The sequence below is a fragment of the Eumetopias jubatus genome, unplaced genomic scaffold (assembly GCF_037043125.1).
Source record: "Eumetopias jubatus isolate StellerSeaLion01/CBP00866 unplaced genomic scaffold, mEumJub1_p1.0 scaffold_9, whole genome shotgun sequence".
In the NCBI taxonomy this organism is placed as follows: Eukaryota; Metazoa; Chordata; class Mammalia; order Carnivora; family Otariidae; genus Eumetopias; species Eumetopias jubatus.
In genome coordinates this window covers 115,400,041-115,541,606 of record NW_028274815.1, presented here as the reverse complement: position 1 = coordinate 115,541,606, position 141,566 = coordinate 115,400,041, and the positions used below count along the sequence as shown (strand labels likewise).

Genomic DNA, 141,566 nt, shown 5'->3' with positions numbered 1-141,566 from the left:
TTAACCAACTGAGCCATCCAGGCGCCCTCTCTCTTCGCTCTTTAGGTTCTACCACCTGGCAGCTCTGTGACCTTGGGAAAGTTCCTTAACCTCTCTGAGCTTGGTTTTCCCTTTTTCAATGGAAAGAAATCAGCCTTACCTCAGAGCATTCTTAAGGGAATTCAATGATTAAAGGAGAAAATGTGTGTTTAGCATACTGATAAGCTCTCAAGGTCAGCAGTTGCTGTTGTTGCTCTCTTGGTACTGTAATTAGTTGAACTGTAATAATAATCATTATTCATAATTATTCCCAGGCCTCTTTCCCCATTCTTTATTTTCATTTTTTAAAGATTATTTATTTATTTATTTATATGTAGGCTCCACACTCAGTGTGGGGCTTGAACTCACCATCCTGAGATCAAGAGTTTTGTGTGTTCTGGAGGTGAGGATAACCCAGGGCCACCTCTTTTTTTTCCTTTTTCTTAAGGTTTTATTTTTAAGGGTGCCTGGATGGTTCAGTCGGTTAAGCATCAGAGCCTGAGCCCAGCATCCAGCTCCCTGCTTAGCAGGGAGTGTGCTTGTCCCTCTGCCCCTCCCTACCCACCCAATGCTCCCTCTCTCTCTCTCAAATAAAAATAAATAAAATCTTGGGCGCCTGGATGGCTCAGATGGTTAAGCGTCTGCCTTCGGCTCAGGTCATGATCCCAGGGTCCTGGGATCGAGTCCCACATCGGGCTCCCTGCTCCTTGGGAGCCTGCTTCTCCCTCTGCCTCTCTCTCTCTGTCTCTCATGAATAAATAAATAAAATCTTTAAAAACAAACAAACAAACAAACAAACAGGGGCGCCTGGGTGGCTCAGTTGGTTAGGCAACTGCCTTCGGCTCAGGTCATGATCCTGGAGTCCTGGAATCGAGTCCCACATTGGGCTCCCTGCTAAGCAGGGAGTCTGCTTCTCCCTCTGACCCTCCCCGCTCTCATGTGCGCGCTCTCTCTCTCTCTCTCTCTCTCTCTCTCATTCTGTCTCAAATAAATAAATAAATAATCTTTAATAAAAATAAAAACAAACAAACAAGGCTCCTGGGTGGCCCAGTCATTAAGCGTCTGTCTTCGGCTCAGGTCATGGTCCTAGGGTCCTGGGATTGAGCCCGGCATCGGGCTCCCTACTTGGCGGGAAGCCTGCTTTAAAAAAAGAAAAAGCCTCCCTCTCCCGCACCCCCTGCTTGTGTTCCCTCTCGCTGTCTCTGTCTCTGTCAAATAAATAAATAAAATCTTTAAAAATAAATAAATAAATAATAAAAACAAACAAAAAGGAAAAAAGGAAATTAAAAAACCCGATTTTAGGAAATTAAAAAAAATAATCTGGTTACCTATTTCCCCAAATAATCAAATACTGTACTACCATTTTAATCATGTGGCTTCAAATCTTTTTTGTTTTCCTTTTCGACAAAAGTGCTAAAACATTACAGTTTCAGGTGAAAGCCTTTGTTTACTCCTCCACCCCACTGCTCTTCCAGCCTCCACATTGGGGAGTTTGGTGGATTCCATAAACGCCTCAGGTTTGGGGTTTCCACACATCACATGCGTGTTTTTATACGAGTGTGCTTACTAAAATCGTACACAATATTATTCGTGTGTTTTTAAAAATGTCATATACGTCCTCATGTATGTCCACATCTTTCTGCAACTTGATTTTTCCACTTCACCTTATGTTTTCAAGATGCATCCATTTTGAGTTCATTCCCTTTACCTGCTGTAGAGTTTTCCACTGTATAAAGAGACCACATTTCATTTGTTTGTTGTCAGAGAGAGGTATTTGCCAAGGTAAGAAAACCGTTTTCCCAAACAAATTAGTCTGTATGAATTTCCTGGGGCAAATAGTGAAGTTACTTACTGGTTTCCAGTCCTATCTTTCCAGGCAAGAATTTCCTGGATCAGATAGTAGAGTCATGTTAACATCGGGGGCCTTGGGGCGCCTGGGTGGCTCAGTTGGTTGGGCGACTGCCTTCGGCTCGGGTCATGATCCTGGAGTCCCGGGATCGAGTCCCGCGTCGGGCTCCCTGCTCGGCGGGGAGTCTGCTTCTCCCTCTGACCCTCCCCCTTCTCATGTGCTCTCTCTCTCTCATTCTCTCTCTCTCTCAAATAAATAAATAAAATCTTTAAAAAAAAAAAAAAAACATCGGGGGCCTGGGGGGCTCCCTACTCAGGCCCGGTAGTTGAGTAACATTGGGGACGGTTGTCTAGGTTCTTATGTTTATCCAGTCCCCTATTGATGGGCATTTAGGTTATCGCCAGCATTTTGCTATCACACCCAATCCTGCAATGACACTTTGTGAGACTTCTCTGGTGTCCCCACACAGAAGTGCAATTGCTGGGTAGCAAGATGTGTGCATCTGCAATTTTCCTAGAGCCCTGTGTTCTTTCCGGTCCACCTCCCTGACTCCCAGAAGAGGAAAACCTCCCTCCTCAGCCACCAGAACAGACGGCAGGAACTGCCAGGGCTTTGCCCACACCGGCTGCCTGCCCACCCGCCCGCCTTCCCTTGTTCTAGCAGATTAACAGTGACCTGTGACCCTGACAGGCTGGCCACACTCCCGGCCAATTTCAGCCTGTCGAAAGGAGTCCCCGGGGGTGGTTAGGGCTTGGGGATGTGTTGGCCAGATGGGCCTGGGAGGTCTTGGGTTGGCTTATCCCAGGAGGCAGAGCAGGTGGGCAGCCCCCAGCGCCCCCACCCCCGTTTCCCCATCATGCATCACTGGGCTGGAGCTGGAGCCAGATGGTGGGGATGGGGCGGCCTTGCAGCTTCTGGCCTGACAAAGGATCCTCTGTATTGCTCCCCCACCCTGACTGGCGTGACTGGCCTAGTCTGACTGCCAATCACTCTCAGCCCTGGCCTGCCTTGCCCTGGGCAGCCTTTCTGCCTAGAAGGTCCCTTCCCCCATCCCATTTATGGAGGAAGTTTCCCAAGCAATGTTCCTGGAGAGCCTTGGACTTGGAAACCCACTCATCATCCACCTGAGAGTGGGCAGGTATGACCAAGGCAGTGTTTGCCTGGTGGTTATGACAGGTCCCAGATCCAAATGCACTAATAAGATTGAGTGCAATGGGCCAGGTGGGGATTGTGGCAAATGGGTACCTGACACTCAGTGAGCCCTCATCAATGGTCCCTGCGATTATTGTAACGGGGGAACTGAAGCCTGGAGAGGAGGGCTCTGGCCAGAGTCTCAAGGTTAGAAGAATAGACTTGAGAGCCAGGGCCACCTGAATTAGTTCCAGATCTGCTACTGAGAGTGAGTTCTTGGGATCGCCTAAGCTCTCATTCATTGCTCATCTGAAATGGAGCTAATTAAATCTTTATCACAGAAGACAGTCCTGAGGGAGAAGTAAGATAATGCCTGGAAAGCATTACTCATATGTACATGGAGCTAGCCCCCAGTACATGTGAGCTACATCTCATTATTATCCTGGGAACCAGAGGGAGGGTGCAGGCACTGCTAGAGACAAGAAAGCCTCAGAGGGAGGAGAGGACCATCCTAGGGCATCAGTAGTAGTTGACTGGTTCAGGCCTGGGATCGACCCTGAGGACTTTCCAAGTTACAATGTGTGAACTTCTTCTTGACCAGGACTCTGTTTCCTTATCTGTAAAATGGGTTAAATGACAGCAGTTACCTCATAGGAGGCTGTAAGGATTAAGTCATTTTTTTTTTAAGATTTTATTTTGCTTATTTATTTGACACAGAGAGAGAACACAAGCAGCGCGAGAGGCAGAGGGAGAGGGAGAAGCAGGCTTCCTGCTGAACAAGGAGATTGATGTGGGGCTCAATCCCAGGACCCTGGGATCATGACCTGAGCCGAAGGCAGAGGCTCAATCAACTGAGCCACCCAGACGCCCCCCCCTTTTTTTTTTTTAAGAACGTAGGAGTTTATTGAATACACCACAAGGGAGTGACAGGCAGGACAGCAGAGAGGCTGTCTGCCAGGATTAAGTCAGTTTTCACCTGGAGAGCTTATGGACCATAGTCAATCAGTGTTAGTTATTACTGGGAGGCAAGGAGTCATTTCTTTTTTTTTTTTTTAAAGATTTTATTTATTTGAGAGAGAGAGAATGAGAGATAGAGAGCACGAGAGGGAAGAGGGTCAGAGGGAGAAGCAGACTCCCTGCTGAGCAGGGAGCCCCATGTGGGACTCGATCCCTGGACTCCAGGATCATGACCTGAGCCGAAGGCAGTCGCTTAACCAACCGAGCCACCCAGGCGCCCAAGGAGTCATTTCTGACTCCCCTCACGCAGGCTAGGGTTTGGAGGGTCTCCAAGTCAGATCTGTCTTGGGGGCGTATTGGAGGGGAGGAAGGGGGAAAGGCTGCCCTGGGGGGCTAGGGGCCCTGGGTACCCTTCTGGGTGCTGCCTCTGTTTTGCTGAGTGACTCGAGGCCTCTGGAGAGTGGATGATCTGACCTCCACTGTATCCCAGGAGTCTGGTTGCTGGATTCTCTGAGCTGCACAGGGGCATGAGGGAGGGAAGGGGGATGGTAGAGGAGGCTATCGGGGCCTAGCCCACAGAGTTGCAGCCAGGCCAGCCTGCATGCTGGGCTGCCTCCTTGAGTCCCTCTGCACACACTGGGTGCAGGCGTGTTCCAACTGGCTCCTTGATGCCAAGTGAAGTCTATTAATATCAAAGTAATAAGGTAATTACTGTGATTTGGAAAAATTGCTAGTGAGTGCTTTTGAGGGAATTTCAGAGCAGAGAGTAGGGTGAGTGAAACATTTGTGAGAAAGGATGAAGGATTGTTCTGGATGCAGCATGAGGGTGGTAGGCTCTGGGATCCCTCCACACTCCACAGCTTGAGACTCCTCCTGCAGTGACTAAGTAGAGGGGAGCACCCAATTCTGCTCTTGTGGGGGCAGGAGGTTGGGGGGTCCTTGTGTGTTGGGGGGAGCTTGGGAAAGGAACAGAGAGGGGGAAGTGTGGGATTTTTAGGCCCTAAAATTACCCTCGCAGATAGACTGTAACCTCTGACTCCGTGAGTGAGTGGCCTCCTGCCCCAAAGCCACCCCAGTTCCCAGCCCCTGCCTGGAGAAGGGTTAGATGGAAGACTCCTGAGTCAGAGAAGAGCTGGGAAGAGCTTAGAAGCAGAGGGTGTCAGTGTGACTCTTGGACCACAGCATCGTCACTACCTGGGAACTTGCAGATGCACTGAATGGCAAGCTCTGGGATGGGGCCCGGTAACGTGTGTTTGAACAAGCCCAGAGTACATGTGTAGGATAATAGGCAGGGCCAGGCCTGGGAAATGGGGCACAAATCCTGCTTTGAGAGGTTTTTAGGAGGTTGACACCTTAGGAACAGTTGACAGGGTGGACATGGAAGATAGTATGGTAACAGTAGTCATAGAAATAAGCAGAAGAAGCAAATCTATGCTGTGTACTCATTCAGTGGGACATTGTGCTAAGCACTTTCTCGCTATGACTTTCATTTCATCTCATGACGAACCCTCACAGGTAGGGACGATTGTGGACCCAATAGTTTGGATAGGAAACTGGAGAACAGAAAGGCTAGATGCCCAAGGTCCCACAGAGCCAATCTTCAGATACTGGGGTTTTGCTTCCTCTCTGATAACAGCCTGCTTTGGTATATCTGAGGGGGTGGTTAGTGACCTGAGTGAGCAATAAAGACTGCTCAGGGGAGAAATAACTTTAAGGGAGGCTAGCCCTGTTTTGATTTTAAATTTACTGAGTACTTACTATGTGCATTTGCTTGTGCATTGTCACTTTAATTTTTTTTTTTTGTCACTTTTAAATGTCATTCTGGAGGCACCTGGCTGGCTCAATCAGAAGAGCATGCAACTCAGGGTGCCTGGGTGGCTCAGTCGTTAAGCGTCTGCCTTCAGCTCAGGTCATGATCCTGGGGTCCTGGGATTGAGCCCCGCATCAGGCTCCCTGCTTGGCGGGAAGCCTGCTTCTCTATCTCCCACTCCCCCGGCTTGCGTTCCCTCTCTCACTGTGTCTCTCTCTGTCAAATAAATAAATAAAATCTTAAAAAAAAAAAAAGAGCGTGCAATTCTTGATCTCTGGGTTGTGAGTTCAAGCCTCACATGGGACATAGAGATTACTTAAATAAATAAGACTTAAAAGAGAAAAGTCACTTGGATCCTCTAGGTACTTCAACTGTCCGCATTTTACAGATGATGCAATTGAGACTCAGAAAACAGGGTCGGGGCGCCTGGGTGGCTCAGATGGTTAAGCGTCTGCCTTCGGCTCAGGTCATGATCCCAGGGTCCTGGGATTGAGTCCCGCATCGGGCTCCCTGCTCGGCGGGGAGTCTGCTTCTCCCTCTGACCCTCTTCCCTCTCGTGCTTTCTATCTCTCATTCTCTCTCTCTCAAATAAATAAATAAAATCTTAAAAAATAATAAAGAAAGAAAGAAAAAAGAAAACAGGGTCAGCTTCTCAAGGTCACATAGTGAGTGGCACAAGAAAAATTTCAAGCAAGGCAACAGGATTTTGGAATCCTGGCTCTTAATCCAGATAGGCAGACCCTAGGTTTGGTGGGGACCCGCCCTTACACAGAGCTGCTTTCCTGGTTCTGTCCGTTTGGGATGCCCACCCTGTGTCCCCAAGCACCCAGGATAGGTGCAGACACAGAGTGAATGTCTGTTAAGTGACAATTAATAACATTTGTCTAAATAGAACCATCCGTGGAAGCCAGAAGAAGGAATTAAAATGGAAGGAGCCTCTTCCATACAGGGCCATTTAATTCTCTTAGAGCCCTTCAGCCTTTTGTTATATTATCTCCATTTCACAGATGAAGAAAGGAGGACTCACAGAAGAAGTGATGTGTTTGAGGTCACACGGCGTTGGTGGAAGAGCCAGGGTGTGAGGCCAAGTCTGCCTGACCCCCCAAAACTGGTTTTTTCCATTGGCTGGGTCCGTGATAAGGTGGTAGGGATGCAGAGATGGGATGGGCTTAAAAAAGGGTGGCTGGTATAATAATGGCAACAATTATTATTATTATCACCATCTGTGAAATGGATGTATCATCCTTAGGCAGGGAAGGGAGGAAAGTGCCTCACCCATTCTAGACTCCCCTCTTTCTTCTGCCAGGGCTGGATGGCCAGCCCGCTTGGGACCCTGCAGCTCTGGCTCTCTGCTGCCCTCTGCTGGCAGCAGTCAGAGGTGGCGATAGGCTGTGGAAACCATATGCCCCCCCAGCGTCATAAACTCATCTCCAGCTCATTAACGGTGTCTTTTTTTTTAAGATTTTATTTATTTATTCATGAGAGACAGAGAGAGAGAGAGAGAGAGGGAGAAGCAGGCTCCCAAGGAGCAGGGAGCCCAATGCGGGACTCGATCTCAGGACCCTGGGATCATGACCTGAGCCGAAGGCAGACACTTAACCATCTGAGCCACCCAGGCACCCGTTAACGGGTTCTTTTGCCAGTGACCAATACTGGGCTGGGGCGGAGACAGGGCTAGTGAGGCTCTCTAGGACCTCTGGTTCCTCTTTTGTGAAACGTTGGATTTGAGACTAAAAGCTCTTAGACCATGACTCTGGATTGGTCTCTGCCAAGGCTGACACCTTCCTGGCTCCTCATTCTCTCTAGCAAGAAAGCCAAACCCGTTGCCCTGCCTCCTGTCCCCTTACTTTTAGCCTCTGAAACCTTCTTGCTTCTTACCTGAGCATTATCAAAACCCAGTGTGAACCGGTAGCATCCCCCCACAAGGTTTATTTTCTTGCCCAGGAGTTAGAATCAGAGCCCCAGGATGACTGGTTGAAAGAGAAAAACCCTCTCTTAACCCCCCCCCCCCCCAGGCTCAAGAAAACACACCCAAGAGCAAATGTCGTGCTTCCTGAGATGGTTGTTTAACCTTTCTCTCTCCTCTTTGGCTTGATTTCTAGCCCGGGGCTCAGCCCTTGGTTCATTTTTCTTCTTTCTCTGCACTCTTCCTAGGTTATCCTCGGTGGTCACACACTTTCAACATCTCCCAACTGCTGTTAACTCTCCCGAACCTTCTGCACCCAAGCCTTTGGCAAGTCTTATCCATCTTCCCTCCCCAGACCTGCTAATTATATTTACTCCTCTCCATCCCTGCTGCAGCCACTCCCTAGTCCCAGTTGCCGCCATCTGCCATATGGACAACTTCAACAGCCACTGTGCAGATTGTATTTTCCAGAGATGGCCATAACAATAGCTCCCGTTCCATATGCTCTTCTGGGATCCTCTCGATCTTCCATCAAGAGGTGGAGTAACATTCTCCTCCTTTTGAATATGGGGGGACTTTTGTGACTGTCTTGACCCACAGAGCCCAATAGAAATAATGTTATGTGACTTCCCAGCCTAGATCATTAAGAACACCATGACCTTCCACCTTGCTTTCCTGGGGCATTTGATCTTGCACTCCAACCACCATGCTGTGGGGAAGCCCAGCAGCTCATGGACAGGAACAGAAGTCCCCAGGCCCCCACCTCACCTGGGCTCCCAGCCAGGAATCCATACCAATTTGCTAGGCAAATGAATGAGCTATCTTGAAAATAGATCTTCGATCCTCCAGTCAAGCCACTGCATTTGATACTTTGTGGGACAGAGATGAGCTGTCCCCACTGAGCTCTGCCCCGACTGCAGATAGTGAGTATATAATTGACTGTCACTGTTTTAAGCCTCTGAGTGCGGTTGTTTTTTTACACAGTAATATATAAACTGAATACACTTTTTAAGGGTCCCCCTGCTTCCAATCCAAACCCCCTCACATTGTCCATATTCTGTTTGGTGGCCAGAGGGATCTTTTAAAAACATAAATCAATTAACAATTTAGAGGATTAGATACTCTGAACAACTCTCTTGCCCCCCCCAAAAAAAATCCACAAGTGCTGGATAAAAATCTAAAAATACATTACTGAGCTGCTAAGAGTGAAATGGATATGGCAAAACCTATTTTGATACACAAGTATTTCTGCAACATCTGAATCATACAACTTATAATATGGAAATAAAGGAAATTATCAGTTCGTTAAGGCTTGCCACATGTGAGGGGCGCCCGGATGGCTCAGTCATTAAGTGTCTGCCTTCGGTTCAGGTCATGATCCCAGTGGGCTCCCTGCTTGGCGGGGGGGCTTCTTCTCCTTCTCTAGCTCCCCCTGCTTGTGTTCCCTCTCTCTCTGTGTCTCTCTCTGTCAAGTAAATATATAAAATCTTAAAAAAAAAAGGCTTGCCACATGTGAATCTCAAACATGACTGGACAGGAGTAACTATCCATTCTAGATCTTCTCTCTCATATTTGGGGACATGAGTCAAGTATGACAGTGGTTCTGAAAATTGTAAATGTTTCTTTCATTGGAATAAGACTGGAATCAGATAAGTACATTGTTGTTTTGAGATATAATTTACATACCATAAAGTTTACTCATTATTTTATTTTTATTTTTATTTATTTATTTGTTGTTATTTATTAGCGAGAGAGAGAATGAGAGACAGAGAGCATGAGCGGGAGGAGGGTCAGAGGGAGAAGCAGACTCCCCGCCGAGCAGGGAACCTGATGTGGGACTCGATCCCAGGACTCCAGGATCATGACCTGAGCCGAAGGCAGTTGCTTAACCAACTGAGCCACCCAGGCGCCCTATTTTATTTTATTTTTAAAGATTTATTTATTTATTTGAGAGAGAGAATGAGAGAGAGAGAGTACATGAGAGGGGGGAAGGTCAGAGGGAGAAGCAGACTTCCCCGCTGAGCAGGGAGCCCGATGCAGGACTTGATCCCGGGACTCCAGGATCATGACCTGAGCCGAAGGCAGTCGCTTAACCAACTGAGCCACCCAGGCACTCTTATTTTATTTTTTTTTAAAGATTTTGTTTATTTGAGAGAGCACATGAGCCAGGTGGTGGGTGGGGAGAGGCAGAGGGAGAGGGAGAAGCAGACTCCCCATTGAGCAGGGAACTTAATACAGGGTGAGATCCCAGAACCCTGGGATCATGACCTGAGCTCAAGGCAGACGTTTAATGACTGAGCCACCCAGGCGCCCCAAAGTTTACTCATTTAAAGTGCACAGTGGTTTTAATATATTTACAGAGTTGTGTGACCACCACCATAATCTAGTCAGATTTTCATTTTATATTTTCTTACTTATTTATTCATATTTTAAAATTTATTTATGAGAGAAAACGAAAGTGAGAGAGAATGATCGGAGGTGGTGGGGGAGAGGCAGAGAGAGAGGGAAAAGCAGACTTCCCACTGAGCAGGAAGACTGATGTGTGGCTTGATCCCAGGACCCCAAGATCATGACCTAAGCCGAACGCAGACACTTAACCAACTGAGCCACCCAGGCAACCTTATTTCTTTTTAAAATATTTTATTTATTTATTTGACAGAGAGAGACACAGCGAGAGGGAACACAAGCAGGGGGAGTGGTAGAGGGAGAAGCAGGCTTCCCGTCAAGCAGGGAGCCCGATATAGGGCTCGATCCCAGGACCCTGGGATCATGACCCGAGCCGAAGGCAGACACTTTTTTTTTTTTAAAGATTTTATTTAGGGCGCCTGGGTGACTCAGTTGGTTAAGCGACTGCCTTCGGCTCAGGTCATGATCCTGGTGTCCCGGGATCGAGTCCCATGTCGGGCTTCCTGCTCAGCAGGGAGTCTGCCTCTCCCTCTGACCCTCTTCCCTCTCGTGCTATTTCTCATTCTCTCTCTCTCAAATAAATAAATAAAATCTTTAAAAAAAATAAAAAAATAAAAAAAAAGATTTTATTTATTTATTTGACAGAGAGAGACACAGCGAGAGAGGGAACACAAGCAGGGGGAGTGAGAGGGGGAGAAGCAGGCTTCCTGCCGAGCAGGGAGCCGGACACGTGGCTCAATCCCAGGACCCCGGGATCATGACCTGAGCTGAAGGCAGACAGTTAACCATCTGAGCCACCCAGGTGCCCCTGAAGGCAGACACTTAACGACTGAGCCACCCAGGTGCCCTAAAAGATTTTATTTTTAAGTAATCTTTACACCCAACGTGGGGCTTTGCACACTCCACTGACCGGTGCCCCTCATTTTATATTTTCATCACCCCTAAAAGAAACCCTTTACCCCTTGGCAGTCTTTCGTTTTTTTTTTTAAAGGAAATCTTTTTTTTTAAATATTTATTTATTTGACAGAGAGAGAGAGAGCGAGAGCAGGAACACAAGCAGGGAGAGTGGGAGAAGGAGAAGCAGGCTTCCCGCTGAGCGGGGAGCCCGATGCGGGGCTTGATGTGGGGCTTGATGCAGGGCTTGATGCAGGGCTTGATGTGGGGCTTGATCCCAGGACCCTGGGATCATGACCTGAGCCAAAGGCAGACGCTTAACGACTGAGCCACCCAGGTGCCCCGCTTGGCAGTCTTTCTATCTTCCTCCTGCTGTAGCCATAGGCAACTACTGATCTATCTTCTGTCTCTATAGATTGGCTTATTCCATAAATTTGCCCATTCCTTTCATATAAATGGAATCATATAATATGTGGTCTTTTGTGATTGGCTTCTTTTACTTAGCAGCATGTTTCTGAGGTTCATCCATGTTGTAATATGACTCAGTACTTCATTTTTTCTTTTTTTTTAAGATTTTATTTATTTATTCATGAGAGACAGAGAGAGAGAGAGAGAGAGAGAGGCAGAGGGAGAAGCAGGCTCCCAAGGAGCAGGGAGCCCGATGCGGGACTCGATCCCAGGACCCTGGGATCATGACCTGAGCTGAAGGCAGACGCTTAACCATCTGAGCCACCCAGCGCCCTTCATTTTTTCTTATTACTTAATAATCATCTATTGTATGGCTAGACCACATTTTGGTTGTCTATTCATCATTCATTCATTTGGTTGTCAAGTTGATGGACATTTGGGTTGTTTCTACCTTCTGGTCAATAGTAGTAATAATGTTGTGAACACTTGTGTACAAATTTTTGTGTGGTCAATGTTTTCATTTCTCCAGGTATATACCTAAGAGTAGAACTGCTGGCTCATATGATAACCCTATGTTTAGCATTTAAGGACTTGCCTAACTGTAAAACTAGAATAACTTATTTAAAAATTTTTTTAAGGATTTTACCTATTTATTTGAGAGAGAGTGAGAGAGAGAGCCGGGGGAGGAGCAGAGGGAGAGGGACGAACAAACTCTGCACTGAGCAGAGTCCGACATGGGGCTCGATCTCATGACCCTGAGATTACAACCTGAGCTGAAACCAAGAGCTGGACGCTTAACTGACTGAGCCACTCAGGCGCCCCCAAACAGTTTTAGATTTACCAAAAGTTTGTGAGGATAGTACAGAAAGTTTCTACACATTCCACATCAAGTTTTCCTTATTATTAATCTCTTACATTATTATGGTATATTTGTCACAATTGACCAATGTTGATCCATTATTATTACCTGAAGTTCACACTTTATTCAGATTTCCTTAGATTTTGCCTAATGCCCTTTTTCTGTTCCGGTCCTTCTCCAGGACACCACATTTCATTTATTTATTTTACGTAGGCTCCACGCCCAACGTGGGGCTCAGACTCATGATTGAGAGTTGGTTGCTGTGCTGGCTGAGCCAGCCGGGTGCCCCCACATTTCATTTAGTTGTCATGTGTCCTTAGGCTCCTCTTGGCTGGGACAGTTTCTCCGACTTTCCTTATTTTTGATGATCTTGACAGTTTTGAGAACTGGCTGGGTATTTTGTAGAATGTCTCTCTATTGGGATTTGTCTGGTGTTTTTTCTCATGATTAGACTTGGATTATAGGTTTTTGAAAGAAAGACCAAAAGACAGATTATCTACAAAAGGTAGGAGTATTTGCGTGACAGCAAACTTGTCAATAGCTTCAGCGGAAGCCAGAAGACAGGGCTGAGGGAACATGCTGAGGGAAAACCCGCCAACCTACAATTCCCACTCAGCAAGACCATCTTTCAAGAACAGTATACAATTAAAACATTTTCAGATGAAAGAGAAACAGAGATTTTCGTGTCTTTGGCACTTTCCTTTCTTCTTCCCCTCAAGCTGTGCCTCATTCTGATGTCAGCTGGTCTGGGAACCGGGGTTTGCTCCTGTGTGTGGTTAGCAGGATTAGAGGGTACAGGATGGATCTTGGAGGAGGGCATCCTTGCCGGGCCTCCAAGAGAAGCCTTGTAGACATCTACAGCCTTGGGTCTCTTGATCTCTAGGATTTACTGGTGGCAGAAAGCAGACTTCAAGTGGACCAGGAGTAGGAAGGTGTTGGTTGGGAGCCCTGTGAACCACAGGGCAGTAAGTAGATTGATTGCAGCCTGATCTGCTTGTTTCAGTCTGTTCTCTAACAGGAGTCTCTCAACTATGGAGTTGGAATACAAGGCTTCTGCTTCTTTTAAAAGATTTATCTATTTATGAGAGAGAGAAAGAGAGAGAGAGAGAGAGGAGAGGGGCAGAGGGAGAGGGAAGGGAAAGAATTCCCTAGCTGACTCTGCAATGAGGGTGGAGCCTGACGGGGTTGGGGTGCGGCTCCATCCCAGGAGATCATCACCTGAGCCAAAATCAAGAGTCAGTCGCTCAACTGACTGAACCACCCGGGTGCCCCTGGAGTACAAGGCTTCTTGAAAAGCACTGACCTTGTGCTTTCCCGAGAAAGGGTACTTAATATTTCTGGTTGAATCAGTCTCACAAGGTTTTTGTGTAACCCAAGGACTGTCTAGAGGCCTGTGCCCCTTTGGAAGAATCAAAGATTATTGTTAATCTTTGGTAAAATTTCTAACTTGTATCCTCCTTCCTATCTGGCAAAAGAAAATAAAATTCTATTTTTTTAAGATTTTATTTATTTATTTGACAGAGAGAGACACAGCGAGAGAGGGAACACAAGCAGGGGGAGTGGGAGAGGGAGGAGCAGGCTTCCCACCGAGCAGGGAGCCCGATGCGGGGCTTGATCCCAGGACCCTGGGATCATGACCTGAGCTAAAGGCTGATGCTCAACAACTGAGCCAACCAGGTGCCCCTGAAAATAAAATTCTTTAAGTCAAAACAGAAAGAAAGAAAAACAGAGTTTACCATTCGTGTACCCTCTCACACTATGGGAAGCTCTAGAGGATATAATTCAGAGAAGGAAAACAATCCCAGAAGAAAGTTCTGAGATGCAAGAAACACCAGAGAGCAAAGAAAACATGTTGGTAACCCTGAGGGAAAGTTCATGGTGTAGACAACGATGATATCTAATTTGTGGGATCCAGAAAAAAAATGAGCACCAAAGTATTAGATAAATACAGCAAATAATTTGGGAGAGAGTAATTGAAGGTAATAGAGTTAATACAATTAGAGAGCATAAATTCCAAATAGTACAAGGGAAGTGTCCACTGGCAGACTTTTTAAAATTTTTTTTAGTTTTTATTTATTTTTTTAAAGAGTTTATTTATTTATTTGACAGAGAGAGACAGCAAGAGAGGGAACACAAGCAGGGGGAGTGGGAGAGGGAGAAGCAGGCTTCCTGCCGAGCAGGGAGCACGACGTGGGGCTCGATCCCAGGACCCTGGGATCATGACCTGAGCTGAAGGCAGATGCTTAACGACTGAGCCACCCAGGTGCCCCAAGTATATAAATATTTTAAAACATTTATGTATGTATGTATGTATGTATGTATGTATTTAAATGTAGGCTCCAAGCCCAGTGTAGAGCCCAATGTGGGGCTTTAACTCCCCACCCTGAGATTGAGATGTGAGCTGAAATCAAGAGTCAGACATTTAACTGACTGAGTGACCCAGGCGCCCCATAAATATTTTTATTTTTATTTTTTTAAGATTTTATTTATTCATTCATGAGAGACAGAGGGAGAGAGAGAGAGAGAGAGAGAGAAGCAGAGAGAGAAGCAGGCTCCCAAGGAGCAGGGAGCCCGATGCGGGACTCGATCCCAGGACCCTGGGATCATGACCTGAGCCGAAGGCAGACGCTTAACCATCTGAGCCACCCAGGCGCCCCCCATAAATATTTTTAATAGCTAATAAAAATTGAACATAACCTTATCAAACAAACCGTGTCAATTCTCCACTGAAACCTTCCAGTATCCTCAGCTTGGAATAAAACTGGGTGTATTTCCTTGTTTCAGAGGGTCTGCATTATGTGGCCCCAATAACCTCTCTGTACCTTCTCCCTTGGTCATTAAACTAGAACCATCCAAAGAAGCCAAGGTCTTTCCCACCTCAAGAGCTTTGCACAGACTCTTCCCTCTAGGCACAATTGGTTCTTTGTTAACTTTTATTTATTTTTTCTAATTTTTTTAATTTTTTTATTTTTAAAGATTTTATTTATTTATTTGACAGAGAGAGACAGCAAGAGAGGGAACACAAGCAGGGGGAGTGGGAGAGGGAGAAGCGGGCCTCCTGCTGAGCAGGGAGCCCGATGCGGGGCTCGATCCCAGGACCCCGGGATCATGACCTGAGCCGAAGGCAGACACCCAACGACTGAGCCACCCAGGCACCCCTATTTTTTTTATTTTTTAAGATTTTATTTATTTATTTGACAGAGAGAGACACAGCGAGAGAGGGAACACAAGCAGGGGAAGTGGACAAGGGAGAAGCAGGCTTCCCGCCGAGCAGGGAGCCTGATGCTGGGCTTGATCCCAGGACCCTGGGATCAGGACCTGAGCGGAAGGCAGACGCTTAACTGACTGAGCCACCCAGGCGCACTTTTTTGCTTGTTTAAGAGACTCTCCCATTAGGCTATAGATTCCAGTAAGGGAGGACTTCATTCATTTATTCATTCATTCATTCATTTTTAAGTAGGCTCCACACCCAGCATGGGGCTTGAACTCATGACCCTGAAATCAAGAGTTGCGTGCTCTAAAGACTGAGTCAGCCAGGCTCCCCAGGACTGTATACATCTTGTCCATGGTCTATCCCTGGTACATACCACAGTGCTTGCCTCAGAGCTGGGACTTAATAAATATTTTTGAATGAATTAATAAATGAATTGATGTCAGATAGATTGAGAGAGGAAGCCCAGGAAGGGTCTGTTTGATCAGAAAGGATGTGATTTTCCACATTTACCCTAGCCCCACTAAACAAAATTTGTTGAATAAATTAAAATAAGAAGAAAAGAATTGTAGCTGTGGATGGCATCCTTTAAAGTGGAAACCAGGGGCGCCTGGGTGGCTCAGTTGGTTAAGCGACTGCCTTCGGCTCAGGTCATGATCCTGGAGTCCCGGGATCGAGTCCCGCATCGGGCTTCCTGCTCAGCAGGGAGTCTGCTTCTCCCTCTGACCCTCTTCCCTCTCGTGCTTTCTATCTCTCATTCTCTCTCTCTCTCTCAAATAAATAAATAAAATCTTTAAAAAAAAAGTTTTAAAGTGGAAACCAGAACCCTTTTCTGCTATTCATCATTCATTCATCAAACATTACTGGACTTTTACTGTTTACCAGGTCTTGTTGTGGGGCTTTAATGGTGCGTAATACCGTGCCTGCCCTAACAGTGGGAGATCACTGGGTTCTGCCTGAAGGTATGAGGTGCTGGGCTCAGGCCCTCTCCCAGCCTTCTGCCTGGAAGACCATTTCCCTAGTTATCTTTCAGGGACATAAGTTCCTATTCCTCTCCCTCAGCAAGCATTCATTCATTCATCCATTCACTTATTCATTCATTCATTCATTTAAGAGATCTTTATAATGCCAGGCACTATGCTAGGTAGATGGAGTTCCTGCCCTCAGGGGGTGTCCTGTCTAGTAGGGAGACAGGTGATAGGTAAGGAGGCATCCAAGCTCAGGCTAGAGGGGGATCTCTCAGGGATGCTATAAAGGGGCTTCTTGCTTGGGTTTGGGTGGGGAATTGGAGTTGGTGACATTTGATGGGTCCTCTTTCTAACCACCAAGACTTTAGGATGCTGACATTCCTTTACTCTAAGTTCCACATGCCTACATGCTGTGAATCTGACTTTGACTAGGATCCTAGGGTAGTCTAGTAGAAAGGACTAAAACTTTGCAATCAGAAATAACTTGGTTCATATTCAGGCTCTGCTGTTTATTAGCTGTATGACTTTGGACAAATCCCTTTCCCTCTCTCTCTCTCTCTCTCTCTCTTTTTTTAAAAGATTTTATTTATTTGACAGAGAGAGACACAGCGAGAGAGGGAGCACAAGCAGGGGGAGTGGGAGAGGGAGAAGCAGGCTTCCCGCGGAGCAGGCAGCCCGATGTGGGGCTCGATCCTAGGACCCTGGGATCCTGATCTGAGTCGAAGGCAGATGCGTAATGACTGAGCCACCCAGGCGCCTCCCTTTCCCTCTCTAAGCCTTGGTTTCTTCCTCTGCAAAATGGAGATGATAAAGCCTGCCTTACCAGGCTGCAATGCGGATTAAAAGGTGCCCTATAAGGGAAGCACATGGTTTGGTTTCGATCCTACAGGGCACCATGGACTCTTACACTTTGGAAGCCTCTCAACCTCCAGTAAGATCCAGGGACACCTGGGTGGCTCAGTCTGTTTAGTGTCTGCCTTCGGCTCAGGTCATGATCTCAGGCTTCTTGCTCAGCGGGGAGCCTGCTTCTCCCTCTTCCTGCCACTCCCCCTGCTTGTGCTCTCTCTCTTTCTCTGTCAGATAAATAAATCTTTTTTAGGGCGCCTGGGTGGCTCAGTTGGTTAAGCGACTGCCTTCGGCTCAGGTCATGATCCTGGAGTCCCGGGATCGAGTCCCACATCGGGCTCCCTCCTCGGCAGGGAGTCTGTTCCTCTGACCCTCTGACCCTCTTCCCTCTCGTGCTCTCTATCTCTCATTCTCTCTCTCTCAAATAAATAAATAAAATCTTTAAAAAAAATTTTTTATAAAAAATTTTTAAAAAATGAAAAAAACCTCCAGTAAGATCCAAATCTCTCCTGGGGTGCAGTATGATGTCACAGTGAGCCCTGGTGCCAGACTGGGCTAATCACTTCAGGTCCCTGAGCCTCAGTTTCCTCATCTGCCTCATGGGGGTAATAACAGGACCTACCTCCTGGGTTGTCCTGAAGATTAAACGAGATGACCTCTGGAAAGCAGTTATGTTAAGCGGTGGATCGTGTAAACTCCCATTATTGCTGCCATCTTTGGGTCTGGGAGGCCAGGGATGTACGAATCTCTGCTTCCTGCCTTAGAGCCCGTGCCTAGAGGCCTCCCCTTTGGCTAGGGGTCCCAACTCTAGGTCCAAGGGGTTGAGCCTGCAGGGCCTGCAGTGGGCATTTGAGACTAGTTCGTTGGGCAGGTCCCCTTCCCCTTTGCCCTTCCCCCTCTCATTCTTTGGGACTGAACTGTTTTCCTCTGGGAGCTGTGCCCTGGGGTTTGGTGGGGAGCCAGGCCTGTGTGTGTGTGTGTGTGTGTGTGTGTGTGTGTGTGTGTGTGTGTGCGTGCGCGCGCGTGTGTGTGTCTGGAAGGCCAATGCCTGAGCTACAGCAGAGAGGCATCAGCTGACCACAGCGGAGGGGTAGAGTATTCCTCCAGCTACAGGGTTCCTGGGGGTGGGCTGACGGGGGCACAGTGGATTGGCATTGCCCATACTGTGCGATCACCAACACACACACAGGCACATAAAATACACACACATACTCATATACATATACACATGCATACATCACTCTTTTTTCTTTGGCCTTTCCTTTGCCCTTCTCCGCTACCCTCCTCTCATGCTGTACACATCACCTCTCTCCTTCCTCCCTTCCCATTTAACCAAAGAAAACAGTCCCCCAGGGGAGGAATTCTGTATCAGGGCTCTTTCTCACCAAGTTTTTCTGGGGCTCATTAAGTCTTTTTTAAGCAGGGCAATACGTGGGGGGACTTTTAAGGATCTGGCTCCAGGCTTTGGTCCTGGGAAAGGAGTCTGGTCTCTTGCCCTCCCCTGGTCTCTTGCCTCCTGCTTGATCCCTCCTCCCTTCCCTCTCTACCTTTAGAGTGAAGCTTCCAAAAGCCAAGTAGAAGGTAGTTTTCATTTATCACAAGTGTTTACCCTTACTTTTCTCAGGTTGCTCTACTATCTTTAGAGCATAAAACTCATTCTTTTAAAGTATCGATGCAGGGCGCCTGGGTGGCTCAGATGGTTAAGCGTCTGCCTTCGGCTCAGGTCATGATCCCAGGGTCCTGGGATCGAGTCCCACATCAGGCTCCCTGCTCCTTGGGAGCCTGCTTCTCCCTCTGCCTCTCTCTCTCTCTCTCTCTCTGTCATGAATAAATAAAATCTTTAAAAAAAAAAAAAGTATCGATGCATGGGCGCCTGGGTGGCTCAGTTGGTTAGGCAACTGCCTTCGGCTCAGGTCATGATCCTGGAGTCCCGGGATCGAGTCCCACATCGGGCTCGTTGCTCAGCAGGGAGTCTGCTTCTCCCTCTGACCCTCTTCCCTCTCGTGCTATCTCTCATTCTCTCTCTCTCAAATAAATAAATAAAATCTTAAAAAAAAATAAAGTATCAATGCAGGGGCGCCTGAGTGGCTCACTCGTTAAGTGTCTGCCTTGGGCTTATGTCATGATCCCAGGGTCCTGGGATCGAGCCCCGCATCAGGCTCCCTGCTCGGCGGGAAGCCTGCTTCTCCCTCGTCCACTCCCCCTGCTTGTGTTCCCTCTCTCGCTGTGTCTCTCTCTATCAAATAAATGAATAAAAAATCTTAAAAAAAAAAAGCAATGCATAGGGGTGCCTGGGTGGCTCAGTCAGAAGAGCATGTGACTCGATCTTGGGGTTGTGAGTTCAAGCCCCACATTAGGTATAGAGATTGCTAAAAAGAAAAATAAACTTAAAAAATATCAATGCATAATGCTATATTTTTTTCTTTCTTCCTCCCCTCCTTCCTTCCTTCTTCACTCTCTGTCTCTGTCTTTCTCTCATATTTACTCAGTATCATATATATATATGTCAGACCCCATGGGTGTGTTTTAGTTGTGTCTTTTTCTGTTTTGATACTTATCACTCTAAATTAAAGCTATTTGATGCCTGTTTTCCAAGATAATTATAACCCATATTTTTTTTCAGTGCTTACTATGTACAGGAATTGTGCTAAGCAGTTTACCAGCATTATTTTATTTATTCCTTATAATAATCCCAGGAATAGTAATTTCAATATTCTCATTTTATAGATTATGAAATGGAGAGGTAAGGGTGTTAAATAAGTCACCTAGGACCACAGAGATAGAAAATGGCATAGTGTTATATGTCAGTTATACCTCAGTAAACATGGGGGAAGAAAGGGCACATGAGAATTTGAATATAGAAAAATCAGGATACAAAACCCATCCTCTTAACCACCATAGGATCCTGCCTCTCAGTGGGCTTTATGTCCTGTGAGATGAGCACCCATCCATCTTGTTTACAACTACCTTGTTGTAACCTAGTGCTTGTATACCTAGCACTGTCTGGCATAGAGGGGATATTCAATAGGTACTATTGAATGAATGAATTGCAAACTCATCCTTTGCTGCTGTGTGGGCTACAGAAAGATGGAGTAAGAGTGAATGGGCTTGGAAACCAGACAGAGCCAGGTTAGAATAGAGGTCTGTCCTTTTTTTTATTTTTAAAGATTTTATTTATTTATTTGATAGAGACACAGTGAGAGAGGGAACACAAGCAGGGGGAGTGGGAGAGGGAGAAGCAGGCTTCCTGCTGAGCAGGGAGCCCGATGTGGGGCTCGATTCCAGGACCCTGGGATCATGACTTGAGCCAAAGGCAGACACTTAACGACTGAGCCACCCAGGCGCCCCTAGAGGTCTGTTCTTACAAGTGCTGTGTCTCAATTTCCCCATCTCTAAAATGGGGATAATAGGCTGTGCAGGATGTGTGAGGTTTATTTTTTATTTTTTATTTTTTATTTATTTATTTATTTTTAAAAAGATCTTATTTATTTATTTGAGAGAGAATGAGAGGTAGAGAGCACGTGAGGGAAGAGGGTCAGAGGGAGAAGCAGACTCCCTGCTGAGCAGGGAGCCCGATGCGGGACTCGATCCTGGGACTCCAGGATCATGACCCGAGCCAAAGGCAGTCGCTCAACCAACTGAGCCACCCAGGCGCCCAGGATGTGTGAGGTTTAAATGACAATGTCTATAAATCAGCCAGCTCACGTGCCAATGTACAGCAAGTTGAATAAATGGCATCTATGTATTATATGTACACGTGTATGTAACACATATGTATTATGTATGTGGCCTCTGTGGATTTTCAGTGGTATAGAGCCATTTCCTTATGGTTGGACAGTTGGGCTGGTCTCTAGTTATTTGCAAACATAAGTTTGCTGTGGACAGCTAGTATATGTACCTGCTTTCTTGTGAGTTTCCTTTGCCTTGATCATATCTACCTGAAGGTGCAGGGAGTCTACATAGTGATGTGGCCCTAAATATTTATTGCCTGACACCTCCCTGCTGGATGTGGGAGCTGGAGACGAGGGGCAGATAGGAAGGCTGGGTGAAGTGTGTGATTTGGTGGGATTTTTCTGGTAAGGATCCCACCTCACTTCTGTATTTGGCAGCTGTCTGGCAGTGGTTCAGTGCCTAGGTACTGTGTCAAGCAAGCCTCGGTTTGAGTCCCTGCTCTGTCCTACTCACAAATGTGTGACAGGCCAATTAGGCCTTCTAAATCCAAGTTTTCCGTTACTGTATAATGGGAGTGTTGTTAACTGCAGCTACTCCATGAGGCTACCGTAAAGTTGAGATAAAACAGGGACATGCTCAGATCTAGTTCTGGACAATAGTAAGCATTCAATAAGTGAAAGCGACTAGGGGTGACTGGGTGGCTCAGGTCATGATCCTGGGGTCTTGGGATGGAGCCCCACATGGGGCTCCCTGCTCCATGGGGAGCCTGCTTCTCCCTCTCCCTCTGCTGCTCCCCCTGCTTGTGCTCTCTCTGTCAAATAAATAAATAAAATCTGGGGCGCCTGGGTGGCTCAGCTGGTTAGGCAACTGCCTTCAGCTCAGGTCATGATCCCAGGGTCCTGGGATAGAGCCCCACACAGGGCTCCTTGCTCAGCAGGGAGCGTGCTTCTCCCTCTCCCTGCTACTTTGCCTGCTTGTGCTCTCTTTCTCGGTCAAATAAATAAATAAATAAATAAAATCTTAAAAAAATAAACCTTTAAAAAATAAATAAAAGCAACTATATTGATTGCACAGGAGTCACAGTTTACAATGCATTTTCACATTGATTTAATCCTGACACAAACCGTGTGAGGCATCGTTTCTTGTGATCCCCATTTCATAGATAAGGAAACTGAAGCCTAGAAAAGTGAAGTGATGGGATCCAGGTCGACAAGGAGGTAACAGAGTGACGCCCAGACCAAAGCCCCACCTTCCAGCCCTCTTTCCTTACACCAGGAGCTCTGGGCTCTCCTCCAGCCAGGTCTCTCTGAGAGTGTGGGACTTCAGGCTTTTCTCTGCTCGACTGTTAACAGAACAGGTTGTTAATCTCTTAAACTCCCATCCAATTTCGAGGTGGGGACCGTGTCCATCCCCTCCCCAAGCCCTAAACAGACAGCAACGTGCTCATTCCCGGTGGGCGGGACCTGTCAGCCTTAGAAGCCACGCCCCCAGACCTAAGGCCCGGCCCCACATCGTAAAACCAGCTCCTTCCAAACCCCGACTGCGGAAGTCCCTGGGGGCTCGGTGTCTACACAAGTCCTGTCTCTGGAGAGCAGCTCTCCGCCATACATAGCTCTACCCCGACGCCCAAAGCCTCGCACCAGGATCCATGGTTCCATCCATCTCTTTCTCTTGGGCTCCTACCCCCGTGAGATACGGTCCCGGCCCTCGACGGCCTTGGGGAGCTCAGAGTCTCTGCCGCAGGATCCTGCTCTCGATACGAAGCCCGGCCCCCTTATGGCCCCGCCCAGCCCCGCACTTACCCGCTTCTCTCCTTACTCTTGACCACTACCTCCTACCCACTACCCGCTACGCCCGCAACCCCCAAGTAGTTCCGCACTGCATCCTTCAGGACCTGGGCGCCGCCGCGTCCTAACCTGTTTGCCTGCGGCCCCGCCCCTCGCCGTAGCCACACCTCCTGGACAGCCCCGCCCCGAGGCTCCACCCCTCCCAACCCCCCAGAGGCCGGGGGTAGGGTAGCGAGCCGCTGGCCCAGTCGGGCCCCCGCTGCCCTCTGCCCTGGGCGCTCGGTCGGAGCGGGCCCGGCACTGCGGGGCAGGGCGAGCGCGGCGGCCCGGGGGCTCGGAGGCGAAGATGGCGTCAGGCAGGCGCTCCCCGCGCACCGGGCTGCTGGAACTGCGCGCCGGGGCTGGCTCGGGGGCTGGCGGCGAGCGGTGGCAGCGGGTGCTGCTCAGTCTGGCGGAGGACGCTCTGACCGTGAGCCCCGCCGACGGCGAGCTCGGCCCGGAGCCCGGAGCCCCGCGGGAGCCGGAGCCCGCGCAGCTCAACGGCGCCGCCGAGCCTGGCGCGGCGCCCCCGCAGCTGCCCGAGGCTCTGCTGCTCCAGCGGCGCCGCGTGACGGTGCGCAAGGCCGACGCCGGCGGGCTGGGCATCAGCATCAAAGGTGGGCACGGGGGGCGCGGTGTCTATGGGGCCGCCGAGGGCGCAGGGGTCGCGGAGGCTGGCAGCCTACGGAGGACGTGGAGTTGGAAGACTTCTGTCTGGGGGCAAGGAGGGTGTCTGAGGGGGTAGAGGGAACGAGGACACCGGGAGCACCAAGGTCGGAGGGGTTTCGGGAGTCGGAGGCCTCAGTCCGAAGGCACAGGTGGAGCGGGTTGGGGCTCACCAAGGACAGGTGGGTGGGGAGTTCTGTGTGGTGGCATAGAGATGTCGGCGTTGCATGGACATCAAGGACAAGGGGGGCTTTAGGAGAGCAAAGGGTGGAGAAAGGGGACTGAGGTCTGGGAAGCCAGGAGGAGGGAAGTCCCTGAGACACAACCAAGGTGGAGGGGAGGGGTAAGGCCTGGAGTTGGGAGTACAGGTTTGGAGACTTGGGTAGAGGCACAAGCTGGGCTCACAGACAGGGGTCCAGGAAGAACCTAGAGATCTGAGGACCCAGGACCCTGTGTGCCTAGACGGAGAGTCCTGGGCTTGAGTTTCCTCATCTGGCCATCATCACCGTAGGCAGAATTGAGAGGAGTGGACATAGAGCTGGTACTCCTCTCTGAGAAATTCTCCAATTACTGAGAGCTTTCTTTTTTTTTTTTTTTAAAGATTTTATTTATTTATTTGAGAGGGAGAGAATGAGAGACAGAGAGCACAAGAGGGAAGAGGGTCAGAGGGAGAAGCAGACTCCCTGCTGAGCAGGGAGCCCGATGTGGGACTCGATCCCGGGACTCCAGGATCATGACCTGAGCCGAAGGCAGTCGCTTAACCAACTGAGCCACCCAGGCGCCCCTACTGAGAGCTTTCTTTAGGATGCAGCCAGATTGTGTTTGAGTCCTGGGTTTGTGTGAACTTAGACAAGTCACTTCCCGTCTCTGAACTTCAGTTTCCTCACTATATAATGAGGCTAATGAGAGAGTGGTAACGTTTCTGTGAGAACAGGACTCTGAAGTACTCACCCTGCAAGCACACAGTAGGTGCCTGGTGCTGGGTCTATTCATTGGTGTCTCCAGGCCCTTTGGCCTGGGGGAGAGCGTGGGGATGGTGGTGACTCAGCTACCACTGTGTGCTTGAATGCTGTGCCCGGTACTCTAGGCTTATGATGCATTTCATCCAGGCAACAAGTGGTAAAAAGTGGGGAGCACAATCTCCATTTTGCAGGTGGGGAAACTGAGACTCAGAAAAGTAAAACAATTTTCCCAGGCTCAGACAGTAAAGGACAGTGCTGGGATTTGAACCTCAATTATCAGGCCTTAAGAGAGTGCCCAGGGGATTTGGTTCTTCCCCAAGGAAGGGCACATTCCCAGGCAGCCGACCAAAGGAATCTAAAAAGGAAAAATGGGCAAGACAGAGAGTGGACACCAGTCTTGCTCCTAAACTCCAGAATGGGAAAGGGCAACAGATCAATCCAGAAACTGTACACTCAATGTGTTAAAGCAGAAAGGAACTTAGAGTTAATATAGAGTTCCATTTTACAGATGGACAAGCTGAGACTTGGAGAGGAGCTCGGAATTTTCAAGGTCACATAAAGTTACTCCTTAGCTTCATACTTAGAGTTGGGAGTGAAGGTACTTTTAGGAGGGGTCAGGGGAAGGACCAGCTCCATTCAGTTCTTCATGGATAGAGCCTGGGCTCTTGTTGCCATGGTGACCTCCCTCTGAGGGTCCAGCCCAGCCTGAGGCAGCCTGGAATGATAATAGCTTCAAACTGAACTGAAGTCCTAAGTTTCTGGTGGAGGAGAGCAGATATAAATAGAAACCTATTCCTTGGGGCACCTGGGTGGCTCAGTGGGTTAAGCATCTGCCTTCGGCTCAGGTCATGATCTCAGGGTCCCATCGGGCTCCCTGTTCAGAGGGGAGCCTGCTTCTCCTTCTCCCTCTGCCCCTCCCCCTGCTTGTACTCTCTGTCTCTCCCTCTCTTGCTCTGTCAAATAAATAAGTAAAATCTTAAAAAAAAAAAAAAAAAAAGAAACCCATTCCTTTCTAGGCTTCAAATCCTGTGCAGTGCAGTGAGCAAACTGTTGGGCCTGTGTGGGGGCCAGGAGAGGCGTTGCAGTCTGACCTTTGCCACCAATTTGTTGTGTGACCTTGAAATAATGACCTCTTTATGGGCCACTAGTTACTCATCTTCAGTATTCTGGGATAGACTGGTAATGTGATATCTGAGGGCCTGACTTACAGTCAACTATAGGGTTAAAAGTGTTGGTTCTGGAGCCAGGAGACCTAGGTTCAGATACTGCTGGATGACCTTGGGCCAGGGGCTTCTCTCCGCACTTCATTTTTCCTGAGAGGAAACTGAGCATGCATGTGTGATTGGGATGTTGTGAAGATGCAGTGAGACAACATTGAAAGCATTTAGCTCGGTGCTTGGCAGTTGGTATGTGAAACTAATGTGAACTATGAATGACTATTTCATATTTTAAAAGGATATTCAAGAGCTTAGCAATAAAGCGATTCAGTAAGATGTATTAGCTTTTTTTTGGTATCAGAGATTTAATTTGGATAGGCCTTTGAAATCCAGACTTTAAGGCCTTGGTTTTCAGCTGGGTCCCAGATTGTAAAACTCTCCAATTGCTGAAGAGATCCTTGGGGGAACCATAGCAAAAACTGACCTCTATCTTTATTCCAGATTAAGGGATATCAGTGGGTTCCCCCATTGTGGGAAATTTCCTTAAAATACAAAATATTTAAGAAAAAGCTATTGGAGCACTTGTAAGTTACTCAAACATGGGCAAACACCCAAAGCATTTAGCCAAGGATCCAGTGACCAAACTCCTTTATGAATTTAGAACATGATTTATTAGTGCTGCGGACTTCTAAGACTCATTTCTGAGATCCTCTTTACTCTCTCATCCCCGCTTTGCTGGCACTGGGCTGAGCACTGAGATAGGCCTTCAGAAACAATTTTGCCTGGGGAGCCTGGGTGGCTCAGTTGGTTAAGCGACTGCCTTCGGCTCAGGTCATGATCCTGGAGTCCCGCATCGGGCTCCCTGCTTGGCAGGGAGTCTGCTTCTCCCTCTGACCCTCTTCCCTCTCATGCTCTCTCTCTCTCTCTCATTCTCTCTCAAATAAATAAATAAAATCTTTAAAAAAAAAAGAAAGAAATAATTTTGCCTTCATGCAACTCTCAAGCATTGGAGAGTCTGCCTCAGTTTCTTCCTCTTTCTGTGCCTGTGCAGGGGGCCGGGAGAACAAGATGCCTATTCTCATTTCCAAGATCTTCAAGGGCCTGGCAGCTGACCAGACCGAGGCCCTCTTCGTGGGGGATGCCATCTTGTCTGTGAATGGGGAGGACCTCTCCTCTGCTACCCATGATGAGGCGGTGCAGGTCCTGAAGAAGACAGGCAAAGAGGTGGTGCTGGAGGGTAAGCACTGGGGACCCCAAGGGTGTTCAATTCTTTCCTGCTTCCCCCAGGCCTCAAGTGGCCCCAGCCCAGCAGTGGGGGTTGGGAGGTGGGCAGGGTTGAAAACAGAAACAGAATGTGGGGACCTGCCTTGACATAGTATGGGGTGGTGGTGGGAGAGCCAGTGCAGAGCCAGACAGACCTAGTTTCCATTTCCTCTCTCCCATTCATGAGCTCTGTAGACTTGGACAAGTCATTTCATTTCCCTGAGCTTTAGTTTCCTCATCTGTAAAACAGGGATGTTGGGGCGCCTGGGTGGCTCAGTCGTTAAGCGTCTGCCTTCGGCTCAGGTCATGATCCCAGTGTCCTGGGATCGAGCCCCACATCGGACTCTCTGCTCGGCGGGAAGCCTGCTTCTCCCTCTCCCACTCCCCCTGCTTGTGTTCCCTTTCTCGCTGTGTCTCTCTCTGTCAAAAAAATAAATAAAATCTTCAAAAAACAAAACAAAACAGGGATGTCACTTTGTCTTGCTGGGTTGTGTGATCAGGACAAAAGGTACATGGCAGGATCTGCCACCCAGTGAGTGAATCAGGGAAAGAGAGGGGTAGCGAGGGACTGGGGAAGGGGCAGCTAATATTCTCTCTTGAGGAAACTGGAGAGCTCCCAGCTCCAGAGACCCTGAAACCCTAAGACCCATCCTCCTTGGGGAGAAGACTTGGCCTTTATGTTGCAGAACATCAGATCCTTCCAGCAAGGATCAGAGAGGAATTTTGGAGGGGGACCTTGGTGGTTCCCCTCCACTATCCTGGCATTGTGTGGTCTTAGATGAGACCTTTGTCTTCTCTGGGCCTTGGTTTCCCCATCGGTTGCTATAAGCTGCTTGCTGTGGCTGTCCCATATCTGCCTTTTGCCATCTCTCTCAGGAGGCTTCTGCTTTGCTCAGCCCTTTCTTCAAACTCCCCTCAATTCCGGAAGCTGTGGGGGCCTGAGGAATGTGTGTTTGGCTCTTGGCCCAGAACAGGCACAGGGAGATGGCGGGGGCTGATGGAGAATGCCATGGCTAGCAAAGCTGCTGAGCTGAGCCCCAGGCCTGGATCCTGATAGATTGCCTTTATTCCCCCAAAAAGGTCTCCAAGAGGCCGCAGAAACAAACAGGCTCTGGGTGATCTTTGGCATGCTTGTGGCCCTGACCTTGGTTCTCTCTCAGTTTTGTTTTATTTTTACATTTTCGGTGTATGTATTTAAGTACCACTGGTGCATTTTTTAAAAAATATATACTTTTAAAAAAATCAACTCTGTGGTATTGGTCCTTGAAGCTTAAGTGTAACAGTCATATTTTAACAGCAAAGTTAAATAACAAGATCGCTCATGAATGATACAGATATAAGGGACTCTCCCTACCCTATGCCTCATTACTTTGATATTATAGCCAGTAATGCAGTTGAAACTCATCAAAATGTCATGTTGTGGTTGACTTGAGAAGATCTTTTAGTTTCTGCTGTTTGAAAGTTTAATCTGGAGGTGGTGAGATTTCTACTGTAGACACATTTCTAATCCACACTGAGGTCCTCCTCACCCTCTCATATTTAGGTTGAGAATGTCTGTCTGGATTCTCAGCATTGGTCATTCTGAGAAGATAGCCTCTTTGAGTGTTGGAAGCTTAAGGCATCTCTTGGCTTCAGGAGCTAATACTCAAGCCTTCTGTATCATTCTGGTACTCTATTCCTTCCTTACTAAGCCAAGAAGCATTTATAGACACCTACTATGTACCTGGTGTGCAGAGCATTGGGTCAGAAGCTAAATCAGGCCCAGGCCCTCTCCTGAAGGAGCTCCACATCTGGTGGAGGGGACAAAACATAAACACTGTCTCGTTCATACAAACTGTTTAAAAATCTGTTTCTAAAATCTGTCTGCTCTGTGATGAATCTCTGGCCTTGGGTAAGACCCTTGCCTTCTCTGGCCCTCAGTGTCCCTATCGGTTGGGATTAGACTAGAACAGAGATGACAATAGCTTTCATTTTGAGTGTCATCTTCCCTGGTGGCTACTGGGAGGCTCGTATTTGGAAGGATGGGGAAGTCTTGTCTGGGCTCAGCAGAAAGGGTGGCTACCGGGAGGCTCATATTTGGAAGGATTGGGAAGTCTTGTCCTGGCTCAGCAGAAAGGAGCTGGAAGTGATTAGCAACGTCTATCATGGATACAGTAGGAAAGAGAAGTAACATATGTATTGTTCCAGGATTGAGGGTCTCTAGGTGTTACATTTTCTGAGACTTTTCCCAGGGTAAGATCTTTCCTTGGCAAACCTTGCCCCAGGTCTCTGGCTGGAACCTGGCCTGTCTCTTGCCCAAAATAGGATGTGGCATATTGTAGGCACTCAACAAACCTTAGTAACTACCCTCCTCCCATCACATTTATTTATTTATTTTTTTAAAAAAGATTTTATTTATTTATTTGAGAGAGAGAGAGAATGAGAGATAGAAAGCACGAGAGAGAAGAGGGTCAGAGGGAGAAGCAGACTCCCCGCTGAGCAGGAAGCCCGATGTGGGACCCGATCCCGGGACTCCAGGATCATGACCTGAGCTGAAGGCAGTTGCTTAACCAACTGAGCCACCCAGGCGCCCCTCCCATCACATTTATTTAGAATTGGTATTATTTCCTCCTGAAATGTTTGGTAGCATTCTCCAAGGAAGCCATTTTTATAGAAAGGTTTTTACCTGCAGTTCTAGTGTTCTCAATAGGGTGGTTTTGATGATTTATTTTTTCTTGAATGAACTTTGCTGGTTTATGTCTTTTATTTTTTTATTTTTATTTTTTTTAAGATTTTATTTATTTATTTGAGAGAGAGAGAATGAGAGAGAGAGAGCACGAGACGGAAGAGGGTCAGAGGGAGAAGCAGACTCCCCGCTGAGCAGGGAGCCCGATGTGGGACCCGATCCCGGGACTCCAGGATCATGACCTGAGCCGAAGGCAGTCGCTTAACCAACTGAGCCACCCAGGTGCCCTGGTTTATGTCTTTTAAAGAATTTGTCCATTTCATCTAAGTTGTCAGATTTATTGGCATAAGGTTGTTTATAATCTTCCCATGTTATCCTCCCTTTTGGACGAGAGTGCTCTCTGCTTTCTTTTTCTTCCTCCCTTTATACTGCTCTACTCAGTGGTTTTGAGGGGAATCTCAGTCTAGTGGGGGACAGCTGAGCAAAACTACCAGATTACGAATGTCGTAGGTGCTGAGATGGGGTCTGCCCAGGGATCAGAGGAGGCGGTGGTTACATCTCTCTGTATAGTCAGGAAAGACTTCCTGGAGGTGGGGGTGCTGGCACTTTATGAACAATAAGCAGATGTGGGTATGGGGTGGGGGAAGGGCATTCCAGTCTGGAGAGCTGTGTGAGCAGGACCTCAAGGGGGGTGAAATGACTTGACTTAGCTGGAGAACTGCCTGGGGACTAATTAGCTTTGTCTGAGCCGAGGGTGTGAGGGAGTGGAGAAAGAGGAGGCTGTCCCAACTGAGAGCCTTCAGGGCCTTGAATGCCAGGCTAAAGGCATTTGGACTTCCTCTGGAGGGAAACAGAGAGCCATTAAAGAGGGTTCAGCAGGAGCAGCACATGGGCACATCTGGGTTTTAGCAGCATCAGCCTGGTTTGGAGAGAGGCAGAAATAGATGCAGAATGGCAGCGAGGAAGCTGGGACCATGAATAGGAAGGAGATGGTGGTGGTTTGACCTAAGCAGGCTTGGATAGGAGGAAGAGTCTGGAGGTTGTGGCCTTCTTGTTAGTTTTTTTCCAGCATTTTCTTAATTGAAGTCTCTTCTGAGCTGCTCTCCTAGCCCAGCAGGCTTGTGAAAGGATAATTCCACCCAAGGCAGCAAAGGGGCGGGGGGCGGGGGGCAGGCATTGGGGTCAAGAGTCTTTGAATTGCAGAAGTGACCTGAGAAGCCTGGAGGATTTGAGGGAGCTAGGATGCTGGGATGTGGTTGGTCCTTGAGATATGGGAGAGCTTGTGGAGAAGGTAAGGGTCTGGCAGCCTCACCAGTCTGGACTCAGGGCTCCGGAGACCCTCTCTGGGCCTAGGTTCCACCTTGGAGCCCATTACTAGCCACATTGTTCAAAACTTCCCGACCCCCATTCCACTCCTGAGGCCACCTCCAAGGGGCCATGGAAAGATGGCCTGTCCTTTGGATGTGAACCTGGCAGGGTAGCTGGGCATCTTTCCTGAGGCCTGGGGCTCAGTGGGTACAGAGTCCCCTGAGAGCATCCTAGAAGGACAGATGTTACTAGCTAACTCTGGGTGCCAGCCCTACTTCCCTGGCCTAAGTCAGGGGTTCAGCTGGGCCTCGGTAACCCCAGCCTGCCTTCTAGGCCCTTTCTTCTCCTAGGTCAGGGGTTTGCACAAATGTTTTCAGCTTGTTCTCAGCCACAGGGATGTGTTTTGATCAGAGTCTGGGCCCAAGCTGGCAGCCAACACGCCTCTGTCTGCTGCTTAGAGAGGCCCATTGTGTGCACAGACCTGGAGCCAGGGCTAACCGGGGCCCTGGGAGACCGGGCCTGTGGGAAAAGGGAGAGACGAGATGGCCAAATGCTATCCACCCCCTCAACCCCCTCCACTCCCATTGTGGCTGGCGAGACAGGGACAACAGAGAGCCTGTGATGCATTAAAAAATAATACTAAAGGGACAGGGGCACCTGGCTGGCGCAGTTGGTAGAGCATGCCCCTCTTTTTTTTTTTTTTTTTTTAAGATTTTATTTATTAGAGAGAGAGAGAATGCGAGTGAGTACAAGCCCGGGAGAGAGGCGGAGGGAGAGGGAGAGGCAGGCTCCCCACTAAGCAGAGAACCCGATGCAGGCTCTATCCCAGGACCTTGGGATCATGACCTGAGCCGAAGGCAGACACGTCACTGACTGAGCCCCCCAGGCGCCCCATCACTCTTTAAAAAAAAAAAAAGATTTATTTATTTATTTGAGAGAGAGAGAGAAAGGGGAGGGGTGTGAGCGGGGGAGGGGCAGAAGGAGAGGGAGAGAGAGTTTTTTTTTTTTTTAAGATTTTATTTATTTGACAGAGACAACAGCGAGAGAGGACACACGAGCAGCGGGGAATGGGAGAGGGAGAAGCAGCCTTCCTGCTGAGCAGGGAGCCTGACGCGGGGCTTGATCCCAGGACCCTTGGATCATGACCTGAGCCGAAGGCAGATGCTTAACAACTGAGCCACCCAGGCACCCCAGGGAGAGAGAGTCTTAAGCAGGCTCCACGCTGAGTGCGGAGCCTGAGGTGGGGCTCAATCTCACACAACTCTGAGATCATGACCTGAGCCCAAACCAAGAGTCTGATGCTTAACTGACTGAGCCACCAGGAGCCCCATGCATGTGACTCTTGATCTTGGGGTTGTGAATTTGAGCCCCACGTTGGGTGTAGAAATTACTTAAAAATAAAATCTTTAAAAAATAATAATATTAAAGGATAGTAAAAATTAAAGTCAGTTTCAATACTTTGTACAAAATAGGGAAGGTATATCCCACATAAGATCAAACTTTTAAAAAGATAACCGGCATAGAGTAGCATGTGCACAAATATTCATGATAAAAGGCAGTATAGTGTGGGGTGCCTGGGTGGCTTAGTCGGTTGAATGACCGACTCTTGGTTTTGGCTCAGGTCATGATCTCTGGGTCCTGGGATCGAGCCCTGCGTCAGGCACTGCACTGAGCTCAGTCGGCTTGTGGATTCTCTCTTTTCCTCTCCCTCTGCCCCTCCCCTTGCTCTCTCTCCCTCTTTGTCTCTCCCTCTATCTCTAAAATAAATAAATAAATCTTAAAAAAAAAAAAAGGCGGCGTAAAGTGATAGCAGTTGCCGTAATCCCCATTTTACAGACAAGGTTACCAAGGTTTGTTGAGAATAAATAAGTCCTCAGGTCATATGACTAATAAATTGACAGAATTCAAACTGAGGTCTGTCTGGTTGCCTGGGCCTCTATTGCTTCAGCTGTGGGTAATACCTACCTTGCATGGTTATCTGCAAGATTAAAATCTAAAACACGGGGGGGGGGGGGCGCCTGGGTGGCTCAGTCGTTAAGCGTCTGCCTTCGGCTCCGGTCGTGATCCCAGGGTCCTGGTATCGAGCCCCACATCGGGCATCCTGCTCCGCGGGAAGCCTGCTTCTCCCTCTCCCACTCCCCTGCTTGTGTTCCCTCTCTCGCTGTGTCTCTGTCAAATAAATAGATAAAAAATCTTTAAAAAAAACAAAAAACAAAAACAAAACTAAAACATGGGGGCGCCTGGGTGGCTCAGTCGGTTAAGCGACTGCCTTCGGCTCAGGTCATGATCCTGGAGTCCCGGGATCGAGTCCCATGTCTGGTTCCCTGCTCAGTGGGGAGTCTCCTTCTCCCTCTGCCCCTCCCCCCACCCCACTCTAGTGCTCTCTCTTTCTCTCTCTCTCTCTCTCTCAAATAAATAAATAAAATCTTTAAAAAACAAAAGCCTAAAACGCGCCAAGACTGGTGCTCATAGTAGGTACTCGATTATTTAGTTTATTTCCTCTTTTTGAGGATGAGACAGTGCATTTGAAGTGCCTAGCACCATGTTTTTTGCCTGGAAGCGTTCAGTGAACGTCAGCCTCTCTCATCTTTATGTCAGCAGCAGGCCCTCCCTGTTGTTTCCTCCCGTGAACTCGAAGGTCTTTCAGGGCAGGACTCATGTTCGGTTTGTCTCAGAGCCCTACACCTGGCACTGAGCCCAGCAGCACACATTAGCTCTTGGTCAGTAGGGATTTGTCCCTGGGGTCCATCTCTGACCCTTTCTACTTTATCTGAACCTTGTCAATTGCGATTAACTTTCCTTGTTTAAGATGGGGCTCAAGGGTGCCTGGGTGGCTCAGTTGGTTAAGCGACTGCCTTCGGCTCAGGTCATGATCCTGGAGTCCCAGGATCGAGTCCCACATCGGGCTCCCTGCTCGGCGGGGAGTCGGCTTCTCCCTCTGACCCTCTTCCCTCTTGTGCTCTCTATCTCTCATTCTTTTTCTCTCAAATAAATAAATAAAATCTTAAAAAAAAAATAAGATGGGGCTCAAGGCTCAACCCTGAGAGTATCCATGGTGAGTCCTTGGGACTCCTGTAGGCTCCTCCCCTGGGAGATGGGCATTGCCAGGTGTCCTGCCCCAAATCTGGCTTAATGTATCACTACAGTCAAAAGAGGGATGTAAGTCATGGATGCAGCAAATACAAAGTCACCCTGCTTGGCTTAGCCAAGTGATGCTGTGCCCCTGATGTACCTGAGGGGCCTCTGAATGGAGCCCCCATCCAGTCCTCCATGACCACAAAGACCTATTGTTCTAATCATTGTTCTCAGGGAAACATTTATTTGGCCACACACACATACACACACACCCACTCCATACACATGCACACATGGCTTTAGGCCACGTGACTGCCTGTAGCTAAAACTTGACTTAATCTGGGCCTGGCCTGTTCCCTGGATCTTGATTAAAATGCCTGTGGGGGCTCTGGAGACAGGTTCTGGGCTCAGGTCGCTGTGTGAGCCTGGCTGCTGATGGTGGTGGAGGAAATAATGAGATAATGATCATGATGGTAGTGTCTGCTGTTTATTGAGCACCTACAATGTGCTAGGCACTGTGCTAGGTGCTTTCCATATGTTTTCTCACTGAATCCTCAAAACCGCCTCTATGAATTAGATGTACCATTGTGCAGATGAGAACACTGAAACTCAGAGAGGTGAGGCTGTTTTCCCAAGATCACACCGTGGCAGAGATGGGATTTGAGCTCAGATCTGCCAGATGAAAAAACTCTTAAATGTTTCTGATGCACTTCAAGTCATGTCACCCCTGGGAGACAGTTTAATTCAATGTATTCAACTGTTACAGAAGGATCCTTCTCATTGAATTGTTGCAATTAGGTGAAGATGTGTTTGTGAGAGTCAAGCTTGGTGCTTGGTCTATGGTAGGCTCTCAGTAAGTGCAAATTTCTCCCACTAGTAAGGTCCTGGAGCCCTTTGCTTATTGAGGTGACAAGAGCTCCATCTCCGGATCCTGTCTTACATGGTTTGGAATGCGCTGGTATATATATATATATATTAATTTAAATTCAATTTAGTTAACACATAGTATATTATTAGTTTCAGAGGTAGAATTAGTGATTCATCAGTTGCATGTAACACCCATGCGGTGGTATATTTTTAAAAGTAAAGTAGATTTTAAAAAATAATGTAAAAAGTAATATACACTTATAAAAAACCCCAGGAGAATGTAAAGCAATCTTTTTTTTTATTTTTAAAATTATTATTATTATTATTTTTAAAGATATTTTATTTTTTTTAAAGATTTTATTTATTTATTTATTTGAGAGAGAGAGAATGAGAGATAGAGAGCACGAGAGGGAAGAGGGTCAAAGGGAGAAGCAGACTCCCTGCTGAGCAGGGAGCCCGATGCGGGACTCGATCCCAGGACTCCAGGATCATGACCTGGGCCGAAGGCAGTCGCTTAACCAACTGAGCCACCCAGGCTCCCATTTTTAAAGATTTTATTTATTTATTTGACAGGGAGAGACACAGCGAGAGAGGGAACATAAGCAGGGGGAGTGGGGGAGGGAGAAGCAGGCCTCCCGCCAAGCAGGGAGCCTGATGTGGGGCTTGATCCCAGGACCCTGGGACCATGACCCAAGCCGAAGGCAGACGCCTAACAACTGAGCTACCCTGATGCCCCACCTTCTTCTTTTTTTTTTTTTAAATTATTTATTTATTTGAGTGAGAGAGAGAGTGCACGAGTGGGGTGGGGGGAAGGGCAGAGGGAAAGGGAGAAGCAGGCTCCCCACTAAGCAGGGAGCCCAATATGGGGCTTCATCCCAGGATCCCGAGATCATGACCTGAGTCGAAGTCAGGCAGTCCGTCAATCAACTGAGCTACCCAGGCACCCCAAGCAATTATCTTCTTGTAGAGATAACCACAGTTGATGTTTTCACACTTTCAGAAAGTTTTCATATTTGTTTTTATCATTTCACAAGTTGAGGACATATTTCCAACTCAGTACATGTAGCTCTGTCTCATTCTTTTTAATGGTTATATAGTATCCCATTATGGGATTCATATATTCATTTAACAAGTATTTACTGAGCCCCTGCTCTGTGCCAGGACTTGATGTTGGCACCATGAATATAGCCATGAACAAGACTGAGTGGTCTGCCAGTCAGGGAGCTCATATCTTGTATTTAGCAGCCCCTACTCATGGACATTCAAGTGCTTCTTAGCCTTTTGCACCCTAGACGGTGCTGTGAGCCCTCTGTGTACCTGTGAGCATTTATTTGAAGTGGGGTTCCTGCAAAGGGTGTTGTTAGGTCAAAGGGTTCACTTGCCTTTAGGAGCTCGAGAGATGGTGTCCCCTATACTGCACAAGGGTATGATAAGGTGAGATTGTTACGCCCCAGAGTGTGGCAATGCAGGCTCTGTTGGTCAGGCCTGATGCAGGGCCTGCCAGGGGCTGGGAACTATTTATAACTCAGCCTTGCTAGACCAGCAGAAAAGGTCACTGCTTCCAGAGCCTGTTAGAATCCTGCGTCCTCTCCATACCATCCTTGGTGGGCGGGTGGGCAGCCTGGACTTGAATCTTCACAATACCTTACTCAGAGAGCCGGTGCATCAGTGCCCGTCCTATAGGCAAGGGAAATGAGGCTCAGAGAGACCTTGGGACTCACCAGAGCCAGATAGCAGGTGACAGGGCCTGGATTGAAATCTTTTCCCGTCACTGGTTCCTGTGCCTCTCCCCTTAAACAGTCATATTGAGAACAGCAGCAGAAGTAATAACCATACTGCAGTTTACTGAAGATTTAGTCTGTGCTGGGCAGGGCAAAGTGTTTTATAGGTATTGAGTGTCAGTACCCTGAGAAATGAATATATATTACTCCCATAATAAAGATGAAGAAGTTGGGGCGCCTGGGTGGCTCAGTCGGTTGAGCAACTGACTCTCGATTTCAGCTCAGGTCATGATCTCAGGGTCATGGGATCAAGCCCCGTGTTGGGCTCTGCGCTCAGCATGGAGTCGGCTTGAGATTATCTCTCTCCTCTCCCCTTCTGCCCCTTCCCCCCTCCCCTTTTGCATGTGATCTCTCTCTCTCATTCTCTCTAAATAAAATAAAATAAAATAAAATAAAATAAAATAAAATAAAAAATCTTTAAAGAGGAAGAAATAAGAGGGTCACAGAAATCAAATCACTGTGTCCAAGGTCACAGAGCAAAGAAGTTATACCCAAACCTGCCTCACTCCAGAGCCCACATTCAATGTTTTCTCTCCAGGATGAGAAGCCCCAGGCCTGTCTATCTTCATTCACTGAACAAATGTCATACTTATTGATTACCTGGTACTATATGTCAGGTACTATACTAGGTTCTGGGATACCCTAGTGAATAAGAAAACAGGTCCCTGCTCTCATGGAACTGACATTTTGGCTGGAGGACAGAAGCTGTAGCCTAGTAACAATTGGATAGACCATGTGATTTCGGGCAGGGGCAAGTAAGTGACCACCCCCTGAACGGACAAGGAAAAGCTTGCGCTTAGAGGACAGGCTTCAGTCAAGACTCCAAGCCAGGACATTCAGTTACAAGCATTTATTGAGCACTGGGATAAGTGCTGGGGATACTGTGTTGAGCTAAAACAGATGTATCCTCTTCTCTCTGCAGCACATATGTTCCCTCCCAGTTGTACTGGGCCAGGTGAATGGTCCTGCCCTGTCTCAGTTCCTTGTGTTTCTGGTAGAATCTATTTCCTGGATCCTTGGCACCAGGGCTGGGTCCTGTCTCTTCTTGGCAGAGCTGTAGGGGAATGGGGGCCTCTGGAAGGGGCAGGGTGTCCTATCTTTGTGTGTCTTAGCTTCCCTGAGGAGGAATGATCCACAAGTCACTGCTTCACCAGGCTCCTGGGGCCGGGGTTTGGCTGGGGAGGGTGTGGATACCAGCTAGGCTTATGTTTGGAGTCTCAAGAATGCTGACCACAGGGCCATCAGCTCTCAGGCCACTGCCTTTGGATAGCCCCACCCTGCCTGGTCGGGTGACTCAGACAGAAATCAGAGCAGGGAGGAGGCCTCAGAGCTGGGCTATTTACGGCCACACTCTGGGGCCCCCTGAACCCCACCCCCCGCTCTGGGACAAGCCAGTTTGTTCGTGAAACCCAAGCCCTGTTTTGGGCACCAGCTGGTGTGCTGTCCATTTATAGTATGTTTCTGTGGGAAAGGAGAAGGAGGACCCAGTTGTGGGACGGCCTGGGTGAGCAGGGGCTCTAAGTAGTTTCTCTGGCTTCGAAGTTGACAAATGTTCGTTTGCTGAGCATGTAGCATGGGAGATCCCTGCTGGATTCCGGGGACACAGAGATGAATCAGATGAGGTCCCTGCCCTCACAGTGCTCCCAGCCTGGTGGGGGACACAGACTCCCACACAGACACATAGGGATGTGGGGTCTAGGGGACCACAGAAGTGATGGATGTAGTGGATCCAGAGTGGGCATCTGGGAAGGCTTCCTAGAGAGGTGATGGAACTGGGCTGGGCTGTGGCACCTTCTCCCTCCTGAATGAACCCGTCCTGCCCTTGCATTCGTTTCTCCATTTACAGAGCACTGACTCTGGGTTCAAATCAAGTCCAGTTTCTGTCCTAGAGGAGCTCCCATTTTGGTGAGAGAGCCCCAACACACGAAATCACAGCAGAGTTCTAAGAAGGGCAGGGGTGGCTCATAGGTAAGAAAGTCATATTTCTTGAGTCCCTTACCTGTGCCACATGTTTTGTATCATCTTATTTAATTCTAACATCTTTCTGAGGTAGACATTGTTCTTCCTCTTTTAATCAACTTGCAGAATGAGGCCCAGGCAGGTGAATTTCCTTGTCCGTGGTCACAGAGCTAGATAGTGCTGGAGCTGGAATGCAAATCCAAGAGTGCCTGTCTCTAAATTATGTACTGAGGTCCCTGGGTGGCTCAGTCCACTGGGCGTCTGACTCTTGATTTCAGCTCAGGTCATGATCTCCCAGGGTCGTGAGATCGAGCCCTGTGTTAGTCTCCATGCTCAGCACAGAGTCTGCTTGAGATTCTTTCTCTTTCTCCCTCAGCCCCCCCTGCTATCGAGCACACACACACTCTCTCTCAAATAAATAAATAGAAATCGTTAAAAAAAATAAGCTATGTGCTAAGGGCATTCTGTGCAGCGGGAACTGCATTTTCAAAGGTATACAAGTTTGGAAATTCATACAGCTTCTGAGAGCTCTGAAGAGGCCAGGATGATCAGACTAGAGGGTGAGATTAGGGATGTGGCAGGAGATGAAGCCAGAGAGGTAGGCAGGGCTCAGGTCCTGGAGAGCCTTGGATTTTGATGAAAGGTGCAGGGGAGCCAGAGCAGAACTTTGTGCAGGGGAGGGGTGTGGCTAGTGACAGTAGGGGTATGTATCAGTTGTATCCCCCCTCCCCATACAGGGTGGGGCGTGGGGAGGCTGTATTAATCAGGATGCTTTTGTCTGTAAGTAATAGGAACTCAGTTTAAAGGGGTTTAGACATGGAAGGAAATGAGTTTTTTCCCAGAATACCTAAAAGCAGCATGGCTACAGGGTAGATTAGTTTAAGGCTTCAACATCCTCAATGTGTGGACCCCAATCCTTGTGCTCAAAAAGTGACTATCGTTATTCTAGGACCAACTCCCCTCCCAGCAACTTGTAAAGGCTTAGAGAGAGGAGAGAAAGGGAAGGGAGTGTACTTTCCCTCACTTCTCATTGGCCAGAATTGTATCATCTGCCCCTTTCTGAACCAATCACAAGCAAGAGGGATGGAAAGATCAGGATTAGCTTTGACCAATCATGGTTTTCTTCCTTGTTTGGGAAGAAGCCCAGCCAGTAGGGCTCAGGATTCTGTTAGCAAAGAGAAAAGGGGGGAATGGTTTGGCTATCATTTAGGCTGTGATGTGGCCCACCTCCATTGCCCCTTGAGACATAATCCAATAGTCAGTCCTGGGATAAGTCACTGCTGTAATGATGAGGATGAGTCATTGAGTCATTTTTAGTCCTAGTTCCCAAACTTCAGACCTAGGCTTAATTCTTTTAAGAAAACCTGCTCTTGTTTTCAACTTAATTGCTCTTCCAACCCTAGTAGGGTTTATTACTCCCTCTTGCTTTCACTGCTGTTTGCCTTGGATCCTGTCTAAGCCTGAGAGACAGTCTCCTGTGATAGAAATAGCTTCTTATCTGGCTTTTCCAGGGAGCTGGGCCAGTAACTGCTTCCTCACCCCTTCCTGGCTGGTCTGCTCATAGGCAGAGCATACTGGCAAGGCTTTGACCCCAGAAGTCAGATGGTTAGCAAGGCAGATGGCCATGAGGGCATGGTAGTTAAGGGGAGAGAATGGGAGGCTGCCCAAGGATTAGCAGGCATAGGCACCCCTTAGTAGAGCAGCAGAGGGGACAACCTAGCCAGGGGAAGAGAGACCAGTACTTGGGCAAGTCTTTTAACCACTTTGATATACACATTGTCTTCCTAGTATCTGATTTTAGGGATGAGGAGACTGCTGCTCATCAGAATTGGGAACAGTCCGGACGCCAGGGCAAATGTGGCAGACACTGTTGGTTGCCTGCTTTCCAACTATTTCCCCTTCTTCATTGCTAACCGAATCCTGATTTTATTGGGTGGAAATAGGGTCTGAGTCATAACTGTTCCCTTTTACTAATAATTGTGCTAGAAGTGGGCATGGAGCCCAGTCAGGCCAATGAGATATAAGTCTTCCTGGGAATATTTACTTCTCTGATAAGGAGTTGTGAGGAGAAAGCCCTTTTTCTGCCTATCACCCCCCTGCTTTGGGTTTTGTCGTGTAAGGAATGATTGGCTTGAGCTATGGCAGCCATCTTGTGGTCATGAGGGGAAGGCCAAGAGAATGGCAGAGAGGCCTACCCTGAATTCAATGTCATTGAGTCACTGAACCAATCCTAAAATTGCCTTCCTCTAGACTCCTTTTTCATTTTAAAAGATTTTATCTATTTGTTTGAGAGAGAGAGAGAGCAAGCATGAGCAGGGGGCAGGGGCAGAGGGAGAGGGAGAAGCAGAGTCCCCACCGAACAGGGAGCCCGATGCGGGACTCAATCCCAGGACCCTGGGATCATGACCCGAGCAGAAGGCAGACACTTCACTGACTGAGCCACCCCAGGCGCCCTAGACTGCTTTTTTAAATAGCATTTTATTATTTTATTTTATTTAAAAAAAATTTTTATAGGCTCCATGCCCAACGTAGGGCTCAAACTCATGATCCTGAGATCAAGAGTCTCATGCTCTACCAACTGAGCCAGCCAGGCACCTCTAATAAATATAGCAAGAATGACCAAAATATTTTATTACCAATCAGCCTTAATGGATGGGTAATGTCTCCCATAGAATACTATGATTGATTTATGATGTCTTCCATGAGCAAGGGATAAAGAAGTGGTAGCTCAAGTGTATATGTTTACCATCGCAGATCTACTAAGGCCAGTCCAATACCTGGCACAAAGTAGGTAGTCAAGAAAACTGACTTGTTTCTGAATCTCTACTCCTATCAGGTTTTTCTCAGATCAACCTTGTCATCATATTGCCTTTCACTTCTAGCTGCCTTTGTTAGTGAGATCTTCCTTTTCTAAGAAGGCCTGGGTCCAGGCCACCCTCAAGACTGTTTTGGTTGCAAATATCATAACTCCCATTGGGATGGTAGTTCGACTTTCTAAAGGACTAGTATCAGAAACTGGAGCATTAGCAGGTGATTGGCAGGGTCTTCCCTCTGTCTCTCAACGTGCATCTCCATTAATTCTCTCTACAAACCAGCTTTCTCCTCTTCTCTGTCCCCACAGCAGAAGGTGGTTGCCCCCATAGCATTCATGTTTGTTTAAGACACCGTCTAGAATCTCTCCCAGTCTCAATTTGGGTAGCCTAGTGTGGGTCAGGTGTTCACCTTGGTCTAGCTAGCATAACCAGAAGGGCAGGATCACATATCAGAATATGAATTTATGGGTCAGTTGGGCAGAGAAGTAGATCTGGGCTGTTATTCTAGAACTCTATTTTCCAGTGTGGTCACCAGTAGCTCCAAGTGACTATTTGAATTTAATTTTAAAAAATTAATTAAGATTAAATAAAAATAAAAATTCAGTTCCTCATTTGTACTAGCTACATTTCAAGTGCTCAATAGCCACATGTGGTGAGTGGCTACTATATTGGACAGCGTATATATGGAACATTTACATAAGCACAGAAAACTCTGTTGGACAGTGCTATTCTGGAAGGTGTCCACTATACTTACTCAATGATGTTTGGTCAGAGCTAAGAGTACCTATATTGGTTAGGGTACAAGCTATGCTGCTATAACAGGAGACCCATAAAATACTGTGACTTAAATATAATAGAAGTCCTGGGGCGCCTGGGTGGCTCAGTTGGTTGAACATCTGACTTTTAGTTTTGGCTCAGGTCATGATCATCCTGGGATCGAGTCCCACATAGGGCTCTGCACTCAGAGCAGAGTCTACTTGTTCCTCTCCCTTCTCCTCTGCTACCCCCCTGCTCGTGTGCTCTCTCTCTCTCAAATATATACATAAAAATCTTTTTTTTTTTTAAAGATTTTATTTATTTATTTGAGAGGGAGAGAGAATGAGAGATAGAAAGCATGAGAGGGAAGAGGGTCAGAGGGAGAAGCAGACTCCCTGCAGAGCAGGGAGCCCGATGTGGGACTCGATCCCGGGACTCCAGGATCATGACCTGAGCCGAAGGCAGTCGCTTAACCAACTGAGCCACCCAGGCGCCCCTATACATAAAAATCTTTAAAAAAATCTTTTATAAATATATAATAGAAATCCTTGCTTTCTTAGGTAACAGAACAAGTCTGACACGGCATCTCCAGAGTGTCAGCATCCATTTATTTCTGTTTTGTTGGTCAGCCTTCCTTAGACTGTGGCTCATGTCCTCATGGTCAAGATGGTGCTTCACCAGTCTATGTTCCAGCCAGCTCAACCGTGTCAGGGGAAAAGAGGAGGAAAGGAAGGACATGCCTCTTTCTTTAATAGGCAGAACTTGGTAGCAGCACACATCTCTTCTGCTCTCATCCTATTGGCCAGACTTGGTCATGTAAGCACTTGGAAAAGGAAGTCTCATGCTGGAGGGCGATCTCTATATTGGAGGATAATTGGCAGCTGGTCCCCTAGGACTATCTCATTCCATGCCTCCTCTTTGCAGATGAGCAGGCTGAAGAAATAGAGGCAAACAATGGGCCCGTGGAAGAGCAGTCACACCTCCTGATTCCTGTCTCAGTGCTCTTTCATTGCCATGTTGGGCCTGTTGTCCATTCCCTGTAAGCAGCCATCCCAGAGGCCCAAACACTTCTACTTACTTGGTTAGAACTTAGTCATGTGGCCACACCTAGCTGCAAAGGAGGCTGGAAAGTGTGGTTTTTCTTCCAGGCGGCATGGACATGGGTTGGTCTATAAACCAGGGGAGACAGGAGAGCATGGATGTCGGCATGCATCCAGTATTTTCTACTACACTGCCCTGTCAGAGACTTTAATCTAGAGGAGGATGGTGATATGGGACATAAATTAAACTCTTATGAATTAGTGACAATTGTGGTGTGTGTTACGTGGGAGCCCATGTCACAACAATGTAACTGCTGACCTGTCCTCTGACCAGTCAAATACATGAAGGAGGTCTCACCGTATTTCAAGAACTCTGCCAGCGGGACCTCGGTTGGCCGGGATTCGCCTCCTGCTTCACCCCTTCAGCGACAGCCATCTTCCCCTGGCCCCCCTCCCCGGGACCTCAGTGAAGCCAAACACATGTCCTTGAAGATGGCATATGTCTCGAGGAGGTGCACCCCCAGTGACTCGGAGCCCAGGTAAGTCTGGGGTGGGGGGCAACTCAGACAGATACACCTTGGTGGCAAGTGGTGGGGCCAAAGGAAAGATAGCCCAGTGTTGCGAGTGACCAGAACAATGTCTGAACATAGTAGGGCTTAAGAAATGTTTGTTGAATGGATGTAAGAGTGAAGAGGATGATGGTATGCTTGGCTTCTCTCTTTTTTCCTCTGAGCAGTTCACATCTGAGGAGGAGTTTGGTCTGTGGAAAAGCCCTGGGTTCCAGTCCTGGTTCTCCTTGAACTAGTCCCTCCTCCTCCCTGACCTTTAGATTCCTCCCTGGGAAATAAAGTTTCCAGACTCAGTGATCCCCTCAAGTCTCTTCTAACTCTGCCGAGGTTCTTAGACGTCTAGCAACATTCGTGTCAGGGCCGTGGAAAGTAACCATCCTTCACACATGAGCAGCCCTTAACAGTTCACTGATGGTAAGATTGGTAGCAGCCAACAGTATGGAGTGTTTACTAAGCACAGTTTAATTTAACTCTCGCAGCGACCCTATGAGCAGAGTCCTATTATTTCACCCCCACTTCGTAGATGAGGACAGAGAGAGGAAGTAACCTGCCCAAGATCACACACCCAGGAAGGGATGGAACTTGCCTCATTCCAGGTAGCCCTCTGCTTTAGAAACTATAGGTGCCTGAGTGAGGGTGGTGGTTGAATGGAGTATATGTTGATCAAGTGGGGTATGCAGTTATCTGGGGTGGTGTATATGTAGCATGAGCATAAAAGGCTTGTGCTGTGGGTCCTAGTTCCAGCTGAGGTTCAATGCCAGGCGGATGCCCAACATTGGCCTGGAGGCTCAGCATCCAGATCTACTAACCCTAACCCTAGCCCTACTCGATGCCCCGGCCCCAGCCTGCCCACATGAGGCAAGAACTGGTGACTCACAGGTCATTTAAGGTGTTCCACCAAAGGGGCCTTTTGTGTTGGGTGAAGGTAAGGTGGAATTAGTTCTTCCTGAGACTTACCAAACATTAGGTTAATCATGGTTGCCAGCCTGATCCCAGACATCACCTAAAGCATGTGTGTACATGTATTTCTATGTGTACATGTGGAACTGACATGTAAATTCAAGTGTTTGTGTGTATATGTGAACATTTGCATGGGTATGGGCATAGATTTGTGCATATGTGTTTGTGTATGTTTATGTTAATATTACATGTGTATATGCATGTCTGTGTGTGCTTGACCACGTGCACATGTGTAACACAGGTAACTCGGATATAACTGTGGTTCCTTTTTTTTTAAAGATTTTATTTATTTATTTGAGAGAGAATGAGAGATAGAGAGCATGAGAAGGGGAGGGTCAGAGGGAGAAGCAGACTCCCTGCTGAGCAGGGAGCCCAGTGCGGGCCTCGATCCCGGGACTCCCGGATCATGACCTGAGCTGAAGGCAGTCGCTTAACCATCTGAGCCACCCAGGCGCCCATAACTGTGGTTCCTTATCAGCACTAAATATCCCAGTCAAAGGAACATAATTTGGTAACCAAAATATAATGAAAAATATTTCACACTTTTACTAAGTGTTAGGATTACGTTGGGCTGCAAGTATCAGAAATGCCAATAAGCCATGGCTAAGAAAGAGGAGGGATTTATTTTTCCACATATTTAAGAAATAGTTTAGGCTTTTATCACTACTCAAGAATGCCCTTGATGAATCAGGCTTCCAGCCTCTTCCTCTGCCATTTTTATTGTGTATTTTCTTTTTCTCTTTCTTTTCTTTTCTTTTCTTTTTTTTCTTTCCTTTTTTCTTTTCTTTTCTTTTCTTTTCTTTTCTTTTCTTTTCTTTTCTTTTCTTTTCTTTTCTTTTCTTTTCTTTTCTTTTCTTTTCTTTCTTTCTTTCTTTCTTTCTTTCTTTCTTTCTTTCTTTCTTTCTTTCTTTCTTTCTTTCTTTAAGATTTTATTTATTTGACAGAGAGAGACACAGCGAGAGAGGGAACACAAGCGGGGAAGTAGGAGAGGGAGAAGCAGGCTTCCTGCGGAGCAGGGAGCCCGATGTGGGGCTCGATCCCAGGACCCTGGGATCATGACCTGAACCAAAGGCAGACGCTTAACGACTGAGCCACCCAGGTGCCCCCCTCCAGCTCTTTTTATGTAGACTGACTTGGCCTCCCAGTTTTTGTGCCCTCCCCCCGCCCCTGCCCCCATTAGTATGTCACTCGGGTCCCGTGCCACAAGGGAGAAGCTGGGAGCTGCCTCAGCAGGAGAATCCTTCTCCTTAGAAGTCAGGAGAAAAAAAAGCAAGATCATGAATCCTCACACAGTGATTTTGGCTCCTATCACACATGTGTGCGTATGTGTTTAATTTGTATGTATATGCCTATGTGTGTATATGTCATAGTCTCTTGTCTCTAGACCCCATGAAGCCCCAGTTGTGGCTGGAGGCCCAGCAGTGAGTGTCGCTCCTGATTGTCTCATGGATACCCTGCGGTTTCTCCTGGTTTTGCAGAGAATGGGGTTTTGGTCCAGATTTCAAGGTTGGGCAGCTGCAGCCTAGTAGACCAGTCCTCCCCTCCACTCTGTCTGTGCCTGCAGGTATTTGGAGATCTGCTCAGCAGATGGCCAAGACACCCTCTTCCTGAGGGCCAAGGATGAGGCTAGTGCAAAGTCGTGGGCAGCTGCTGTTCAGGCCCAGGTCAACGCTCTGATGCCTCGGGTCAAGGACGAGCTGCAGGCACTGCTGGCAGCCACTGGCACAGCCAGGAGCCAGGACATCAAGCAGATCGGCTGGCTGACTGAGCAGGTGCCTGCTGGGCCAGGCCTCCGTCCCCCACCTCGACCCTTCCCCTGGAGCTAACCACATTCCCATGCACCATCCCACTCCACCCTGGCCCTCTCACCCCCCACCCCCTCTGCTGCCCCTCACTGTTGCCTTGCCCCCTGCAGCTGCCCAGTGGGGGCACAGCACCCACCCTGGCCTTGCTGACCGAGAAGGAGCTGCTTCTCTACTGCCACCTACCCCAGACCCGTGAGGCTCTGAGCCAGCCAGCCCGTACTGCCCCCCTCATTGCCACCAGGTATCCACGGGCAGGCAGGGGTGTCTGTCTCACCCAGAGGTTGGGGGGTGATGCTCTCAATGGGCCTCAGAAGTGGGGGATTCCAGCCTCACTCTGCCCTGAGTTATTTCCCAGGTGACCTGAAGCAAGTCTCCATGTTGTCTGGGCCTCAGTTTCTTCATCTGTAAAATGGGGGCTTGCAAGAGAACAGTGTGACGTCCCACTAGGCACTCATTGATTGACACCTACTCTGCCCAGATCTGTGCAGCATGGTTCAGGGGACAGGGAGCTGATCCCAATGGTCTGCCTTCAGGGAGCACCCAGTCTGGTAGGGGAGGCTGACCTAGGAACAGCCTTCATAGCACAGAGTTGTAGGAACCCCTTTACTCTGCCTGGCCTGGTGGGGAAGGCTTTAGTAGGAGGTGCTATTGAGCTGGACTTTGTCAGAGGAGTAGAAGTTTGCTATTTAAGAAAGAGGGGAAGAGCATCTTATATATAGAGAACAACATGGTCAAAGGTACAGAAGTATTAAGGGCTATGGGGTGTTCATAGAGCTCTGAGTGTGCTATAAGCAGGATGTAGACTCTATACAGGAAATGGAGAGAAGTGAGACAGGGAGCTGGCAGGGCCTGATCTTGCAGAACCTCTCCCGCCTGATTAAGGAATGCTAGTAGCCTTACCTTAAGAGTTGTGGCAGAGTGGAAGGGTTTTAGCCTGGGAGTAAGGTGACCTGTGTTGTGTATGTGTGTTTTTATTTTTTTTATTTTTTTATTTTTTATTTTTTTAAAGATTTTATTTATTTATTTGAGAAAGAGAGAGAATGAGAGATAGAGAGCACAAGAGGGAAGAGGGTCAGAGGGAGAAGCAGACTCCCCGCTGAGCGGGGAACCCGATGTGGGACTCGATCCCGGGACTCCAGGATCATGACCTGAGCCGAAGGCAGTCGCTTAACCAACTGAGCCACCCAGGCGCCCAGTATGTGTGTTTTTAAAAAAGTTTTTCGAATTATTTTTAAAGCCTCTTTAAAAAAAAACCTTATTTTAATTTTTAAAGATTTTATTTATTTATGAGAGAGCTCAAGAGAGAGCAGGAAGGGGAGAGGGGCAGAGGGAGAGGGAGAAGCAGGCCCCCCCCGACACCCCACTGAGCAGGGAGCCCTACGTGGGGGCTCGATTCCAGGACTCGGAGATCATGACCTGAGTGGAAGGCAGATACTCAACTGACTGAGCCACCCAGGTGCCCCTTTATTTATTTATTTTAGAGAGAGAGAGCTAGAACCAGCAGGGGGAGGGGCAGAAGGAGAGGGAGAAGGAGAGAGAGAATCCCAAGCAGACTCCCTGCTGAGTGCAGACCCTGGAGCAGGGCTTGATCTTACAACCCTGAGATCATGACCTGAGCCAAAACTGAGAGTTGGATGCTTACCTGACTGAGCCACCCAGGCGCCCTGACTTCGGTCAAGTTTTATTTATTTATTTATTTATTTATTTATTTAATTTTATTTATTTATTTGACAGAGAGAGAGCACAAGTAGGCAGAGAGGCAGGCAGAGGGAGAGGGAGAAGCAGGCTCTCCGCTGAGCAGAGAGCCAGACGTGGGGCTCGATCCCAGGACCCTGGGATCATGACCTGAGCCGAAGGCAGACGCTTAATGACTGAGCCACCCAGGTGCCCCTTTGGTTGAGTTTTAGAAGAATCCGTGTGGCTGCCACGTGGAAAATGCACTGGAGGGGGCAGAATGGAAGCTGGGAGGCTGGTGCAGTCATGCAGGAGAGATGGTGGAGGTGGGTGGAGGCAGCAGATGGAGAAGAAAGGCCGCATTTGCATTGGAAGACACATGGGTGGTAAAATTAACTGGGCTTAGTGCTTGCCAGATGGGGAGGGTGAGGGAGGTGTCCAGGATGAATGGATGAATGGGAGGTTTGGAGCTTGTGTCTGGGCGAGCAGTGGGCCTGGGGTGGAGTGCAACATGGGGAGGCTGGAGCAAGATGCTTTGTTGAGTGCAAATTGTGTGGGGGATGGATAGGGAGCTTGGGTAGGAATTTTGGGGAATTGTGGGTTTATAGCTCTGGGCTGGAAAATGGGAAACTGGGTGTCAGCAGCAGCTCTAGTGGGTAGCTGAAGTTATGAGACAGTGTGTGGAGTGAGGAGCAAAGGGGGCTAAGGGCCAGAGCTCTGAGTCTGTTGCCCAGGGAGGGGGAGTAAGCCTCCCAAGGTTACACGCAAGTGGGAATCGAACTGAGTGCCTGGGCCCTTGCTGCTCATGTCTCTTCCTCTGGATGGGGCTCTGGCCCATGAGTCAGGAGCCAGCTGTCTACCAGTAATAAGCAGGTCATGGATTGCCAAACTAATCAAGTGATTCATTAATTCAGGTCACAAATGTTTATTGAACACCTACTACATGCCAGGCATTGCTTTGTTTTTTTTTTTTAAAGATTTTATTTGGGCGCCTGGGTGGCTCAGTTGGTTAAGCGACTGCCTTCGGCTCGGGTCATGATCCTGGAGTCCCGGGATCGAGTCCCGCATCGGGCTCCCTGCTCAGCAGGGAGTCTGCTTCTCCCTCTGCCCCTCTTCCCTCTCGTACTTTCTCTCTCTCATTCTCTCTCTCTCTCAAATAAATAAATAAAATCTTTAAAAAAAAGATTTTATTTATTTGACAGAGAGAGACATAGCGAGAGAGGGAACACAAGCAGGGGGAGTGGAGAGGGAGAAGCAGGCTTCCCGCCGAGCAGGGAGCCCTATGCGGGGCTCAATCCCAGGACCCTGGGATCGTGACCTGAGCTGAAGGCAGATGCCTAACGACTGAGCCACCCAGGCGCCCCCAGGCATTGCTTTAATTGCTGAGAATAGAGTGGTGAACAAATTAGACAAAAATTTATATCCCAGATGATATTTTGGTGAAAAAGACAATAAAAAAACAAGTGAAACAAATAAAGAATAAGTATAATTTCTGGTATCATGATGAAAAGTAAGGCTAGTGAGTGCCTATTTTAGACAGGGAGGTCAGGGAAGGCTTCTCAGAGATGACATTTGAGCAAAGATCTGAAGGAAGTGAGGGAGTGAGCCACGCAGGACATCAGGGAAGAGTGCATTTGACAGAGGGAACAGCATGTGCAGACGTGCTGAGGCGAGAATGTGCTCAGTATGTTTGAAGGCAGCAGGATGGCCAGAGCTGAGGGAGCAAGGGGGAAGGTGGCAGGAGGTGGGCTCCTGTGAGGCTCTCAGGGCACAGCTGGAAGTCCTGTTCGCTGATGAGGTGGTAAAGGAGTCACAGGGTCCCTTCCCAGGTCAGCACTCCCTTGGCCTAATTCCCCACTGTCTGAGACCTCACACTTAGCCCTCTCCCCCCTGCCCCGCCCCTAGGCTGGTGCACTCAGGCCCCTCCAAGGGTGCAGTGCCCTACGATGCAGAGCTCTCTTTTGCCCTGCGCACGGGCACACGTCATGGTGTGGACACTCGCCTGTTCAGTGTGGAGTCACCACAGGAGCTGGCCGCCTGGACCCGCCGACTGGTGGATGGCTGTCACCGGGCTGCTGAGGGTGTGCAGGAGGTGTCTACAGGTGGGCTGGGTGGGTCTGGGAGTGCCTCTCTGGTGATGAGCCTCTCGACCCCAGAGGCATTCAAACTTCCTTCTTCAGGGTGCTTCAGGAGGGGGATATAAAGTGGGCTTTAGGGTCCCTAAGAACTCTGTCTTTTGGGTGTGCAGGTGCCCCAACAGGTAGTAAGTCCCTTTTCCCTGGGTTTACTTGCCCTGGCTTTGTGATTCCACTGTGGGGCGGGGGGCAGGGCGGATGTGAGAGATGGCTCTTGGAGTACAGTTGCCAGATAAAATATAGGACACCCACTTAAATGTGGATTTCAGATAAACAACAAATACTTTTAGTGTAAGTATGTCCAAATTCTCCATTGCTTATCTGAAATTCACATTTAACTGGGCAATTCTACGGGTCTCTCAGGTCTCCAAGGGCCATGCTTGGTGGGTCTACTGATACCTTTATAGGGAGTGAGGGAGTGGGCCTTCTGAACATGGCAGAGTTTAAGCTTTCCCTTTCTACTTTTGGTGTTGCTGGAAGTGGGACTAGAAGTGGGGCATAGTTTTTCTGAGCGCCCGTTTTTCTGTATTTGAGGGTGGGGGCAACTCGATGCAGGGTGAATGTACAGATGGCACACCGGGCAGTGAGCTTCCCATCCCGAGTGGTATTCAAGCCCCCTTTGTGGAGTTGCTGGCAAGGGTCGGACACGGGGCTCGTGGTCTCTGAGGTGCCAGCAGCCCCTACCCCCCCCCCCCCCGCAGCCTGCACGTGGAACGGCCGTCCCTGCAGCCTCTCTGTGCACATCGACAAGGGCTTCACGCTGTGGGCGGCGGAGCCCGGCGCCGCCCGAGCCGTGCTGCTTCGACAGCCCTTTGAGAAGCTGCAGATGTCCTCGGATGACGGTGCCAGCCTCCTCTTCCTGGACTTCGGGGGTGCTGAAGGAGAGATTGTGAGTGCAGGGGGCGGGAGGCCATGTTGTCCTGGAGGCCAGGCTGGATGGGGCTCCTGACCCTTCTCTCATCCACCCTGCAGCAGCTGGACCTGCATTCGTGCCCCAAAACCATGGTCTTCATCATCCACTCCTTCCTCTCGGCCAAAGTCACCCGACTGGGGCTTTTGGCCTAGAGGTCACCGGATGTACTCGCCCTGAAGAGAGGGTGTCTGCCACATGGCCCGACCTGGCCCTCCGCTGACTGCCTGCTCACCACTGGGCTGAGGGAAGGGAGCGGAAAGGAATGAGTGCAGAGTCCCAGCCTCTAAGGGAGGCTGGGGATAGTCTTGGGACTGGGACCCAGACTCAGGACACAGTGGATCCTGCCTGTGATGGGGTAATCTCCCAGCTGCCCCACCATTCCCCCACCAGTGCCTTTTGCAGAGAGATATTTTGTATACACAAAAGCCATTCCGAGCCTGGGACCTGCCCCTGTGGGGATCCTGACCCCAGACCACAACTGCCAGGCCTCCTGGAGGCCCCTAAGCCACCCTCAGAGGCCTCATCTGAAGTTGGAGTTCCCAGGGGTCCATGGCAAGAGAAAGAGGAGGAACCTTTCTGTTCATTTCTCCCCTCAGCTCCACCACCTGGGGCATCAGTTTTCCTCTTCATCCTCTCTCCTCCTTCCTCTTGGATAAATAAATGGCCTGTGAGTGCGTAGGCAGCCTGGCCTAGTGTTGGTGGTTTGTGCCTTGGCCTCTGGATTCTTCGGTGGCTCCGGTAGTCCCAAGATGGACCAGACCCAGGACTGGGGCTCTTTTCCTGGCGAAGAGCAGACCTTTAACCACAGGGCCATAAAGAAAGTGTATTTGTTATCTATTACCCCCAAATCTAACAACTTAAAACAACGAGTGTTTATTACTTTTCAGGGTCTGTGGATCAGGAATATGTGAGAGGCTAAGCTGGGATCTTGACTCGGGGTTGTTTATGAGGTTGCAGTCAAGGTATTGGCTGGGGCTGCACTCATCTGAGAGCTTGACTGGGGCTAGAGGCTCTATTTCCAATATTGCTCACTCATTTGGCTTTTGGCAGGAAGCCCCAGTTCCTTACCCCATGGACCTAACCATAGGGCTGCTTGAGTGCACTTGTGACAAGGCAGCTGGCTTCCCCCAGAGTGGGTGACACAGAAGAGAGAGCTGAGAGGAATCCACAATGCCTCTTTTGAGCCAGTCTTGGATATCTCAGACTGTCAGTTCTGCTTTATTCTGTTCATTAGAAGGGAGTCACTAAGCCCAGCTGACACTCCAGGGGAGGGCAGTTAGACTCCATTTATTGAAGAAAGGAATGTCAGAGAATTTGTGGGCCTATTTAAAAACCATCATAGAGAGCCTCAGACTCCTTTCCTGCAGGAGAGAGGACACTCGGAGAGATCCCAGGCTTTGTGGAATGTTCTTTAGGAGCTGTAGTGTGCTGGCTGGATGTGAGTATGCCACGTTTAGGACTCTCTACTTGCTTGTGTTGTCCAGAAAATCAGTGACAACAGTAATGAGAGCTTATCATTGGCGGGTGCTTGCTGTCTGCCAGGTCCTCCGCATATGTTTCTTCATTGGATCTTTTTTTTTTAAGATTTTTATTTATTTATTTGAGAGAGAGAGAGAGAATGAGAGAGAGAGAGAGAGAGCATGAAAGTGGGGAGGGTCAGAGGGAGAAGCAGACTCCCCGCCAAGCAGGGAGCCCGATGTGGGACTCAATCCTGGGACTCCAGGATCACCACCTGAGTCGCTTAACGACTGAGCCACCCAGGTGCCCTCTTCACTGGATCTTCAGCACACACCTATGATCTCTATTTCACAGGTACAGAAATTGGGGCTCAGAGAGGGCAAGTGACTTGCTCAAAGTCACACAGCTCTGAGGTGTCTGAGCTTGGATTCAAATGAGGTCTTTCTCGATTCAGAGCCATGTGCACCTTGGAGACCTCCTGGCCCTGCACTATCCATTAGAAATGTAATGTGAACCACATGTGTAATTAAACATTTTCTAGTAGCCACATTTTAAAATGTAAAGAGGTGAGAATAATTTTATTTTTAATGTTTATTTTTTTAAAAAATATTTTATTTATTTATTGACAGAGGGAGAGAGAGCACAAGCAGGGGGAGCAGAAGTGGGAGAGGGAGCCGAAGGCAGACACTTAATGACTGAGCCACCCAGGTGATCCTTATTTTTTTAAAAAGATTTTATTTATTTGAGAGACAGAGAGAGAGCTGGTGAGAGAGAGCGTGAGTGGTGGGGAGAGGGAGAAGCAGACTCCCCGCCGAGCAGGGAGCCCAACATAGGGCTAGATCCCAGCATCCTGGGATCATGACCTGAGTCCAAGGCAGATACTTAACCGACTGAGCCATCCAGGCACCCTGAGAATAACTTTAATAATATACTTTATTTAACTCAATGTGTCAAAAATATCACTTCACATATATAAAAATCTATTGAGATGTTTTACTTTTTTTTAATACCAATTCTTTGAAATCTGGTGTGTATTTTATATCTACAGCACATCTCTATCTAGGTGCCAAATTTTCATTGGAAATTCTTTCTTTTTTATTTTATTTTTTAAAAGATTTTATTTATTTATTTGAGAGAGAGAATGAGAGAGAGAGAGAGAACATGAAAGAGGGGAGGGTCAGAGGGAGAAGCAGACTCCCTGCTGAGCAGGGAGCCCGATGCGGACTTGATCCCGGGACTCCAGGATCATGACCCGAGCCGAAGGCAGTCGCTTAACCAACTGAGCCACCCAGGCGCCCCTGGAAATTCTTTTTTTTAAAGATTTTATTTATTTTTAGAGAGCAAGAGTGCAAGCAGGGGGAGCAGCAGAGGGGGAGGGAGGAGAAGGGGAAAGAATCTCAGGTAGACTCCATGCTGAGCACATGGGGCTGGATCTCATGACCCTGAGATCATGACCTGAGCCGAAACTAAGAGTCAGGCGCTTAACGGTTGAGCCACCCAGGCGTCCCAACTGGAAATTCTTGATTTATATTTATATTTCATAAAATTTATAGTTGAAAAAAGTAGATTCACATGCCCAAGTTGTTCCAAATGCACTAAAATTTTCCAATAATTAAATTGTCAGTTTTTAAATTAAAATGAATTAAACTTAAGTAAAATTTAGTTCCTCATTCACACTAGCTGCATATCAAGTGCTAGGTAGCCACATGTGGCTGGTGGCTATTGTAGAACTAAGCAGTTCTAAGCAAGCCTTTGCATGAGGGAACTGAGGCCCACGTGAGGTCACATAACAAGCCAGAGCCAGAGCTGGTTCTGGAAGCCTGGGGAGATGCAGGTGAGCAGAGATATTCCAGCCTTGCCTATGCGTCCATCCATCTGTCAATTCACTGTTCATCTGAGAAATATCTAGTGCATGCCTTCTCTGTGCTAGTTCTTGGGGCCAGGAGCTGATTTGCTGAGAACAAGACTGACAGGTCCCCATGCACAGGGAACTGAAATCCAGCAGATCTCCAACAATCATATGTGTGTTGTACAGATTAAGCAGACATGGAGATAGCAGAGGACCCAGCGGGGACCTGACCTACTCTAGGGGTTTAGGGGAGGTTTCTCTCAGAAGGAGACATGGGAGCTAATGTTCATCTAAAGGAGTATGCTAAAAATCAGCTCCTACTGCTGTAATGCTATGGGGGCGGGGTGGGGAAAAACCCAACCCAACCTCAGTGGCCACAGCCACAAGCATTTATTTTCATGTTGCTGGGGCTGCATGTTGACTGCAGCCTGATCATTATAAGCTGGGCTTGGCTGGGTGGCTTTGCTCCAGGCTATGGGTTGGGCTCAAGTCTACTCTATGTTCTTTCTGGCGCCCAGGATGAAGGGACATCAGCTCTCAGGCATGTTCTCTTCTGGCAAGTCACTGGAGTTCAAAGACAAGCAAGTTGCACAAGCAGTTAGATCCTCTGCCTGCATTGTGTCTTCTCTCATTCCATTGGCCAAAACAAGTCCTGTAGCCGAGCCATTGGTGGAGTAAGGGCAGGGGAGGAATAATAGCTCAGTTAACGGAACTATCACCAACCAGTAAGAGTTAGGTGGAAGGGGGAATGGCGTCCCGGGTGAGAGATCCTGGGGTGAGATGGAAAAAAGGGGCTTCTAAACTCCTGGAATCTGGGGAGAGGGGCTTATTTTCATCACCTTCATTGTCCAAGACACATCACTGTTCAAGACTCTACAACATGGCAACTAAAAGTAGACCCTTGGGGTTGGAATGTGGTGAGATGTTACGGGGAGGGTGGTGGGAAATGGTCCCTGGTTCCCCAGGTGGGCTGGTATGGGTGTGGGGCAGGATAGTAGGGGATGTTGGGCACGGCTGGTGTGTGTGTGTGTGTACGTGTTGGGGGTGCCAGCATAACCGAGAACATCCCTCATGCTGCCAGCTTCATTCCATGGGCAATCAGAATTGCAGCCTCCTGCCCTGCCCACAAAGGGGGAAGGTGACATCTCCCTGTGGGGCTGCTAAGGGAAGGGCCAGATTTGAAAGAACCAGTTCTAAGAGCCCTAGAGACCTGGGTTCAAACCCTAACTTTTCCCTGACTCTCACATTGGAATCCTTTCACATTGGCTTCCTTCCAGCTCTAGAATTCCTCTCTCTTGTGACCCTAAGAGGACAAGCCTGAGAGTAAAGAGGAAAGGGTCATGATGATACCATAAGCAGGACCTGAAACGGAGTTGGTATGCATGGAAGGACAGGGCCCGTGCTTGATGGTCACCAGGGAAGGAGAAGGGGCATTGTCACCCTTGGCAGTGTGGAAGGCATCCCCCTCCTCAACATAACTCATGTTGGATGCAGGTGCTGCCACCATAGTGGGGCTCTGTGTGGCAGAGGTGCCCCACCCCCCATGGCCACATTAGGATAGACATCTTCCCTTTGCAGTAAAAAACTTCACAGTAAACCTGAATGTTTCTCCAACTGGAGTCTTTAGATCCCAGAGTATCCAGGAACTTGTCTCTTGAGTTTAAGCGTTTTCCAGGAATTCTGAAACGTTGTACTTTCACGGTACTGATAATTACCCCAAATGATCAGATCACATTCTAGGTTATCTGGAAAAGCTACAGTAAAAATTAAGAACCATAATACAGTTTTTGACCTTTGTATTTTTGACTGAATTGGCACCCAGCAGTTATCTAAGAAGAGAGTATGAGCTCAATTCCAGTGTCTCAAACTCCTGAAATCCAGGTTTGTTTCCATCATCCTCACTGCCCCAAGACAGCACAACGGTCCTGGACTCAACGATCTTTGGGCAACTGCCACAGTCTCCTAAATGCTCTCCTTATTTGTCTCTCCATCCTCTTACCCCCAGTGCAGTGCATTCTCCACACAGCAGCCACTTTATAGGCAAAGAAACTGCGAATCAGCAGGGGTGATTAACTTGGCCTTGGCTGTCATGGTGTCAGAGCCTCAGTGGGAACCCAGCCAGTCTGACTTTCACTTAGTCAGTCAGTGGTAAGAATAGCACTTTGGGGTCAGACTGGCCTGTGGGTGGATCCCAGTTCTGCCGTGCATTAGTTGTGCCAGCTTCAGCATGTGACCACCTTTTGTATTTTCAGTTTTCTTGCCTTAAAGTGGGCCAACAATAACCTCATAGTTCTTTTTTTTTTTTAAGATTTTATTTATTTATTTGAGAGAGAGAGAATGAGAGATAGAGAGCATGAGAGGGAAGAGGTTCAGAGGGAGAAGCAGACTCCCTGATCAGCAGGGAGCCCGATGTAGGACTCGATCCTGGGACTCCAGGATCATGACCTGAGCCGAAGGCAGTCGCTTAACCAACTGAGCCACCCAGGCGCCCAACCACATAGAGTTCTAATGAGGGGTCAAAGAAGTCATTGCAGCAGGGCCCCTAGAGTCTTACTGACTCAGAGTGCTGGGGCCCGTGTCCACATCTTATTGACACATGGGCTTTCTTCCAAACCACAGACCTCCGTGCACAGAGCAGAAGTGCTGAGGAACTAATACACATAGGAGCATCTTTCCACCCTGACTGCTAACATAGAACTACTCTAGCTTCCTCTCCTCTTGGATGAAATAATTCTGAGGTGTGTGTACTACACTGTTTCCTGGAACTCCCCAACATAATTAAGACCCAGATGCCCACCATGGTAACATTCCTTTTTTTTTTTTTTAAGATTATTCATTTATTTATTTGAGAGAGAGGGAGAGAGAGAGCATGAGTGCAGGGAGGCAGAGGGAGGAGAAGCAGACACCCCGCTGAGCAGGGAGCCCAACGTAGGGCTCCATCCCAGGACCCTGAGATCATGACTCCAGCCAAAGGCAGAGGCTTGACCGACTGAGCCACCCAAGGGTCCCAAACAAATTCTCTTAGGCTCCCTATGGGAAATAGTCTGTAGGAGACAAGGGCAAAGGGCAGAAACAAGGAAACCACTTCGCGGGCTATCGCAGTAGTGTTGGATGAGATGAAGGTGGCCTGGGCTAGAGCTGTAGCAGGGGAAGTGGATATGAGACATTTTGGAGTGAGAGCTGACAGGACTTGCTGACAGATTGTAGAGGTTGAGGGAGAGGGAAAAAAAAAGACTCCTCCATTTCTCCTAGTGTTGGGAGGATGGTTGGGTCACTTACTGAGATGGTCTAGACTGGGAAGGAACAGGTTTTGGGTGAGGATGTGGGTATGGAAATTAAGAGTTCTGTATTAAGTTAGAGTCAGTCATTAGATACCCAAGAGGAGGTTCCCCTTATGCAACCGAACCATGGGTCTGTACCTCCCACCCCCGGGGGCTGGGGGGGAGTCCAGGCTGGCACAGGGAATGGGAAGTCTTTAAGTTATAGCGCAGCGCTGTCCAGTAGAAAGAGAACGTGGGCCACGTATGCCACTTAAAATTTCCCAGTAGCCACATTAAAAAAGTAAAAACAAACAGGTGAAACCAATTTAAATTATATTCATTTAACCCAGTATATCCTAAATATTGTTTCAACACGTAATCAACATAAACATGATTGATGAGCTATTCCGCACTCTTTCTTCGACATCCGGTGTGTATTTTACATTTAAAGCACATTAATTCGCACTCACTCTTTCCCAAGCACTCGGTTGCCACAGGACGGCTAAGGGCGACCACTCAGGTCGGCGTAGCGGCGGTTTTACAAAGCCGGGAACCGGTACCCACCCGGACCGTAGTGGGAGAAGCACTTCCGCTGGGACGACCCGGACGGAAGTCGTGGCGGAACGGAAGTCGCTCCTGTGCCCGCTCGGCGGCGGAACGCTGAGGCGGGATCTCGGCTGGCTGAGGCGAGCTTCCGTTGCCGGATGCTGGGCGCTCGGGCTGCGGGAGGTGAGCGGCGCGGCGGGCGGAGGCGGTGCGTGCCTGGGGCCGGAGGGCGGCGGAGCCCTGCAAATGCTTGGTGTTGAAGGGGAGGATGACGCGGGCCCTGAAGTCATTCTGTCGGGGTTCGCGCCCCAGCCCCGCTGCCTACTCGCCTATGACCTTGGGCACGTCACCCCCCTTGCCCCCCCCCCCCCCCGAGCCTTAGCCTCGTCAGCCATCAAGTGGGGGTGATAGAACCTGCTTGACGATGTTGCCGTGAGGATTAAATACCGTAATCCAGGGCGCCTGGGTGGCTCAGTCGTTAAGCGTCGGCCTTCAGCTCCGGTCATGATCCCAGAATCCTGGGATCGAGTCCCGCATCAGCGGGAAGCCTGCTTCTCCCTTTCCTACTCCCCCTGCTTCTGTTCCCTCTCTCGCTGTCTCTCTCTCTCTGTTGAAAAATAAATAAAATCTTAAAAAAAAAAAAACCCGTAATCCATGAGAAGCGCTAAGCATCGCGTCTGAAGCATTGTAGCCACCCCAACAACATGTTTGGGATATTTTATCGCTTAGGTTTACTTCTGTTGAGACGAGGCTGCTGTCTCGTCGGTGTTGCGGACTACCAAGTTTTGAGGCACGCTCCCTCCCCCCCCCACTGTAGCGCCTACGTTGTGCAATGCAAACATTTTATTTGCATTATCACGTTTGGTCCTCACAGCGGACACAGAGATAGGTACTATACCCGTTTTACTTATGGAGAAATGGAAGCCCCCCGAATTTAAGAAGCTCCCCAGGTGCCCAGAGTTACCTGGCGAGGCAACAGTTGGAGCCGACTGGGACTGCAGAGTCCATGCTCTTTTTTTTTTTTTTAAAGATTTTATTTATTTATTTGAGAGAGAGAGAATGAGAGATAGCACAAGAGGGAAGAGGGTCAGAGAGAGAAGCAGACTCCCTGCTGAACAGGGAGCCCGATGTGGGATTCGATCCTGGGAACTCCAGGATCATGACCTGAGCCGAAGGCAGTTTCTTAACCAACTGAGCCACCCAGGCGCCCCAGAGTCCATGCTCTTAACACGAGTGCTCTATGTCTCCCATGAAGGGGAGTGCGGGCTGCAAGTGTGCAGTTACTGAAGACTTAGTGTATGCCACGTTGGGTTTTTAATATCTTCTTTAATTCTCACAATGCCTCTGGGACATAGGTACTAGCTTTATCTTTATCTTACAGATGTGGAATTGGCAGCTCAGAGATAGGAATTTGACTTGCAAGCAAGGAGCAGAAAAGGGTGACTTAATTAATTAATTAATGGTTCTGTTTATTTATTTGACAGAGAGAGACACAGCGAGAGAGGGAACACAGGCAGGGGGAGTGGGAGAGGGAGAAGTAGACTTCCCACGGAGCGGGGAACCATATGTGGAGCTGGATCCCAGGACCCTGGGATCATGACCTGAGCTGAAGGCAGACGCTTAACGACTGAGCCACCCAGGCTCCTGGAAAAGGGTGACTTTACAGCTCACATTTAAAGGTCTGCTGTTTTCTGATACTTGAATGTAGGTTAGCATTGCTCCTGCCTAAAGTGCTGGTAGCATATACAGCAGGTGATCAAGTTAGAGAGGTAAAAGGCTACATCTGCTCATTTTACATGTACAGCACTTACTATGAGCCAGTTACTGAATGAGAGATGCTGAAGATGTAGAAATGGATGAGATTTATTCCCTTTTAGGGACCTCCCAGCCTGTAAGGGATGGCAGAAGTGTAAGTAGTAATTAACAGCCAAGTGTGATGAGTCTTGAGATGGGGTTTAGAAGGAGGCTTTGGGAACCTACAGGAGGACCCCAGCCTAGACTTTGAGAATGGTGGCCTGGACAGGCTTCTAGGAGGAAGCAGAGACCTAAAAGCATAGGAGTTGGCTGAGTCAGAGAGAAGATACACCGGCCAGAGAGAACAGAGTGTATAAAAGCCTAGAAGCTAGTGAAGATCGGTACAAAAATGGTATGACTGGAATGGGGCAGTCAGGCTGGAGATCCTGAGGTCCGTTAAGGATGTGTGGTGGGGGTATTTGTGCTACGTGTCGCTGGCGTCTGAGCCGTTGGCTGGCAGGCATCATGGATCAGGTAATGCAGTTTGTTGAGCCAAGTCGGCAGTTTGTGAAGGACTCAATTCGGCTGGTTAAAAGATGCACTAAACCTGATAGAAAAGAATTCCAGAAGATTGCCATGGCGACAGCAATAGGATTTGCTATAATGGGATTCATTGGCTTTTTTGTGAAATTGATCCATATCCCTATTAATAACATCATTGTTGGCGGCTGAATACCTTTTTAGAAGAGTTTTTCATCTTGGGGATTGGTGAATAAGTGAGGATTTGAGAAGCTCATGGAGTAAAAATTTGCCTATGTTTTGTGTTTTTCTTTCATTTTTTTTTTGTCTTCCAAGGTGTTTTGTATTTGTAAATTAAAACAATTCAAAATAAACTTATCTTTTTTCCATCATAAAAAAAAAAAAAAAAAGGATGTGTGGTGGGAAGTGTGTCTCCATCTCTTGTACTTTGAGTCACCTAGGTTCCTTCCTGGGAGGCAATCACTGTTTCTTACCCGTTCTAGAGATACTGTGTTCATTTACAAGTATGTACATTAATATTCCCGTGCTCCTTCCCCTGCAGATTAAAGTGTAGCATACTGTAGATATTATTGGGCACTTTGCTTCCTTGTTTTTGTCATGTATGGATACTTACTTTTTTTTTTTAAAGATTTTATTTATTTCACAGAGAGAGACACAGCGAGAGAGGGAACACAAGCAGGGGGAGTGGGAGAGGGAGAAGCAGTCTTCTCGCGGAGCAGGGAGCCCGATGTGGGGCTCGATCCCAGGACCCTGGGATCATGACCTGAGCTGAAGGCAGATGCTTAACGACTGAGCCACCCAGGCGTCCCCAGCCTTACTTTCTAACAGTTGCATTTTATCCCACTGCATGGATGTACCATAACTTATTTAACTAGCCCCCTTGTGATGACATTTAAATCTTTTCCATTCCTTTGCTGTTAGAAACACTTTGGCATTGAGTATCCTTACACATGGGTCTTTTTGTACATGTAAGACTATCTGGAAGGTAAATATCTAGGAATGGAATGGCTTAGTCAAAGGGTTTGTGTGTTTGTAATTTTGATGGAAAGTGGCAAATTGCCCTCTATAAAGGTTGTGCTCTTTTCCATCCCCCAGCTATGTGTGACAGGGTCTGGGTAGAAAGTTTGAAGACAGTAATTCGAGATTTTTGGAGGGTAGAAGTCACTGATCAGACATATGGTGCCCCATGTTAGATACTTTCCATTTAAAGGAACTCAAAGGAAGATGCTCTCAGATAGTAAGTGGTTTTCATAGTAATGGGAGGCAACGTAGCAAGGTGGCTAGGAGCATGGGCTTTATGGTCATATAGACCTTCATTTGAGTCCTGACTCTGTTGCTTAGGTGGGACATTAGGTAAGTTCCTCAGCCTCTGTCTATTTCCTCATCCCTGAGTGGGGATAATAGTACTGTCTGTTGTCTTTTTGCTGAGGATTGCTGTAAAGATTTAATGCCCTTGAAACTGTTGCTGGCACAGGTGCTTTTTTGTTACTTTGTCACACCATCTCATCTCATCTCTACCACACCTTTGTTTTGAAAACTACCTGGATTTGTATCTTACCTCTGGCACTCCTTTGTATGATCTTGGGCAAGGTGCCACAGTTGTTTTTTTTTTTTTACTTGTAAAATAGGGATAATATTAAGAGTATTTTGTGTATTAAATGTATTAATACACTGGAAGTACTTATAGCATTGCCCTGTATGTGGTGTTCAATAAATGTTGGTGATACCTGTTATTCTTTTGCAGACTTTGGGCTTTGATTTAGTGCCATGCATCCTTTGCAGTGTGTCCTGCAAACACAGAGGTGGGGGCCCTTGGCTTCTCTGTCCTGGCTGCTGCTCAGGACCTGCAGGGCACATAGTAGTGTCCCCAGCACTGCATGTCCCAGTTTGGAGAGGCAGCAGGAAGATGGAGTTCGGAAGGATTTCAGCTCCAGGCTGGCCAGTGGGCCGACTTTTCAGCATTTTTTAAGAAGTGCTTCAGCTCCTCAAGAGAAGCCGGACATGGAGGACCCACCCCCCTATCTTACAGTGGATGAACTTTTAGGGAGGCAAAGAAAAGGTTGGTTTTACTTTTCTTCTCTCTTCAGACTTCCTGCTTTGTTCCTTTCCAGCATCCACAGCCTGGTTCATAATTATTCTTTTATTGCAGACCCAGCTTTGGAGGGTTAATAGGGTGGGAAGCCTGCTAGGTTATGGAATTGTCAGACTTCATCAAGTAACATTAATATAAAGAAACTTGTGGGCGCCTGGCTGGCTCAGTCTGTGGAGTGTGCAACTCTTGATCTCAGGGTTGTGAGTTTGAGCCCCATGTTGGGTGTAGAGATTACTTAAAAAATATTAAAAAAAAAAAACTTGGGGTGCCTGGGTGGCTCAGGCAGTTAAGTGTCTGACTTTGGCTCAGTTCATGACCTCAGGGTCCTGGGATCAAGCCTGGCGTCCGGCTCTTCACTCAGCGGGGAGCTCTCTCTCTCAAACAAATAAATAAAATCTTAAAAAAAAGAAAAACTTGTACTTTTGGTCCATGTGACTAGGGTGGGTAGAAGTCCTGGGGAGTCTTTTCTTTGGTTACCTTTGGAAACCCTATAATCTCTGTTCTAATTTTTAGATCATCTTAAATCATAAGACAGCTTTCACAATTGGTGATGTAGAAATTCATTCTTTATGCTTAAACAGATTTTTTCCCCTCTTTTTTCTTTTTAAAAAATTTTTTTAAAGATCTTATTTATTTGTCAGAGAGAGAGAGTGAGAGCGAGTGAGCACAAGCAGGGGGAGCGGCAGGCAGAAGGAGAAGCAGGTTCCCTGCTGAGCAAGGAGCCTGACGGCGTGGGCTTGATCCCAGGACTCCAGGATCATGACCTGAGCCAAAGGCAGACGCTTAACTGACTGAGCCACCCAGGCATCCTCTTTTTTAAATTTTTTTTTAATATTCTATTTATTTGAAAGAAAGAGCACGAGAGAGAGCAGAGAACGCAAGTGTTGGGGGGGAGAGGGGCAGAGGGAGAGGGAGAAGCAGACTCCCCACTGAGCAGGGTGTCTGATGCAGGGCTCCAACCCAGGCTCCATTCCAGGACCCCGAGATCATGACCTGAGTAGAAGGTGGACACTTAACTGACTGAGCCACCCAGGCACTCCTCTTTTTTTTTTTTTTAAAGGTTTATTTATTTATTAGAGTGTATGCATGCTCATGTGAGCTGATGGAAGGGCAGAGGGAGAGAATCTTTAAGCAGACTCCCTGCTGAGTGTAGAGCCCTTTGCAGGGCTCCATTTCATGACCCTGAAATCATGACCTGAGCCCAAATCAAGAGTTGGGTCGCTTAACCATCTGAGCCACCGAGGTGCCCCTTTGTAATTAAATTTTTAAAAATTGAGGGCCCCTAGGTGGCTCAGTTCGTTAAGCGACTGCCTTCGGCTCAGGTCATGATCCTGGAGTCCCGGGATCGAGTCCCACATCGGGCTCCCTGCTCAGCAGGGAGTCTGCCTCTCCCTCTGACCCTCTTCCCTCTTGTGCTCTCTATCTCTCTCATTCTCTCTCTCTCAAATAAATAAATAAATCTTTAAAAAAAATTTTAAAAATTGGTATAAAATACTGCATTGTGCTGTACTATGATGTACCTGTCCCCTATAGTTGGACATTAAATTGTTTCAAAAGTTTTATAAGTAATGCTATAATATGTTTCTTCACATATACACACATGCATATACATAACCACTGAGCCACCCAGGCGCCCCTTGGTGTTTTTATTTTTAGACAAGTAAAGTGAGCCAAGGAAGGTTTAAGAATACCCTGATGTTTCTTTCTTTCTTTTATAAATTACTGCTGTTTTATGTTTGTTTTCATATGATTTTTTGTCATTAACTTTTAACTTCATTTGGACTTTATTTGGGTCTGTTGATTAAAATATGTTGGAGAGGAGTTGATGTAGAAATTTAGTTTCAAAGGGCTTGCCAGAGTATGAAATTGATGTTCTTAAAACCTCATGCAAATGTGTTTTACATCATAATACAGCCATGCTTTCTTTTTTTTTTTTAAAGATTTTATTTATTAATTGACAGAGAGAGATACACACAGCGAGAGAGGGAACACAAGCAGGGGGAGTGGGGGAGGGAGAAGCAGGCTTCCCGCCGAGCAGGGAACCCGATGCAGGGCTCGATCCCAGGACCCTGGGATCATGACCTGAGCCGAAGGCAGTCGCTTAACCAACTGAGCCACCCACGCGCCCCTCTTTCTTTTTTTTTAAGAATTTATTTATTTATTTGACAGAGAGACACAGTGAGAGAGGGAACAGAATTAGTGGGAGTAGGAGAGGGAGAAGCAGGCTTTCCGCTGAGTGGGGAGCCCTATGTGGGGCTCGATTCCAGGACCCCGGGATAATGACCTGAGCCGAAAGCAGACGCTTAACGACTGAGCCACCCAGGCACTCCCTTATTTGTTTTTTTTAAAGATTTTATTTGTTTGACAGAGAGAGACACAGTGAGAGAAGGAACATAAGCAGGGGGAGTGGGAGAGGGAGAAACAGGCTTCCCACTGAGCAGGGAGCCCGATGCGGGGCTCGATCCCAGGACCCTGGGATCATGACCTGAGCCGAAGGCAAACGCTTAATGACTGAGCCACCCAGGTGCTCCTCTCCTGTTTTTTAAATGATATGGCCTGTAATTATGTATGTGTATAATGTAGTATTTCTTTTGTTCTGAAAGGCTGTCATTAATTTGGGGGTAGACCTGGAGCATAATGGTGTCTTAGAATTGAAGCAACAGGGGATTTAGTGGATAACCAGTTGCCCCAGATGTTTCTGGGGCATTTGGGAAGGAGACCTTTTGAGACATGTGGCCCCTTTTAGTCAGCCTACTGTGGAATCCCCCTCTCATTGCAGTCTATCTGGAGACCTACGGCTGCCAAATGAATGTGAATGACACAGAGATAGCCTGGTCTATCTTACAGAAGAGTGGCTACTTGCGGACCAGGAACCTCCAAGAGGTACATGCATTTTCTGCTTCTATTGTTTTCTGAGCCTGGGTGAGACTCTGCATTTGTGCCAGTTTTTAGATGCAGCTTCAGAAATAGGGTATGGCCTGGTGAGAGTGAGTTCCCTTGAGTAAAATGTGTAGCATGGAACTAAGGTGTATTTTTGTTCCAGTTATTTTTGAAACTTTTATGGTGGTGCTCACTTTTAGGCAAGGAACTAAGTTAAAAATGGGCTGGGAGGTGGAGGGGAATGGGAGTTAATGTTTAATGGGTACAGAGTTTTAGTTGGGGAACATGAAATGGTTCTGGAGCTTGAGGGTGGTGACGGTTGCACAACAATGTGAATGTACTTAATGCTACTGAACTGTACACTTAAAAATGGTTAAAATGGTAAATTTTATGTATGTTTTACCACAGTAATAAAAAAAAGGGCTATGGATAGTGATTCTACAAGGCCGATTTCAAAGATCATAATTTTCCCTTGCTTTCCACTCAGGCTGATGTGATCCTCCTTGTCACATGTTCTATCAGGTGAGAGTTTGTTCTTTACCTAGAAGGTGAATATATTTAATGCCAGAGTTAACAGTGCCAGGCTGGCGGACCTGTGGAGATGAGTCAGTGGACTGGTGATTTTACAACAGTGGAGATAGCAATGATAGAACTCGGTTGATGTTGCTGAGCACGTACTGTGTATCAGGTCCTGTGCTGAGCACTACATATGCACTAACTAATTTAATTCTCACAACAACCGTATAAGATAGGTGCTATTATCAAACCCGTTTTATAGATGAGGAACCCGAGGGTATGCTGAGGCACCCAACTTTTCCCAAGGTTTCTCTTGCAGGTAATGGCACGTTTATGATGTAATTCACATCGTAAGGGTTAGGGTGCAGTCAGTGCAGAGATGGTGGCATCCATCAGAAGTGAACATACTATTTCTTACTTTGTTTCTGTGTACAAGGCATATTAGTGTTAATGTTTTCCTTAGTATTAATATAATCCAACATTTTTGTTGGAACATTCAGAAATGAACCCTTCTTCTGTGGAGCATGGCTTTAAGGAGCTTGGTTTGATATGGGAACTAAGGCAGACACACAAATAGCTCTAACATCTGGCAGAAAGCACTATGTAAAAAATCAAACAATAAAAGAGAAGTTGCTAACTACAGGGAAAAGTATAGTTAAAGTGATAGGGCAGTTAAGGGGTGGACAAACTTTCTATGAGGCTTTGTGAAGTAGATTGTTTCTGAGTTTAACTCAAAGGCTTGTCAGGTTTGGACATATGCAGGAAGGGTGAATTACAGCAAGTGGTGCTTCTTCAGTTGGCTCCCTGCCTATCTTCCCTTAACCTAAAAGATAGATATTCATTTAAAGGGTTGAAATTTGTTTTTATTTCCATTGTCCTACTCTTTTAGCTTGTGCTCCAGTTTATTTTCAGGTTCAGTTCTACCTCTTTTGATCTTTGTAGGGAGAAGGCTGAGCAGACCATCTGGAATCGTTTACATCAGCTTAAAGCCCTGAAGACGAAACGGCTCCGCTCCCGAGTACCTCTGAGGATTGGGATTCTAGGTATCCGGTAATTTGCAGGTTTTGTGTTTTCACACTTGGGAAGCCCTTAGAGGCTGGATTCCCAGTGTTTGAAGAATTGTTATACACCTCATAACTTTGTATTTGATGTCAGAGGCTATAGGACTAAATGAGATAAAGCTCATAAAAGGGCTTTTCATAGTGTCTTGTAGTAATAGGTACTCAGAAAGTGGCCTATCCTTTCTAGAGTCTAATGTGGCTTATGGCAGCATAGAATTATGGATAGGAGAGAGTTTGGAGTCTGAAAGAACAGCACGAATTTATAGCATAGGCACTTTTCATCTTGACTCCTGATGTATGCCCAAGTGAAGATCTAGACCTACACTGACCAGTATGGTAGCCGCTAGTCACATGTGGTTATTTAAATTTAACTAAAATTAGGGACCCCTGGTTGGCTCAGTTGGTGGAGCATGCAACTCTTGATCTCGGGATTGTGAGTTACAGTCTCGTGTTGGGTGTAGAGATTACTTAAAAAAAAAAAAATCTTAAATAAATTTAAGGGGCGCCTGGGTGGCTTAGTCGGTTAAGCGTCTGCCTTTGGCTCAGGTCATGATCCTGGAGTCCTGGGATCGAGCCCTGCATTGGGCTCCCTGCTTAAGCAAGGAGTCTGCTTCTCCCTCTGCCCCTCACCCCACTCATGCTTTCTCTCTCTCTCTCACTCTGTCTCTCTCTAAAATAAATAAAATCTTAAAAAAAATAAATTTAAGTAAAATTAAATAATATTAAAAATTCCCTTCTTCATTCTCACTAGCCACCTATTGACTGCTCAGTAGCCACACTTGACTAGTGCCTATCAGTTTGGACAGCACAGATAAAGAACATTTCCATTATCTTAGAAAGTTCTGTCGGACAGCTCTGATCTAGATAGCTGGGAAGCATGTTTCAAAAATGAATATTCTGTACCCTTTGGTCCCAGAATTTAGTTAATGTATTTAATTTAATTTAATTTTTTTAAAAGATTTATTTATTTATTTTGAGAGAGAGAGAATGAGAGAGAGAGAGAGAGAGAGTACATGAGAGCGGGGAGGGTTAGAGGGAGAAGCAGGCCCCTTCCTAATTAGGGAGCCCGAAGCGGGACTTGATCCCGGGACTCCAGGATCATGACCTGAGCTGAAGGTAGTTGCTTAACCAGCTGAGCCACCCAGGCACCCAATGTATTTAATTTTAAACAGACTGTCCATTGTGGAATAATTAAATTAATTTCTCTTGATGAAGGGTTCAAACATAGTTGGAGCATATCCTGTTATACAGATTAATGTACTAAGTGATGTAGGAGGTTGGAAGGATTAGCTGAAATCTTTCACCTCAGTTCCTTCATTATAGAAGCCCCCGGCTATATCTTTGTTAGGAATTTCAGAAATTCCCCCAATACTTTGTTTTTTATTGTGGTAAAATATATATAACATAAAATTTACCATTTGAATCCTTCTTTTTTCTTTAAAGATTTCATTTATTTATTTGAGAGAGAGAGCATGAGTGGTTGAGGAGGAGAGGGAGAAACAGACTCCCTGCTGGGCGTGGGACTCGATCCCAGGACGCTGAGATCATGCCCTGAGCCAACATCAGATGCTTAACCAACTGAGCCACCCCGGCGCCCCTAGACTTTGAAACTCTATAGCCAGTTCCTGAAAAAAAATTTTTTATTTGGAGTACCAAATAAATTTCAATTGAAAAAAGAGATGGTTCATGTCTAGAAATGTTTCTGGGTGATGGCTTAATTTTTTCTGGGCATTTAATTGAATTTCTTTAGTTGCTTGCTTCCTGTGGTTTTTTTATATAGGAAGATGCAGGTTCTAGTGCTATGGAAGTATTGGGCAAATTTGAGGAGCGATGAAGCTAAACTCTTAGCGAAGTTTCTGTGCCCTTGTCTCTGACCTTAGCTAGAGGTGATGTGTACTGAGAAGTAGCCATGAGACCAGATGAATCTGGGAACAGGTGCTTATTTTTTTTCCTTCCCAGGCTGCATGGCTGAGAGATTAAAGGAGGAGATTCTCAACAGGGAGAAAATGGTGGATATTTTGGCCGGTCCAGATGCCTATCGGGACCTTCCTCGCCTGCTGGCTGTTGCTGAGTCAGGCCAACAAGCTGCCAACTTGCTGCTCTCTCTGGATGAGACCTATGCTGACATCATGCCAGTCCAGACAAGCCCCAGTGCTACTTCTGCCTTCGTGTGAGACACCGCCCAAGAGACAAGGAGTGAATTTCTCCTTTCTCACTTTTATTTATTTATTTTGAGGGGGGGGGCTGTAGAGAGAGAGAGAGTGCATACACATTAGCTGGGGGTGGGGGTGGGGAGGGACAGGGTAGAGAGTCTCAAGCAGACTCTGCGCCGAGCCCGACAAGGGCTTGATCTCACAACCCTGAGATCACGACCTGAGCTGAAACCAAGAATTGGATGCCCAACAGACTGTGCCATCCAGGCACTCCTTCTTTCTCACTTTTAAAATAATGTTAAGGGCAGGGACACCTGGTGGCCCAGTTGGTTAAGCATCTGCCTTCGGGTCAGGTCATGATCCCAGGACTCTGAAGGTAGACGCTTAACCAACTGGGCCACCTAGGCGCCCCTATTTATTCCTTTTAGAGAGAGAGAGAGAGGGAGCGAGAGAACAGCAGGGAGGGGTGGAGGGAGATGGGAGAGAGAATCCCAAGCAGACTCCACGTGGAGCTCAGAGCCTGACTGGGGCTTGATCCTAGGACCCTGAGATCACGACCTGGGCTGAAATCAAGAGTCAGACGCCTGACTATGCCACCCAGGCTTCCCAATTTATTTGGTTTGATGGTTAAATGGTGAACATTTCTTTTTTTTTTTTTAAGATTTATTTTATTTATTTGAGAAAGCTAGAATGAGAGAGAGAGAGTACATGAGAGGGGGGAGGGTTAGAGGGAGAGGCAGGCTCCCCGCTGAGCAGGGAGCCCGATGCGGGACTCGATCCCAGGACTCCCGGATCATGACCTGAGCCGAAGGCAGTCGCTTAACCAACTGAGCCACCCAGGCACCCAAATGGTGAACATTTCTTATGTTATTAAATTTTCTATAACAGGTTGGCAAATTGGCAAAAAAAGTTAGAGCATGTTTTTTGTAAATAAAGTTCTGTTGAAATACAGCCATGCCCATTTGTTTATATATTATCTGTGGCTGCATTTGGTACTACAATAGCAAAATTGTGTAGTTGTGACAGGGACTGTATGGTCTGCAAAGCCTAAAAATTTTTCTATCTGGTTTTTTATAGAAAGTTTGCCAACCTGTCATTTTAATGGCTATCCCATACTCTGTTGTTGGAATGCTTAATAAAAATAATAGCTAACATTTATTTAACAGTTCTTCAGTGAACATCTTTGATACATATTCAAAATTATTTCTTTAAGATAATTTGAGGATTTCATATACAGGATGCAAATGGAAGAGAGTGATTTCACTTAGATACCATAATAATTGGATCAGGAATGAGTGAGAAATATGGAACCCTCTCTCTTAAATCTGAGGTTTCTTTTTTTTTTTCTTTTTTATTGTTATGTTAATCACCATACATTACATCATTAGTTTTGGATGTAGTGTTCGATGTTTCATTGTTTGTGCATAACACCCAGTGCTCCACGCAGAACGTGCCCTCTTTAATACCCATCACCAGGCTAACCCATTCCCCCACCCCCCTCCCCTCTAGAACCCTCAGTTTGTTTTTCAGAGTCCATTGTCTCTCATGGTTCGTCTCCCCCTCTGCTTTCCCCCCTTCATTCTTCCCTTCCTGCTATCTTCTTTTTTTTTCTTTTTTTTTATTAAAGATTTTATTTATTTGAGAGACAAGAGAATGAGAGATAGAGAGCACGAGAAGGGAAGAGGGTCAGAGGGAGAAGCAGACTCCCCGCCGAGCAGGGAGCCCGATGCGGGACTCAATCCCAAGACTCCAGGATCATGACCTGAGCCGAAGGCAGTCGCTTAACCAGCTGAGCCACCCAGGCGCCCTTCTTTTTTTTTTTTCTTAACATATATTCCATTATTTGTTTCAGAAGTACAGGTCTGTGATCCAACAGCTTGCACAGTTCACAGCGCTCACCATAGCACATACCTTACCCAACATCTGTCACCCAGCCACCCCATCCCTCCCACCCCCCACCACTCCAGCAACACTCAGTTTGTTTCCTGAGATTAAGAATTCCTCATATCAGTGCAGTCATATGATACATGTCTTTCTCTGATTGACTTATTTCACTCAGCATAACACCCTCCAGTTCTATCCACGTCGTTGCAAATGGCAAGATCTCATTCCTTTTGATGGCTGCATAATATTCCATTGTGTATATATACCACATCTTCTTTATCCATTCATCTGTCGATGGACATCTTGGCTCTTTCCACAGTTTGGCTGTTGTGGACATTGCTGCTATAAACATCGGGGTGCACGTACCCCTTCGGATCCCTACATTTGTATCTTTGGGGTAAATACCCAGTAGCGCAATTGCTGGATCGTATGGTAGCTCTATTTTCAACTTTTTGAGGAACCTCCATACTGTTTTCCAGAGGGGTTGCACCAGCTTGCATTCCCACCAACAGTGTAGGAGGCTTCCCCTTTCTCCGCATCCCCGCCAACATCTGTTGTTAAATCTGATGTTTCTATTCATTATACACATTTTATGATACTTATTTTTTTTCTGGTCTAGATATAAAACATTCAAACAAAATATTTATATATATGGGGTATATAAAAAGGCACCCCATTGCCTTGCCAGTTTGCTCCCTCAGGGTAACTGCTATATCCACCAATTACAATGTGGTTTCTATCCTGTGATTAAATACTATTTTTTATTTTTTTTATTTTTTTTTAAAGATTTTATTTAGTTATTTGAGAGAATGAGAGAGTGAGCATGAGGGGGGGAGAGTCAGAGGGAGAAGCAGACTCCCCGCTGAGCAGGGAGACCGATGCGGGACTTGATCCCGGGACTCCAGGACCACAACCTGAGCCAAAGGCAGGCGCTTAGCCAACTGAGCCACCCAGGCGCCCTAAGTACTAGTTTTTAAAAATAAAAAATGTTTAGGGCGCCTGGGTGGCTCAGTCGTTAAGCGTCTGCCTTCGCCTCAGGTCATGATCCCAGGGTCCTGGGATCGAGTCCCGCATCGGGCTCCCTGCTCCTTGGGAGCCTGCTTCTCTCTCTGTCTCTCATGAATAAATAAATACAATCTTAAAAAAAAAATAAAAAATGTTTGCCTTAAAAATGCCTCCGATTGGTCCAGTGTGAGCATGGTGCCAGGAGGACTTGGAGCCAGGGGATAATGCTGCGGGAGCTACGACCCCTCCCCGGGGGGGCGGGGGGGGCGGGGCGTGCTACTCCTGCTAGTCCTGTTACCAAGTTTTGGTGCCTTTCTCCCCAGGTCTGTTATGCGAGGCTGTGACAACATGTGCAGCTACTGCATTGTTCCTTTCACACGTGGCCGGGAGAGGAGTCGCCCTGTTGCTTCCATTCTAGAGGAAGTGAGGAAGCTTTCAGAGCAGGTGAAAAGTTCTCCAGGTCTTTGTCTTCTAAGTGTGGTTTTAGGAGGATGAGGAGAACCTTTCTTGTTTTGCTGCCTGTGCTCTCTCTGAGCTTTGTGAGTTTAGAACGCGTACCTGGCCAGAAAGAAATGCCTGGGTGAATATCTTGGATTTGCTGTTTATAAATTATAGGCAGATCCATGTGAAGTTTGCTTAGGAGGCAGCACATTGGAATGGAGAGAGCATGAGTCTAGAGTCAGATGATTAAGCATGAATTCTGGCTGCAGCATTCTCGGGTTTGGTGCCCTGCTCACTTAACTATCATCTTTGAAACAGTTTCCCAATCTATGAAAAGAAGATAAAATAGTAACTTCCTTGCGGGTTATTGGAAAGATTGTTGTAGCTTAAATGCTTTTCTTTCTTTCTTTTTCTTTTTTTTTAAGAAATCTCCACACCCACTGTGGAGCTTGAACTCAAAACCCTGAGATCAAGAGTCACATGCTCTACCAACTGAGTTGGCCAGGTGCCCGTGTAGTTTAAGTTTTTTTTTTCCCTAAAGATTTATTTATTTTTAGAGAGCATTCGTAAAGAGGGGGAGGAACAGAGGGAGAGGGAGAAAGAATCACAAGCAGGCTCTTTGCTAAGCACAGAGCCTGACGTGGGGCTTGATCTCATAACCCTGAGATCATGACTTGAGCTGAAACCAAGAGTCAGACACTCAACCAACTGAGCCACCAAGGTGCTCCTAAAATTTTTTTTTAAGATTTATTTATTTATTGGGGACGCCTGGGTGGCTCAGTCGTTAAGCATCTGCCTTCGGCTCAGGTCATGATCCCAGGGTCCTGGGATTGAGCCCTGCATCGGGCTCCCTGCTTTGTGGGAAGCCTGCTTCTCCGTCCCCCACTCTGCTTGTGTTCCCTCTCTCACTGTGTCTCTTTCTGTCTTTCTGTCAAAAAATAAAATCTTAAAACAACAAAAAAGATTTATTTGTTTATTTGAGAGAAAGAGAGCTGGGGAGGAGGGGGGCAGAGGAAGAGGGGAAGGGAGAGAATCTCAAACAGACTCCCCACTGAGTGTGGAGCCCACTGGAGGGCTTGATCTCAAGACACTGAGGTCATGACCTGAGCCAAAATCAGGAGTAGGCCCCTGAACTGATTGAGCCACCCAGGTGCCCTGCCCCCAAATGTTTTTAAACTACTTGGCACATAGGAAATTTTCAGAGAATGATTTATTTGTCTGTTATAGGGAAACTTCCCAAATATCTTCCTCATTTTTTATTACAGAGCCAGCTTACTAGTTGAGGGACAGAGAATAGATGAGGGTAGTGAATCCAGTCAGAGGCCAGAGGGGAAATAACTATTTCCTTCCTTTTGGGAGCTGGTCCCCGCTAACTCTAGGCCTGGATCTTTTAGCCCTGAAGAGGAGGACTGTAGATGGGAATATGGAGCTTTTCTTCCACTAGAGTCTCCCTGTTGCCTTACTTGCTTGGCTCAGGAACTGTGGAAGCTAGCCCCTGCTCTAGTTTTCAGTCAGCAGTTTGTCTGTTCTTACACTCTGGCAGTGCTCTCTTCTCATCTCCCATTCCCCAATTCTTAGTTCCCTGATTTGGTCTCTGGCTGCTCACAGGCACTCTGAGGTATTCTCCATACCCTACCTCTCCAAGTGCTTCCTGGTCTCAAGTTGTCTCCTTCTTCCCTTCCAACTCCCTCACAGTACCAGAACTTACTCTTCAGGATAGAGACATTGTTTATTGTTTTATTTATTTATTTTAAAGATTTTATTTATTTATTTGACAGAGAGAGGGAGCACAAGCAGGGGGAGCGATAGGCAGAGGGAGATGGAGAAGGAGACTCCCCACTGAGCAGGGAGCCCAACTCAGGGCTCAGTCCCAGGACCCTGGGATCATGACCTGAGCTGAAGGCAGATGCTTAACCAACTGAGCCACCCAGGTGCTCCCAAATGTCTTTTTTTTTTTTTTTTTAATTTATTTATTTTTAAGTAATCTCTACACCCAACATGTGGCTCGAACTCACGACCCAAGAGTCCCAGGCTCTACCAACTAAGCCAGCTAGGTGCTCCTCAAAATTTCTTAGTTGTCCAAAATATCTTTTTTTTTTTTTAAGATTTTATTTATTTATTTGAGAGAGAGAGTGAGAGAGAGAGAGAAGGAAAACAGGGAGGAGCAGAGGGAGAGGGAGAAGCAGACTCCCCACTGACCATGGAGGTCTACATGGGTCTCAGTCCTGGGACTTCAGGATCATGACCTGAGCTGAAGGCAGATGCTTAACTGACTGAATCACCCAGGCGTCCCTGTCCAAAAATACTGTATTGCTTTTTTTATTTTCAAACCGAGATCCAATCAAGATTTGTGGTTTTGGGGCACCTTGGTGGCTCAGTTGTTAAGCATCTGCCTTCGGCTCAAGTCATGATCCAGGGTTCTGGGATCGAGCCCCACATCGGGCTCCCTGCTCTGCGGGAAGCCTGTTTCTCCCTCTCCCACTCCCCCTGCTTGTGTTCCCTCTCTCGCTGTGTCTCTCTCTATCAAATAAATAAATCTTTAAAAAAAAAAAAGATTTGTGGTTTTACTTGGTTTGTATATTTCTTCAATCCCTCTTAATTTAAAACAGCCCTTTCATTTTTTTGTTGTTTGCTTTAAATGATACATTAAGTTTTTGAAGAGATCGGATATGTCTGGATTTGTCTGATTGCTTCTTCATGTTGTCATATAAAATATTCCTCTGAATTCTGGTAAACTGGAAGTTAGGTGTAAAAGCTTGACTCACATTAGGCTAAATATTTTGGGAAGAATACTTCATAGGCAATGATTATATAATATTCAGTTGACAGAATGCTGTCATAATTTGATTTATGGTGTTATAAATTAACCATTATTATTGAACATTGAGTTTGTGTCCAGGTTTTTGCTACTCTAAAAAATGCTTTGATGATAATTTTTATTTAAGGTTTTAAAAATTCTAAAGTTCATTTTTTTAAATCTTATTTTTATTTATTTATCTATCTATCTATTTATTTATTTATTCATGAGAGACAGAGAGAGAGAGAGAGAGGCAGAGGGAGAGGCAGGCTCCCAAGGAGCAGGGAGCCTGATGCGGGACTCGATCCCAGGACCCTGGGATCATGACCTGAGCCGAAGGCAGACGCTTAACCATCTGAGCCACCCAGGCGCCCTAAAGTTCATTTCTTCAGACAAGATGACCAAATGTGAAATTACTGGTTAAATACAGAATAGAATACATTTATGGATGGCTCTTGGTAGGCTCAACTAATTTCAGTTAGTGATTTGGCATGAAACTACCAAAAAAATTTTGATTTGCTTCCGATGTATTTATTTTCCCTTTCTTAGGGGCTGAAAGAAGTGACACTTCTTGGTCAGAATGTTAATAGTTTTCGGGACAGTTCTGAAGTCCAGTTCAACAATGCAGTGTCTACTAACCTGAGCCGTGGCTTTTCTACCAACTATAAACCCAAGCATGGGGGTCTTCGTTTTGCTCACCTTCTGGATCAGGTCTCCAGAGTAGATCCTGAAATGAGGATCCGTTTCACCTCTCCCCACCCCAAAGACTTTCCTGATGAGGTGAGTATCAACAGTGAACTGTGCCAGGCTGTTACCAGTATCCTTAAGTATGCCAAAGGCTGGACCCAGTGGGAGGCAGCAGTCCTTGAATCTTGCTCAGGGGATCTTGTGTATTGCTGTATTGCCCTTTAATTCCACCAAAGATTTAAAGTCCACCGAGGTGGGGCAGAGATGGGACTGATATATTTAAAAAAATTTTGTCTTCAAGGGCATCATGGTCAGATTGTCATCTTCATCTGTAAAAAGGGATTAATAATAACCTTCCGCTTTAGGTTGTTGGGAAATAGGTATAATGTATGGAAGGTGCTTATCAAAGTGCTTTAGCAATGCATGGAATGTATAGCCCACATGTGGAACCTTTTGTTTTTGAGTTTTTTTGTTTTGGTGAAATATCTGTCTTTTGGCCCCACCCCTACCTTTTTGCCACTGGATTATATTCTTATTGAGTTGTAAAAGTTCTTTATGTATTCTTGATATAAATCCTTTGTCAGTATATTTTTTCAAATATTTTTTCTTAGTTCTAGTTTCTTCATTTTAAATACTTTATTTTTTAAAGATTGATTTATTTTAGAGTGTGCAAGTGAGGGGCAGGGGGAATAGAGGGAGAGGGAGAGAGAGACTCTCAAGCAGACTCCCTGATGAGTGTAGGACTTGACTCCAGGACCCTGAGATCATGGCCTGAGCCAAAATCAAGAGTTGGGCACTTAACTGACTGAGCCACCCAGGTGCCCCTTAAGGATTTTATTTTTAAGTAATCTCCACACCCAGTGTGGGGCTTCAACACAACCCTGAGATCCATAGTTGCATGCTCCACCAATTGGGCCAGCCAGGTTCCACCTAGTTCCAGTTTCTTGATGGTGTCTTTTATTTTTTATTTTTATTTATTTATTTATTTATTTATTTTAAGATTTTATTTATTTATTTGACAGAGAGACACAGCGAGAGCAGGAACACAAGCAGGGGGAGTGGGAGAGGGAGAAGCAGGCTTCCTGCGGAGCAAGGAGCCTGATGTGGGGCTCGATCCCAGGACCCTGGGATCATGACCTGAGCCGAAGGCAGCCGCTTAACTGACGGAGCCACCCAGGCGCCCTATTTTTATTTATTTTTTATTATTATTTTTTAAACTTTTATTTATTTATTTATTCATGAGAGACAGAGAGAGAGAGAGAGGCAGAGGGAGAAGCAGGCTCCCAAGGAGCAGGGAGCCCGATGCGGGACTCGATCCCAGGACCTTGGGATCATGACCTGAGCCGAAGGCAGACGCTTAACCATCTGAGCCACCCAGGCGCCCTTATTTTTTAATTTTTATTAAGATTTTATTTATTTGAGAGAGAGAGAGCGAGAGAGAGGGAGAAGCAGGACTCCTGCTGAGCAGGGAGTTGGACATGGGGCTTGATCCCAGGACCTCAGGATCATGACCTGAGCCGAAGGCAGATGCTTAACTGACTGAGCCACCCAGGCAACCCTTGATGGTGTCTTTTATTTATTTATAAAGATTTTATTTATTTATTTGAGAGAGTGCATGAGGGGGGGAGGGTCAGAAGGAGAAGCAGACTCCCTGCCGAGCAGGGAGCCTGATGTGGGACTCGATTCCGGGACTCCAGGATCATGACCTGAGCCGAAGGCAGTCGCTTAACCAACTGAGCCACCCAGGTGCCCCATGATGGTGTCTTTTAGAGTGGCTAATTAGTTTGGAAGTTAGATGAAACAAATAACCATTTTTCCTTTTTTGTCTGTGTCAGCCTATGCCTTGAATTTGAACTCTGCTTGCTTTTTTCACTTTTTGAAAGCAGAGATGCCATCAGGGAAATGAAATGTCTGGGACAGATAACATGGCTTGAGTAAAAATAAAGGATTTGGGTAATCAGCCTGTTAATTACTTGAAAATTCACCTTGGTAGAGAAACAGTGGGGGTGGTATTTCTTTCTGCAGGATTCTTTGGTGAGACTTTGATGACCTTTAATGTGTTCTATCTAATCAGGTTCTACAGCTGATTCATGAGAGAGACAACATCTGTAAACAGATCCACCTACCAGCCCAGAGTGGAAGCAGCCGTGTATTGGAGGCTATGCGGAGAGGGTCAGACTTGCTTGGGGAGGGGGCATCATGCACCTTTCCATGTTTTCTTAAGGACCACACAGTGTCTAAGAACCTAGTATAGTGTGTGGCACATAGGAGCTGCTCAATAAATTTGTTACATGAGTAAACTCATGGACACGATAACTTGCTTCTGTTTACTCCAGAAGTGTAGACTAAAAGGACTGAATCACTCATGTCATTTGTTTAACATTTCTTTTTAAGATTTATTTATTTTAGAGAGAGAGAGAGAGAGAGGGCATGCGTGGAGGGGGCAGAGAGTCTTAAGCAGACTCTGCACTGAGTGCAGAGCCCGATGTGGGGCTTGATCTCATGACCCTGAGATCACGACCTGAGCCAAAACCAAGTCAGATGCTCAACTGACTAAGCCACCCAGGCCCCCAGCATGTTTTTTTATTAAGCACCTACTGTGTGGCACACTCTTTTTGAAATTGGAATTCTGTAGCTTTTAACATTAAAGCTTTTTAAGTCTTGGAATTTAAACATACCTCTGTGTGTTCACTTACTTTGGGAGTTATATGTCTTGCAGAGGTAAGACTGAAAGGGTAAAGTGACAAATGGAAAGCTGTATGGAACAAGTGCCTTGCCTTGTTTTCCACATCGGCAATTTTAGAGATCCTTCTAAGTGTTTAATCTGTCCTCACTTATGAAATAAAAAGGCTATTTACTTATTTTTTTTAAGATTTATTTATTTGAGAGAGAGAGCACGAATGGGAGGGGCAGAGGGAGAGGGAGAGAGAATCTCAAGCAGACTCCTTGAGCGTGGAGCCTGACCCGGGGCTCGATCTTATGACACAGATCAGGACCTGAGCTGTCTGTCGCTTAACCTACTGTGCCACTCAGGTGCCCCCTACTTATTTTTTAAAAAGGCTATTTAAAATAATATATGTTCTTGAACTAAAGTTTCATGGACTGTAGATTAGGTTACACTACAGGATTTGGATCAAAAGGGCTCTTTTGGGTACTTTAACCTACTTTTGTACTGTCCTATATGGATGAGATGTGGTTATATGTGGTAATTCATAGTGTTATCTTTTTGTAGCATTCATTTAAAGAAGATTGGTTCATCTAAGCCTTTTTGTTCTTTATTGCAGGTATTCAAGGGAAGCTTATGTGGAGTTAATTCATCGTATCAGAGAATCTATCCCAGGTATGTTTAAGAAATACTCTGTTGAGCACATCACTCTTACCAGTGATCACATCGTTTTTGTCAGATACAGGCAACGCCTATGATACTACCTTATGACACCCTTTATGCTTCTTTTGCTTCTCTTCATTTTTCTCTTTCTCTCATTTTACTCCTTTTTGGTTTTTTAATGTCATGGTCTTGCTAGATATACACAAAGATATGGATCAGCTTGTGACCTCAGGATGAAAGAGATTTGTTTTCTATAGTCTTTGTGTTTCTGCACGTATGGGACAGACCTTGTTCTTTTTTACTAGCTGGCAAAGTTAGTTTGGTCTAAATTAGTTCTGATTTGGGGGCAATTGATATCTTTAAAAATGTGTACTTAGAGGTAATTCCTTTCCTATTAACTCTTACTCCTTTTTCTCTTTTTTCTCTTCCTCCTAATAAAATTACTTTGTAGTCTTTTAATTTAGATTTGGTTGACAATGTCTACATTTGTTTCCAAATTTCTAATTATTGTAACTTGCATTATGCATAAATAGTTTCATTTTGGATTGGCAGGGTAGTGTGGAAGTTTTCTGGGCTTCAGTTTCCTCATTTATAAAATAGATTTAATAAAGGGTGCTTGGCTGGCTCAGTCAGTAGAGCATGGGACTCTTGATCTCAGGATCGTGAGTTCAGGCCCCATGTGTGGCATAGAGTTTACTTTAAAAAAAAATACATATGTATATATAAAATAGAGTTGGTAGTACCTCACTGGATTGTTGGGATAATTACATAGATTAAATTAAATAGATAGGAAAGCATAGCACTTAGTATTTAGTGACCAATAGTTATTGTTCCTATAGTCTTAAACATTATGTGAAATTGGCTTCAAAAGTATGTTTTTTAAAGATTTTATTTAAAAAATTTTATAAAAGATTTATTTATTTATTTAAGGGGGGGTTGTGCATGCATGCGAGGGGAGGAACCAGAGGGAGAGAAGCAGACTGTGCTGAGCATGGAGCCCCACACGAGGCTCGACCTTATGATCCTGAGATCATGACCTAAGCCGCAACCAAGAGTTGGGCACTTAACCAACTGAGCCACTCAGGCACCCCAAAGTATGAGAACATTCTGGATAAGCAAGCCTATCCCATCTTCCTCTGTAATAACTATTCTGTTTCACTTGCACATAAGCTGAACAGCTCCAGGAAAGGTTTACAATTGCTACTCTGCCCTCTGTAGCCCACAAGTGCCAAAGGCCTCTCTTGAAGGTAAGCAGCAGTGACATGTTGTCCTTTGTCATGCGTTGCAGGGGTGAGCCTCAGCAGCGATTTCATTGCTGGCTTTTGTGGTGAGACAGAGGATGATCACCTCCAGACAGTGTCTTTGCTTCGGGAAGTTCAGTACAACATGGGCTTTCTTTTTGCTTACAGTATGAGACAGGTAAGCCCTGGGATGGAGGAAAAGCTACTTCTGTGCTGACACTGACAGAATTCCTGACTGGTTTCTGGTTGTAGACAACTGGCAAGAAAAGAAAGTGGCAGCAGGGCGGTCCTTGAGAAGCCATGAGGATCTTACCACTCATTTCTTTATTTTTATTTTAATCAGCCTGTCTACTATTTTATACAGTTCATTGATTTGAGATGAAAATGGATTGCTTGTGACAATATTTATTTTCATTAAAATATTTTAAGTTATGTTTAGATCGTTTAGAATTTGAATGTGGAGGTAGGGATACTACTCTCCTTATAAGAAAGCTAAAATCATGCAGGACTTTTTTGACCTAAGCTGTGAATTGTTTCACGGATGCACCTTGTCCTCCTAGCTATCCTGAGCTATTTTATTTTATTTTTAAGATTTTATTTATTTATTTGACAGAGAGATAGCGAGAGCAGGAACACAAGCAGGGGGAGTGGGAGAGGTTCCTGCCGGGCAGGGTGCCTGATGTGGGACTCGATCCCAGGACCCTGGGATCATGACTTGAGCCGAAGGCAGACACTTAACAACTGAGCCACCCAGGCGCCCCTAAGCTATTTTAGTTTTCATTTTTTTAGGCCAACTGAATCTACTGATAGCCACTATGGAGTTTCTCCTGTACACAGATTCCCAGGAAAATAAAGCAGAAGGAGATGAGGAAGGAAAGGGAGAGTAATGTGTATTTCCTGCAGAGAGGGGATAGTTCTGGTCTGCTGCTATTTTCTCGATGGTAGGGATGAATTTGCACAGGTCATTTCTCATCTCTCCAGTCACCTCAGTGGGGGCCTTACTTGTATTTGGGCCGGAGGCTGAAGAGGCTGTGTGGCCAGGACGCTCAGGAAAGCTGATTGATGAATGAAGGATCCCAAGACCTTAGACACCACTGTCACTCAGCTGCTGTCAACGAATTCATGTCTTTTAAAGCCCACTGCCTAGTGTAGGCAGTGTAAGTGGGCCATTGTGTATGTTTATGTCTGTTACAGAATTATTTCAGAGATGAAGCTTCAGAATAGACAAATCTGCTTTTCCATGGACATCACAAATATGCAAGAGAAATTCTTTATAATGCTAGATTGGGAAATGGGTTTACAGTGTGTGGTGGCAGCATCATGGACATTGAATAAGAGTGTTCACTTAGGGATCTAATTTCTTGGTTAGAATTAAGGTTATAGAGACTTAAATAGTCTAGTGGATGAGAACAAGCATTCAAATTCTACCATTCTTACTAACTATGTGATCTTGAGAAAGGTCCTTGGTCTCTCCACCTTTGAAGTGAGAATGGTGCTTGGTAATGGTAAACACAATAGAGACAAGTTTTTGTTAATAAGACAAAATAGAGTAAACCCATTCACCATTTGGTTGTTCTCTCAAAGGCCGATTGGAATGACTACACTTTGGTATATAGGTTTTCCTGTTATTCCATACTTATATCTAGCTCAGTGGTTCTTCAACTGTGTTATAAGCTTGTATACAGAAAACTTAAAAAAAAATGTGTTGGGTGCCTGGGTGGCTCAATCGGTTGGGCATCTACCTTTGGCTCAGATCATGATCCTGGGGTCCTGGGATTGAGTCCTGTATCTGGCTCCCTGCTCAGTGGGGAGTCTGCTTCTCCCTCTGCCCCTCCCCCTGCTCGTGCTCGCTCTTCCTTTTTCTCTCACACACAAAAAAATAAAATCTTTAAAAAAATGTGTTTAGGGCGCCTGGGTGGCTCAGTTGGTTAAACGACTGCCTTCAGCTCAGGTCATGATCCTGGAGTCCCGGCATCGAGTCCCACATCGGGCTTCCTGCTCAGCAGGGAGTCTGCTTCTCCCTCTGACCCTCTTCCCTCTCGTGCTCTCTATCTCTCATTCTCTCTCTCTCTCAAATAAATAAATAAAATCTTTAAAAAAAAAAAAATAAAAAAAAAAAATAAAAAAATGTGTTTATATACACACAACATGTACATGTATGCACCCTAGCCATAGATTTGAACAATTTAAAAGGCTTTTTAAGGATAAATTTTCTTTAAAAAATTTTTTTTGGACTGGGTAATATGAGCTCATTATATAAAATTCAGAAGTTCAAAATAGTATGCAATGAGAAGTACTTATTTTTTCTTCTTCCCAGGTTGCCTGGTTTCTCAGTTCCTTCCTTGAAGGTAATTGCTCTTAGGAATTTCTTCTGTAAACTTCCAGTGATATTTCATGTATTTATAAACCTATTTTTATTTATTCTTTTTATACCAAAGTTGTTGTACATGTTGATCTATATCTTATTTCTGTTAAGAGTATGTTTTGGAGAGCAATCATATCAGTACATATGGAGTTATCACATTCTTTTTTCACTGGTGTAATATTCTGTTGTATAGATAAAGCATAACTTGGTTTACTGATAACCTACTGATAAACACTTAGGCTGCTTTGCATTTTGTGTCTTATAAACAGTGCTCCTAATGAGTTATTTAGTGTATGTTACATTTGTATAAAGGTTACATTTGTATCCTATAAATATATCAAGAACAGTTTTGAGTCTGATTTTCATGTGCTAAATTTAGAATTTAACCCTTCTAAAGATGTGACTTGACTGCATAGTTACCTCTTTCTTTTAAAATGCTCCTAGAGCTAGAGAACCCTTCTGACATGGCTTGGGTTCCTGTACGTATGTCTGTAACTTGGAGGTGGAATGAACCTGGTTCCCCCTCTGTACCTTAAGAATGGATTCTATGGGGTGGGGGCACCCGGGTGTCTTAGGCAGTTAAGCATCCAACTCTTGATTTCGGCTCAGGTCATGATCTCAGGATCCTGGGATCCAGCCCCTTGTCAGGCTCCTTGCTCAGAGGGGAGTCTGCTTAAGGATTCTCTATCCCTGTCTTCCTCTGCCCATTCCCTAACTTGCACGCGGCACATACGTACTCTCTCTCCCCTCTCTCTAAAATAAATAAATCTTTTTTTTTTTTAAAGATTTTATTTATTTGACAGAACACAAGCAGGGGGAGCAGCAGAGGGAGAGGGAGAAGCAGCCCTGACCTGGGGCTCAGTCCTAGGACCCTGGGATCATGACCCAAACTGAAGGCAGACACCTGACTGACTGAGCCACCCGGGTGCCCCTAAAAAAAATAAATCTAGCTTTTACGTCTGGACTTGGGAGGCCCTACGTTGGTGGTAGGTCAAAAGATTATTTGAAAATGGGCAGTCTCCGACCTTGTCTGAGATTTGAGTGGTGTACTGTGCCCAGGTGGCGCTGTGTGCAAACCAGATTAATGAAAGGCAGGGTTCTAGTACTGAAAACCTTCGACTGCCGTTCTGTGAAAATGCTTAGTTTTCCAAAATATTGGTCCCCTGCGGGAGCAGTGGCTCTCACTGGTGTAATGGAACTGTTACCTGGAGATGTTGAGATGGCAAAGGGAAATTCCAAAACACGTGAGAGAATACTTGCTTGGAAATTACTTGGTTGGAACCTGACAATCTTACCCAGCATCCTGGAGGTTGAAGAAGAATAATGGAGCTATAAATGTCACTGATGAGCAACCTTGCAAATGAGAGATCGCTGTCTGCCCACGGAAAGAATTTGCAGTAACCTTCCTAAGGGCTAATGCTATGAGATTTGCTTGTATGAAAAACAAGGAAAAGCTCTTCACTTTACTGACATGGGAAGAAAACCTACAAATCAAGACAATATACTGGTTTTTTATTTTTGTAAGCAGATTATGAAGCAGCCTCAAATCTAATGTATCCATAAGAATTAAGCCATTTGCTTTTACTTTTTGTCATACTGCCCTAGTTACAACCTGTTAAATAGATTACTTTGTAGATCTAGCTCTGTTTTACAGGAATGCATAGAAAACTATGTTTTTTATGGAGAAGTCTTTGTTTTCAGTTAACCAGACTTGTAATCAGATTATTCTGAATGCTTCACATTTGGTCACCTGTTTGAATTTAAAATGCGTGATTAAAATTAAAGCTGAGTGAAAATTTACAAAAAAAAAAAAATCCAAAAGGGGAGAAGGGGGTTCTATGAGTCTTTGGTGACCTCTGTCTCTCTCTTTTTTTTTTTTTTTTTTTAATAGAAGACTCGGGCATATCACAGACTGAAAGATGATGTCCCAGAAGAGGTAAAATTAAGGCGTCTGGAGGAACTTATTACTGTCTTTCGAGAAGAAGCAACAAAAGCCAACATGGCCTCTGTGGGTTGTACCCAGCTAGTGCTGGTGGAGGGGGTAAGGTTATATGTATATATGTTTTTTGTTTGTTTTTTGGAACACACTATGTCTCCCTTTTATTTAGATCATCTTTGATTTATCAGAGTTTTTGTGTTAAGGATCTTATATGTATTTTGTTAGATTTACACTAGTATCTTTTTTTTTAAGCTGTTGTAGTTGCTATTGTATGTTTTAGTCAGGTGTTTCATGTGTTCACTATATAGTACAGAAATAATTAAATTTTTTCTGTTTATCTTTTACTCTGTGACCTTGCTGAAATCAGTAGTTCTAGGAGTTTTTTTGGCATTTTCCTTGGGATTTTCTGCATAGGTAATCATGTCATTATGTTTTTTCTTCCTTCCCAATGTTCCAAGCTTCCTTCTTTTATCTTTTCCTTTCTTTTTAGAGAACTTCCTTTAGACACTCTGGCAGTAGATTCTCTTCCTTCATCTTAGAATGTCTGGATTTCTCCTTCATTGCTGAAAGATATTTTTGTACTTAGCAGCAGAAGGATTAGGGAGAAGTATGTCTGCTCCATCTTTCTGGAAGCAGTATGTATGTTTTTAGAATTAATTTTACTGTCTGCAGTCCTTTTCAATTTTTATTATTTTTCAATTTTTCTGAAGATTTTATTTTTTAAAGTAATCTCCACATCCAATGTGGAGCTCACCCACAACCCTGAGATCAAGAGTTGCATGCTCTACCAACTGAGCCAGCCAGGCGTTCCTTCAATTCTTTTTAAAATCACATTTTCTTAGAAATGTACTGCATTTTAGGAAGTTTGGGGTTCCTATAGGCTTCTGTGGTCAAGCCTGGGAACCTAGCTATTAGAGCACTAAACAGATGGAATAAGGGGTGAGTTTGGGAGCCTGAAGCTATGTGTTGCAGCCATTGGAGAGGAGGGGAGAGATGGGGCCCTTTCTGTGACTCCTCCTAAATCCTGGATTGAGAAAGGAGAGTCCTGTTCCATGCCTTAGGATATGGTAGCATCAGAGCCACTAATTGCCTGGTATTTGTGTTTGTTAGGACTCTTTGGTGAGTAACAATGAGAAATTTCTTCACACCATTCAGCCTAAGCCAGAAGGAATTCTTTTTTGTACTTCAGGGCTATCTTGTGGAGCCCAGGGGCAGGAAGCACTGTGCCTAGTCTGGGAAACCCTTTAAGGCTCGTACTTCTTGTCTCCTTAGACCAGCTTTTCCAGCTGCTTCATCTTTGTTGCAGAGCACAGCAGCCCTGTAGTTCCTGTGTTTACATATTATAGTTCTAGCTATTCACAGACCAAAACCGTGTCTCTCAGCCCCAGCTCCAGTTTCCAGGACCGGTACATGATCAGCTCATCTGGGTTAGGGGATCTTCCTATGTTCTAGACTGGCAGTTGGCTGATGGATGGTGATGCTCAGCTAGTGTGATATCCCAAAAGGTGTTTGCCTCATTAAATGCTTTTTTTTTTTAAAGATTTTATTTATTTGAGAGAGAGAATGAGAGAGAGAGAGAGAGAGAGCACATGAGAGGGGGGAGGGTCAGAGGGAGAAGCAGACTCCCAGCTGAGCAGGGAGCCCGATGCGGGACTCGATCCCGGGACTCCAGGATCATGACCTGAGCCGAAGGCAGTTGCTTAACCAACTGAGCCACCCAGGCGCCCTCATTAAATGCTTTGTAATTTAGGGTATCAGCTGTGATTCTGGAGATCTGTACATGTACATGTCTATTAGCGTCTACATTTTATCCAGTAAGAGTTAGGTATTATTTTTATTTTTTTTAAAGATTTTATTTATTTATTTGACAGAGAGAGACAGTGAGAGTAGGAACACAAGCAGGGGGAGTGCAGGGGGAGTGGGAGAGGGAGAAGCAGGCTTCCTGGTGAGCAGGGACCCCGATGTGGGACTCGATCCCAGGACCCTGGGATCATGACCTGAGCCGAAGGCAGACGCTTAACGACTGAGCCACCCAGGCGCCCAAGAGTTAGGTATTATTGTATTCCCAGCTTTCCTCACAGAGTCAGGCACAGAATAGTGTACGTGTCTTTTGAATGAATGAATAAATACTCAAAGTTTACTAATCTGTGTCCCTGATTTCACCAGCCTTACAGAGAACCTATGGTAATTAAATAAACCAAAAAAAGATTCTTTCTTACGCATATAACATAAGCCAATACTCACTTGGGGCTAGAGAATAAATGTATTTTTCAGGGCTAGCCGTTGGGAGTCTTTACTTTCTTTTAGAGGAGACTTTCTTTCCTTTAGTCCTGGCCAGTTTAAAACTTGAGGTTGCTATATCCAGAGTGGCAGAGAAGATGATTATAACTCACGTATACTGATCATTTACTGTCTGCCAGGAACTGTGCACTTTTTTTTTTCTTAAGGAACTGTGCACTTCTGGTCATTGGCACATTGAGTCCCACCACAGTTTTTGGAGGTAGTGCTATTATTAGCACTTTTATTGAGATGAAACAGAGATTCAGAGGAAGTAGAATAACTTCCCGAAGGCCATTCAGCTAGTGTGGCAGAGCCAGAATTTGACTCAGGTCTATCTCATTCTAGAGCCTCTAAACAATATTCCTTCCCTACGCCCCCCCTTTTTTTAATTATGGGGAATTAAAAAAAATACATAGATATAGAGAGAGCAGTATCATGAATGCCCGTGTACCCATTAACAAACTTCAACAGCTGTCAGTACAGTGTTAATCATGGCTAATTTTGTTTTCATCTTTACTGCCCCCATTGGATTGTTTTGAAGCAAGTACCTTATACATCATATTATACATATTATACTTAACACATCATAGTATTTTGTCAGTAAACATTTCAGTATATATATTTTTTTAAAAGAATAAGGACTCTAGGGCGCCTGGGTGGCTCAGTTGGTTAAGCCGCTGCCTTCGGCTCAGGTCATGATCCCAGGGTCCTGGGATCGAGCCCCACATCGGGTTCCCTGCTCATGCAGGAAGCCTGCTTCTCCCTCTGCCTGCCGCTCCCCCTGCTTGTGGTCTCTCCCTCTATCTCTGTGTGTCAAATAAATAAATAAAATCTTAAAAAAAAAATTAAAAAAAAAAAGAATAAGGACTCTATTTGTATTTTTTAAAAGATTTTATTTATTTATTTGAAAGAGAGAACACAAGCAGGGGGAGCAGCAGGCAGAGGGAGAGGGAGAGGCAGGCTCCCTGCTGAGCAAGGAGCCCGATGTGGGACTCGATCCCAGGACCCATGACCTGAGCTGAAGGCAGCTGCTTAACCGACTGAGCCATCCAGGACTCTTTTTTTTAAAAAAAGATGTATTTATTTATTTTAGAGAGGAGACAGAGGGGCAGAGGGGGAGAGAGAGAGAGACTTAAGCAGACCCCGAGCTCAGCACAGAGCCTGACGCAGGGCTTGATTTCATAACCCTGAGATCAGGCCCTGAGCCAAAACCCAGATTTGGACACTTAACTGACTGCGCCACCCAGGTGCCCTAAGATAAGGACTCTTTTAAGAAAAAAACCCAACATAATGCTATTATCATATCTGAAATAATTGACAATTGTTTGTTAATGTTATCAAATATTTAATCTGTTCTAATTTCTCTGTCTCATAAGTATTCTTTTATGGTTGGTTTGTTCAAATCATGGAACCTGAACACTATCTTTTTAAAAATTTATTTTAAGACAATCATAAACTTACAGAAGAGTTGCAACACAGTACCAAGAACTTGTTTTCTTTGACTCATTTGAGAGTTAGTTGCTGACCTGATGCCCTCAACCCCTTCAAATACTGTAGTATATATCTCATATAAACATGGACATTCTCCTCCATAGCACTACCATTAAAATCAGGAAATTAACCTTGTTAGATTTCTGTAATCCAATCCTCCAACCCCATTTAAGTTTCTCCACTTGTCTCAGAACTTCCTTTATAGGAAAAAGATTCAGGTCAGTGTCATATGTTGCATTAATTGTCATGTCTGTCTGGTCTCCTTCAGTCTAGAATAATTCCTCAGTCTTTCTTTGACTTTCATAATCTTGACACTTGATGATTATAGGCCTGTTATTTCATAGAACGTTCCTTAATTTGAGTTTGTCTGACGAGTTTCCTCATGATAAGATTCAGGTTATGTATTTTTAGGCAGGCATATTAGAGAAATGATATTGTGTCCTTCTTAATTGTATCTTTTAGGGTGGCATATAGTTGTGATTGTTTCATTATTGGTGATATTAATTTTGAACATTTCATTAAGGTGGTGTCAGCTAGGCTTGTTGACTGAAAAGTTATTCTTTTTCTTTTTGTAACTATAACTAGTAAGTGTTTTGTAAGGAGAAGGTGGGGAATCTTTTAAAATCTTACCTGACTGCTGTTTCCCTAAAGTAGTATTAGTTTAAGAACTAAAATGCCTTTTGTCTCTGGCTGCTTTTTAAAGATATTTGCTTTATCACTGTTTTTAGAAATTTGATGTGTCTTGGCATGGCTTTCTTTGTGTTTATCCCTTGTGTTTTCTTTGGGATGTGTAGAGGCTTCTTAGTTTGGGGCTTTATAATTTTCATCAAATTTGGAAAGTTTTCATCAATTATTCTTCAGATATTTTTCCTGCACTCCTCCTGCTTCCTGCCACCCACTCCTTCTGTTTCTGTTCTTTTTCCGTGACTCCAGTTACTTAGATATCCAACCACTTGATGATGTTCTATAGGTCATTGAAACTGTTCGTTTTTTTCTGCCTTTTATATCTCTGTGCTTCATTTTGGATAGTTTCTTTTGCTCAGTCTTCAGGTTCACTATTTTTTCCTTTGGCAGTGTATAATCTGCTACTACCTATTGAATTTTTAATCTTTTATATTATGTTTCCATCTGTATAGATTACATTTGGTTTTTAATACCTTCTCTTCTGTATTCTTATTTTCCTTTGAAACTTAGTTTCCTTTGAATTTAATTATAAAAACTGGTTTATTATTTTTGTGATAATTCCATCATTGCTATTATTTCTTGGTCTGTTTCTGTTGATTGACTTTTCTCCTGATTCTGGGTCACATTTTTCTGCTTCTGGGCATATCTAGTGATTTTTGATGGGATATTGACATTGTGATGTTCATTTTTGAGGTCTGGATTTTGTGTTGAAGTTTGTTCTGATAGGCAGTTATGTTATTTGCTGTTCAGTTTAATCCTTTCAAGGCTCATTTTTAAGCTTTGTTAGAAAAGTTAAAAAAAAAAAGCGTTTTTATCCCAGGGATAGTTTAGTGTCATCACTAAAGTGTGGCTTTTTTGGAGTCACTACTGCATGTTCCAAGGAATCAGTGAGGACTGTCCAGTGGTAGGTCTGATGATTCCCAGCCCTGCATGAGCTCTGGGAGCCCATCTGCTGACAGTTCCCAGGCTACTTTCTTTGCCTGACTTGATGGAGTTTCACTCTATACAAGCAGGTGTTAGTGTTTAGCAAGGACTCAGAGGATCCCTATGCATATTTCTGCAGCTCTTTTTCTGCTTTACTCCCTCTTCTCTAAAACTTGCTCTACAGTTTCTAGCTACTGTAGGCTCCCTGAACTCTGATTTCTTTTTCCTAAATCCAGAGAGAACCACCGTGCTGCCTCGAGAATCTTCCTCCCTGCTTTGCATGCTCTGATCTGATAACAAGCCTTCTGGCAGAATGCAGGGGTCATTGGAGGGCTCATCTCATTTGTTTCCCTTCTCCTGGGTTCACAGTCTTGTACAGTCTGTAGTTCAGTATCTGAAAATAGTGATTTCATATATTTTGTCCAGTTTCCTGGTTTAGGCCAGAGGATAAATTTGGTTCTTGTCACTTCATAATGGCTGGAAGAGAAAAACTTATATATTCTAGAAGTTAATTCCATTACACTGGTTTTATTATTCTCCTGACCCTATCTTCTGTATGTTGTGATGGAGACTCTGGCTTCATGTCTGCCTGTTCATTAGGGTTACAAGTAACCCAGGCCAGACAACCCCAGAACATTCCTGAGTGATTACTATGAGACCGGATATAGTGAAAGTCATTTTGCCAAGTGCATCACCCATATGTCCTTGCCTTCAGGACTGTTGGAGGTCCATTCCTGAGGAACGTAATTCTGTAATCAAAGACTGATTGAGTCATTTATTAACATATAGTCAATAAAACTTTATTGAGTTTCTATAGTGTGCCATGCATTGTCCTTGTTGGTGAAGCAGCAGTAAACACGTAATCTTCAGTGATTCCTTGATTAAGGAATGCTCTATAAGTAAGACCCTTAGGGATCTGAGACAGAGAAGGCATAATTTTTGCCCTCCCAGAACTGATGACTGTGACAGATTCATAACTCTCTGTTTTTTTCTGCAGCACAGTAAACGCTCTGCTACTGATCTGTGTGGCCGGAATGATGGAAACCTTAAAGTGATCTTCCCTGATGTAGAAATGGAGGACGTTAATAACTCTGAGGTCAAGGTCAGAGCTCAGCCTGGGGACTATGTGCTGGTGAAGGTAAGGTGTCCTTTTGGGCTTTTGGCTTGCATCGTGTAATGGATGTTGGGTTGGGTAATTTGGGGGGAATGAAATTTCTTCCAGGAGAAATTCTTTAAATAAAAATCTCTTCTCAGCCTGAACAATGAGAGGGCACCTTGAACTGAATTTTGAACTGCTCCTAACTAATGCCTTCTTGTTTTTCTTTGCCTTTCTTCTGTCTTAGAAGGGTTCCTTTTGGGAATTTGGTGAGATTGGAGTATACGGTAGCATACAGTTGCCTGTTGCAGAGAGGCTAGGAAGTGTAAGTGATTCTGAGTGAGTTGATCATCTCTCTGTCAGAGATGAGCATGCCCTTTGAGGTCTCTGATGCCCTAGGTATCTCTCACTTCTCCTGGACTAGGAGTTCCGGATGAATGGCTATGGGGTTTCCCCTTCCTTCTTTTCCCCCCATTCTTCCCTCCTTCATGTACTTTCTTCCTACCTCTCTTTCTTATCCCACTATACAGGTCTGTTACTGCCATCTTTTCTTCTGGTCCACTTTAGCCCAGGACCATAGCCTGACAGGACACGTACTGATGAGGTAGGCAGGAACAAAGCTGCTTCTCCCACACTGAGCTCTGAAAAATCTGCAGAAGAGAGAGGTGGAGAGAGGGTGCTTCTTTTTTCGGCTGATGCTGATCAGTATTATATCCTTTGCCCTGTTCCCTCATGCCTCACCCTCTACTTTCTGTCCTTGCTCTTATTGTCGTATGTGTCTTGTCAGGGGGGCCATGGTCCATGGCTTGCAGCTGTAGAAGACATGGAACTTCTGTGGATTGGCCTGAAAATTTTACCGCCACTTAGATGTTCTGTTCTGTCCATCTGACAAAAACTTAAAACACAGTCAGTTTGCTGGTTGGGGACTTTATGTGATCCTACTTCCTTCTGGCTTTGTTTCAACCGGGCTTTGTCTTACTTTAAGAATTTATTAAGTGGAATAATTCCTACTAGCAGCAATGTGATTGATTTGGAAATAATTCCTCATAGGCTTCTCCATTTGTCCTTTTTTTGGGGACACTGTCTTGTTTGCTTATTTCTCTATCTTTTGAATGTTCGCTTTTTTTGGTTTTTGGTTGCTTTCCCACCCCTCCTACTTTCTTTTCACTTCAGGTAAGGGTTACTTGAAAAAGGGGATGAGATTGGTGTGCTGAGTTGTATTGTTAGTATGATATTCTTCTATGTAATGGAAAAATTCCATCTGTCAAGAAAGGTAGAAAGGTGATGCTATATTACTTGCTACTCCTTTTTTGTTCCCAAGTGACATAAACCCCACAGGTAGATTTAGTGGAAGGATCAAAATGAAGAAGGAGCTGTAGAACTGGGGTTCTTTTGGCTCTCTCTGTTGTTCCTCTTTGCTGTTCTCATTTCTCTTCACATAGAGTTTCTGGGCTGCACTAGAACCACTCTGTCATATATTTCAATTTTTTTTTTAAGTAATCTCTACACCCAACATGGGGCTTGAACCTACAACCCTGAGGTCAAGAGTTGCATGCTCTACTGACTGAGCCAGCCAGGTGCCCCAAATTTCACTTTCTTTTCTCCCTTTTTTGTCTGGTGCTTATTTGGCTAAACCCCAACCCTGGTGAAAGTGGTTATCTTCTTCTGCATCTACACCCTAGCAGATGAACATCAATAGGGAAGAGCATGCAGGGAGTGCGTGGGTGGCTCAGTCGTTAAGCGTCTGCCTTCGGCTCAGGTCATGATCTCAGGGTCCTGGGATCGAGCCCCACATCGGGCTCCCTGCTCGGCGGGAAGCCTGCTTCTCCCTCTCCCATTCCCCCCGCTTGTGTTCCTTCTCTCTGTCAAAATAAATAAATAAAATCTTTAAAAAAAAATGGAAAAGCATGCAGATAATCTGTATTACATAGATTAGGTCAGGTGATGGTGATTGAAAACTCAGAATACAGTGGCTTAAATTTGGTAGTTCTCTTTTACATAAAAATCTAGATATGGAAGGTCCAGAACTGGTGATTTTGATGGTTTCATGATCATCAGGGGTCCAGGCTCCTATTTTCTGATCTGCTGCTGTGTGGTTTCCATCCTTAAAGTTACTCCATGATCCTAGATGATTGCTCCAGCCACCATGTCCATATTCTAACTAGCAAGAAGGAGGCAGAGAGGGAAAGGGCATGCTCTCTTCCTTTCAGGGCAGTTTATAGGAATTCCACGCACAATTTATAACATATTATACCAGGCTGCAAAGAAGTGGGAAGATCTTCATTCTGAATGATCAGATGCCCACTATAATTGGGAGTTCTGTTAGGAAGAAGAGAAGTGTTGGGAGACAAGTAACAGTCTCCGCCACATGAACCCAGCTGCATTCAGTTCACATTTATAACCATAAAACTCACATGAGCACTCAGCATGGCCCTGAAATCCTGATCCTACTCTATTTCCCTAGTAAATTGACTTTCCTACTCTTTCTCCTTAAATCTTTACTCACCTATCCAAAGCCTAGTCTCAGCTGATGTCTTTGCCTCATATTTCATGGAGAAAAGCAATACAATCAGATGAGACCTCATTGTCTCATTATTATTTCCACTAGCTCACATCCCTACGCATATGTGCTGTCTGCTCACATGGGACTGTATAGGAAACATCTTCATGTTCTGTTACACTGTCCCTTATGTTTTCCTTTCCATCCCTTCTGGTCAAGAGATTTGCATTTATATCCTTTCTCTCTTGCATCTTAAACTTAATATGGCCAAAATAGAATGAATTCTTCATTTCAGTTTTCTTCCTTTCAAACCCTCCCCATCTCAGTAAATGGCACACTCAGTTGCTCAAGCCAAAAATTTAGAATTCATCCTAGGTACTCACTTTCCTGTATTCTATCAGCAATCCATCTGTTTTAGCTCACTTATGGAATGTGTCTTGAATGTGCCTGTTTCTTTCTATCTCCAAGCTACCATCATTTCTTGGTTGGGAGATTTCAGCAGTCTTCTTACTGTATTTTTTGCTTCTGTATTTTAAAGATGAATTATTTTATTGAAGCGTATCATAAATATAGAAAATTGCCCATATTATAAGTATACAACTTGATGAATTATCATAAAGTGACCCTGCCACCTGGATTAAGAAATAGAATATTTTTGGGGGTGGGGGGATGGGTTGGCCTGGTGATGGGTATTAAGGAGGGCACGTTCTGCGTGGAGCACTGGATGTTATGCAGAAACAGTGAATCATGGAACACTATGTCAAAAACTAATAATGTAATGTATGGTGATTAACATAACAATAAATTTTTTAAATATTAAAAAAAAGAAATAGAATATTTTCAAAACTTCAGACTTTCATGTTCCTACTAGTTATTCTTCTTCTCTACATCCTAATTTCTTCTTCTTTTTTTTTTTGAGAGAGCGCCTAGAGAGATTGTGGGAAGGGCAGAGGGAGAGGGAGAGAGAGAATGCCAAGCAGGCTCAGCGTTCAGCATTGAGCCCAAAGTGGGGCTCGATCCCTCAACCCATTTTGAGTCAAAATCAAAAGTTGGACGCTCAACCAACTAAGCCACCCAGGTGCTCCTGCATCCTAATTTCTAATGCCATTGTTTAGTTTTGTCTATTTTTGTGATAAAATTGAATCTTACAACATGTATTTTTGGTGCTTGTCTTCTTTTACTCAGTCTTATGTTATGCAGTCATCAGTGATTATATTTATCCATGTTATATGAATATACTACAATATATTGTACTATTGCTGGCCATTTTGGTTTTTTCTATTTTGGAGCTGTTACGCTGGGATTGCTATGACTATTCCTGTACATATGTTTTAGTGCACATATGTATTCATTTCTGTTGGGTAAATGGCTTAGAATTGCTGGGTCATAGAGTGTATATACAGAACTAGCCAAAGTAATTGTATCATATCGCCCTCCCACCAGCAGTGCATGAGAATTCCAAAAGCTTCCGATTCTCCACTTCCATTCTTGCCCTCCTCTAGTCTGTCTGCCCCACAGTAGTCGCTGTGGTCTTTCTAAATCAGATCACTGACTCCTCTGCTTAAGCCCTCCAGTGGTTTCTCATTGGAGCCAGCATGAAATGCACAGTGTCTGAGGCCTTATATGATCTGTCCCAGCTACCTTTCCAACCTCATGTCCCCTCTACTTTTCTTACGCTCTCTCCTCCAGTCTTGGTGGCCTCTTTTTTGCCCTCAGACCTAGTTCTAGTGTCAAGGACTTTGCACGTGTTGTGTTTTTGGGAGGCTCTTGATTTTTATGTGATGCCATCTTTTTAACCTTCAGTTTCTCTCTGCAATGTCACCTCCTTGAGATGCCTTCTTTTTAGGGAAGCTAAAGCAGCTTCCCTTTATCACATCAGCCCATTTTATCTTTGTAACACTTTTCAGTGCCTGAAGTCATCTTTGTTTACATATTTTTGCCTGTCTTCTCCTGAAAGCTCCTTTGGGGTCACATGCTTTCAGATCTCAATTAGAGAGAAAAGAGAGCTTTTCTCACCAAATTTTGGCCATAAATATCCTAAGGAAGGAGGTGACTGGTAAGCCTAGATCACAGCGTACCCCTGGGATTAGGAGGGCAGGGTCTGTGATGGGCAGCTCACACCAGAAACTCATGGTTAGTGCTGGAGAAGAGCCATCTCTCAAGAGAAAGGGGGGGAAATGGTAGTTTGGGACTAAACTATTTTAGATTTCTTAAACTATACATATTACCATTGTATCAGATGTCTCTTCTTCCTAGGATGGGGGGCACATGGGAACCATGTAGTCTCTGCTAGCCTGTCACCACCTCCGTTCGCTCCCTGTTGGTGGCCTCTCCTCTGGAGGCTCCACATTTTTTTTTTTTTTTTTAAAGATTTTATTTATTTATTTGAGAGAGAGAGAATGAGAGAGAGAGAGCACATCAGAGGGGATAGGGTCAGAGGGAGAAGCAGACTCCCTGCCGAGCAGGGAGCCCGATGCGGACTCGATCCTGGGACTCCAGGATCATGACCTGAGCCGAAGGCAGTCGCTTAACCAACTGAGCCACCCAGGCACCCCTGGAGGCTCCACATTAAGTGCAGTCCTGGTTACCTCACTTTCTTCTGACTGGTTTTCTTTCAGATCACGTCTACCAGCTCTCAGACACTTAAAGGACATGTTCTCTGCAGGACCACCCTGAAGGACTCCTCAGCATATTGCTGACCTGGGTGGATGGCCTTAGAGTTGACATGGGCTGTCCTTGCCCAGAAGAAGGGAGCTATGACTGGTCACTAATGAAAGAGGTAACGAAGCTCTGGAGACAAACTGCAAGTGTTGAAGCAGCTTTATGTCAAATGGAAAATGTATCTCTTTCCTGTTATGTGAACAGCTTATACAGTCATTAAATTTACCAAAAGTAAAATGGTCCCTTTGTCTCTCTACTTTTACTTCATTTTTGCCTTGGTTAGTGTTTCTGGGATTTTCCCTACAGTCTGTATTAAGTGTTTTACAACCCAGTTTTTGCTGTGGACACTGCTAACTTGTCTGATTTTCAACTCTGGACCCTACGAGTTAGAGACTAAAGGAGGGGAAGGTGGAGAGAACCATTTGCTTGGGAAAACTGCCCTACATTTTCTAATATTTTGGTTTAATGACATTGACTTAGCTGCCTGTCTCCTTACTTTATTCTCATATTTTACCTGAGGATTTCCCTCCTGGGCCTCTTTTTTTAGCCTGTCAGGTCATTCATTGCCCTTAGGTCTGACCGCACTTGGAGGTTTTTTTTTTTTTTCCCCCTACCCTCATTTTATGTTTTTATTTGTTTTTGTTTTTATTTTATGATTTTATTTTAATTCCAGTTAGTTAACGGTTATTATAGTTGTATATAACTAATATATTAGTTTTAGGTGTACAATATAGTGAATCAATACTTCCATACATCACCCTGTGCTCATCATAACAAGTACACTCCTTAATCCCCATCACCTGTTTCAGCCATTCCCCCCGCCCCCGACTCCTCCCTGCTGGTAACCATAAATTCTCTATAATTAAGAGTCTATTTCTTGGGGCGCCTGGGTGGCTCAGTCATTAAGTGTCTGCCTTCGGCTCAGGTCATGGTCCCAGGGTCCTGGGATCGGGCCCCGCATCGGGCTCCCTGCTCCATGGGAAGCCTGCTTCTCCCTCTCCCACTCCCCCTGCTTGTGTTCCCTCTCGCTGTGTCTGTCTCTGTCAAATAAATAAATAAAATCTTTAAAAAAATAAAGAAACGGGTCCTGACTTAAAAAAAAAGAGTCTATTTCTTTTTTTTTTTAAGATCTTATTTATTTGTCAGAGAGATTGAGACAGAGGCAGGCAGAGGAAGAAGATTGAGACAAGAAGCGGGCTTCTTGGAGCCCTGGGATTACAACCCGAGCTGAAGGCAGACGCTCAACCGACTGAGTCACCCAGGTGTCCCAAGTCTGTTTCTTGCTATGCCTCTCTCTCTCTCATTTTTCCCCTTTGCTTGTTTTGTTTCTTAAATTCCACATAGGAGTGAAATCATGGTATTTGTCTTTTTCTGACAGGCTTATTTCACTTAGTTTAGCTTTATGTATTTATTTTTTTTGAAGATTTTATTTATTTATTTGAGAGAGAGAGCCAGCCAAAGAGGGAACACAAGCAGGGGGAGTGGGAGAGGGAGAAGCAGGCTTCCAGCGGAGCAGGGAGTCCGATGCGGGGTTCGATCCCAGGACACTGGGATCATGACCTGAGCCGAAGGCAGACGCTTAACGACTGAGCCACCCAGGCGCCCCTTAGTTTAGCTTTATACTTTATAGCTCCATCCATGTCATTGCAGATGGCAAGATTTCATTCTTTTTTAGGGCTGAGTAATATTCCATTGTATATACACAACACATCTTTATCCATTTGTCAGTGACGGATACTTGGACTGCTTCCTTCTCTTGGCTACTGAAAATAATGCTGCTATAAACATAGGGGTACATGTATCCTTTTGAATTAGTGTTCTTGTATTTTTTGGGTAAATACCTAGTAGTGTGATTAACTTTTTGAGGAACCTCCATCCTGTTTTCCACAGTGGCTGCCCAGTTTGTATTCCTACCAACTGTGCACAAGGGTTCCTTTTTCTCCACATCCTTGCCAACACCTGTTGTTTCTTGTGTTGTTGATTTTAGCCATTCTGATAGGCGTGAGGTGATATCTCATTGTGGTTTTGATTTGTATTTCCCTCATGGTAAGTGATAAAGAGCATCTTTTCATGTGTCTGTTTGCCATCTGTATGTCTTCTCTGGAGAAATGTCTGTCATGTCCTCTGCCCATTTTTTATTCGGTTTATTTGGTTTTGGGTTTTTTTTTTTTTTGTACATGAAATTGCTAAGCCTCAGATACTAAGTCTAATTGCTAAATCTGTCACAACTAAATTAGAGAATTTGAGTTCAGGCACTCACGCTATGTTTATAAGAGACTCTGACTATTTATTGGCTATTCATTTTTTTTTTTAAGACTTTATTTATTTATTTTGAGAGAGAGAGAAAGAACATGAGCAGGGGCAGGGGAGAGGGAGAAGCAGGCTCCCTGCTGAGCAGGAAGCCCGATGCGGGGCTCGATCCCAGGACCCTGGGATCATGACCTGAGCCAAAAGCAGATACTGAGCCACCCAGGTGCCCATAGGTGTTGAATTTTATAAGTTCTTTATATATTTTGGATACTAACACTTTATCAGATGTGTCATTTGCAAATATCTTCTCCCATTTCATAGGTTGCCTTTTAGTTTTGTTGATTGTTTCCCTCACTGTGTAGAAGCTTTTTATTTTGATGTAGTCCAAATAGTTTAGTTTTGCTTTTATTTCTCTTGCCTCAGGAGACATATCTAGAAAGTAGTTGTTACAGCTGATGTCAAATAAGTTACTGCCTGTGTTCTTTTCTAGGATTTTTATGGTTTCAGTCCTCACATTTTAGGTCTTTAATCCATTGTGAATTTATTTTTGTGTATGGTGTAAGAAAGTGGTCGAGTTTCATTCTTTTGCATGTTGCTGTCCAATTTTCCCAACGTCATTTGTTGAAGAGACTCTCTTTTTCCCATTGGATATTCTTTCCTGCTTTGTCGAAGGTTAATTGACCATATAATTGTGGGTTAATATCTGGGTTTTCTATTCTGTTCTGTTGATCTATGTGTCTATTTTTATGACAGTACCATACTGTTTTGATTACTACAGCTTTGTAATATAACTTGAAGTCCAGAATTGTGATGCCTCTAGCTTTGTTTCTCTTTTTCAAGGTTGCTTTGGCTATTTAGGGTCTTTTGTGGTTCCATACAAATTTTAAGATTGTTTGTTCTGGCTCTGTGAAAAATGATGTTGGTATTTTGATAGGGATTGCATTAAATCTGTAGATTTCTTAGGTAGTGTGGACATTTTAACAATATTTGTTCTTCCAATCCATGAGCATGGGATGTCTTTCCATTTCTTTGTGTCTCCTTCAGTTTTTCATCAGTGTTTATTTATAGATTTTAGAGTACAGGTCTTTCACCTCTGGTTTACGTTTATTCCTAGGTATCTTATTTTTGGTGCATTTGTAAATGGGATTGATTCCTTAATTTCTCTTTCTGCTGCTTCATTGTTGGTATATAGAAATGCAACAGATTTCTGTATGTTAATTTTTGTGTCTTGTGACTTTAGTGAATTTGTTTATCAGTTCTGCCAGTTTTTTGATGGAGTCTTTAGGGTTTTCTGTAGAGAGTATCAGTATAGAGTTTCTGTATAGAGTGTCTTCTGCAAATAGTGAAAGTTTTACTTCTTACCAATTTAGATGCCTTTTATTTCTTTTTGTTGTCTGCTGTGTGGCTAGGACTTCCAGTAGTGTGTTGAATAAAAGTGGAAAGAGTGGACATCCTGACGGGAGGGAAAAAACTCTCAGTTTTTCCCCATTAAGGATGATATTAGCTGAGGGTTTTTCGTATGTGGCCTTTATTATGTTGAGGTATATTCCCTCTAAACCTACTTTGTTGAGGGTTTTTATCATGAATGGATGTACTTTCTCAAATGCTTCTTCTGTGTCTATTAAGATGATCATATGATTCTTATCCTTTCTTTTATTGATGTGGTGTATCATGTTGATTGATTTTCAAATATGGAACCACTCTGGCAACCTAGGAGTAAATCTCACTTGATCATGGTGGGTGATTTTTTAGTGCTTGTTGAATTCAGTTTGCTAGTATTTTGTTGAGAATTTTTACATCTGTGTTCATCAGGGATATTGGCCTGCAGTTCTCTTTTTTAATGGTGTCCTTATCTGTTTTTGGTATCAGGGTAATAATGCTGGCCTCATGGAATGAATTTGGAAGTTTTCCTTCCTTTTCTGTTTTTTGGAATAGTATGAGAAAAATAGGTATTAACACTTCTTTATTTTTATTTATTTCTTAAAAAAGATTTATTTGAGAGAAAGTGAGGAAGTGAGAGAGAGAGCGAGAGTGAGAAGGAGCAGGGGGAGGGGCAGAGGGAGAGGGAGAAGCAGACTCCCTGCTGAGCAGAGAGCCCAACGTGGGGCTTGATTCCAGGACCCTGGGATCATGACCTGAGCTGAAGGCAGATGCTTAACTGACTGAGCCACCGAGGCGCCCCTTAACCCTTCTTTAAATGTTTGGTAGGATTCACCTGTGAAGCCATCTGGTCCCGGGCTTTTGTTTGTTGGGAGTTTTATGATTACAGATTCAGTTAGCACTTGGAGTTTTTGAAATGTCATTACTTACTAGTAGGCTCTGAGCAGTCATTCTTAGACCATTCACTACCAACATTGTGTCATTCTGTGGGTATCATGAAAAAATATCTAAAAGATGGTAACATAGAATATTTGGAATCAAAGTAACGTGAGTAATTATTTTATTCTTCTGTGCCTTAGTTTTCTCATGTGACGTAAGGATAATAATAAAATGCTTATCTCATATGAAGTTCAGTGAGATTATAACTTGTAAAGAGTGTAGCACTATGAAATAGTAAGTACTTATCAGATGGGAGTGATCATTAAAAGATTTTGCTTCTAAAACAGACTGTGTATATTAGGGTATGCTGAGGCCTTTATTGTGTCTCTGGTCATGATCTTCTTTAGACCCTTTCCCCTGACCTTCATGGCAGCCTTTGGGAACTCTTCCTCAGATGCTGGTTTGGCCTGGGAAGATTGGTTTCTGCTCTCAATGTCCATCTGCTGAGGAAAATATTTGTTATGGCTCTTCACCTCAGTTCTTTATTCAAAAGGCATTTTTAAAATTTTAAAATTTGAAATGTGAAGTATGAAGAAGTAAAACATACATATGGTAAATAATTCAAACAATACAATAGGTGTCTATAATTGGTCAGTTACCCTACTATCACTTTCTCCTAATTTAGTTCCTTTTTATGAAGGCCAGCACTTTCAGAAGGTGGAGGAGGGACAGTAAAGTATCTCCCAAACTGAGTAGGCACTTTGAGACTGGAAAATGAGGCAGGTGACTCTACAGTTTACCCAGAGTTTTATTCAGTGTAACTGATGGGATTGGGTGGGTGACAGGTGCTGCACAGCTATTCTGTTTGCCTAGACTTTAGTCCACAGATTTTATAAGAATGAGGGGATGTGCAGAGGGCATCATGATGAGGCCCAAAGGTCTGACATTTAACAGACCTTGTGGTACCACCCATGTGCCAGAAGGTGGGGGGGGAAGAAACTATATTATGTCTACTAGTTATCTAAACAAATTTAGGAAAGACCAGAACAAGCCTTCCTGCGTTCTGGTCAGGGCATACTTTAACCTTCAAGGGGCCTGGGAACATGTAGCCTAGAGAGAGGTCATCACATAGACGTGAAAGAGATGGAGGGCCAAAGATGGAGTCAGTATTGTCAGCACTCCTATAGCACTTTTTTCATTTTCTAATAAGTCTTTTCAGAGATAGTCTCTGTATATACATTGATTAGTGTCTCTATTTTACACCACGGTTACACATCATACACGCTATTAATAGCTTTATTGAGATATGTGTAATTAACATACAACTGATACTGATATGCACATATTTAAAGTGTACAATTTGATAAGTTTTAACATACATACACCCATGAAACCATCCCTAAATCAAGAGAGTAAGTAAACTCATCCCCTCCTAAACTTTTCTCATATTTCTTTGTAGTCCCTCTCTCCTCTGATGCCCCATTCCCAAGCTACCATGGGGATTTTTCTGCCACACATTTTGACGTGTTGTATTTTTATTTTCATTAATTTCAAAATACTTTCCAATTTCCCTTTTGATTTCTTTTTTGACCCATGCATTATTTAGAATAAGGTGAATTTCCACATATTTGGGGATTTTCCTGAGACCTTTATGTGTACTGATTTCTAATTTAATTCTATTGTGCCCAGAGAACATAATTGGTATGACCTTAATCATTTGAATTTATTGAGACTTGTTTAGCCGCTCAATATATCTGTCTTGGTAAATGTTCATTGTGCACTGGTGAAGAATATGTATTCTGTTGTTGGGTGTAGAGTTCTATAAATGTCAATCAGTTCAGGTTGTTATTCAAGTCTATATATCCTTGCTTACTTATCAAGTTCTTCTATCAACTATTGAGAGGGAGGTATCAAAATTTTTAAAAATAATTATGGATTTGTCTCTTTTCCCCTTGCAATTTTATCATGTTTTGCCTCATATATTTTGAAGCTCTGTTAATCGGTGAATAAACATTTAGGATTTTTATGTTCCCTTGATTAATTGATTCCTTTATCATTATGAAATGACCTCATTTATCCTTGGTAATTTTTTTCAAGATTTTATTTTTTATTTTAAAAGATTTTATTTATTTATTTGACACAGAGAGAGAGAGCACAAGCAGGAGGAGTGGCAGGCAGAGGGGAGGGAGAAGCAGGCTCCCTGCTGAGCAGGGAGCCCGATGTGGGGCTCTATCCCAGGACCCTGGGATCATGACCTGAGCCGAAGGCAGACGCTTAACCGACTGAGCCACCCAGGCACCCCTCAAGATTTTATTTTATCTGTTTGTTTTTAAAATATTTTTTATTTATTTGACAGAGAGAGACACAGTGAGAGAAGGAACACAAGCAGGGGGAGTGGGAAAGGGAGAAGCAGGCTTCCTGCGGAGCAGGGAGCTCGATGTGGGGCTCGATCCCAGGACTCTGGGATCATGACCCGAGCCAAAGGCAGCTGCTTAACGACTGAGCCACCCAGGCTCCCCTCAAGATTTTATTTTTAAGTAATCTCTACACCCAATGTGGGGCTTCAACTCACAACCCCGAGGTCAAGAGCTGCATGTTCCACTGACTGAGCCAGCCAAGCACCCCTCCCTGGTAATATTTTTTGCTTTAAAATCTACATTGTCTAATATTATTATAACCACTTTGGCTGAATTCTCCCTTCTTCCCTTTTTATTGAAATGTAATTCAAATCCCAGTAATTTCACCATTTTAAAGTACACGATTCAGTGGGTTTTAGTATATTCATAAGTTTGTGCAACCATCACCACTATCTAATTCCAGAACATTTTAATTACTCCAGAAAGAAACCCTATACCCAATAGTGGGTCACTTCTCCCCCTATCCCTTCGCAAATACTACTATACTATCTGTCTCTGGATTTTCCTATTCTGGACATTTCATATATATACATAATCATAAAATGTGTGGCCTTTGTGTCGACTTTCACTAAGTGTAATGTTTTCAAGGTTCTTCCATGTTGTATAATGTGTCAGTACTTAATTCTCTTTTTTTATGGTTGAATAATGTCAATGTAATATTCCATGGTAATAGAATGTATTGATTACTCCAGGTCTATTTATATTTTCCATTTCTTTATGAGTCAGAATTTGAAGTTTGTGTGTTTCTAGGAATTTGTCCATTTCAACCAGGTTATCTCATTTGTTGGCGTACAGTTGCTTATAGTATTCTTTTTATAATCCTTTGAATTTTTCTAAGATTGGTAATGTCCCCACTTTTGTCTCTGATTTAGTAATTTGAGTCTTCTCTTTTTTCTTTGTCGGTCTAGATAAAATTCTGCCTATTTTGTTGATCTTTTCAAGGAACCAACTTTTGTTTTCATTGATTCTTTTGTTTTTCTTTTCTCTATTTCATTTATCTCTGCTCTACTCTTTATTGTTTTCTTCCTCTACTTGCTTTGGGTTTAGTTTGCTCTACTTTCTCTAGTCCATAGGTGGGAGGTAGGTTACTGATTTTTTTCTTTTTCTTTTTAAAAATAGACTATTTTTTTAGAGGAGTTTTTAGATTTACAGCAAAATTGACTGGTAAGCACAGAGAATTCCCTCCTGCCACACATGCACAGCCTCCCTCACTATCAACATCCCACACCAGAGTGGCACATTTGTTAAAACTGATGAATGTACATTGACTCATCTTTATCACCCAAGTCCATAGTTTGTTTATACTGGGGTTCTTTCTTGGTGTTATACATTTTATAGGTTTTGACAAATGTAGAATGACTTGTATCTACCATTATAATTTTCACTGCCCTAATAAATAGTTTCACTGCCCTAAAATTCCTCTGTGCTCTGCCTGTTCATCCCTAACCCCTAACCCCTAACCCCAAGCAACCACTGAATTTTTTATTGTCTCCGTAGTTTTGCCTTTTCCAGAATGTTGTATAGTTGGACTCATACGTTATGGGCCTTTTCATTTTTTTAAAAGATTTTATTTATTTATTTTGAGAGAGAGAGAGAGATATGCGAGAGAGCACATGAGCAGCGGGGAGGGGTAGAGGGAGAGGGAGGAGCAGACTCCCCCCTAAGCAGGGAGCCTGACGTGGGATACAATCCCAGAATCCTGGGATCATGACCTGAGCCGAAGGCAGCCGCTTAACTGACTGAGCCACCCAGGTGCCCTATGTGGCCTTTTCAGATTGGCTTCTTTCACTTAGTAACATGCATTTAAAGTTTCTCCATGTCTTTTCATGGCTTTAAAGTTCGTTTCTTTTTAGTGCTGAACATTATTCCATTGTAAGGATGTATTACAAAGTGTATTTTCCATTCACCTAATGAAGGGTGTCATGGTTGCTTCAAGTTTTAGCCATTATGAATAAAGCTGCTTATAAACATCTGTGCACAGGTATTTATGTGCACGTAAGTTTACAGCTCATCAGGGTATATGTCAAGGAGCATGATTGCTGGCTATGTGGTTAAGAGTATGTTTAGTTTGTAAGAACCTGCCAAAGTGTTTTCCAAAGTGGCTGTACCATTTTGCATACCCACCAGCAGTGAATGAGAGTTCCTATAGCTCTACCTCCTTGCCAGCCTGTGGTGGTGTCAGTGTTTTGGATTTTAGCTATTCTCATAGGTGTATATAGGTATTTTGTTTTATTTGCAATTCCCTAATGACATGTTGAACATCTTTTCATATGTTTATTTGCCATTTGTGTATCTTCTTTGGTGAGGTATCTGTTGAGGTCTTCTGTCTACATTTTAATCAAGTTGTTAATTTTCTTCTTATTGGGTTTTTTTTTTTTAAAGATTTTATTTATTTATTTGAGAGAGAGAATGAGAGACAGACAGCATGAGAGGGAGGAGGGTGAGAAGGAGAGGCAGACTCTCCGCTGAGCAGGGAGCCCGATGTGGGACTCGATCCCGGGACTCCAGGATCATGACCTGAGCCGAAGGCAGTCGCTTAACCAACTGAGCCACCCAGGCGCCCATCTTCTTATTGGGTTTTAAGAGTTCTTTGTATATGTTGAATACCAGTCCTTTATTACATATGTGTCTTACAAATATTTTCTTCCCAACTGTGGCTATCTTCTCATTTTTTTTTTCTTTTTTACAGATTTTATTTATTATAGAGAGACAGGGCACAAGTGGGGGGGTGCAGAGGGAGAGGGAGAAGCAGACTCCCCACCGAGCCGGGAGCCTGTCATGGGGCTTGATCCCAGGACCCCGAGATCATGACCTGAGCTAAAGTCAGACACAGCTGGCTGAGCCACCCAGGTGCCCCTGTCTTCTCATTTTCTCAACTGCATCTTTTACAGAGTTTTTAATTTTAATGAAGTCCAACTTTCTTTTTTAAATATTTATTTGAGAGAGAGAGAGAGAGAGAGTGAGCATGAGCGGGGTGGGGGGCAGAGGGAGAGGAAGAAGTAGGTTTCCCGCTGAGCAGGCAGCCCAATGCAGGGCTCCCATGATGCATGACCTGAGCCAAAGGCAGGTGCTTAACCGACTGAGCCACCCACGTGCCCCTAATAAAGTCCAGCTTATCAGTTTTCTTTTTCTTGGATTGTGCTTTGATGGTGTACCTGAAAAGTCATTGGCAAACCGAAGGTTGTCTAGATTTTCTCCTATGTTTTTTTTTTTCTCCTATGTTATATTTTAGGATTTTTATAGTTTTGCATTTTATGTTTTATCTTTGATCCATTTTGAGTTAAATTTTGTGATGAATGTAAGATCTATTTCTAGATTTGCTTTTTTTGGCATGTGGATGTCCAGTTGTTCCAGTACCATTTGTTGAAAAGATTATCTTTTCTCCATTGTCTTGCTTTTGCTCCTTTGTCAAAGATGAGTTAATTATATTTGTGTGGGTCTATTTTTGGGCTGTCTATTCTGTTCCATTGATCTATTTGACCTTTTTCCAATACCACACTTTCTTGATTATTGTAGCTTTATATTAAGTCTACAAGTTGATTAGGGTCAGTCTTTGTTGTTTTCCTTCCATACGTATTGGCTATTCTGGGTCTTTTGTCTTTCTATATAAACTTTAGAATCAGTTTGTCAGTATCCACAAAGTAACTTGCTGGGACTCTATAGATCAGGTTGGGAAGAACTGACATGTTAACAATATTGAGTCTTCCAGCTGTGAACATGGAATCTCTCTTCATTTATTTACTTCTTTGATTTCCTTCATCAAGATTTTCATCATTTTCCTCATGTAGATCTGATCTTGTATATATTTTGTTAGATATGTATACTTAAATATTTCATTTTTGGGGGTGCCTGTGTGAATTTGTTTTTATTTTTATTTTATTTATTTATTAAAGATTTTATTTTATTTTTTTGACAGAGAGACAGTGAGAGAGGGAACACAAGCAGGGGAAGTGGGAGAGGAAGAAGCAGGCTTCCTGCTGAGCAAGGAGCCAGATGTGGGGCTCGATCCCAGGACTCTGGGATCATGACCTGAGCTGAAGGCAGACGCTTAACGACTGAGCCACCCAGGTGCCCCATGAATTTGTTTTTAATTTCAAATTCCAATTGTTAATTGCCAGTATATAGGAAAGCAACTGACTTTTACATATTAAACTAGTATCCTGGAATCCTGCTATAATTGCTTATTATGTCTGAGATTTTTTGTCAGTTCTTTCATATAATCTACATAGACAGTCATGTTATCTACGAATAAAGACAGTTTTATTTCTTTCTTCCCAATCTGTGTACCTTTTACTTATTTACTTACTTATTGCATAGCCAGGGCTTCTAATACGATGTTGGAAAGGAAGGGTGAGAGGCAAATCTTTGCCTTGTTTCTAATTTTAGCAAGAAAGCTTCTAGTTTCTTACTGTTAAGTATGATGTTAACTGTACCTTCTTTGTAGATGTCACTATCAAGGTGAGGAAGTCTTCCTCTGTTGCTTGCCGAGTTTGTATCATGAATGGTGTTGGTTCTGTGAAATACTTTTTCAGCATCTATTGATCATGTGATGTGATGGATTACATTAATTGATTTTCAAATGTTGAACCAGCCTTGCATATTAGAATAAATCCCACGTGATCTTAGTGTATAATTATTTTTATACAGTGTTGGATTTGATTTGCTAATATTTTGTTAAGGATTTTTGCATCTATGTTCATCAGAGATATTGGTTTGTATATTCTTATAATATTTTTGTCTGATTTTGGCATTAGGATAATAATGCTGGTCTCATAGTATGAGTTAGGAAGTATTCCCTCTGCTGCTATCTTATGGAAGAGATTAGTATAATTTCTTCCTTTTTTTTTTAAGATTTTATTATTTATTTGACAGAGAGACAGCGTGAGAGGGAACACAAGCAGGGGGAGTGGGAGAGGGAGAAGCAGGTTTCCTGCGGAGCAGGGAGCCCGTTGTGGGGCTCGATCCCAGGACCCGGGGATCATGACCTGAGCTGAAGGCAGAAGCTTAGCGACTGAGCCACCCAGGCGCCCCAAAGGGCGTCTTGCCTCCCTGTCGGGGAATCGAATCCCAGGCTCCCACGTGATAGGCGGGGATACTCACCACTATACTAACAAGGACGAGGACGGCTCTTCCTTTTTTTTTTTTAAAGATTTTATTTTTAAGCAGTCTCTACACCCAACAGGGGGCTCAGATTCACAAGCCTGAGATCAAGAGGCTCATACTCCACCAACTGACCCAGCCAGCCGCCCCAATGTAATTTCTTCCTTAAATGTTTGGTAAAATTAACCAATGAAGCCATTGGGCCTAGTGCTCTCTGTTTTGGAAGGTTATTAATTATTGATTCAATCTCTTGAATTGTTATAGGCCTATTCAAATTATGTATTTTTTCTTGTGTAAGTTCTGACAGATTTTTTTTTTTAAGGAATTGGTCCCTTTTATCTAGGTTATCAAATTTGTGGGCATGAAGTTGTTCATAATATTTATTATCCTTTTAATGTCCATGGGATCTGTGCTGGTATCCCCTGTTTAATTTTTAACTTAGTTTTTAAATAAAAAAATTTTTTATTTTAAATAATCTCTATGCTCAACATGGGGCTTGAACTCACTAACCTGAGATCAAGGGTCACACACTCTACCAACTGAGCCAGCCAGGCATGCCCTGTGTTTTTTTTTTTTTTAACCCCCTGTTTAATTTTTGATATTAGTAATTTGTCTCTTTTCTTGTTAGTTAACCTGGATGGAGGCTTATAAATTTTATTGATCTTTTAAATTTATTGATGTTTTCAGGCTTTTGGTTTTCTTAGTTGATTTCCTGTTTTCAGTTTCATTGATTTCTGTTCCAATTTTTATTAATTTTTTTCTTTTTGGAAAAGAAAAGTTTGGATTATTTTGGAATAATTTGCTCTTTTTTTTCTAGTTTCCTAAGGTTTCCTTAGATTATTGGTTCTACATCTTTCTTCTTTTCTAATAAATGCGTTTTATGTCATAAATTTCACTCTGAGCACTGCTTTTCCTGCATCCCACAAATTTAAGTCGTGCTTTTATTTTCATTAAGTTCAAAATATTTTAAAATTTCTCCTGAGATTTCTTCTTTGAAATCTTTTTTCCTTTTTTTTGAAGATTTTATTTATTTATTTGACAGAGAGAGACACAGTGAGAGAGGGAACACAAGCAGGGGGAGTGGGAGAGGGAGAAGCAGGCTCCTTGCTGAGCAGGGAAACCCATGCAGTGCTCAATCCCAGGACCCTGGGATCACGACCTGAGCAGAAGGCAGACCCTTAACGACTGAGCCACCCAAGCACCCTCTTTTTCCCTTTTTTAATTTAGACATTTACAGGTATAAATTTCTCCTGGTCACTGTTTTTATTGTATCCCTTAAATTTTGGTGGGTTGTGTTTTTGTTTTCATTCATATTATTTTCTAATTTTTCCTTTTCATTTCTTTAACCCATTGCTTAAGAGTTTGGTGTTTTTTGAATTTTCCAAATTTCCCTCTGTTACAGATTGTTCTTTTCATTTCATTGTGGTCATTGAAAATACCTTGTATGACTTCAGTTTTTTTTTTAATATATATATTTTTAAAGATTTTATTTATTTATTTCACAGAGAGAGACAGCGAGGGAGGGAACACAAGCAGGGTGAGTGGGAGAGGGAGAAGCAGGCTTCCCGCTGAGCAGGGAGCCTGATGCGGGGCTCAATCCCAGGACCCTGGGATCATGACCTGAGCCGAAGGCAGACGCTTAATGACTGAGCCACCCAGGTGCCCCGACTTCAGTCTTTTTAAATTATTGGGAATTGTTTGTCATCTGAAATATTGTCTCTCCTGGAAAATGTTCTATCTGTACTTGAGAAGAACATGTATTTTCTTGTTGGTGGTAGATTCTATATATGTTTGCTATGTCTGCTTGGTTTATAGTGTTTTTCAAACCTTTTACTTTCTTGTTTACCTTTTGTGTAATTGTTCTTTCCACCATCGAAAGTAGGATGTTGTGTTCTCCATCTGTTACTATTGAATTGTCTATGTCTGCTTTTGGTTCTGTCAGAGTTTGCTCCATAACTTTTGGGCTTATATGCACATACGTTTGTAATTGTTATATCATTTTGATAAATTGCCTTTTTATTATTATATAATGTCCTTTGTCTCTTATAACAGTTTTGTTTTAAAGTTTATTTTGTGGGGGCACCTGGGTGCCTCAGTCAGTTAAGCAGCTGCCTTCAGCTCAGGTCATGATCTTGGGATTCTGGGACAGAGCCCTTTGTTGGACTCTGCATTCAGCAGGGAGTCTGTTTCTCCCTCTAACCTCTGCCCCTTCTTCCTCCCACCCCCCACCCTGCTCATTCTCTTTCACAAATTAATAAATAAAATATTTTTAAAAAATAACATTTATTTTGTGTAATACTAGTATAGTTTCCTCAATTGTCCTTTAGTTACCATTTTTTTTTTTTAAAGATTTTATTTATTTATTTGACAGAGAGAGAGACAGCAAGAGAGGGAACACAAGCAGGGGGAGTGGGAGAGGGAGAAGCAGGCTTTCCACTGAGCAGGGAGCCCGATGTGGGGCTAGATCCCAGGACCCCGGGATCATGACCCGAGCCAAAGGCAGATACTTAACGACTGAGCCACCCAGGTGCCTCTGGTTACCATTTGAATGAAATATCTTTTTCTATTCCTTCACTTTCAGCTTATTTATGTCTTTGGTTTTAAAAGTGAGTTTCTCCTCTTGGTTTTGCCCATTTCTCAGATTTTCCTTGTTTTTGATGACCTTGACAGTTTGTTTTTTTTTTTTTTAAAGATTTTATTCATTTGTCAGAGCACAAGCAGGGGGAGCTGCAGGCAGAGGGAGAAGCAGGCTCTCCACTGAGTAAGGAGCCCTACGCAGGACTTGATCCCAGGAGCCTGGGATCATGACCTGAGTGGAAGGCAGACACTTAGCTGACTGAGCTGCCTAGAAGTCCTGACCTTGACAGTTTCGAGGAGAACTGGCCAGATACTTTGTAGAGTGCCCCTCAATTGGAATTTGTCACATGTTTTTCTCATTGATCAGACTGCAGTTATGTGTTTGGGGGAGGAAGACTACAGAGATAAAGTACAATTTTCATCACATCATAAGGGTACATATGTTAATATGATTTATCACTATTCATGTTACCCTTGATCACTTGGCTTGAGGTAGTGTTTGTCAGGTTTCTTCATTGTAAATTTGCTTTCCCCCCTCTTTCCATACTGTGCTCTTGGGAGAAAAGTCACTGTGCTGCTGAGACTTAACCTAGTAGGAAGTTATGCTCTACCTCCATGAAGGTGAAGTAGCTGTTCATTTAGGGTTTTTCTGCACAGGAGGTTTTTCTTTTCTCCCCTCATTTATTTACTGAATAATTTGTTTATATCAGTATAGACTGCTGGCTATTTATTTTATACTTTGGGTTATAACCCAGTACCACTTTGTTTATTCTGTTGGTCCTGTTGTTGCAGCTTTTGCAGCCCTTTCAGTTGGTCCTGTAACTTTGACACACTTCCATCATTGTGGTTTTCTTGAGTACTTTCTTACTTTCAGTAATTAATAAGATGCTTCAGGGTCATCTTTTATATTTTTTCTCTAGTCCTAGAATTAGTCATTTCTGCAAGGGGTCCTGATTACTTTTATAGAGAATGATAATAGAAACCAACATCTGGGTGGTTTGTTGCTACTGTGGATTGGAAGGTTTTTGTTTTGTTTCTCTTTTTTGAGATTTATTTATTTTAGAGTGAGAGAGCGGGGAGGGGGAGAGGCACCGGGAGGGGGAGGGGGAGGCAATGGGAAAGAATCTCAAGCAGACTCTGTGTTGAGTGGGGAGCTGACATGGGGTTTGATCCCACAATCCTGAGATCATGACCTGAGCTGAAACCAAAGTCGGGCGCTCAACCAACTGAACCACCTGGAAGGTTTTTGTTTTTATTTTTTATTGCACTCTCAGCTCTCCTAGAGCTGAGCCTCCTGATTTTTAAAGTTCCAGGTGTTAAGCTCCTCTGATGTTAAGAACTCGTGAAATTCAGCCCTTCTGTGTTATGGGGATTCGTCTTCCCAGTCTTCCTGTGTGGGTTCCCTGTGCCTGGGATGCTTGGTGTGAGGGTCTGTCTTTCTCCCCTCATAGCACCCAGCATCTGCGGCATCCCTCCCTCCCACAGACAGCCCTACGGGTCCATTTAGCTCCCCACCATTTCCCTTCCCTTCCTCATTGTGGCCTCTTCTCTACATTTAGCTGTGGAGAGTCTTTTCTGCCAGTTTTCAGGTCATTTTCTGCGTTATTTACACTGATGTGGGTGTTATCTAGTTGTATTTGTGGGATGAGGTGAGCTTGGGGTCCTTCTACTCCACCATCTTCCCTGGAAGTCTCTGTTTTGTTTAGTTTCTGTTTAGAAGTCTCTGTTTCAAATGGAGGCGAGGCATTTGGTATATTCACAATTTTGTGCAACCACCACCTCTATCTAGTTCTGAAATATTTCTGTCATTCCAGAAGAAAACTCCATACCCATTAAGCAGTTATGCTCCTTAGCCACTCCCTGCCTTCCTGGTAACTACCATTTTGCGTTTTGATTCTATGAATTTACCTATTTTAATTATTTCATATATACTGAATCATACAATATATGATGTTCTGTGCCTGGCTTTGTTCACTGAGCATAATCTTTTCAAGGTTGATCTCCATTGTAGCTTGTATCAGTACCTCATTCCTTTTTATGGCTGAAGAATATTCTTTTGTGTGTGTGTGTGTGTACATACCACATGTGTTTATCATTTATAGATGAATATTTGAACATCTTAAATGTTGAATTGTTCAGATGTTTTGGCTATTGTGAACAGTGCTGCTATGAACAATCATGTACAGCATTTGTTTGAATGCCTGTTTTCAGTTCTTTTGGGCATATACCTAGGAGCGGAATCACTGGGTCATATGTAAATTTTATGTTTAACTTTTTGAGGGACAGCCAATCTGTTTTCCACAGAGATTGAACCATTTTTATCTTCCCACTAGCGATGCATGAGGGTTCCAATTTCTCTGTATGCTCACAGTGGTGGAAAGGTGGTTGTTTTTTTATTTTAAGATTTTATTTATTTGTCAGAGAGAGAGAGAGCACAGGCAGGGTAAGTGGCAGGCAGAGGGAGAATCAGGCTCCCTGCTGAGCAAGGAGCCCAATGTGGGACTCGATCCCAGGATCCTGGGATCATGACCTGAGCTGAAGGCAGATGCTTAACTGACTGAGCCACCCAGGCGTCCCATGGAAAGGGTTTTAAGTAGGAGCATATGTTTTACTAAGAGCACTCTGGCTGGGGCACCTGGGATAGAGCCCTGCATTGGGCTCCCTGCTCAGTGGGAGTCCTGTTTCCTCTCCCCACTGCTTATGCTCTCTCTCTCGCTGCGTCTCTCTCTGTCAAATAAATAAGTAAAATCTTTAAAAAAAAAAAAAAAGAGCACTCTGGCTGCCAGGTAAAGACTAGATGGTAGGTGGCAAGGGCAGAAGCAGGGGGACCAGGTGCCCTGGTAAGTGATGATGATGACTTGGACTAGGATGGTGAGAGAGAAGCAAACAGATGGGAGATGTGTTCTTGAGGCAGAATCAATAGGACTTGGCCTGTTAGTGAAAGAGAGGAATCAAGAATGATTCCAGGTGTCTGGCTAGGGAACCTGAGTGGATTGTATTACCATTTACTGAGATGGGATTGACTATGGGAGGTGTGGCCTGGATAGAAATCAAGACCTAAGGATTGGACAAAAGGCTGAAGTATATATAGTGTGATTTGGCCTTTGTTTTATGGGGTGCTGCCCCTTGCTGTGAGGCAAGCCTAGTATCTGGCACTGCTTTCGCTACCTGGTCTTTGTGTCCACAATCGGAGTTCTTTTGGTTCTAGAACAGACACTGGGCACAAGGCATAGAGTCTTTGCCTGATGTAGAGATTACAGTTGTGTTTTTCAATATCCCTCTTGCATACTTTTCTGGGGTTCTTTGCACTTATTGGTCTCCTGACTGCTCAGCTTAGCTTTCCTCCCCCAGCCACTTGGCATGGCCTATAGTTCTTAGGCTGGGACCTAGATCATTTGCTGCCCTATTCATGGTATTGCCAGGCTCTTCCCTGCTCTTCTCTGTTCAGCTTTTAGTGTTTGGACTATGCCCCTTGCTGTTTAGGGGGAAGTGGGATTCTAGCCTCTGTGTGATTTTCATGTTGGGCTAACAGGTAAAAGAAAGCACTTGGATGGATGCCTGGATGGCTCAGTCAGTTAGGCGGCTGCCTTCAGCTCAGGTCATGATCCCAGGGTCCTGGGATCGACTCCCGCATCCGGCTCCCTGCTCAGTGGGAAGTCTGCTTCTCTTCTCCCTCTACCTGCCGCTCCCCCTGCTTGTTCTCAGGCTCTCTCTCTCTCTCTCTCTCTGTCGAATAAATAAATAATTAAATCTTAAAAAAAAAAGAGGAAAAGAAAGCACTTGGAATTAGAGAGGGGAGGAAAGAGATATGGGAAGAAAAGTCAGTCAGAAAAGACAGGGATTAACACTGTCAGGCTTGTCCCCTAGTGCACTAGATAAATTCACCCTGGGTTTGTTGCCTCATCATTCATACTATTAATTTTTATGTCCCTAGTAAATAGTGCTTTTACTAATCATAAATACAAGAGGAAATTTCTATTTGTATGAATTGAAGACAAAGGAGTCATTCTTTTTGTATGAAAACAGGTTAATTATTAAAAAGTGATTATAAAATGCCAAAAATCCCCGGATTCTTGCTTTTCTTGCACTTGTTAATTCAAGATCATGTTGGTGATATTCCAAAGAATAGTTGGCGTGTTCAGAACGCTATTCTACTATTCCTCCGTCTCCTTGCCCATAGTGTTTGCCTCAAGGATGGAAGAAGTCAGAATAATGGGAATCTCAGAGGTTATTTCTGAGTGGTTGTTGTTTGAACTATTCCAGAAAGAAATGGAGAGTGAAGCTCCCGGTAGGTAGAGACCTTCATGTACAGCCAAAATAGAGCCCACCTAGAAATAGTAGAGCCGAGAGATGGATTCTGGTGTCATCATTTGGGCCCTGAATCAGGCCACTGAAGCTAGTCTCATCCCTGGATGTTTACTACGTATAAGTTGTTGCATTAACCAGTTCTGGTTGGGCTATCATTCGTAGCTGTAGCTGGAACACAGTTGATGTTCATCTAATCCAATCCCTTGACTCAAGGCTGACTTTGGGAGGGCTAAGTGATATGTCCAAGGCCACTCAGAGCCATGGAGTATAAGAGTAGGAAGCAGAAAACCAACACTGAGGTAAATGCTGATTTACTCTGCTCTATACTCTGATAGTTGACTTGGCCACAGATCCAGGGAAATTTGGGGGTTAAGTAAAAACACAAATATACAACTTCTGAGATTTGAGACAAAAATGAAAGAAGTTGTTATTTTCCCAGTTGGATTACATACTCGATAAGCATGTTTATCAAGAATGGAACATCTAGGGGCACCTGGGTGGTTCATTCGTTTAGCATCTGCCTTCAGCTCAGGTCATGAGCCCAGGGTCCTGGGATGGAACCCAGCATTGTGCTCCCTGCTGGTCAGGAAGCCTACTTCTCCCTCTCCCACTCCCTCTGCTTGTGTTCCCCCTCTCGCTCACTCGCTCTCTGTCAAATAAATAAAATCTTAAAAAAAAAAAAGAATGGAACATCTAAGGGTGATGGGGATTCTAAACTTATTTGCTCTCTCGTATATCTTCCCTTGTTCTACCCTCATCATTTACTGTTTTTCTGGTGACAAATTTAAATAAAAATCCCATTCTTTTACCTGTTTCTTTGGAAGCAAGTTCTCTTTGAAATTTTCTCTGGGTTTAAGGTTAGATAGATGGGAAGAAGGAGGGAAATTTGAGTCAGGGTGGCAAAGAATGAGAGGCTCTAGCATACAGAAGGTAACTGTGGATGAGTCGGGCATATGTGGTAGGAATCTTTCCAAAGAAAGCATTGAGGCATATTTAGAAAAGTATGAGAGTCCTCATGGAGATGGATAGCTTATTTGCCTGCATGTAACCAAGAGTGTCTCAGTTTTAGGACTTATGACTAAAGGGACAGTAGGCAATGAATCTGCCTAGGAAAGAGTGGGGAGATTGGTTGGAGCTGGTAAGGCAGCCTGGAACAAACTGAGGCTGAGGCCCGTTGGCCCCATTCATTCCTGTGAAGGTTGAAGTACAGAGTAGGCCTTAGTGCAAAAGGAAAATATTTGTATTTCTCTCTTTCCGATTTAAGTACTTCAACCTGGGCTTTGGTTAGAGGATTTGAGGTTATTCCTGGTGGCACATTCCATGTACTTGTCATTTCTGAAATAAAGGAGATTTTTATGATATGTGTTGAAAAAACAATTACCAGGCTGGGTTGTTTTAGCCACAGTCAACCAGAGGGATCTCTGGTCAGTGTACGGCTCTAGGAGAAATTGTTCCCCCGCCCATTCAGTGGACAGATTTATTTATTTATTTATTTATTTATTTATTTATTTTAAAGATTTTATTTATTTGAGACAGAATGAGAGAGAGAGAGCGAGCACATGAGAGGGGGGAGGGTCAGAGGGGGAAGCAGACTCCCTGCCGAGCAGGGAGCCTGATGCAGGACTCGATCCAGGGACTCCAGGATCATGACCTGAGCCGAAGGCAGTTGCTTAACCAACTGAGCCACCCAGGCACCGCAATGGACAGATTTAGACATAGACTCTCTTCGTCTTGTGTGTGTGTGTTTATGGGTGAATTTATAAGGATCAGAAATGACCCTAGAAATAACTGGAAACCTGGTGGGTATTCTTTGTACAGAGAATCAATATTAGGAGACATGTAGGCATGTCTTTACTAACTTAAGAAGATTAAAAGACCCTGCTATTTTGGTGTTATTTGCAATATTTTGAACCCCTCTAGAGTTCACCACAAATATGTACAGGGGGCATTTTGTACCATCATCTCTTGATGGTTGCGAAGTTCATGATCTCAGTCTCAAGTTTCTCAAACTCCAGCATTTCTGTGACTAGGTGATCCAGGTCCATGTTTCTTCTAAGTGATATGAGGATGTTGGTCCTGAAGACCCCTAGTGGACTAGATTTCATTAGGACCTGTAGAAGAGGCATTTAGATTTAATTTTCATGTTTTGCCATCTCAAGATTCTGAAGTCCCTATCTGAAAACAAGTGATTTTCAGTCCAGATGGTGATTGAAAGATACTGTGCTCAGTGCCATAGAACATTCTGTAGTGTGGTTTCACAGGCTTGTCCCTGTCTTACGACTCTTCTAAGTATTTACATTATTAATTCCACATACCATTAAGGGCAGACAAAAATTTCTTCAGAACCACAGGCATTACATCTTGCACCTTGTCCTCCTGGAAGAGATGGGAGGAGCATTTTTATCAGTCGTTTTTGGGTGCCTCTGATATGTGTTTTTTTCCTAGTAGAAGTCTGTTACTGGACAAGTCTAGGTGGGGAGGTGGAACTCGGTCAGTCGCTCAGGCTTCTGCTTTTGGAGGTTTTCCAAAGCCTTTCAGTAGGTTTTGATGCCTTAGGTGGCTCCTTGAACAAATGTTTATTGGGTTCCTATTATGTTCCAGACTGTGCTGTTGGCACAGCGGTGCAGCTGCAGATGCTCAAGACCAATGCTGAATTCAGTATTGGGAAGGACTGGTTGTTGCTGATCTGCCTCTTCTGCATTCCCCTTCTAGGGTCTCCAAGATCTACTTCTCTCTGCTGGCATTCTGCTTACCTTTCTATGATTCCATGATGCCTACCTTTGACACATCCTGTTTCCTCTGCCTGGTACATACTTTGGGTCTGTAGTAAACCGCTCCCCCTTCAAGGTTAAGTTCAGGCATCTTCTCAGGGAACTCACTGTCTGCTCTCTCTACTCTGTCATCTTCATGCTAAATTGACAACTTTCTGCATAAATGTCTGTGTCTCCTGTCGGGTGGGATTATTATATCCTTGTTATTACTTCCTCTCTTCCTTTTCTCACTTTTGGGGCCAGGAGCAAATGAATACCTCACATGTGGATAAACCCACTCCCCTGTTCATACTGCAGCTGTGGGTAAATGACTTCTCTTGCTTTGGTTCTCTGTAAAATGGGGATAAGACTCCCTACCTCCTAGTACTATTGTGAGAATGCAAGGACATTCATTATATAAAGAAGACACCTTTGTCCTTGGCATAAAGCAAACACTCAGAAAACCTTTGTTCTTCTGTGCCCCTGCTCTCTGCTGTCCCTCAATGTCAACAAAGATCCATTTACACGATCATTAAGGGAAAATCTGCATCCCACAGCATTTCCTCATATTTATCTCTGGAAGAATGTTCTGGAACCCACTGCATTTTCACCTTCTCTCAGGGTTTGACAGACTAGGCTTAAGCAAAGAGGGGAATGGTGCCAGGGGCCATGTAGATGATGCTTACCTTGACAGAGCTCTGCTTGGCACTTAGAGTGACGATTATTTTGAGTAACTTATGGGACAGAGTTAGGGAAACGGCATTTTTAGGATCTGGTGGCAGGGGACTTCCGGGCACAGGGACTATAGTGTTGTTAAAGAGGGCTTTAGCCTAGAGAAAGAAAAGCAGAAAAATCCCTGTCATCAGGTGAGACTAACATCAATTCCTGTGTCTTTGGAGGCCTGGCTGAGATTTGGAGGAGTGAAGTGGCCCCCTGTGAGGATTGCAGTGGATGAGAATGATGACAGCAGTAGGCCTACCCAGCCTCCATGTTAGGGGTCTGTGGGAACTTGTGCGGTTTGTGGAGACTGGAGAGCAGGAACCTCTTGTAAAGGAGGAAGCACTACTCCTCTCTAGTGGATTAGCCCTGATGTAGTCCAACAACCAGATGTCTGATTGTCTAAGAAAAGCTACAGGTCCTCACTTTCCAGGTGAATTCCCCCATTTAAGTGTTCTTCAAGTAGCATATATATCGTGAGTTCGGGGATGTCTCCAGCCCTCCTACAGAATCTATTGTAAGTATAAAGAACACTTACACAGTAGAAGATGGAAAGACCTTGTGGAGAAATCCTGGAACTTACAACGTCATACTTGAACAAGCCAGTAGCTGCAGGTGAGGGGAAACAGCATATAGAGACCCCTGCAACCCCTGGGCTCTTGGTGACTCTGCCTTCCAGATGGGGGACCAGTGTGGACAACTCTCTTTTTCTTGCTCCCGGGCAGAAAGCTGATGCCCTATTTGGCTTTTCCACATTTCTGGGAGGAGGCTTCAGGGAGGAAGACAACACAAGGGCTTGGCCCTATTCTTCTTGTGCCAAAACCTCAAATGAGAGGAAAAGGCTTGTTGCCCAGACCCCAGTTTCATCTACTCTGGGACTTGGGAAATGTTACCAGTTTCCTGCTTTGACTGTCTTGGAAGCCAGTGTCCCGCTATGTTCTATCATTCCTTTCTCCTGGATATATTTGGGGACATTGGAGGGAATTTTTGTTTCTCAGCTTCCCTGGTGTGAGGACTGGGAATGCTCCTTGCTCCAACTCCGCACACATGTGCACTTTGCAAACCATTTGGGTGATAGGGTTATCACAGAGACTTCTAAGGGGCTCTTTGCCCTGCTCTGTCCTGGAGAATGAGTTACAGTGATTCAGAGAAGCCGGCAAGTTGCCACATTTTCTGCCCTGAGGGTGCTTAGGTTTGAACGCTTGGAGGCACATGGTGTTGTAGCTCACAGCCCCATACTCTCCTGTCTGTCATCTGGTGGGATCCCAGAGGAGCCCTCCATTGACCTGTGAGCCCCAGGGAGGTCTGGTGTTTGGACTCACAGTTCTTGCATTCGTTGAAGTCACTGAGATCAATGTCACACGATTCCGATTCTTGAAACTGTGAGATCACCACCAGTTAGCTTTGCCAAGGAAGTGCAGCAGGCCCGTCCTCCTCCTTAGCCCAGCTCCTCTTCCCCTTCTCCCCGTCTTCCTTCCTTCTCCCCGTCCAGTTTCTTGGACTTCTTTTTGGCAGAGTTCATCCTCCCTCTCCCAGACAGGCATTATCCTGTCCTGCTGCTGGGGTTTTGGGGCCCGAAGGGCTGATGTCTCCTTCTTGAGTCTCTCCCAGCATCAGGCCACATCTGAGGAAAGGGCTCCTCCCTGTCTTTCCCCCAGTGACCCAGCCCTCTGAGGTGGTGCTCTCCTCTTTCCCAGGACTTAGATTTTCTTCCGTAGCTATTGTCAACACTTGAGAAATGATGTTGTCCAAAGGCAGAAGCGCAGGGATTTGCGCAGGCAAAGTATCTGTGAGCCTGGGAAAGAGATGTGGAGAACTGTGTGATTCTTGCATTCCTGGATTTTGCCCAGACATTGGAAGAAAACCATCTATTGATGAAGCAGCTGCATGATGTCCTGCTTCTTAATTTGTGCAAGCACCTGAGCCCTTTTGTGTACAGTTTCAGTCATTAAGGAAGATGCAAGGACACCTGGGAAAACTGACAATGCCTGACATCTGACCCAGAAATCCCATGCAGAAGGATTTATCCCTCAGATCCTCGTTCATGTTAGTGAACAGACTTGTCTGGGACCTTACTAGTTGGAGTTGGATACAAAAGTTAATAATTGAAAAATGCAACTCTTCCTTGATAAGGGACTGTTAAATCATAGTGCATCTTCATAATGGAATGCTAGGCCATAAAAAATGAAGCTGTTTGTATATGGATGCAACAGATTTCAAGCTATTTTTTTAAGTGTGTGTATACATACACACAATTGTACATATGCAAATGCTATCTCTGAAAGCCAACAGAAGAAACTAGATCCATTGGTTGCTTCCAGGGAACATAATTAGCCAGTTGGCATTCGTGGGTGGGAGGAAGACTTTTCACATGGCTTCTTGTATCTTTTGAATTTTGATCTAAGTGGATGCATTGCTTTTGCAAAAAGAACAAAATGCCTAGCTAATCAGGCAGAGTGAGAGAAGATTGTTTTCAGGGACACCTGGGTGGTTCATTCGGTTGAGCATCTGCCTTTGGCTTGGGTCATGATCCTGGAGTCCTGGGATCGAGCCCCGAGTCAGGCTCCCTGCTCAGCGGAGGAGCCTACCCGCTTCTCTCTCTGCTCCTCACCCTGCTTGTGCTCTCTCTCTCAATCTCTCTCTCAAATAAATAAAATCTTTAAAAAAAAAAAAAAAAGAGGGCGCCTGGGTGGCTCAGTTGGTTGAGCGACTGCCTTCAGCTCAGGTCATGATCCTGGAGTCCCGGGATCGAGTCCCGCATTGGGCTCCCTGTTCGGCAGGGAGTCTGCTTCTCCCTCTGACCCTCCCCCGTCTCATGTTCTCTCTCTCTATCTCATTCTCTCTCTGAAATAAATAAATAAATAAATCTTTAAAAAAAATAAAAAATAAAAAAAAAAGACTGTTTTCAAACAGTGGGCTGTTTCCAAACAGAGACCCCTCACTGAGCCTCCATTTACTGATCATTCAAACCATTGGATTGGCCAAATTCATCTCTAAATTCATTCATGTCCCCCTCAGTGGGGACATTCTGGCACACATTGATCTAGAAAATGAGAAAAATGGTCTCACGTACGTGTCCACTATCTGAAGGGTCACTTTCTTGACCTTGATGTCCTTGTCCTGGGCTTGGAAGTTGACACATTGGGTGTTGTTTGTGGAAATGCCAATTTTCAGGGTTACATCCCTGTGTACTTTATATCCCAGGATGCTGACTATAGGTCCTGCTAGGCTGTGGAGAGCAAGATGCAGGTGAAACCATACCTGGCTCCAGGATGTCCCTCAGGCCAACCAATAGGCATTTTGGGAGTCAGCCTCATGTATTTGTCTAGATTAATTGAGAGAGGGAAAGTTTGGTGCTTTCCAGTAAGCATGCCTCAAGGTTGGCCTTCCTCCTCTACACAGGATTCAGAGCCTGGCTCATGGTAGGCATTCAGTAAACATTGATAAAAATCACTCTCCTCACCAGCCTTCAAGAAGTTTTCTTTTGTTCATGGCACCAGGCCGACTTGTAACAAGATGCCCATTACAGGTTACGCTTTTGTGCCCAGCATCCCCAGCTGTCTGTTTCGTGGGTGACAGCATAAGAAAAACCCACCATTTACCAGAACCAGGTCTCATTAAAGCCGGATGTTCTGGAGAAGACAAATGGTTCTTCCTGATACTGCCAACTGTAGCAGTCACAAATATGGGTTCTGGAGACACAATGTCTAGGTTCAAACTCTGTCGGCTGTGTGACTTTGAGCAAGGTTTGTAACTGGTTTTGATAGTCTAAACTTTTCTAGTCTAGAAACAGGACTGCTTTTCTGAGGAGGTTGTCAAAAGGGTTTAGTGAGTTCAGAGTGCCTCAGTGAAGTGCCTGGCTGGAGCTTGCCTAGTGAGAGGTTTCAGTGCTGTGTGTGTTAGTCCAAGAAGCCTTCTCCCAGGGTGGATTGCCTTTCCCTCTCGTGTCTTCTTATGTGCCTTGGGCCTACACTGTTAACCTGTTCCTCCCCACATGTTGATGCTCGCTGAGGACAAGGACTGCTATTAGTCCTCCTGTGCCCAGCACAACATCTGGTATAGAGCTGTGTATCAATTACCCATTAGGTGGATGAATCATCTCTGTCCCCCCTTACTGCCTCAGACAGTTTGTAGAGTGGGCTGATTTTCCTTGGAGAGTCCAGATTATTTGGAGTCATAATACCAGTGTACATGTCATTTTTTTGAGGTTTCTCTCTTCATTGCCCATGTATAAAATTGTGCAGATTTCACATGGAAATCTGGATTTCTGGCTGTGCTTAAACTACTTAAGGATGGGTCTCCATGGGGTCATTCCCCTGCCTTGGTCCTTGGGGGCAGAGGCGAGAGACAGCTGTTCCTGGTGTCCAATTAATCCCACCTCAATCATCCTACCTTATTCTGTGTTGTCTCTGCCTGACCCTTGGATCCTCAATCTTAAGTCTCTAGTCTATATTGTCCCAGTTGACTGATTTGGAAACAGACTCACCCTTTTTCACCAATGAAGGCAGTAGTTGTGGCTTGGATGAGGATCCCATCACCTGTCATGGTTGATGTCATGCTTTCCACAGTCACTTTTTGAACATTTAATCTGCAAAGTGACAGCATCATGGGTCATGAAATCCAGAAATCAGCCTAGGCAGTAGGAGAAGTACCCTCGAAGCAGCCAATTAACAGCTTACCAACCCATCCATCCCTGGGACTCCCTAGCCCCCTTCCCCACCCTGCTCTTTAAGCTCAAGAAATCTTGAACATATTTCCCTCTGAAAGGGCACCCTTTCAGCACACAACTAGAATATTGCTTCATGAAAATGTGGTTGTCCCTTTCCATGAGATTGTTGGAGTTTGAACTTCACTGTCCCCAAACAGCAGCTTTCTTCCTGTGCCAGACCTTAGGATCAAGGAAGCACTTAACCCATCAAGAGATCTTCTAGGTTAATATTTCCCAGAAGGCCTGTGACCGCATCTCCAATGCCTGCTGGCAGTACATTGTTCAGCATGCCCTGGGTGGATTCTGTGAGCTTGCCGGCTTGGTCACCCACATCATTCAGGGGCAGGGGCAGGGGCGGGGGGAGATTTGCGAGACCAAGGGTGTTGACGAGTCCTTTTGTAGGATTCTTCTCTGCACCGGTGGGTAGTAGGCTGCCCAGATCCCCTTGGATATTGAGGGCATCAGTGACTTTTGAGAGTGATGGCAGTGGGAGCTGTGGGGACTGGCCGCCATTTCCTTTGCCCAGGATGCCACCAAGAGCATCACCTCCAGGTATGTTGAGGGCTGAAGTGATGTCTAACACAGACAGCAGGTTGGAGTTAGACACTGTGGATAACACTTTTCCAGTTGTGCCAGACAGAAGTACCTTCTCGCACATCAGCTTCTTCTTGATCTTGGGGCAGGGTGACATTCATATCCGAAACGAGACAAGAGACATGATCCTGCTGTTGGCTGTCCAGCTGGTTCAGCCAGAGGAACCTTCCCAGCTGGAAAAGCAGCACCTCTGAATTTTGAGACCCACAGGTCCTGTATGTCATGCCTTCTGGATATATCCATCCTGCCACTGCCCACCACAGGACAGCCTGGAGTTGCAGAGATAACTTGTCTTCTGTCAAGAGTTAACACTTAGCACCTACCTGAGGCCAACCTGGTGTTGAGGATGTTACTCTAAAGCAGTTTGGGCATGGAACAAAAGGACTTAGTTTAACTTTTGAGCCCAGTAGCTTTGAGTTTATAAGGTCTAGACTCTGTTCCTTGAAGCCTGAGTGGCCCAAGGCAGAAGCTTCTCTTTCTGAGCCCCAATCTCTGCACCTGTCCAGGAATGCATGATAGAACCTGCAGCATGTGTTGTTGGGTACAGGATGAATGAGTTAAGCCAATTTTAAGTGTAGAGTAGGGTTGAGGTGGCTAGTGAAGAGATGGTGTTGCTGACAGATGTGGACTCTTCTGTTCTCCATCTGTGTGATTCTGTGCAAGTCTCTTCTCCAGGCCTCATTTTCCCCTTGTGGGTCATTGGGAGGTCTTGCCACCTTTGACAAGCTGCCCGTACTAAGAGAACACCTGCATCAGCTCTGATCCTCCTGCAGCATTGTTATCGTTAGGAGGGAGGAGGTGCTCACCATGCTGGAGATAAGCAGGGCAGGGAGAAGTGGAATCCCAGAAGATGATGGGGAAGGAGAGAGGGTCAAGAGCCAACTTGGAGAGCTGTGAAGTCACGAGGGTCCTATCCTGTCATACTGCTCTCAGTGGCCTGAGGAAGGAACTCAGAAGGGGAGCTATTACATCTGGATGGTGGTCAACCCTGCCTACCTCAGCAAAGAAGTTAATTGGACCAAAGGACAACAGAGTAGCAGGAGGAAGAAATTCAGTGGTACCAGCCCTGTTGAGCTGATGGGCCTTGGCTTTTGGAGCCTTGCTGCTGCTTCCCACGCATGGGGCTCTACACTCTGGAGAGCACTTGCCTGTGCAGGGTGATGTGGATGCACCCGCATCATAGGCTTATGCCTAGAGAATTTCACATGAAGACCCATACAGGGGTGTTCAGGTCAGCATTGTTTGGAGTAGCACAGAATTGCACAGGACAGAAATTGAATAGGTGAGTATTGTGGAGGATTCATCTAATAGAATACCATGGTGAAAGTGGATGGAAGGTCTTTCTCATTAAACATGGGTGAATTACCTCAGAAACAAGATTGAGACATGGTGCAAGCAGGTTACCTTTGGCATGATGCCCCTACGTCATCCTGGGAGGCTGGCTGTAGAAGCCACGGCTGCAAAAGGCCACCACAGGTTCCTCTGTGGGCTCTCCTACTGGCCTTCCTTTGCTGATGAGTCCTGCTCCTTTCTTGGTCTCCAAAAAGAGTCACTTCTTTGCCAAGCCTTGGAATTCCTGAACTCCTCTTCTCTCTGGCCCCAGGAGATTGTTGGAGGACAGAATGTCACATCTTTGAGGAGGAGGCTGGGACTCAGGAAGGGTGTGAGAAGGGAGCTTGGAGAAAGCAAATCTGGTCACGGGGTTTGGGGGTGGGCCTGGATTTCCCATGTCCTGCCTCCTTGTCAACCAGGTTGATGCTCTAGGCACCTGTGGGTGTTTGGGATGAGCTGTAGAGGCCAGCACTGAGCAGCTGTGAGTGCTCCTGGCAGTATCCAGGTGATAAAGGTCACATTAAAGGCAGGTAACCAGACATTTTGCCGGTTCCAAGAGCATGTTGCTTCGAGCAGTCCTTCCCCATGTGTGGACTACAGACAAGCAGCTTCAACATCAACTTGGAGCTTATTAGAAAACCAGGTTTTCAGGCCCACTGCAGTACCGCTGTACCACAATGTCTGGGAGTGGAGCCCAGGCAGCTGTTTGTTAACAAGCTCCCAAGGCGATTCTGATGCATTCTCCCTATTGAAGGTGTAATTAGCTTTTGGGTTTAGAAATGAGAAGTGTGGGTGAGGGGGTGGAAAATCAAAGGTGTGCCGGCGAAACAATTTTTACTTACCTTCTTCGAGCTTGCTGTGAGACAGTAAGTACTTGGCCACGGGTAGACACCTGCCTCCTGGGGTCCCAGCTCGATGTTTTCTAGAAGGAAAGTCTTTTCGGGAGCTACCGAGCAGTGTTCTGGGTAGATCGAGAGGGACTTTTTTGAGAGCCCCAATGGCTGCTTCATTGCCAGAAAGAGTTCCCAGCAGTGAAGATGGAGTCAGCAGGTCAAGTGCTCTTGCCTGGACGGTCAGCGTGATGACCAGGGCCCAGAGGGTAAGCATCTTGGCAACTGATACCTGCAGAAGTGAGTTTTGTTAGACACCACGTTCGAGTGGGCCATAGGGGTGCCAGTACATTTGTACTGGATATATACATACAAGGGTCCTAGCTCTTGTGGAAAGGTGCCACATTATTGATATTCTGTCGTATATTGTATTCATCAGAAAATGTTCCATCACATGGCAGTCAAAGTCTTGTTTTTTCTACTTTTTCAACTTTCCATAAAGATGGCTACAGGCTGGTGGCAACCTTTGAGTACAGGCCAAGCCCTGCCAACAGCCTTACCTCTAGGGTCCACATCCTCCTGCCAGTCTTCCATTCTCAAATATCCTTGGAGCCTTCTGAGTTATCAACTGGGGAATTCAAGAATTTTGAATGATCCAGCCACAAAAGGTGTCGCTCCAGTGGTGGTCAAAGTCTCTCCCAGCTTCTGGTCAACTAGTATATAGCACTGTCCTTGTTGGTATGAGCTTTCTAAGTGTCAGCCCCTTTTTGGAGTGTAAACGGACATCAGTTGCTCTAAACTCTCTACAGAGGGCGCCTGGGTGGCTCAGATGATTAAGCATCTGCCTTCAGCTCAGGTCATGATCCCGGGGTCCTGGGATCGAGTCCCACATCAGGCTCCCTGCTCCTTGGGAGCCTGCTTCTCCCTCTGCTTCTCTCTCTCTCTCTCTCCCTCTGTCTCTCATGAATAAATAAATAAAATCTTAAAACAAAAAAAAAACCTCACTACACAACCCTGAGAAGGAGGGTATATCCTCATTTTACCGACGGTGAGACTTGTGGTACAGAGCAGGCAATATTCTCACCTGTGCCCACTGGCCAGCCTCCAGCTGGTAGTTTTGCTCAATCAGGACTAAATCACCCAATCAATCAGTTTCAGGCTTGGCACCCTCCACCCCTTTGGTCATTGGGCTGTTCTGGCATTTCATCTCAGTGTGCAGAGGCTAGAGCTATCTTTATGTCAGTATGACCATGTCAGGACTTCTCTTGTCTTTTTAAAGCCTGTTCCCATGTTCTTGGAGAGCACAGGCATGGTCCTATGGTGGCATTGGACCATCCTCATTGTGTTGGTGGCTCCTCTGTGTGTGGATTGATGATTGAGTTAACCCATTTACCCACTTTCTATAGCTTCTATTGCAGGGCACTGGGTGGTCCTATTGACCACAGAGCATGTGGCTTCTTTTTGTTTTGGCCAGGGTTGAGCAGCCATAACTGTTGTGAATGTGTAAACTTACAAGTCTGACTTTCCCTCTCTTTATTGGGATGTGTCCATACGTATCTACTTATAGAGTACTGGTCAATGTAAGTACTGGTCAGTGTGCTAAGTACTTGATCCTCAACATCTTATATAATCCTCACAGCAAGTCCAGGAACTAGATAATATTTATTACCCCATTTCTAGCTGAGGAGACTCAGCCTCAGCAAGAAGACAGAAAGCTGGGTCCACGCAGGCAGAAAACCCCTGTTTGACTCTAAGCTCAGGTGTGTGACTCAATGGTAGCTTCCCTTCTCTTGCCATCAGATTCCTCCCTTACATTGATTCTCTCAAGTCTTTCTCTCATGTTTAAGATAATAGGGAGGTTTGTGTCTTAGGGTATTTTCCCTCAGTGAAGCCAGTAGACTCTGGAATTCCTGTCTATTTGCATTATCTTACCTTCTCAGGTTTAATAAGGTCAGGCTCATCGGGGCACCTGCGTGGCTCAGTCGGTTAAGTGTCTGCCTTCGGCTCAGGTCATGATTCGAGGGTCCTCAGTGGGGAGCCAGCTTCTCCCTCTCCCTCTGCCCCTCCCACCCTGCTGGTGCTCTCTCTCTCTCAAATAAATAAATGAATAAAATCTTTAAAAAAAAATAAGCTCAGGCTCATCAACCTCTGCTCTTGCCATGCATAGGCATTGCCCAAATCAAGCTGCCTGCCATTTACCAAGACCTAGAAGAACGTCTATTGCTGAAATGTTGGGAAAGACATAATGGGAAGTCAATGACATCTTTCACATTGAATTAGTTAGACTTTAGGAAAAAGCTCATTACATTTTTATTATTTTTCTCATTTTATCTTCATCTGTGAGAAATTGGAATTTGGTGTCTAAGGCAACATGTAGGTGTCCTGTGAGGGAGAAATAATAAAATTCTCTGCCTGTGCCTGAATTTGTGGCACTATTTTAAAGACATTGTCTTGAATCATTCAAGAGTCCCAGGAAAAATCCCTCATTTTTTTAAAAAAGATTTTATTTTAATTAATTTTTAAAAAAGCTTATTTAAGTAATCTCTACACCCAGTGTGGGGCTCGAACTCATGGCCCTGAGATCAAGAGTCACATGCTCTCATGCTCTTCCAACTGAGCCAGCCAAGTGCCCCTTAAAAGATTTTATTTTTAAGTAATCTCTACACGTGGAGGCCAAACTCACAAACCTGAAATCAAGAGTCGCATGTTCTACTGACTGAGCCAGCCAGGTGCCCCAAAAGATCCCCCATTTTTATTTATTTTTTTAATTAAAAACATTTTTTTTAGATTTTATTTACTTATTTGACAGAGAGATAGCACAAGCAGGGGGAGCCCCAGGCAGAGGGAGAGGGAGAAGCAGGCTCCCTGCTGAACAGGGAGCCTGACTTGGGGCTCCATCCCAGGACCCTGGGATCATGACCTGAGCCGAAGGCAGCCGCTTAACAGACTGAGCCACCCAGGCGCCCCAAGATCCCCCATTTTTAAAAGCGGTTGCATACCAGGCAATTGTTACCACCTACCATGCTAGGTAGAGTGCTGTGCATTTCAGTAGGGAAGGGGCATTGCTAAAGAGATGATAAACGCCAAACCCTACGCATCAATCCTTTGGTGAGCTGTCCTGTACTTGTTCCTGCCTCAGAGTTTTGACATTTTCTTTCATGAATTTTGATTTAGCAAGTTCTTACCTTGCCCAGTGTTGATGGGTCTCTGTTGATAGGCAGACGTTTTCGGAAGCTGCCTCTCCTGCTCTTGCCTGGGAACTGTCAGAAGCAAAGCTGCATCTCATTTTATAGCCCAGCGTCTCTCACAGAAGTTGTTAGACATGAGGGGGCATGATCAAATTTGTGCTGATAAGGGTGGCGTGATACAGGCTGACTGCCAAGATCAGCACCTGCTAATGGTTGTGACATTTGCCAGTGTCTTTCTGAGGGATGTTCATGGTGCTTGGAACTTTCTTAGAGGTGCAGCCAGGCCAGGTATCTGTCCTTTCCTGATTTTAAACCTTCATAGGCCTGTTATCTTCAAGTTAGGTGGGTGCCGGGGGAATGGCAAGAGCCAAGGGGGGGTGTAAGGCCTCCAGGTGCCAGCCCAGCGAGAGCCCTTTATGGTGCCGGTGCCGTCCCTCATCATGGTGGGCACTCAGCAGTAACCAGTGCTGTGGTGGGGATGTGAGGGAGAGGGTCTTTAGGGACAGCCTTCCTGTCAAGTGACAGTTTATATCAGATGTATGTGATAAGAAGGAAGCGAAGGATGCAGGAGGATTGGAACATACAGTGTCTGCAACCGGTGAGAGCATGAGTGCATGCCTGGGGGCTTTTACACATAGCAGTTAAATAATTTGCTCAGCCCTCTTTCCTTTCCCTAACTGCGCTTGGAATCAAACTTGATGGGGCGCCTGGGTGGCTCAATCGTTAAGCGTCTGCCTTGGGCTCAAGTCACGGTCCCAGGGTCCTTGGGTCAAGCCCCACGTCAAGCCCCACGTCGAGCCCCACGTCGGGCTCCCTGCTCGGCAGGAAGCCTGATTTTCCCTCTCCCACTCCCCCTGCTTGTGTTCCTGCTCTCGCTAACTCTCCCTCTCTGTCAAATAAATAAATAAAATCTTAAAAACAAAACAAAACAAAAAACTTGAACAGAGTCCGTAGCCTGGTATGGTGCTCGTTTGTATTCAAGAACTCTAGGCTCTTTCTCCTCGTTACCTCCTTTAATGGCCCCCAAAACTCTAGAGCCTATTCTTTGGGCCTCTGGCTTATCTTCTATTTTAGAGAAGGCCTAGTCACCTGTTGGGTTCCTACCACTTGAAATTTTGTGATTTTGTACATTCTGTACGATCAGTACCAGAGTCTGGGAGAGTGAGAGATGATGTTGCCTAAGGGGTTGGTTAGTACCTGCTCCTGCCAACCCGAGCCTGGGGAATTAGCCCAGATTCCTGCCCTCAAGCAGGCTCCACATGTTTGCTGCAGGGCCCTCTTCAACCCATGGGGCTTCTCATACTGTGAACTTCAACTATAGCTTCATTTGCCAAAGGTCCCATTTTGGGCTTTGCTGAAATGTCAGAAATAGAACGAATGACAGTTGAACTTTTCTCAAAGGGCAGAACCTAGAGTTTTATATATGATGATGAGTAGAAGACAAAACCCAACTGTCTTGAGTCTTATTTTTCTTGGACATCTGAGGGAAATGGAGTCATCTTTTAGGCATAATTTGTGACAGCTGTTGGGGGATGTGGCCCTTGACTTTGGTACCTCCAAGTGGTTCTCTGGACCCAAAGAATGGGTGGGAAAGGGCACATCCCAGATGCGGCCTCTAGTGGCCCTTGGGGCCTCCCAGTTCTTTGTCTTTCTCTCCTTCAACCTTAGGAGGTGGGGCAGTCATTGAATTCTGCTAATCCAAGATCTATGGGAAGCCCTTTCACGCAGGGTGGCTTATCAGACTGGGCAGAAGGGCCTGCTTGTTCCCAAGCCCTCAGCGATTTGACCTGCTGACTCTTGAAAGAGAGGACCCTTTCAAGGCTGGCCAAGGCTTGGCTGAGATCACAATTGCAGATGATAAGGCAGGTACCAATTCTTAATGGCCTCTATGAGAAGATGTCTCAATAGGTCTGGCTGAGCTGTGCGTGTCCCACTGGCAGGCATCAGGATTTTGACCTCTCGTAGGTGTTTCTTTAGTAACATATGCACACCTGCATACACATTTATATGCTTGTCTATGTCTTTCTAGTCCCTGGAACTCAGCAGTCATGTCCAGCACTCCTGCCTCAGTTTTCTTCTCTGGTATAATCAATCTCAGATCTTGGCCAATAACAGGAACTCACAGGGGCCTCCTGCAGGGAACTTTTATCCCTGCACACTTCTATGTTGCTTGTAAAGTTTGGGTCAATTTTCATTTCTTAGGATCTCTCATAAGATTTTCAGTGGGCTTTGTGGGTGATTTATCAAAGGCTAAGAATACGGGTTTTAGGAGGAGAGGCGAAGTTTCTGCATACAAGCTTTGGAGCCAGACAGACCTGGGTGTGAATCTTGGTTCAGCTGCCTGCTGGTGTGTGGTCTTGGGCATTATCCAGTGTTTCTGTGTCTTAGTTTCCTCATCCGTAAAGTAGGGATGATATTGTTCCTATATAGGATTGTCAGGAGGATTAAGCAAGATGAAATATGTTACAAGATTAGCACCACGTTAGCATATGTGAGTATTCTATAATTTACTATCATCATCATCACCATCATCATTTTTTACTATCGTGTTGGCCATTTTTTTCACCCACCTTTCTCTCAGATTTTATACCATTTCCCTAGATTTTGGCAACTACTCATACCTTGTTTGCAATAAGAAAATATGGATTTTTTTATTGTTTCTTTACCAAAAAAAATGGATCCTTTACAATGCTTTTACCAAAATGAAGGCAGGTATAGAGACGTTTTGATGTCATTCTGAGTTTTCATTGTTAGTAGGATAGAGTTTTCTTGGTACATTCTACTGCAACTGGACTTATGAACATACCTTTTCACAAATGCATAAGAGGTTTTAAAAGGCTAAATATTTACTTCCAGGACATGTTTGCAAGTGTCTATGTATTGGCTCTGTTTGTTTTTTTTTTCTACCCAGTTGCCCCACAAATGTCAATGCCGAGTGTCAGGCCAGTGGTCTTGACTTTGTAGGCCAGAGGTGAGTGGGTCTGTGCCGAGAGGAGCTTTTCATTATCCCCAGAGGGGCAAGTAGCTGGTGGGCACCTTGTCTTTGCTGCTGTCCCTCTGAGCACCTGCTAATGGGCATCCTGTTCTGGAAGTGCAATAAGTTGGCTCCACATATAGCTGCGGGTATCACTATAGTGGCATTTGCCCATGGTTTCAGTCAGCTTGGGTTTTACATTATGGGGAACTAGCTTTGCCTGAGAAGGAGGAAAGGGTCATGTCATGGAAATCACAATGAAACTCGAGTCCTAAGGCTGTGGCCACAACCACCAAACCGCTACTATTGAGCACTCAGAAAACGCTTTCCACCCCGACGACAACCTGTTAGCATCACCATCAACAACAGCATCACCACCATCACCCACATCCCCATTTAGAGATGAAGGGACTATGGCTCAGATAAGTTAAGTGATCCTCTATTGTTGGACATGCAGCTTGTTCCCAAATTTTCATCATAAAACCAATGCTGTGGCAACCAGTCTTGCCCTTAAATCTTTCTCTGAATCTCTGATGATTTCTTTAGAAAATCTCCAGAAGTGGAAATTTATCATATGCATTTCAAAGAATATGAATATTTTCAGGATTCCTGATCCATGTGAGATGTGGCTTGCTCTTGCCAACCTCAAGCATTTGGGTTTCTTGTGGGGAAGGTGAGCATCATTTAGTGAAATATCTGAGTTACAAGTTACCCTAGAAGGAAAAACAATTCGACTCCATCTAACATCTCAAACTAGGTTTTGTTTGCTTTAGGTTATCACCTAAAAGAACTCTTTGCTCTAACAAACAGATAAGGATTTTTTTCTCCTTGGAATATATATTCATGCAAATGGAAAATCTGAAGTCCTTGGCCCTGCCTTCCCTCTGGCTTCTAGCAGTAGTGTGTCCTCAGATGGGAGCAGTGCCTGGATTAGCGGTGATGAGTCCAACCATCTACCACACATCCTTCCTTCCTTCCTTCCATCCATCCATCCATCCATCCATCCATCCATCTGTGTATTCCTCAAATATTTATTCATTTGTTTGTTTGTTTGAAGATTTTATTTGTTTGAGAGAGATAGAGAGTGAGCATGAGCAGGGGTTGGGGCAGAGGGAGAAGCAGACTCCCTGATGGGCAGGGAGCCTGATGCGGGGCTCGATCCCAGGACCCTGGGATCATGACCTGAGTGAGGCTTAACGACTGAGCCACCCAGGCATCCCACCTCAAATATTTATTAAGCACCTACTATGTATCAAGCCCAGAAATGTATCAGTGAGCCATGGTCTCTTCCCTCATAATTTGTAGTCAGAGAAACAGACACAGAACAAGTAATAGACCATTCAATAAAATAATGACAAGTTGTGCTAAGTGTTCTGAAAGAAATGAAGGTTTGAGACAGAAGTAGTGGAGGGCCTCTCAGATGAAGTGATTTCTAAGTTGATCTAAAGGAAGAGAAGAAACTGTCCCGTGCAGGGTGCGGGGGGAGAGGGAGAGGGAATGGCTTGTGCGAGCCTGCAGTGGGGAGCAAGTCAAGGCCAGTGTGCCTGATGAGGGAGGGGGAGGGGGCGGTAGGGAGACAAGTGGAGACCAGGAGAGGCAGAGGCTGGGGGATGTGGCCAAGCCGGATTTTCTTCTGCGTTGGTTGGGGGTTTTAACCAGGGAGTGACATGATCCGGGTTATGTTTTGAGAAGCCTTTTCTCTCTGCTGTTATAATCCAGGTGCCAGACGATGGGTGCCTTGTCCACGTGGTACTGCAGGTGGTATTGCGGGTGGATGTCCTTACAAAGTAGGACAGCAGGACTAGACTGGGGGCCGGACCAGGCGTGGAGGAGGCAGAGCCCTGAGCTGGGGGATAGCGGTGCCTTGCTGCGGGTGGGCAAGTGCGAGAGCCTTCCCGTGTCCTTCCTTCTAGACCCCTTTCTTTCTTCTGATGAATTTCCCCCCATTCATTCATTTAAGTAATCTCTACACCCAATGTGGGGCTCGAACTCACCACCCCAAGGTCTAGAGTGGAGTAGCATGCTCAACTGAAGGAGCCAGCCACGGGCCCCTCCTCCCATTCTTTAGGTTACTATCCTAGCTGTCAAAATACCTCCCTCCTATGGTCACTTCCCTTAGCGCTCTGCTCCTTGGTTCTTGATGGCTCATGCACCGGGGCCTCCCTCCTGGGAAACTCAATGCCTTAACTCCATGACGCATAGACGTTCCTAAGATGTGTCTGCTTTGGGGGTTAGAAGGTGGAACTAGAGGGGTGGGACTTTAGCCCCCAGCCTCATTCTAGTCAGAGCCCCTTTCTTGTCACTCTTATGTATCAGGTTTCTTCGTATGCTTTTATTTGAGGAAATGAATCATTAGCCTTGAAAAAAATGTGAAAACTACTTCTTAAAAAATATATTTCCTTAAAAAAGACCTTCAGGAGTGATGCCACTGGAGAAGACTTTAGGCCACCAGAGCAGGTGAATGGGAGAGGTGTTTGGGCTCTTTGCTCCCCAGCTGAGCCAAGAGGCCTGGGATGGAGGTGGGGGTGAGGAGAGGCCTTCGGGGCTGGAGGGAGGAGGAAGGTGGTCTTTGGAGCCAGTGTCCTGACTTCCAGCACCAGAAGGGGTGTGGGCAACCCTGCCTGGGCAAACGGGGGTATTTGCACACCCCGTCAGGTGCCACTCAGTGTTATCATAAGACTCTAATGGGATAACAGCTGTCTGTCCGTGCCCGCAGCCTGTAAAATGAGATGCACCTGTTAACGTCCCGGGAGGGGAATGAGGGCCTCCCATGGACGTCCCGGGAGGGGAATGAGGGGCTCCCATGGTAGGACAGGCCCTCTCGTGCCTGGATAGCTCGTTCCTGCTGAGGAGCAGGCAAGGCTTCCCTAGCTTTCTTCAAGGTCCTGAGGTTGTCTCCACTTGATTATTTTGTATTTACTATGTATCTACCATGTACCATGGTGTGCTCACCAGGACTGGGAAAATTCTGGGCTTAGGATGTAACTTTCCTCTGGGAAAGTGTCTCACAGCCTCCACCCTATCTTAGGTATATCACATGTGCACCAAGGGCTGGGAGACTTTGCAAGGCCGAATTGCAGGGTGGCCCTGCCCTCTTGCCCAGGGACTTCTCTAGGGGCTGCTTGTTGGGGGCTTATTTCCTTCACGGCTGGGCTTGTGGTTCATATTTGTAAAACAGGTTAGGGAGTCAAGTAGAGAACCCACAGCAATGTTTGCCCTGGGCTGCAACCTTGTACTACAGGCCAGGGACCCTGTACCAGATCCATGAGGGGCACTCCATGGTTTGGGTGGCTGGTGAAGGACTGGCCTCCAGGAGGGCCTCCGCATGGGCCCACCAGTTTCCAGAGGTCAGCTGGGGTTACTGGGCTGCAGACCCCAAAACAGAGACTATGAGCCTCCATCCTGCCTGTGATGGGGATTTTATCACAATCCAAAGTTTCCCCTCATCTGCCTTTTTCTGGGGCCAGGCCTAACTCGCTGTGGGCTTTGGTAGGTGCACGGTGTGGGAGGGGACATCTGCCCACTTTGCCATTCTTGGCAACCATGGAGCTACTTACATTTCTGACAGCATAGCCCTCTGGTTCCGGGGCTTTCTCTGCTCACTGCCTGGACCTGCCTGGGCCACATGGGACTGGATGTTGGGGTGGGGTGCTCCTTGCTCTCTCCCTCGATGGCACTGCTCTTGGGCCCATGATAGTCACTCACCTGCCTGTCACACCTCTGTGGTGTGGCCATATCATAATCCCCCACTTGGACCTGGCTCCACCCTCAGGGGTCTGGCTGCTTCCCTTTACCCCTTTCCTTTGTGCTCAGGGCCTCCCAAATATCTTGGGCTCTTGTAGTCCCCCCCCCTTTCTTAGGGACATCAAAACTACTTCCTTCCTCTTCCTCCCTCTCAAGCAGGGAACCTTCCTGTATGTGCATATTCCCTGTGTCCTTTCTGTGTCTCAGCTTCTCAGGGCCTGGGCTCTTGAAGCTCAGGCTCTTTCTCTGTTTTCTGAGGAGCTTCCCTTCCCTGAGACACTGAAGACAGAATTCAGGATATCTCCCTCAGGGGCCAAGGGAACACGGGAGCTATCAGGGAGAAAAACCCTTCCTTCAAACATTTCAGGGTAGCCTCGCCACCTCCCAGAATCCCTTAGCAAACTCAGAACCAGACTCCTTCGCAAGCAAGAATCATCTTTATTGCAACTGAGACTTTCCACTGACTATAGCCATTCTCGGCCTCTCAAGGATCCAGAGCACGTGTGGCTGAGGGGAGGGACAGGCCTTTGGGAAGAACTGGCTCTTCCTCCGGAATAGTCAGTAGCACATAACCCTGTGGATAGAAGCAGGTAGACATGCCCTATCTGTCCTCGCTGCCCGTAGCACCAGCTTTCCCTGAGGTGGCTCAGGCCATCTTGAGAGGGGTTGTGTGTGTCCTAAGGGTACAACTTCCCCTGTTGGCAAGAAGGCAGAGTCAGGGACAGACTGCACAAGGGGATAGAGTGGAGGGGAAGAAGGGTCTTGGGAATGTTTGTGAAGGAAGGAACAGATCAGTCCTTGGTGCTCTTCCTGAAAACCTGTCTATCAAGAGTCCTCTAATGTTTCTGATGCATTGGGATTCATCCTGCTTGGGTCACCTGAGGTAGATCTCTCATCCAGCTAGAGCCTTCCACATGCTCCCACCCACAATGCCCAAACCATGCTGTTGGAGTCCATCTGCTCCTGTACCTGTTTTTCCACCAGAAGGGGAGATCTGAGGGTTTCAGGGTTTGGGTCTAACTCCCAGCATCAATCAGCACGTGGCCAGGCACAGAGCGGCCAGTGATATGTATTAACAGAATAAATTAGTCACAGCAGCCATGTAAGGAGGTGCAGATTGTGCACTGCTCAACTCCAGGTGATCTTGTTTGTGTACTACAGTATAAGTGCTGCATCTTGGAATTGTGTAATATGTAACTGGCACAACAGTGCGAGGCAACCTAGAAGTGAATCAGTGGGTGAGCTTACAAGCCCCCCCACCCTCTCTCCTCTTGCCTCTATAGGTCTGGTTCTGAGAGAGCTGCTGGGGCTGTGTCCTGACTTTGCCATTTTTGGCATTCAAAACTATAGAGGGGCCCCTGCCATTCCTGGCCCACCTTGCCAGGAGTTGTGACATCATTTCTGGAGCGGCTCCAGCCCCTGTATTTCCTGTAGTAGCTCTTCCAGCCCCAACCTAGGGTCATCCTGGGCTGAGCCCTCCCTGCCAGGGTCACCCAGGTTGGGTGGGGTCTAGGGGAGGGGTCTGGGGATGGGGTGGGGGAGTAGCACAGGCCAGAACCCGGGCTTTTATGAGACAAACTGCTGCTGCCCTCTCCCGCCTCCTGCACGGTAACTTCTGGTTCTTGAAAGCAGATTTCTAGTGTCTCCCGAATGTCAGGACTGGGAACTAGGCATCCTGGGTTCTGAAGCTCAAACTTTATGTCTGGGAGGGTAGGTCAGAGTAGGGCTGGGTGAAATCCATGGTCCTAGCAGTTCCTTGTGCTTCTGAGGGGAACCCTCACCTCCACCTTATATCTTTATCTCGATTTTTATAGATAGGGACAACAGGCCGAGAGGGGCGGGGGCTTGCCCGATGTCACACAGCCAGGAGGTGGCGTCTGATTCCCTCTCTGCCCTGCCCCCAGAGCCCTTCAGCACTGATGTGTAAGAGTGGGACTTTTGTGAAGGTGGGGAACGAAGAAATGAAGGGCATCTCTGAGCTCTGCCCCTTCCCTCCAACCCCATCTGCCTCTTCTCAGATACACCTCACAGAGGGATGGGACGAAGGCCAAGGAGGTGGGGTGACTCTTGGGGCACATTCAGAGCTGGCACATTCCCTGGCAGCACCTCTGTGGTTCCTCTGCCGGATTTCTTGGCCCTCTGCTCTTTGGTCTCGTCTTACCTCCTTGGCATTTAGCCAGCCAAGTGACGGCCCGGGGTCCCATCCTCTGGCAGTTCACAGAAAGCAGGTGCCAGAGGCAACAACCCTGTTCTGGGGGTCAGGACACCTGAGTTCTAGGGTGGTGGCTGGTCCTGGTTAAGGGCGAAGGCTTTGAAATCAGATAAACCCCAGTTGGAACCCTGGCTCTGCTGCCCTGGGCAAGTGTCTCTGCCTCTCTGAGCCTTAGTTCCCCTCTCTTGTAAAATGCAGAAATAATAACATCCACTTCATGGAGCTCATTGTGAAGACCACCTGTGTGAGGCATTGAAGCTCTCGGTGAGCCTGGGGCCTGGCTCCCTGAGCCGTGGAGCCTCAGTTTCCTCATCTATAAATGGGGCTTCACATCCAGGATAGCTGTGAGATGGTGACACGAGAGAGGTAAAGGGCTTGCCACATGCAGTGACTCCTCAGCCCGAGCCTCAGCTTCTGCCCCCGCAGGATGGGGACAAGGCACCTGTAGGGCTCCAGGGCCCTTCTAGCTTTGACCTCCCACAGGAGTCTCAGGAAGCTCTTTTGCTCGGCATTTACCTTGGAGGGCTCCACTTGGGCCTGGTCGAAGGAGATGCCCTTGACATTGGGCAGCGGGAGGTCTCGTTCTCTGAGCAGCTCTGTGAGAGGTGTGGGTAGGGGAGATCAGTGCCCTGGTAAGCGCAGGGTGGGGCCACGCCAGCCGACCTCTGGCTGCCCCACTGTCTAGAACAGGGAAGGGACTTGGCGTGGCCCCTTTCTCCTCCCCTTCCTCAGGGGACACCGTCCCCCATCAGGCAACCCCACTCTAGAAAACCAGGTCTCTAAACAGCTACTCTACCCATTTATTAAAAACCTATCTTGAGGGAATTTCTTCTTGGATATATTCAGTAACTATGAACACATTCTTAAGATATTCTTCTTAGCATTTTAAGGAATGTTCGGTTTGTTGAAGGCATCTTAGGAATCTATTAATGAATTTCATTCTTCTCGTTTAATTGAGGAAAACAGCTGAAACAGTGTTTGTGCTCCTAGAAATGCTAGAATGTTGACAGAAACAGAAAACGTCTCAGAAAAAGTTTAGAAACAAGTCAGTATAAACTGAAAAATCAACCTGAAGACACTAGGAATTTGGTTATATAATAAGAAAATATCCATTAAATATATCCAAGAAAACATTCATGAATATACTCCTTTATCAAATATATGAAGGGTAGTCCTTGAAGTAAGTTTTTGGTAAGTTGATAAATGGTAAACTTGGAGAATTGGTCATTCAGTAAATTGAGTTTCAAAGAATTTATCATTTGGCCAGTTGATTTTTGGCAAACTGGGTTTCTGAGATTTGACTTTGAGGGCCTGGTGTGGGCCCCTCCTGCCCCAACCTTTGCCCTGACCAGGCCTTACTTCGCCCTGGCTCTCCACCATCACTCTGGGCTCAGGGGAGGGTCTCATATCCATCCCCTTGTTGGCCCAGTGTGTCATTCCAGCCCAGTTAGGTGAGGGGCAGGATGGAGGAAGGGGACAGATGCCTCTGGTCTCCCATCTGGCCTCTGATCTGCAGAGGCCTTGTCACCAGCCTCTGGACCCCTCCTCATTGCCATCCTCTCTCTGTGTTGGGACCAGATGACCCTGACTGCAGCACAGGCTTTTGTGAATCTCTCCCCTGCCAATTCTCTCACTCTCAGGCTGCTGCTTCTTCTTCTTTTTTTTTATTTATTCATTTGAGACAGAGAGATACAGAGAGAGAGAGCATGAGCAGGGGGAGTTGCAGAGGGAGAGGGAGAAGCAGGCTCTCCGCTGAGCAGGGAGCCAGATGTGGGACTCGAACCCAGGACCCCGGGATCATGACCTGAGGTGAAGGCAGAGGCTTAACCATCTGAGCCACCCAGGCGCCCCACTCTCAGGCTGCTTCTTACAGGCAGTCCTCCTGTATTTTCCCAGTGGCTTTGGCCCTGCTCTTTTTTTCCTTGCCTGGGAACTATGGATGGGACCCCAGCGTGAATGGCACCCCCTGGCATGTGCAACCCACTGGCCTGAGTGTTCACCCTGCAAGAGTATCTAGGCTTCTTGAACCAGACCTAGCTCCAGGGTCATCTCTTGACCCTTGCCATAGTTCTCTTTGGTCCAGGTTCTAAGATACATTTATTGAATGAGCTACCTGTAGTAGGCTTGGCCAGGTCAGGGTGCATCCTTGCCCACCTGGACTCTCTGGCTGCCTTGCTGGACCTTTCATTTCCATTGTTCCCCACCTCCAGTTGGTCCCCCTTTTTGAACACAGATTTACTCACTTTATGCTCAGAACTTTCCCTGGCTATTGTGGACCACAGAATGATGCCAAACCCTTCAACCTGATCAGCATCTGGGCTCCTGCCTGCTCCTTTAGCCTTACTCTGCAGTCTTAACAGGAGTCCTCAAGTTGGAGCATAGAGAGATGCCCCTGTAAGGGAAACAGAAAGCCAGAGTTCTGGGCTCAACTCTGCCAGAGACTTCCTACGTGTGCTTCCTGAGTGTCTCCTGGGTGGGAGGTACTGGACAGGGTGTGGGGGATGCAATGGAAAGCAAAGACGGGGTCCCTGCCCTCGGGCAGCTTACCACTTATTTAAGGACAGAGGCACTGACCAAATAATCATGTGAGTGGGTGGGCGATTGTTATACAGACTGTCGGGGAGGGAGAGCGGTGAGTTTTATGGAGCAGAGGAGCCTGACTGGGCTCTACACTCCCGTAGAAACCACTTCCCACACTCCTCCCACTTCCTGGGGTCACCTCCCCACAATTCTGTCCGCACTCTGTTATCTCAGGGTCTGCTTCTGAGGGAGCCCGAACTAAGACTGTGATGTTTTAGAAAAGTTTGATTTTGTTGCTGATATCTGAACATAGGCACGATGTCTCAAAAAGTTCAGCTTTATAGGGTCTCTCAAAAATACAAAATATCCACCCCATTGGCGACATTTGACTGAGCTGAGTGTTAGCCACCTATCTAAGGCAGGGCACGTTTGCCATTGGCCCCACCTGGGCTGCTTCCTTTGGGAATGGTATCTCCCTGGACCCTGAAAGCATTGGAGTTGTGAGCTGTGGGCTCCACCATCTCTAAGGGCCCTTCCTGGTCTCA

At 45.5% G+C, this 141,566-nt stretch overlaps 5 protein-coding genes across 8 annotated transcripts in view; 3 read left to right on the top strand and 2 right to left on the bottom strand.

The window, feature by feature from the left end:
• The first annotated feature begins 22,944 nt into the window (after positions 1 to 22,944).
• Positions 22,945 to 51,797, top strand: SNTA1 (syntrophin alpha 1). Its single transcript, XM_028118748.2, has 8 exons — positions 22,945 to 23,378; positions 26,598 to 26,783; positions 43,408 to 43,612; positions 46,167 to 46,374; positions 46,518 to 46,648; positions 49,987 to 50,183; positions 50,918 to 51,105; positions 51,189 to 51,797. Exons 1-8 carry the CDS (start codon positions 23,069 to 23,071, stop codon positions 51,279 to 51,281), a joined length of 1,518 nt encoding a protein of 505 aa, XP_027974549.2. The 5' UTR covers positions 22,945 to 23,068; the 3' UTR covers positions 51,282 to 51,797.
• A 6,524-nt stretch (positions 51,798 to 58,321) lies between these two features.
• On the top strand, positions 58,322 to 96,781 carry CDK5RAP1 (CDK5RAP1 mitochondrial tRNA methylthiotransferase). 4 transcript variants are annotated; one of them, XM_028118871.1, is made up of 14 exons: positions 58,322 to 58,425; positions 62,261 to 62,575; positions 65,388 to 65,491; positions 65,976 to 66,010; positions 66,947 to 67,047; positions 69,025 to 69,235; positions 72,431 to 72,551; positions 75,895 to 76,125; positions 78,107 to 78,204; positions 79,317 to 79,372; positions 80,649 to 80,779; positions 84,858 to 85,007; positions 91,282 to 91,422; positions 96,499 to 96,781. In XM_028118871.1, exons 2-14 carry the CDS (start codon positions 62,284 to 62,286, stop codon positions 96,577 to 96,579), a joined length of 1,752 nt encoding a protein of 583 aa, XP_027974672.1. In that variant the 5' UTR covers positions 58,322 to 58,425; positions 62,261 to 62,283; the 3' UTR covers positions 96,580 to 96,781. The 4 variants fall into 4 exon arrangements, with proteins under 4 accessions (XP_027974672.1, XP_087882876.1, XP_027974673.1 ...); XM_088026750.1 differs by lacking the exon at positions 80,649 to 80,779 and adding an exon at positions 80,531 to 80,607; XM_028118872.1 differs by lacking the exon at positions 69,025 to 69,235 and having other exon boundaries at positions 66,947 to 67,054.
• Positions 60,443 to 60,843, top strand: LOC114220789 (protein transport protein Sec61 subunit gamma). Its single transcript, XM_088026269.1, has one exon. The coding sequence runs from the start codon at positions 60,502 to 60,504 to the stop codon at positions 60,706 to 60,708; it is 207 nt and encodes a 68-aa protein (XP_087882395.1). The 5' UTR covers positions 60,443 to 60,501; the 3' UTR covers positions 60,709 to 60,843.
• A 17,279-nt stretch (positions 96,782 to 114,060) lies between the features above and the next one.
• Positions 114,061 to 123,476, bottom strand: LOC148163594 (vomeromodulin-like). Its single transcript, XM_088026642.1, has 9 exons — positions 123,406 to 123,476; positions 121,993 to 122,148; positions 120,626 to 120,714; positions 120,242 to 120,301; positions 119,458 to 119,528; positions 118,889 to 119,032; positions 117,768 to 117,828; positions 116,612 to 116,787; positions 114,061 to 114,075 (listed from the first exon to the last, which is right to left on the bottom strand). Exons 1-9 carry the CDS (start codon positions 123,474 to 123,476, stop codon positions 114,061 to 114,063), a joined length of 843 nt encoding a protein of 280 aa, XP_087882768.1.
• A 13,297-nt stretch (positions 123,477 to 136,773) lies between these two features.
• The window catches only part of LOC114220750 (uncharacterized), a 17,403-nt gene continuing 12,610 nt past the window's right edge, over positions 136,774 to 141,566 (bottom strand). Inside the window, 2 exon segments of the mRNA XM_028118826.2 lie at positions 136,774 to 136,863; positions 139,018 to 139,097. Of these exon segments, the coding sequence (XP_027974627.2) occupies positions 136,774 to 136,863; positions 139,018 to 139,097 (170 nt within the window).

Coding starts and splice junctions, on each gene's coding strand:
- LOC114220789 (XM_088026269.1), top strand. CDS start 60,502: ATGGATCAGGTAATGCAGTTTGTTGAGCCAAGTCGGCAGTTTGTGAAG.
- SNTA1 (XM_028118748.2), top strand. CDS start 23,069: ATGGCGTCAGGCAGGCGCTCCCCGCGCACCGGGCTGCTGGAACTGCGC. Junction 43,613..46,166: donor CCCAGTGACTCGGAGCCCAG/GTAAGTCTGGGG, acceptor CTGTGCCTGCAG/GTATTTGGAGATCTGCTCAG. Junction 51,106..51,188: donor GGGGTGCTGAAGGAGAGATT/GTGAGTGCAGGG, acceptor TCCACCCTGCAG/CAGCTGGACCTGCATTCGTG.
- CDK5RAP1 (XM_028118871.1), top strand. CDS start 62,284: ATGCATCCTTTGCAGTGTGTCCTGCAAACACAGAGGTGGGGGCCCTTG. Junction 76,126..78,106: donor CCAAAGACTTTCCTGATGAG/GTGAGTATCAAC, acceptor CTATCTAATCAG/GTTCTACAGCTGATTCATGA. Junction 78,205..79,316: donor TTGGAGGCTATGCGGAGAGG/GTCAGACTTGCT, acceptor TCTTTATTGCAG/GTATTCAAGGGAAGCTTATG.
- LOC148163594 (XM_088026642.1), bottom strand. CDS start 123,476: ATGACATCAACCATGACAGGTGATGGGATCCTCATCCAAGCCACAACT. Junction 120,302..120,625: donor GACAATAGCTACGGAAGAAA/ATCTAAGTCCTG, acceptor TGGTGATCTCAC/AGTTTCAAGAATCGGAATCG. Junction 116,788..117,767: donor ATTTTTGTCTGCCCTTAATG/GTATGTGGAATT, acceptor CCTTTATTTCAG/AAATGACAAGTACATGGAAT.